General features: G+C 49.0%; 1 protein-coding gene across 1 annotated transcript; it reads left to right on the top strand.

Annotated features, from left to right (window-relative positions):
• Positions 1-23,974: 23,974 nt before the first annotated feature.
• On the top strand, positions 23,975-123,687 carry SVIL (supervillin; the record flags this gene model as incomplete). Its single annotated transcript, XM_080717151.1, has 38 exons — positions 23,975-24,035; positions 25,863-25,920; positions 31,434-31,525; positions 42,542-42,599; positions 42,696-42,847; positions 44,886-45,522; positions 51,351-51,431; positions 53,660-54,523; positions 54,896-55,066; positions 55,751-55,785; positions 56,351-56,412; positions 57,019-57,158; positions 58,606-58,701; positions 60,837-61,080; positions 61,477-62,053; positions 62,931-63,162; positions 72,375-72,504; positions 85,640-85,787; positions 89,473-89,562; positions 89,646-89,732; positions 91,421-91,598; positions 94,044-94,216; positions 97,044-97,199; positions 98,906-99,042; positions 99,633-99,780; positions 99,899-100,044; positions 101,920-102,095; positions 105,743-105,887; positions 106,248-106,524; positions 108,965-109,116; positions 112,177-112,282; positions 112,826-113,033; positions 114,210-114,343; positions 117,132-117,287; positions 118,850-118,993; positions 120,098-120,222; positions 123,354-123,509; positions 123,601-123,687. The coding sequence occupies 38 exons, from the start codon at positions 23,975-23,977 to the stop codon at positions 123,685-123,687; spliced, it is 6,819 nt and encodes a 2,272-aa protein (XP_080573277.1).
• Between the last annotated feature and the right edge of the window lie 19,395 nt (positions 123,688-143,082).

Genomic DNA, 143,082 nt, shown 5'->3' with positions numbered 1-143,082 from the left:
CGCCTCACTTCAGCTGTTCCTTCTGCTCGCTGGGACCTGCTTGACTGTATTCTTATCGTAATTCCATTTTGCTTTTTAGTACTAAAGATCGAACCCAGGAGCATTCTACCCCAGCCCTTTGCATTTTCTATTGGGAGACAGGGTCTCTCTAGGTTGCTGTGGGTCCGTTAATGTACGGCATGCTGTCCTTCAGTCTGTGATCCTCCTGTCTCAGCCTCCCAAGTACTGAGAGTACAGGCATGTGCCACCACACCTGGCATAATTCCATTTCTTCATTGTCATATGGGGTCCTTTTATCCCTCAACATTTTATGTTCTAGGACTGATTTAATGTCTGTTCTATAATAATAATTGGTTTTTTTTTTTTTTTTTTTTTGCGGGTCTGGAGATGGAACCCAGGGGCATTTGACCTTCAAGCTACATCCCCTGCCCTAATTTTTTTTTATTCTTTATTTTGAAACAGTGTTTCACTGAGTTGCAGAGGGCTCACTAAGTAGCTGAGGCTGTCTACGAACCATGATCCTCCAGGCTCAGCCTCCCGAATGCTGGGATTACAAGCGTGCTCCACCATGCCCGGCTTATAATAATTGTTTAAAACACATCACCATGCCGGGTGTGTGGCGCTCACCTGTAATCTCAGTACTTGGGAGGCTGAGACAGAAGGATCACAGGTTCCAACACAACCTCAGCAAGTAGTGAGACTCTCATCAAACTAGTGAGTCCCAGTTTCAGAACTAAATAAAAAACAGAGCTGGAGTATAGCTCAGAAGCCATAGACTCCTGGCTTCAATCTCAAGTATCAGAAGAAATGTGCATCACACGCTGTTATGGAGGGAGAACTGCTATGGGGCCTGTTGGGCTCCCACACTGACAGTGGGAGATGTAGCCGTGGGTTCTTGTTCTGAGCTATGTGTAGCAAACAATAGCCCGAACTCCTATAAGCTTAAGCAATTTTATTATTACAAAGATGGAAAGATAGAACATAGCTTAAGAGTAAAGCAGTCCGCCATAAAGGGTGACAGTGGGCTGACTTGAAAAGAAGTCACCGAAGTCTTTTGGATACAGAATCTTTTTATACCAAGTCTTCTGACCCTACTAGATCTGCCCCTTCTTAGGGTAGGTCTTTTGATGTGACAGGTACAGACCCCAAACCTTTTGTTACACCTCAAAATGTGTTAATTATTGGAGTCTGGGATCTCTTGGAGGTTCATGACATCCCCCCACATCCTTGGAGAAGTTTGCTTTTCTTAGAAATGTAAAAGACCCTGGGCTTCCTCTATTTTCTTGCTAATCACCCTTGGTGCCTGGAACTCTGCAGCCCATTCCCAACACCTGCACATTAATACACTTTTAAGCCCTTTCCCAATACTGGTAGACATGTGGCAACTAGACTGTGGACATGATGCTGGCGTTTCAACAGGGACACTGAGTTTGCAGTCCTGACCTTGGTGCCACGGCGCTTCCTCCATCAAATGTGAAGCCCACGGGACTTTGGGCTTGTCTGGCATGGGTCAGGCCTGGGTTCCATCCCCAGCACTGTGACACAGAGAAAGAGCAGTGTCATGATTGGGGGCTTATTCTGAGAGAAGCGCAGCTATTCTACCCAAGTCTGTATGAAGGTCAAGGTGAAGGTCAAGGTCAGCATGGGAGAGGAGCTTGGAGCTGGGTATCAGGCTGAGCACCCGCCCTCACTTGCTCAGACTAATTCCCACAGATGAAGAATTCTTGCAACAGAAAACTTTTTTTTTTCACTGCCAAATCAGCACAATCAAGTATTTCTAAAACTAAACAAAATGACATATTGGCTTGGGAGGATTACCCACACCCTCACATCAGTGTTTGCAAAAACAACCTCCGAGAGCCAGCAGGGAGAGTCTGCTTGTGTTCAGAAAGCTGCCCCGGGGCAGTGGAGATAGCATTGTTGTTATTGAAACTTTGGCTGGGCTGGTGGGTGCCTTAGCTCATGTTCCAGATCTGTCACCAGAAGAAGAGTGAGCATCTCATTCAAGTTCACCCTTCCTCAGCCAGAATCCAGCGTGTGCGGGCCCGGCGCGGCCAGGACTTCACGACAGTAGTCTCCGTAAAGCAGAAGAGACTCTGGACCAGAAACCCAGGCGCTCGCCGTGCCAGCCCCCAGCGCAGTCCAGTTCAGAGGGAAATCGACTGTACTCAGCGTCAGCTCTGAAGGAAGGGAGAGGAAACCTTCTTGCTTCAAATCTTTATCTTTAGGCAGGCGTGGCGGCGCACCCGCAATCCCAGTACTCAGGAAGCCGAGACAGGAGGACGGCAGGGTATCAGCCAGCCTCAACAGCTTAGTGAGACCATGCTTCAAAATAAAAAAAAAATTAAAAATTAAATGGAGTTGGTGTGTAGCTTGGCAATACAACACTCCTGGGTTCAACTCCCAGTAAAACACTTAACACACACACACACGCGCACACACACACACACAAACACACACACGGGGTTTAAAAGGTTTGCAGGCCCCAAAACACTTTGTTTTGATTTTGCTTTTTTGCTGCTGTCCTCTCTCCGTCAAGAGCCTGGCCAGCAAGGTGAATAGAATTCACCGCCTGCTCCTCAGCTGAAGCGTGGCTCCCCACCTGTGTGTGGCCAACCTCGAGATAATGGTGCTGCTTTGTGGGGCCGACTCCCAAGTGGCCTCCGGGACAGTGGCCAGTTGGCCATCACCTCCTCTTCCTCATCCTTCTTTGGTCCTGGGGATTGAACTCAGGGGTGTTCTGCCTCTGAGCTACACCCCCAGCCCTTTTTGGTTTTTATTTTGAAACAGTGTCTAACTAAGTTGCTGAGACTGGCCTCAAAACTGCCATCCTCCTGTATCTGCCTCCCAAGTACTGGATTACAGGCACATGCCCCACATCCAGCTCGGCTCTAATCCCCACTTCCGTGCTCCCAAGGCAGCAGTGGGGACGTCTGTCTTCATCTCTGTGAACACAGAGGGGGCTGAAGCCAAAGCCCATTGAGGGGGATCCATGTTCCACGAAAGAGCTCGGGCTTTGGATTTCCAGTCTAGTATTGGGGCAGCGAAAGCAAAGTCAAGAGGTGTAAAGCGTGGGGCATCGCCTCTCCTGCAGCCTGATACTTCTAGAAGGTTTCTCAGCGTGTGAAATGCGACATGGGCTGGGGAACCATACCACCAGGTGTTGTGGGGTCTGGATATCACGCAAAGGAGACCACCGACTCAGAAGATGTACAGTCACAGATTTTGTTCCATGGGGAGGAACTTGGGTGCACCGGAGCTACACTCAGGGTCTGGACCTTCCAAATGCAGCCCCGAGCTACCGGGAGTGCAGGTTTTACAGCCCCAAACAGCAGGCCATCTGGAACGTTTACAAAGGCCCCTTGGCGTCGGTGGGGCTTTGCACAAAACTTACAAAAAACAGTTCGCTTCAGCATGACAGGATGCAGACCCAGATAAAGTTGTCTTCCTCAAAACCCAAAGAGTCATTAACCCACGCCTTGTCTTTCTGGTCCAGGAACCAGATGCAGTTATCTTACGGTCTTCATCTGGGCTGCAAGGGGGAGGGGGATTTCTCTTTACATATACACTTGAGCCATCTCTGTGCCCTGTATCACAGGGTTTGTGTGAGTGTTTGCTTTTAAAAATACTTTTTAGAGCAGCTTTAGAATCACCGAAAAATTGAGTGAGAGGTACAAAGAATTTCAAATACCTCCTGCTTCCACATATTATCAGTATTCCCAGCAGAGGGGTATGTTTGTTATCTCGGCGAACCTGTACTGATACATCATCACCGCCCAGAGCCCGTTGTTTGCATTCAGGGTCCCTTGGTGTTGTACATCTGTGGGCTTGTAAGGATGTGAAATGTTACACATCTGTTGTTATAACAGTGCAGACAGTTGCACTGCCCTGCACGTCTACATGACGAACATCCCTGATCATCTGTCCCAACCCCTGACAACTGCTCATGTTTTTCCTGTCTCCTTAGTTTTGCCAAGATTTTCAGAATTTTCTATAAATTAATAATATAAGGAAGGGCTTTTATGAATGTTCAGGGATAGGGCTTAGCAGCTGGGTGTTGAGGAGGCCCATACCTGCAATCCCAGCTACTCAGGAGGCTGAAGCAGGAGGAGTTCAAGACCAGCTTGGGAAACTTAGACCATCTCTCAAAATATATGTTAAAAATGGCTGAGGATGTGGCCCAGTGATGGAGCGCTCCTTGGTTCACTACCAAGCTCTACAAAAAAAGGAAAACCGGGTCATTTCATTTAATGACATGATTGTCTTTGTGAAAATGATAGGATATTTTTATTGACTATTTCTTTGTATTCTTAGTAAGATTGGGCATATTGAAAAATTGGGGGAGTTTTGTAATGAATTATCCTCTTCCTGCAATGTTTGGAGCTGTAGGTAAATTGCCCAAACCCTTCAAAGTCCTCTGCGTGGCAAAGGAGACAGGCAGTTGAGTGTGGAGGGGCACTGAGCAGTTGGGTGTTAATAACCCCTGGTCAGGTTTTCGTAAAGACAGCCTGGTTTCTAAGGGCCAAGTCTGGTGGATAGACAACCAGGGCCCTCCTGCATGGCCTTCCCGGGGCCTACAGTCTTCCTTCTGGGCAGGTAGAGGATGAGAAATGCCCTTGGGTCTCCAGCTTAAGTATTTGGGGGACTGTAGAGACATCAATCTATATTCTCTGTGTGAGGGTTGCAGGGAGAATTACAAGTATTTAATAGGTGGCTCCTGCCATAGGCTACAAAGGACCAATGGACAGCTTGTATCTTATTATATTTTCAAAATACAAGATTTTTTGTAAGCTATATATATTTGGTAGTACTGGGGATGAAACCCTTCTACCTCCAGGCTACACTCCCAGATATATATATATATTTGGAAATAGGGTCTCTTAAGCCAGCGAGGCCGGCTTTGAACCTGAGCAATCCTCCTATCTCAGCCTCCCAAGCACAGAGATTACAAGCATGCACCACCACGTCTGTCTATAAGGAATATTTTAGCATACAATTTAGAACCTATATTTTTTTCATAAGTGTCCTCCAATTATACAAATAATCCATTGTGGTTGCTATCAAAACTTTGTTTTTATGATACTGGGGATGGAACCCAGGGACATTCTACATCCAAGCTATACCCCCAGCCCTATGGTTTATTTTTTATTCTGAAACAGAGTCTCAGTGAGTCGCAAAGGGCCTCGCTAAGTAGCTGAGGCTGTCTGTGACCCACAGTCCTCCCATCTCAGCCTCCCGAAGGCTGGGATTACAAGTGTGCGCCACCACACCTGGCTCCTATCAAAACATTTTGAGTTTAACATAGAGATTAGAACCTCCATAGACAGGGTAATGTTTAGACCTGAATCACCACATTCGATAACTTCCAGTGTGACCTTGAAAATGTAAAGTTCTACTTCTGTTTACAACTATACTTCAACAAATTGTTGAATTAGAAATCTGGACATTTAGCCGGGCGTGGTGGCGCACGCTTGTAATCCCCGCGCTTGGGAGGCAGAGACAGGAGGATCACACAGGTTCGAAGCCAGCCGCGCGCGCTGGCTTAGGAGACCCTGTTTCCAAATAAAAATGTAAAAATAGGTCTGGGAGTGTAGCCCGGAGGTAGAAGGGCTTCCAGGAACCCCAGTACCACCAAAAAAAAAAAAAAAAAAGGAAATCTGTCTGGACATTTTCCCGTTTAAATTTGGAAACTGAAACCACGCCTATTTTTACCGTCCCTTTTCCAGTCCTAAAGAAGGAGCTAAAGTATCAGTCACTAGAATGAACGTTAGATGTTGGCCATGAAGAAAATACTCAGATCAGTTCTTTGATATTTTGTTGAAACCTACAGAGTGTGCTTAAAAAAAAAAAAAAAAAAAAAACAGCTAGACTGTTTTATCCAAAGAGAATTTTTGTTTTGTTTTGTTTCTTTTTGTGGTACTGGGGATGGAACCCAGGGACCTTCTAACTCCGGGCTACACCCCAGACCTACTTCATATTTTATTTGGAAACAGGCTCTCACTAAGTTGCTGAGCGCCTCACTAAACTGCTGAGGCTGGCTTCGAACCTGTGTGATCCTCCTGTCTCTGCTTCCCAAGTACTGGGATTATAAGGTGCACCACCACGCCTGGCTTCCAAAGAGAATTTACCTAACAAAGCTTGTTTTGCATATCGGTTTTTTTTGTTTTTTGGTTTTTTTTTTTTTGTTGTTGTTGTTGTTTTTTTTGGTGGTACTAGGGTTCCTGGAAACCCTTCTACCTCCAGACTACACTCCCAGACCCATTTTTATACTTTTTTAAATTTGGAAACAGGGTCTCTTATGCCAGCGCAGCTGGCTTTGAACCTGCGCAATCTTCCTCCCAGGCGCAGGGATTACAAGCCTGCGCCACCACGCCCGGCTTGTTTTGCATATCTTAACATTGGTCCTTTATGCTTGCTACTGCTTCGGAGCACAGAGTAAGGTTTGGAACCTTACCCCCACTTCCTAGGTACCTGTAGGACGCTGTAAAGACTCTCTGCGGCAAGAACCTACACGTATTCAAGCTTTTGTGAAATGTTATGCTCCTAGGAGACTTCTCTTAGAAATATCCAAGTACTTAATTTTGTTTGGAGAGAGCTTATGTTAAAACATAGAATATGTTTGCACTATACTTAAACATTTAAAAACAGTAGCATCATTTCAACAAAATCTCTGTATTTGCCTGGAGCATCCAACCATAGAAGAGAGTACCAGTCCAGTCCCTCTCCCTCCAGAGCCTGCCATGGCTGTTAGCACTCCCACAGAGTTCTTCTCACATGGGGTCTAGCTCCCCCAAGACCAGTGGTCCAAGTTGTCCGAGGTCCTGTCTACTGCCTAGGTCGATCCCATTACGTCCCATACACCAAAATAGTGCACACCTGAAATCCCAGTACTCAGGAGGATTGCAGGTTCGCGACCAGCCTCAGCAACTTAGCAAGCCCGTGTTTCAAAATAAAAAAGTTAAGCCGGGCCTGGTGGCACGCACTTGTAATCCCAGCAATCGGGAGGCTGAGACCAAAGGATCGCAGTTCATGGACAGCCTCAGCTACTTAGTGAGGTGCTCCGCAACTCAGTGAGACCCTGTTTCAAAATAAAAAAATAGGGCAAGGATTGTAGCTCTGAGGCCAAATGCCCCTGGGTTCCATCCCCAGACCCACAAAATATAAACAAATAATCATAGGCAAATTAACAAAATTAAAAAATTATAATTAAAAGGGCTGGGGATGTAGCCCAGAGGTAGAATACCCTTGGGTTCAATCGAAAGAAAGAAAGAAAGAAAGAAAGAAAGAAAGAAAGAGGGAACCGCAAAGGAGAAAGAAAAAAAGGAAGGAACTCACTTTTTTAGGAAGAATATTAAGACTGATAGCCACTTTCTCTTAAACAAGGTTCTGCATGCAGAAGAGGAAGTCTGCTCTGCAGTTTGAGACTTAAGGGTTCTTGTTCTGTCAGATGTGAGATTCTGAAAAAAGAACGTTCACACACTAGTAATGTTTACACACAAAACTTTCCTCTGGTACATCATTACCTCCGTTTTTATGCAGACTTATTAGTTTTTTTTATGAGACATCCTCGCTTTTATGACTGTGACTGCGTTTATAATCTGGACAACTGGAGCTAGCAAAGGCCTGCTTCTTTTGCTGATGACGAAGCCTCTTAGTTTGGCTCCCGTGGTGCAGATTCCCGACCCACGGTTATTTTCGAGCAGATCCCTGCAGAGGGTTTGGGGTGGAAAGTTCTAGTCCTACCTAGAGAAGGGCAACTTAAAGTAGGGAAGGAGGGCAGAGAAGGAGTTGAAGAGAGAAAGCAAGGTTACGGGTTTGATATCCCCAGGACATTCTGCATTCATGGAAACAGAAGGCCGGCGGGCCGGGGGGTATGAGTCAACCTGGTCGCCCTTGTCTACTACTAGAACAATACCAGGTGGTCAGGGACTTGGTCTCACTGGATCCCAGCCCCAGGGCTTGCTTATAGGATGCTCAGTAAATCTTTGCTGAATAAGTAAGTGAAATAATCTGTTAACTTTTTGTTGCTTGCATGTCTTGGAGATATTCAGACTGTCTTCAACAAAATGCCCGAGCTCCAGGATTCCTGCTGAGAATAAATAGCTTTCCTAAAATCCACTTTGGGAAGTGCGGCCATTTCTCTCTGCCACTAGAGGGCGACAGAGCGCGGCCAAGGAATTGGGCCAAGGAATACTTTATATATTTTTATTGGTGCCATGTAATTATACATCATAGGCTCAAAGCGACACAGATAAACATGCATCTGGCACTGTGTCTTCCTCCCCACCCGTGCTCCTGAGGCTGGCAGTGACAGCTTCCTACCTGGACCGAGCCCGCCCGGCCCCCTCCGCCACCCCCACTAATCTGCTGCCCCTCTCCTCATTTATCTGAAGCGCCTTTTGTTTTCTGTTTTCTCCCCAGCTTTGTAAGGAATTCTTTTTTAAAAGAGTGGTTAGTACTTAAGCACATACTCTTAGCTACAGGTAACTGTGACTGAGTTAAAGCAATACTGCAGAAGGTTTAAAGCTATATTAGCATATTTTAAGCCTAACATAGAATAAACATGTGTCTGGGTTAAAAGATATGTCTATAAAATAGTCTGATAATGTGCTTAAAAATAAAAGTATTATATGCCAGGCATGGTGGCGCATGCTTGTAATCCCAGCATTTGGGGGGCTGAGACTGGAGGATCGCAGTTCGCGGACAGCCTCGGCTACTTAGTGAGGCCCTCCGCAACTCAGTGAGACCCTATTTCAAAATAAAGAATAAAAAAAAAATGGGCAGGGGGTGTAGCTCAGAGGACAAACGCCTCTGGGTTCCATCCCCAGACCCGCAAAAATAAATAAATAAATAAATAAATAGTATTATATAAATTGGTAGTGAATAAAGTGTGTGTGTGTGTGTGTGTGTGTGTGTGTGTGTGTTACTCAGACAGAGCCCAGGCCTCTCAAATGCTTGACAAGTATTCTACCCCTGAGCTACTCTAGTCTTTAATCATTTTAAAGTCACTTTCTGCTGCCTTGTCAAATAGCATCTATGATCTATAAGTCAAAAGGTATAATGCGCTCACACATGTAATCTCAGTACTTGGGAGGCTGAGACAGGAGGATCACAGGTTCAAGGCCAGCCTCAGCAACCTGCAGATACCCTCAGCAGCTTAGGAAGACCTGTTGCAAAATAAAATAGGGATGGAGGTTTGGATCAGAGCTAGAATGTCCTTGGGTTCCATCTCCCATTCAAAAAAAAAAAAAATGTGAACAAACACTCCTATTCAGAACAGGGGAAAAAAATCTAATAAAATCCTATTTTTCGGTCTGTAAACCACAGTTCTTAAGTTGGAGGGAAATGCTGCAGATCTTGTCCTGCTACAGAGCTTGAAGTGCATACCTTCACAACTGAATATCAGTTGCTGGCTTAGTACGGTTAAATGTATGAATGGCTGTTGTGTGCTGGAAACCTGTTGGGCAGCCTGGCTGACACAGACATGCCCGGGGGCGGGTATGTCCCGTAATATCTTCATTGTTAAGGAGGCAGAGTCTGCAGGGAGTGCGGAGAGGAACCTTCCTTGATTGTAGGATTGCTGAGCTAAATTGGCCGTTCCTGAGGACCTACGGCTTGACAGACCAAGGTGGGCGCACCTGCTGGTCAGTGGTGTTCGAGGCATGCATTCAACCTCCAAGCTACACCCCCAGCCCTGTTTTATTCTTCATTTTGAAACAGGCTGTCACTAAGTTGCGGAGGACCTCACAAGTTGCTAAGCTGGCAGAGAACCTGCAGTCCTCCTGGCTCAGCAGCCCAAGTACGGGGATTACAGGTGTGCGCCACCATGCCCTCACCCTGTTTTATTTTTTATTTTGAAAACAAGTCTTGCTAAGTTGCTGAGGCTGGACTTGAACCTGTGATCTTCCTGTCTCAGCCTCCCAAGTACCAGGATTACAGCAGTGTTACTTTTTAAAACACTTCCCAAAGCAGAGCTAAAGGACCTTTTGGTGTTGACAATCCCATCTCCCCTCATCTTCCCTTTTGCCAGGAAACCCTAGACAGGAGTCTCCAGTAACCTCAATTATGGCAGCTGCTAAGAACTATTTAAGTTAGGTAAACCCTGGATTAGTGGAAATGAAAAAATCACCTTGTATTTACATCCCTAACACATGAGCACTTAACAGGGAGACACTGGTCCTCGCTCTCATTTGGGGCACCCAAACTTCACCGCAGATCACTGAGAGTGATACGGGCGGGGTGGGGGCACGGAAGCCAGTGCCTTGATCAGGCCTTTCCTGACCCTCCTGATTTTGCTCTGGTTCAGTATTTCTAGTCCGCGTTGGAACGTGAAGTGCTGGTAGATTCTCAGTAGGAGATTCTCAGCCAGTCGATGGAATGCCTTCGGAGTGACAAGGGGCCCCAGCTGAAAGCAGGGGGGATCCCGGCAATGAGGGGGGATGAGCGTGGCCACCTATGGCCGCCGAGCAGTCAAGGGGCCCTCACCAGGAATGTCCGCGCCAGGACTCCAATAGCATTAGGAATAATGAATGTTTGTCTTCAAGCCTGTTTCACTGAAGACACAGAAGTTTATTCTCTCACTGGCTGTAGATTGTCCTGTGCACCCGACCTGAGCACTCCCTTCAAGTATCCAGGACACGCAAGCTATTTGCAGACACCACGTTGCTATTTTGAAGTCCAGGAGATTCTTGAGAGTCAGATACAGGCTAAATAAGTTCCTCCAAAGACTGACTTTCTGGGCGTCCTCTGATGAAGGTGGCAGAAGCCTGAGAAAAATCCCTTTAACAGCCTAACTTGCTCCAGGCCGGCGCTGGAGTGCATTTTTCTTTAACCCAGTAAACTGGACCCCAGGACAGGAGTCTGTCTGGCTGCGACAACTTTCTATTATTATGTAAATAGACCAACAGTGCAGCCCTTTAAGAGATTTTGGCAAAGGCTAACCCTTTGTCTGCCAAAAGGTAGGCTCCTGCTTTGCTTGAGAGGCCAGGAGTTTGCACAGTAAACAGTGGGTGACCCGTAAGCCAGCCAGTCAACGTGCAGAGGGCCTTATTAGGCAGGCCCAGGGCCGGTGGCTGGCGCCGGGCACAGGGCTGGTGTCCTGCAGGGAGCTACAGGTCTGGTACCCTGGAGACATGGCCTAGTAAGGTTCAATTAATTATAGCGCTCCATGTAGACAGGAATATACGGTCTCCTGGCCCTCTGTGGTGTGGTGGGAGGAGCAGTCTGCCGCGGAGGTGACTTCTCAGACAACAGAGTGAGTTTTCCTCTACTGTCAAGTCCTGGGCCACAACTTGCTCTACGGAATATAGATTTGATTAGAAATGTTTATTGCTGAGCCAGACATGGTGGCGCACGTTTGTCATCCCAGCATTTGGGAGGCTGAGACAGGAGGATCTGGGTTTACAGCCAGCCTCAGCTACTTAGTGAGGCCCTCTGCAACTTAGTGAGACCCTGTTTCAAAATAAGGAATTAAAAATCAGGCTGGGGGTGTAGCTGGGTGGTAGAATGCCCCTGGGTTCCATCCCTAGTACCACCAAAATAAATAAATAAATAAATAAATAAATAAATAATGTTTATTGTTCTAAGAAGAAACATTTAAGAAATGTTTATTGTTTTTAATTTAGGAGGTCTTGCGGACTCTTGGGGTCTTGTTTGTGGTTTATAGTGAAGTTTCTCCAATAGGGAGGTGGTGTAGATGGTGGGGAGAAGTATCCCCAGGCAGTGAGGACAGAGTCCTAGAAGCAGGGAACTGTGTTCTGAGTGACCCCAGTTGGTCACTTCCATTGGTTTCTATAGAAATGGGCCAGCTCTTAATTACTCCTCTACTGCTAGGCATGGTTGTGCACGCCTGCAATCCCAGTATTGGGGAGGCTGAGACATATTCAAGGCCAGCCTCAGCAACTTAGTGAAACCCTGTTTCAAAATAAAAACTAGAGAGACCTGGGAGTGTATGTAGCTCAGTGTAGAACACCCCCGAGTCCAATCCCCAGTACCAGGGGAAAAATAAATTACTTCCTCACTGTACATTGCTGTATTAAATTGCATGGGTCATCCCTTCCGCCCCCCTGGTCCTCTTTCATAAGCAGGGTAGTGAGTGTGGCCACAGCTGGGCGGCTCAGACAGCTCTCTACTGCAAACCCTTTGGGACTCCCTCGGCTCTGCGGAGTTCCCTCCCCCAGAGCCTGATGCAGCAAGTTAGTGAAGGTGGCACCTTTCTATACTGAAGTCTAGTTGGGACTTCTCAGGTTCCTGCAGTTCATCAGCGTGGCTCAGGGGGGCTGCCTTGTCTGTAGTGAGCAGAGGGAGGAGGGGCGGGTGTTGGATGGGGCAGGCCCGTGCACAGCAGCGGCTATGTGCAGGACTCTTCTGCAAGCAGCTGCTGGTCCACGGACCTTCACTTTGCTCCTCTGGGAGTCCCTGCTGCTCAGCGGACCAAGGACAAAGGAGAAGCTCCACTCACCCCGACCCCGGCTGGGCACGGAACCCAGGCCCACGCACACCAAGCAAGCACTCCGTGTGTACCAGTGGTATAAGATGGGGTTGGAGAAAATCAACACATCCGGACAAAAGTTTATACAGTGATAAGAATGATTCGGTGACATCAAGAATAAGAGATTTTATTCAGTGGCAATGGGTAGATTTTGGGAGATAATCACTTTTTTTTTCTGGGGATCATTAAATGGTTTGCCTTTTTTCGTTTCGTTTTTTATGCTGGACACTGAGCCCAGGGCCGCACACGTCACAATACTGCTGAGCCGTCTCCCAGCTCATATTCTGTCTTCTTAGGAAGGAAAAATCACTTAATCCCTATCCAAATAGATTATACTGCTCTAATCAGTTATGTTTAACAGCGGAAAAGGAATACACATTTCCCTCCAGAGGAGTCTGTTTATAAAAAAAATACTGTGATAATTTACATTTGTTTAGGACACTGGAACGTACATGCCCATTTTATATGCCTTGGAACAGTAAAAATACTTCATCTTGTGTTGACTAATGTTTTGAAGTTAAAAAGAAGGAAAAACTCCCAGTATTTCCAAGGTTCAGACAGGAGATCACAGGTTCAAGGCCAGCCTCAGCAACATAGTGAGACTCAGCAATCTAGTGAGACCCTGTTTCAAAATAAAAATAAAATAGTGCTGGGGGTATAGCTTGGAGGTAGAATGCCCTGGTTTTAATCCCCAGTAGAGAAAGAGCGAGACAGAAAGACAGAGGAGGGGGGTCCTCAGAGTAATTCTGCGGTGATGCTCTCCTCAACCTCTGCTTGGGCTCTTGGTGGCTCTGAAGTCCCACGGCCTGTCTCTCTTTGTGCCCGGGCAGAAGTTCTCACTCACAGGGGGCAAGTTTTTCTACTTAACTGAAGTACGGGGGGGGAGGGGGGAAGGAAACTTCGAAAGCTCGAAGTTAACAAGGTGGCGGAGGGCCTTGGAGCTAACATCGGACATGCGTCCTTATCTTACTATCTAGACTGAACCCGCCGAGGGGACTCACTCCCCATACTGACCCCCTAGCGCGGCTCCTGTACGAGAAGGGACGGGCTCCATGGACGAAGTAGCTTCAGTCACCTCTGGGACCCATGAGGGGCAGGTTCAGGAACCCTGTGGCCACCAGAAGCCCAGGATGCCCACGTATCGTGGTATGGTGGATGCAGTGCCCCCACACACACGCTCCCGTGGACTTTAAATATTCTCGAGGTGACGTATCATACCTAACATGATGTGCTGTAGGGAGTAACGACCAGGAAAAAGAAATGAATCTGTGCGCGTCCCATCCAGACGCTGCCATCCTCGTCTTACGACATAGCTGATCTGAGTGTGGAGGGCCGGCCATGACGCTGCCGGGGAAGGTGTTGGAGCTGGCGCTGGTCGGATGCTGGCTGAGGGTCGAACAGGAAGGTTGTACAGGCGACAAGAATGTCAGCCTGCAGTCTGCGTCTCGCACTCGCCGTGTTCAGCTCTCCCTGTGGCCTCAGATGGCTGCGGGTCGGGCCTGGTGATGACACCAAGGCCCCGGGGCAGACTGGGACCTGCAGAGGGACCGCAAATAGGAGTTTACGTGCAGATCAGCCTGAAGCATGCATACGTGACTATGTACACGTGTGTGTGTATGCACACGTGTGTGTCACAGATACATGTGTCACTGATTTGTGTATTTTACACACACAAATATATGGCTATATGGCTTTGAGAGTGTGTGTGTGTGTTATATAGGGGATTGCCCCTGAGCTGCGTCCCCAGACCTATGTATGTATGTATGTATGTATGTATGTATTTATTATTTTTGGAGAGAGGGTCTCACCAAGCTGCAAAGAGTCTCACTAAGTTACTGAGGCTGGCCCCATCCATGTGATCCTCCTGTCTCAGCCTCCCGAGTACTAGGATTACAGGCGTGCACCACCACATGCACCACCACGTGCACCACCACACCCAGCTCCCTGTGACTTGTATATGCTTAGCCTTTCGCTACGTAGAATCCCAGTTCACGGGTTGAAACGATGAGACCCGCCAGGCACACAGGAGGAAATGGCCGCGTTAACACACTCGTTCGTAGGAAGCCTGGCGTGGTGGCACACACTTGTAATCCTAGCAGTGGGGAGGCTGAAACCAGAGGATCGTGGTTCGCAGACAGCCTCAGTGGTTTCTAGGCCAGTGTTTTCTCCCTGTGCCTGAAGACGAGGCAGCACGGTGTGTTTGCATCTGAAACTGGTTTTCCAATTGGGCTTTGGGCAGGGCCCGGATGCCTCTTCCTGGACCTGCGGCTGCCCTGCCCACCTCCGGATGGCCCGGCTGGGCCCCGCGAGAGGGGTCTGTGAGCTCAGCCTCGCGACATTAAGGTGCCTGCAGCAGTGTCTGTGTCCCCTCCGGGAGTGCCAGCACCAGCCCCTCCCTCCTTGCGGTCTCTTCTCCCCACGTTTCACATTATCAAACTCATCCCATGTGTTAGTCTCTTTTCCACTTCTTATGGATTTAATAGCACTGAGTGGATTGCGTTCTGGTAGTTATTAATTAATTAATTTATTTATTTTACTGCGGATGGAACCCAGGGGCATTCTACCTCTGAGCTGCACCCTCAGCCCATTTTCTATTCCTTATCTTGAGACAGGTTCTCACTAAGTTGCGGAGAGCCTCACTCAGTAGCTGAGGCTGGCCGCAAACCAGCGATCCTCCTGTCTCAGCCTCCCAAGTACTGGGATTACAAGTGTGCACCACCACGCCCGGCTCTCATTCTGGTTTTTGAACTTTGGAGCTTTCTTGTTTAACAAGCACCCTCTGACACACAGAGACACTCTTGTTGGAGAGCGTTTGCCTTGGCTACTCAACGTACTTGTGGCCGGGCACAGGTCCGCAACCCCAGGACTCGGGGACCGTTCTGTGAATCTGACTGTGCTACCAGCTACCTGAGGTCAGTGGCGTAGACAGTGTTTGGCTGGCTCCTTTCACCCGGCCTAAGCTTTCAGGTTCGTGCTGTAGCGTGTATCCAAATGTCATTCCTTTCTGAGACTGAGTAATATTCCATTGTACACATATTTCAGGGTACATCATTTTTATTTTACTTACCTTGGTGCGTTGTAAGTATACATCATAAAGAGGTTCGGAAGATGGAGGCACGTGTGTACGCCACGCGGCGGTGTGCTTCCCCGGGCCCAGTCTGGGGCCGCCCTCTCCCGTGCGTGTGGTTGAGACCGGTGCAGACAACGTCTAAGTGCATAGCATTACTTGAATGTCTCCCCCCTCCAGCGCCACCTCCCTTCCTTCCTCCCCGTCCTCTGTTTTACTGGGATCGCTCCACACTTCTCTGAAGCTGCTTTCGCGTCTTCATTTCTCTCTAGCTTCCACATGAGAGGGAGCCTTCAACCCTTCAGTCCTTGAGACGGTCCAGTGTCAGTCGGTATCCTATTCTCTCGTTCCATCTATTCTCCTGCAGACGACGTACTCTTGTTCTTTATGATTGAGTAGAACTTCATCATGGGAATATTAGGAATAAATCTAGGCATGGAGATCAAAAAATAAGGATAATTATAATAAAAGACTAAAAAAAGGGTGAAGAAGATCGTAGAAGATGGAAAGGTCTCCCATACACTTGAATTGACATAATAAATATTATCAAAATGGCCATTCTAGCCAGGCGTGGTGGCGTAGGCTTGTAATCCCAGCGCTTGGGAGGCTGAGACAGGCGGATCGAGCAGGTTTGAGGCCACTCTCAGCTACTTAGTGAGGCTCTCAGCAACTTAATGAGACCGTGTTTCCAAATAAAATATAAAATGGGTCTAGGGGTGTAGCCTGGAGGTAGAAACCCCCTGAGTTTCCTCCCCAGTACCACACACACAAAAAAATAGCCATTCTACCAAAAGCAATCTACAGGTTCAGTACTATCACTATTAAAATACCAATGTTAAGCCGGGCGTGGAGGCGCACACTTGTAATCCCAGCATTTGAAGGCTGAGACTGGAGGATCACAGTTCGTGGACAGCCTCAGCTACTTAGCGAGGCCCTCTGCAACTCAGTGAGACCCTGTTTCAAAATAAAGAATAAAAAATAGGGCAGGGGGTGTAGCTCGGAGGTCAGATGCCCCTGGGTTTCATTTCCAGTGCCTCCAAAAAAAAAAAAAAAGAGTAATCATTCCTTACAGATTCAAAAATCAGCTGGAAATCAACATGATTAACTTTTCCCTACAAACGTTAACATTACTGATTTGGACATTTAGTTTAGGGACCTTAATAAGTCTTTTAGGGGATTGTCATAAGCCTTCACTTCAAAAAAGAACTCTCAAGCATGGAAAGGCTGGCTCTGTTTTGTTTTCACACGCCTGATAAAGAAATAGCCGTGAGTTGTAATGTATCTTACTGTTGAAAGTACTTTGGCCCTTTCATCTCGACCTGCGTGGCCTGTTTTACATTACCTTTTTCAATGATGTAACGTAAACTTTTACTTGCAGACTGGTCCAGAATGTTACCAGTAACCCAATTCCGCAGGCGGAGAGGTGGGCTGAAACATGGGACCTGGAATGTTTGAATGACCAGTGAGCGATGGAAGGGAAATGAGGGGGCTGAAGGGGCCCTCACAAGGGTCACCTCAGACAGCCAGCCCTGCTGCCCCGTAAGGGTCTACGCACAGAAATAAAACCCACTGAAGAAAATGAGAATACCATTTATGGCTGTTTCTGGCATGCCAAATACTTCTTTACTGGCCCATAAAAAGAGATCTTTAACTTTGGAATTTCAGTCCAGCTGCCATCTTTAGTAGCTTACAGGAGATTTCGTGAAAATCATTTCTGTGGCACTTTTTAATGCTGAAAACGTCTGGGTAGCTTGCGGCAGTGTGTACTGAGACGCCCAGCAGTCGACACACTGTGTGTTCTGCGTGGCCCGTTTCTATCACAGCTGCTGATGATCCTGCGAACCGGGACGCTCCGGAATTTCATTCTCAGAGCACTAGCCGAGGACATCCCGTGGGCCCTGGCAAAATCCAGCTCTGCGCACAAGTCTCTTTTTAATGTGAAGTCCCTGTAGGTGTAGTGATGTGGTCCAGGGTCGGTACAGTTCTACGTGCTCTCAGTTAACCCCACCTGCCTTCCTGCTACCCTTTCAGATTTTATTTTGCCTTCATGTTTTGTAAGAAAAAAAAATTATATATATATGTATATATATATATATATATATATCTATCTCCAGGCGTGGTGGCGCACGCTTGTAATCCCCACGCTTGGGAGGCTGAGACAGGGGGATCATGCAGGTTCGAAGCCAGCCTCAGCTACTTAGTGAGGCTCTCGGCAACTTAGTGAGAACCTGTTTCCAAAAAAATATAAAATGGGTCTGGGAGTATAGCCCGGAGGTAGAAAGCCTCTGGGTTCCACCCCCAGTACCCCCCCATATATATATATATATATATATATATATATATATATATATACATATATATATATACATATATATATATATATGTTAAAGCAATGAACCTTTATGACCTCAGCCAACAGTTGCTATGTGAGAATCCAGACACTTTCTAAAAAATGATACTTGTTTCAATTTTGTGTGTGTGTGTGTGGTACTGGGGATTGAGCTCTGGGGGATCTTACCTACAGGTTATACCTCCTCCTAGACCTATTTTATGTTATTTATTTGGAAGTGGTATCACTAAGTGACGAGGGCCTTCCTAAGTTGCTGAGGCTGGCTGCAAACCTGTGATCTTCCTGTCCTGGCCTCCCAAGTAGTCCTGGGGTCACAAGCATGCACCACTACACCCAGCTTGTTTAAATTTGTGTGTGTGCGCATGTGCGTATGTGTTACTGGGGATTGACCCGGGGGTGTTCTGCTTCTAAGCTACCCCCACTCAGCCCCATTTTGCTTTCTTTGGTGCATTGTAATTCCACCGCATCCTGAGGCCCAGCACCAGACGCTCACACGCACACAGCGCTGGGTGCTCCCCCCCCCCCCCCGGCCACCGGCTCCCTTCCCCTCCCCTCCCTTCCCCTCCCCGCACGTAATGCTGAAATCGATACTAATACCCCACACAGGAGTGCGGCTCTGTTTGCTCCCTCTCCTTCAGTGAGCCCCCGCCCCCACTCCACGACCACCCTCCTCACGCACTTGGAGTCATTTGCTTTTCACCTTCTCCCTAGCTTCCAGATGGGTGGAAACACATGGCCCTTGACTTTCAGAGACTTGGCATAATATTTCTTGACTTAGCATAATAGTCCCTAGTTCCATCCTATTTTGTGTGTGTGTGGTACTGGGGATGGAACCCAGGGGCATCGTACCTATTTTTTATTCTTTATTTTGAAACAGGATCTCACTGAGTTGCGGAGGGCCTAAGTAGCTGAGGCTGTCCGCGAACCGTGACCCTCCAGTCTCTGCCTCCCGAATGCTGGGATTACAAGCGTGCGCCACCACGCCGGCCTAGTTCCATCCCTTTTCCTGAAAATGCCGTGCTTTTGTTCTTCTTTGCGGGCTTGCGTGTTTCTCCTGGACTCCATCCTAGCCTGCTCGTCTCACGGGCAAATGGGGTGGTAATCGGATCTGGCTGGCAGGCTTGGGGAGAGCCTGAGTCCAGACCCCCCCCCAGCGCTAGCACTGGGGCAGGGCCGTCCTCACACCCGGCAGGGTGGTAAGTGGCACCCAGCGGGGGCGCTGGGCCTTTGCTTCTGCATTTCTCTCTGTGAGGGACGAGACAGCTGTCACTCCTGTTGCTGGGCTGTCGGGAGTGTCCTGGCAGGTCAGCTCACAGCACCCTGACTCCTCACGTGGCCTGGACCGACCGACAGCCCTGTGGGCTCCACGTCACTGTCCTTTGTCCAGGCTCACTCTCTCTCCTGTCCTTGGCTCTCTGGGAGGTGATGCCACCTTCCTGGACTCCTATGACATGGTCCAGAGCTGAACTCCAGGAGCCGCCTTTGCGGGTTTTACCACTGTGTGATGTCCCCAGCGAATCTCTAACGCTGTCTCCCTGTTGGTTCCCGCACGCAGATGTTTCCTGCGTCATCGGTCTGTGTTTTAGGAAAGTCTAACCGCATTGCAAAGACTAATGGCCCTTGTTCTTCCCCTCGTCACACAAACGGCACCCAGTTGGGCAGTAGACGCTGTACCCAGCGCAGTACTGGGTACCGGTGTGACAAGGTGAAGGACAGGGGCGGCCCCCGTGGGGAGTGCTGGGGGCATGGCTTTCTCTCCCATCCTGCCAGGAGATTCTATTATCACCCCCATTTGCTTATGAGAAAAGTGAGATAGGATGCAATTTGAAAGAAATACTTGAGCCCAGATGGATTATTTCAAAGGACTTGTGTTTCTAAGAACAAATTGAAGATTTTTTAGAAGTCTGAAGTTGAAGAAAGAGGTAATGTGTTGGCCTTTCATCAGTGGCCAAAATCCATGACGTGAACGGCTCAGAGGAGGAGAGATTGATTTGGGGTCACGGTTCCGCGGTTCAGTCCACAGGCAGCTGCTGCATTGCTCAAGGCCCGAGGTGAGGCAGAGCATCGTGGTGGAAGTGGCCGGCACAGGAAGGATGCTCGGCTCATGGCATACGGGAAGCAGAGAGAAAGGGAGGGAGTCAGGAATAAGATGTCCACAAGGGCATGCCCCATTCCTCTACTAGGCACGTCCAGCTACACTCTCCATTACCGCCAAATAGTCCATTCAGATCACAAATCCCTCTGGATCAATCCATGGGCGGGATCAGATACCTCACAATCCAACCACCTCCCTAAAGCCCACCTCTGCACACCACCTGGGAGCCAAGCCTCAGCCCCAGGCCTTAGAGGGCCGTTCCAGAGCCAAGCCGGCACAAGTAGTAACACAGTTCTTTTGTGCCACCTACATCAGAATGAGAGCTGGCAAGGAGGAGGAGAGATTTGAGAACAGAAGCGATGCCATCACTTGTCGGCTCCCTCGCCGGCTTGATTGGTTCATTCAATCAGTATTTATAGTTCATTTGTTCTAAGCCAGGCACTGGGCTAGAAATGCACCCAGAAGTGTGTCTTGGGTGTTGTCCTTCAAGTTTTGTTTTTTTTTTGTTTTTTTTTTTTTTTTTTTTGGTGGTACTGGGGTTCCTGGAAGCCCTTCTACCTCTGGGCTACACTCCCAGACCTATTTTTACATTTTTATTTGGAAACGGGGTCTCCTAAACCGGCGCGCGGCTGGCTTCGAACCTGCGCGATCCTCCTGTCTCTGCCTTCCAAGCGCGGGGATGACAAGCGTGCGCCACCACGCCCGGCGTCCTTCAAGTTTTTATAACCCTGTAGCTAGGAGAAAGTGAAAGGCTTTGGACAGCAGGTGTGATGACGCATGCCTTATAATTCCAGTATTTGGGAGGCTGAGACACAAGGATCGCAGGTTCCAGGACAGCCTCAGCAGCACAGCGAGACTCTCGGTAACCTGTGAGACCCTGTCCAAACAAAAAATAAAAGTGAAGCTTGGAGGTAGAATGCCCTTGGGTTCAATCCCCAGTAAAGAAGAAGAAGGAGAAGAAGAAGACAATGGAAGGAAGAAGGAGAAATCGAAGGAGAAGAAGAAAGGTTTTGAGCAGGAAAGGTTGGGTGACAAGCATAAGAGAGAAGAAATTACACAGAAGAGCATGAACAGGTCAATCGTGTGTTGGGAATCGCGAGCTCAGCCACCATGTCCTCTCCCGTGTGATCCTGGCCCGCTTGGTGCTGCTTTGAGAAGCCCTGTGCCGTGGTTAGCAAGGATTTGGACAGTAGCCTGGCTCAACTCCTAAGTTGGTAGCCAAGAAAATGTATAAGGGTAGAAGCAATGTATAAGCGTAGATCATGTAAGAAGCGATACCTGTTTCTTAGTCTCCTGAGGGCTGGCAGTTGCCCCCAGCTGTTGCCCTTTGTTCACACGCCAGGACACGGAGGATGAAAGGGAGCTCAGAGTACTCCCTTGCTCACCTTTTATGACCCCCACCCCACTCCAGGAACACTGACTCGTGTCTGCCTTAGGACTCTAGTTACGACTGGGGTCAGTTATGGATTCAAAACATCTATGAGACCACAGCTGGACCTAGCAATCACATCGGGTTATGAAAAGCCACCAGCAGCTGGTCTGGCCTCTCCTGCTGGGCCCAGGCCGGCCCCTTTGCCCGCTAAGTCTACGTGGGCCACGTGGCCTCAGTCTGGCAAGGGTATGGCTGTGGGCCCTACTCTTTTGTATTCAAGATGATCAGCAATGTAAGAATCATCCTGGGAAGAGACAAAGGGTGGGGGTCTCCAGCCCGGGATTGCCATTCTGTAAGTTAGAGGAGCTTGAGGGTGGTCCTCCAACCTTTTGCAAAATGAAGACCAGATGACCAGAAGAGCCCCCTTGATACCAGCTGCTCCCACGTCCAAGGTTCTGGATTTACCACGGCCTGACTCAGCTGCCCCGGTGGCATCCTTCTGGGGTGCTGTCACCTAAATGGCCCGTGAGTAGATCCTTCTTGGCACCCAGGTCCAGCCGCCGTTCCTGTGTCACAACGTGACGGGCTCGGTGACCACGCCCCTCCCGGGCACACGGGCACACGGTCCATCCCCACTAACACGCCGCCGCACGTGCATCTGCAGCAAGGCATAAGCATTCGCTTTTACATCATTTTTAATTTGAAGATTAAACATTTTAAAATATGCAGTGACATATTTTACTTTTAGAAGTAATTGTTCTTGAATAGCAAAGATGATAGAGCTTTGGAAATGGAGCCTTGTTCCTGAGCGGACCTCGTGGCAGGGAATTTTGCCATCCCTTTTATGGGCGCCGAGCTGCTGGGGAGGGACCACAGCACCCTCGCTGATAAAGGGCGGTGTCCTTCGAAACTGAAGAAAGTTGAAACCATAATAATTATTGGAGAGTGAGTGGAAACATTTTATGAGACTTTCTATTGGTGCCAAATGTAGATTCCTTCAGTCTGGCTTGATTTCCTGCGGCTGGGATACTTAAATAGCGGCTTAAGTTTATACCCATAATTTCATGCAGGCCATGATCCTCCCATCCCCACCCCGAGGGTGTCGCCTCTTCCCCCTCCACTACCTGGCACATGGCAGGTTTGCAGGAAACGTTTGCTGAGTGACCCCTTGAAATCATGGCACAACTCATTTCTGAAAGCTAGATGTCCCCTTCCAAAATGACTGTATGGGTTTTATATCCTGCATATGAACCAGGTCGAGTTCTCAAATACAAACACATTTGAGTCAAAAGTGAAGGATTATGCACCAAATCAATTAAGGTGTATAAACACAAGGTGCATCAGCTCATGATGGTGGCTTTAAATCATCATCCTCTCGGCCAGATCGTGCGCTGTGGTCCAGCCTTGACTTCACCATAGCAATATCATAAACGCCGCACCGTGAGGTTGAAAATCAGTAGGACAAGGCTAGGGGTGAACCCCCATATGACCCAGCTATGGCACTCCTTCGTGTCTTCCCCAAGAATTAGAATAGAGGACGACAGTGATACAGGCAGACCGGTGTTTATTGCAGTGCGATTCACAGTAGCCAAATTATGGAACCACCTACGGTCTGTCAACAGATAAAGGAAACGTGGTGTATGCACACAGTGCAGTTCTACTCAGCCAGAAAACCCAAATTACGTCATTTGCAGGAAAACAGACGGAACTAGAGAATGCTCTGCTAAGTGAGATCAGCCAGTCTCCAAAAGTCAAGGGCCGTGTGTGCTCTCACGGGAAAGCTAGAGAGAGAGGGGTTCCGTGAAGATGAGGCTTGAGGCCAATGGAAGGGGAAGGCCGAGGATGGAGGAAGGGAACAGACAAATAGTCTGTGCATATAAGAAGGGGTCCAGCCTGGACGGGGAGGGAGGAGAGGGGCGCGGGACGGGGCCAGGAGGGAGCCATCCCGAGAGCTGTTGTGTGCATCTCACCATGATGTAATTCTAGTGTGCCAATAAAAGCTCCAGAGAAAGTAGAAAATGTAAGGGACTTTAGAGAAGTGAGACCAGCACGGGAGTGGGAGGGGAGGAAGGTGGAGAGGAGAAAAAGGAGAATCGAGGAAGGAGACACAATGCCATGTGCATACACGAAGATATGGCTGCCAATCTCACCAAGAAGTACGAGGAGCGGGGAGGGGGGCCATGTGCACAGGTGTTTGTATCGCTCTGAACCCATGATGGATAAGTGCAGTGCACTAATAAAATTAGTATAAAATTCTAAAATAAATAAATAGATAAAAGAAGACAGCAACAAAAATTTAAAAATAAAATTAAAAATAATTAATTATAAAAATAATCAAATACCCCCCTCCCTGCTGTTGGACCCCAGGCCATTTCCGCGTCTCCAGGCCTACTTTCTGCTCTAATCTGATTAAGGGGTTTCATTTGTCCCTGCCTGCAGCCTTTGCTTGCGTCTCCCATGCGCTCAAGGACAGGAGAGCCGTCTCTCTGGTCCTGCGCTGTGAACAATCTCAACCCAGTTTTCACTTAGAGCAGCCCAAGGCCGTTCACGGGTTGAGACTCCGTGGTAGAGCAGGCTCCGTGGCCAAGCCTGTGTCAACCATGTTCAGGAGTCCAGGGATTCCCAGCTACTGGGGAGCTGTCAAGCGCTCTGAGAAACAAGGTAAGGAAAGAGAAATCACAGACGTGCTCACGGATTCCTTTGTAGCATACTTCTTGGAAGCCTACATTTTACCCTGTATCCTCCTGTGTCCTGTTTGTTATACGGGTTTCTCAAAGGATGCCTTAAGTATCTAATTGAGGTTATAAATGAGCTCATCTTGACACTGGTGAAAATGTTCATTTTTTTTTCTGTCAGTAAGTTAAAGATATTGCTAAGCCACTAAAACCTTTTATGTAGGGAAAATGCAAATCGAATTGGAATGTCTAAGCTTTGGGTCCAATTCTGGGTGTGCTGCACTTCAGCTAAAATATTTCTCCAAACCGAATGCTGAGTGTACTGAATTCTTTCCAGTAGGCAGTGGTAAGTGGGTGCCTTTTTAACAACTCTTTGTGTGAGGAAGTTTGGAACGAAATAATGTCATTTCAGAGGCTTCTTCTAGAGCACAGAGGGAGATATATGCTTTTAATTTGATTACTGAAGGGATTTCACATACTTAGTGTGCTTTTGAACAGAAATGAAATACTGAGGTGATTTTGAATGTCAGAGACTTCGCCATTATGTAGCAAAAGTATTTTATAACACAGATGTACTTTTAGAAAGTCACTAGAACAATCGGGCCTCAGATTCAAGAATCTTCTACTGTGAGCTTTGATGGCTTTTGGAACTGAATTCTCTTTCTTGAAATAGTTAACAAGGTGCTTGCATATGCAGAAGAAAAGCCTGGATATTTACATAGTACTGTGTATCTCTTATTTATTGCATTCCTCTAGTTGGCTAGAATTTCTAAAATCCAGTACGAAGGATGTGTTTCATTGCGGGATGAGGTGTGAGTGTCTAGTATATTTCTTTGGGCTTCTCTACTCCTAAATATTAAACAGTAAATGGTACTTCCTTAGGGGAAGAAGTTTCTGTTAGGGTCCACTTGTGGTTTTCTGGGTGAACAGACGTTTACTCTGCCAAGAGCTGTAAAACGGATCACTTGCCATTAGACCCGTTATGAATTTGTCTCTGCCGGGCTTTCATTAACCCGTTTACTGGGGATGTGTGTTTTTCCTGTATGGAATTGTTACCAGCTGTCTTTGCAAAAATATCTATCTTATCTTGAGACAGAGTGGCTGTTTTGATGTGTTGCTCTTGTTTAGACTGTAATGAAAGCAAGTAAAGATGCAGCCGAGGTGTCTCCTGCTCTTTGTCACCTCTGAACCCCGATTCCTTAAGACATCTTATGTCTCAGGCACCTTCCTTTTATCATTTCTGGTTTTCTTGACCAAAATTGCTTAAATTTTTTTTAATAAAGAGCTATGGTATTTGGTGGCACTGGGGTTCCTGGAAGCCCTTCTACCTCCGGGCTACATTCCCAGACCTATTTTTTTATATATATATTTTTATTTGGAAACAGGCTGGCTCCGAACCTGCGCGATCCTCCTGTCTCCGCCTCCCAAGCACGGGGATTACTAGCCTGCGCCCCCACGCCCGGCAGAGCTACGGTATTTGGTTTTTAGTTGCTTCAAATCTTTCCCCTGACCATAACAAATCTAATCAATAGTATTGAACTGTGTCACAATGTTTTTTTAGCCCATGAAGTGTGTCGGCTGCTTTCCAGTAGAGAAAACAAACACAAGCAGAACTTGCCGTTGTGAAAACCATCTTTCAAATACAATTCTTAGAAAGTGTCGTTTCTGTCTTCTTATTTCTTGCCTGGCTAACGGCTTCCTTTTCCCTTAAGTTAAATGGTCAGAGGGCAGTCCAAACGTGTTTTCCCATGGGAATTTTTAAACTTATATGTTGTGTAACTATTTCAATGTCACATTCTTTCTTTTTTCGTAGATTTCAACAAGAGAAACTTCAGCTTCATCGGATTCCCACATCAGAGAAAAGTCCCAAGGTAAAGTAGCCTTTGTTCAAGAAATCTTACATTTTGAAGATTTGTAGTTGCTTTGAAAATGGTTATCTGAAGCCGGGCGTGCTGGGCACCCTTGTCACCCCAGCACTCGGGAGGCTGAGACCGGAGGATCGCGGTTCGCGGACAGCCTCAGCTACTTGGTGAGGCCCTCCGCAACTCAGTGAGACCCTGTTTCAAAATAAAGAATAAAAAATAGGGCAGGGTATGTAGCTCAGAGGTCAAATGCCCCTGGGTTTCATCCCCAACCCCGCAATGAATAAATAAATAAATAAATAAATATAAATAAAATGATTATCTGAAATTCGTGTGTGTGTGAGATACACACACACACGCACACGCACACACACACGCACACACACACACACGCGCGCACACACGGGCTTACTGCTGGGGATCAAACCCGGAGCCTTGTATATTCCAGGCACACACTCTGCCACTGAGCTACACTCCCAGGCTCACATTCCCTTAAATCCCTGGTCCGTGGCGGTGTTTGGCAATGTTTTCTCTCTGTAGCCGTATAGAGGGAGGCCCGGGCTGTAGCTCCGGGCGGAGCGAGGCCCGGGGGGCGGATGGGTCCCCAGCAGGCACACTCCGACCGACTCGCACTCCATAGACATGCCAAGCAAGCCGACTCAACAGCATCCTCCGGCAGCAACGATTCTGTTCTGTAGTCAGTGCTATTGATGGGAACTGCTTGGGGAGTAGAATGTTTGTGTGGCCGGTGATTAATTGCAGATTTATAAGGGGCCGCCATCTTTTTTCTGTTCTTTAAACGCATACCTCTACGCGTGGGGTAGCGTTTGACCATCTGTCCATTGGGGAGGGAACCTTAGGTGTTTTTTTGTTTTTGTTTTTATTTTGTTTTTGTTTTTTTAGTGGTACTGGGGTTCCTGGAAACCCTTCTACCTCTGGGCTACACTCCCAGACACCTATTTTTTATATTTTTATTTGGAAACAGGGTCTCTTAAACCAGCACGACAGGCTTCGAACCCGCGCGATCCTCCTGTCTCCGCCTCCCAAGCGCGGGCATTTCCAGCATGCCACCACGCCCGGCTGAACCTTTGGGTTTTTTTATAAAGGTGTTTTTTATAAAGGTTCTTCCCAGCCCCTGGCTACCAAGCACCCCTTCCTTTCACCCATCCTCTCTTCTCTTCTCTCCCTCCTTGTTCTCTGCCCTCTCTCAGTCTGCCTGCTATTCTGGTGCCCTGGCTGCAGGAAGGGACGGTCCTCCTTTGGCTCAGCCCCCTGGCTGGGACCCACAGCACTTGGAAGCACGTGTCAAGGAGTCAGGCATCCCCCAGGGCCTCATGGTGGGCCCTTGCCACTCAGGCCAGCGGAGATGTTCAGTGGAGGCCCGAGTCCTGCTGACGCTCAGGCCTGGCCCTCCACCTCCTCCCCACCAGGCCAGAGGAGCCCAGCCCTGGCCGCCACCTAATGCTCTTGCTGCCAGCGATGCTGGCCTTGGGACTCACTCCAAAGGGCTGGCATGTCCTTAGCACTAGGTAGAGTCTTCTGACTCCGACTTCCACCAGGCAGAGCCTGACTTAGCAGTTAAAAACTGGGGAGTTGATCTTCCAGCACACTAGACAGGCCAGATTCTCGGTGAATTTCATGCACAGCTAAATCTCAGGTCAATTAGAGCAGTCCCGGCTCAGGGTCATTAGCGAGGCTGCCTTAATTGACTGATGATACAGCCATCACAGTGCTTGCCCTTTTAATAGAGCTGGGCTTTTATTTCCCAATATATCCCTTGCAGGCTGGTTTAATTCTGATGGTGCTAGTAGGTGACTGAGAAAAGGAGCCAGAAAGACATTGCTAACTCAAGGACAGGAAGAGCATAAAGTAGGAAAGTCAGACACCAGAGTGGACTTCAGTCAGAGGCACACAGCAGGCGCGGTGGTGCACGCTTGTAATCCCAATACTTGGGAGGCTGAGGAAGGAGGATCACAAGTTCAAGGGCAGCCTCGCCAACTTAGCGAGTTCCTGTTTCAAAATACAAAATAAAGCCGGGCGTGGTGGCGCACGCTTGTAATCCCTGCATCTGGGAGGTGGAGACAGGAGGATGGCACAGGTTCGAAGCCAGCCTCTCTGGCTTAAGAGACCCTGTTTCCAAATAAATATATTAAAAGAAAATAGGTCTGGGAGTGTAGCCCGAAGGTAGAAAGGGTTCCAGGAACCCCAGTACCACCAATAAATAAATAAATGAATACATAAATAAATACATCAAGGGGTTGTAGCTCAGAGGTAGAGCACCGTGCATTCAATCCCCAGGAATACAAGTGAATAAATCAACAATAAAAATACAACGTGGCTATTGTTTCATATGTAACTGTTAAAATCAAGGCCTGTTTGGCATGATCTAGGTGTAAAATATGCTGGAGGTAGAAGAGGCTGCCTCCTGAGAAGAAATCCACGCTCCCAAACCAGCTAACGGAGACCTGGGAGGAGGTGGAGGGCTGCCCCTCCTGACCTGGGATCTGCTTCAGCGGGACAGTGGCAGATGGTCGGGAGCCTGCCTGGAGCTGGATAACACGCTCTGCCCTGTGAAAGCGGGTGGTCACATCCTGCTCTCCCTCTGATAAGGCTCCCCCTGGACGCTACTGCTCAGCTTCTAAGTAGGTTAATAGGACACTGAAAAAACCGTGTCGTGGAAACTGTGGGCAAGGTCTCCTTAGACACTTGAAGCAGAGGTATGAAAAACGAGTCCGGGCCAATGAGTGCTGTTTCAGAGAAGATAAGGACAGATAAAAATGCAAAAGGAGTGTCTTAATATTAGAAATTTTCAAGATTGTGATGACACAAAGTAAGTCTGTAGCATTCCCTGTAGTCGTAACGGGGAGGTGGTTTCGTGGCGCCGAGAGGCAGGCTCGTCGCGCTTGGCTGGGCGGGGCAACATGCCGAGGCCGGCAGAAGGCATCCCTCGGGGCCCTGGGACCCGGGCCCTGGGTGAGAGCGATGGCATCCGGGGAAGCAGCTCAGGCCCACTTGAGTTTCACAGTCCCTTCGCCAACTCAACAGAAGAGGGGGCGATATAAGCCTTTATTTGGGGTCATTTGGGCACAGGATGATAGAGTTTGGCCTTGATGAATGGTCTAGAATTCCCTATTAGAATGTCTTGCCTGGATTGTCACTACCGCTTAGCACCATCGTACATAGAAAGTGCGGGGAAGAGACACAATTTGTTTTATTTTTTTTTCTTTTTGTTATAAATTTTCTAAGTGCAAGCAATTATGCATCATAGCGAGATTCAGAGATACACACATGCACACGTTGCCTGGTGTGTTAACTTACACACACACACACACACACACACACACACCCGTACATGTTGGTGAGATTGGTAGCCATACCTTGGGACCAGGCAGAGCATGATTGGAGCTGTTCCCTTCCTCCACCCTCCTCCCTCTCTCCCGCCCCTCCCCAGCCTCCTTTTCTCCTGCTCTCTCCTCTCATCTTACCAAATGAGCCTGGTGTTTTCTGTTTTCTCCCCAGCTTCCACACATGAGAAAAAACATATGAGCCTTGACTTCAGAGCCGGGCTGATCTCACTTAGAATACTCTCGATTGTCATCCTTTCCTGCAAAGGACATCTTTTGTTTTTCTTCATGGCTGAGTAAAATTCCACTGAAGCCAACACTTTTAAGAGCCCCGTTTCTCTGGTTGATTTGGGGGGCTCCTATCAGTGTCAGCTGGTGCTGCCCGTGAGCCAAAGCCCAGCGTCACAGGCAGAAGGAGGGAGTGGGAGAGATGGTGGAGACGTGTGAAGCTGCAGATTTTACGAAGAGATCACAGGCCGGGCGCGGTGGTGCACGCTTATAACCCCATCGCTTGGGAAGCTAAGACAGGAAGATGGCAGATTCAAGGCCAGCTTCAGCAACTTAGTAACTTACCAAGACCCTGCTTCAAAATTTAAAAAATGCCGGGCGTGGTGGCGCAGGCTTGTAATCCCCGCGCTTGGGAGGCAGAGACAGGAGGATCGCGCAGGTTCGAAGCCAGCCGCGCTGGCTTAAGAGACCCTGTTTCAAAAATATAAAATAGGTCTGGGAGTGTAGCCCGGACGGAGGTAGAAGGGCTTCCAGGAACCCCAGTACCACCCCCCAAAAAAATTTTAAAAAATAGAAATTAGGGCTAGGGGTGTAATTCAGAGATAGAATTTGCTCTCCAGTAAAACACACACACACACACACACACACACACACACACACACACATCTCTGTATAAATATATGCAAATTACTAGCATTCTATCCCTTTCCAATTACTAGTATTCTATACCTTTTTACAAGGTGAACAGAGGTAATAGAGATATTTTGTAACTCTTTGCTATTCTTAAGCTGAGAGAAGGAAAGAAAGGAAGGAGAAGAAGGGTAGAAAGTTGGTTAGGCTGATGGTATGAACACCTATCTGCCTTATTGTCCTCAATAATCAGGATGAGTTTTGCCCTGGTTATCAAGTCAGCAGTGTGTAAAGTATACACATAAAGTGTGTCAGGACAAACAGTAGTATACATATCTGGAGTATTTTATAGTGTTATTTCGTTCACTTAACATGTTTACTGATTTGCCTAGTCTGGGGCAGCTCAGTGGCGGAGCGTGCACGTGGCTCGTGTGAGGCCCCAGGTCTGACCTCCAGCACCACACACACGTGCACGCGCGCACACAGACTCTTCTCTCAAAATATTTAAATTAGCACATTAATGCTCACTTCAAATCTCATGTCATTTCTTAAGTAGGCTACATTTCTACAGTTAGATCATATTTTTAGGCTGATGCTAAATCGCTGAATCGTGTATCTGCATAAAACACTGAAAATCACCAACACTGACTAACAGCTAATCGGCTTCGCATTGCTATGACAAAATGCCTGGAGCGGGCCACTTATGAAGTAAATAGGTTTATTTGGCTCATCGCTCTGGAGGCGCCCAAGTCCAAGCTCAGCCAGCGCTGGCCTGGCACCTCTGAGGAAGGCCGCACGTTAGGGCAGGAGCGGGCAAGGGAGCAAGTGGTCAATCTCAAGCCAGGCAGAGACTGAGAGGAGGACACCGGGCTCAGGACCCTAGTGAGGGCACGCCCCAGCGACCCGAGGGTTTCCCACTTGGCCCACGGCAGGGGACGTCAGCTTCACCCTCGTGCATTTCGGGCCCGTGTCGGCCTCTCGGGCGGCAATCGGGTATTGGAGAACAGTGGTTTCTGGTGTTCCCAGGTTAACTTTCCTCTTGGAGGCCCGTTTTCACCCAAGAAACAGGGTCTCACTAAGTTGCTGAGGCTGGTCTCCAACTCGTGACTCTCCCGTCTCAGCCTCCCAAGTACATATGGCATGCGATATGACAGGCATGTGCCACCACACCAGGCTCCAGCCCAACTTGTACTTGTGATCTACATGCACATATTTAACCGCGTAGCCACAGTACAATTTTCACGGTCTGCATTTTCCCTTACTATCCTATATATTGGTTTAAATTGAATTTCTACCCGTTGCTAATGGAACGACTTTTAGCTTTCAGAAAGAGTTCTCACTTGACACTAAAGAACAGCTTGCCTACCACCGAAGAGAGTTCGATGTTCACCTTTTAGCTGCACTTCCTAAAGGTAAGGCCCTTCCTCCATGGCTACCCAGTGGCCGGCGGTAGGCGGTAAGGCCTGCGTTACCGCCAACCTCGGGCTCCAGTCTCCGCTGTCTCTTCCTGCCTCATCCAAGCGTCAATCTCAAGTAATGGGCCTCTCTCCTCACGTTTTAAACCCTCACCTTTCCACTTACCCTTTCCGTTTAGTTTTAGAAAACCCAAGTTTACTAGAGGCTGGGTTAAGAGAGAGGGAGAGAGAGGACTTTCTCTCTTCTCCTTCTGACCTGAAACCTTTCCCCAGCAGCTGGAGAAGGTCACACCATCCTCCCACGCCCTCTGGGGCTCCCCGCCCAGCACAGGCCGATGGCTGATGTCAGGGCTCCCCACCCCACCCGAGGCCGAGGAGCACCCAGCACCACACAGCAGGTGTCCTCTCTCTCTCTCCTTCGCTCAGTAGCTATCCTCACGTGTTGGTGAGCGCCTGTACCTGCTGCGGGCTGACTCCCCCCCACGGCTTCATCTTTTCCTACCAGCTGCGGCTCAGTCCACGGGCTGAGCGCAGAGTGAGCGGGAGCTTGGGATGTCTTCATCTCAAACGAGCCATGTAAACCTTCCTTTATAAGAAACAAGTTTGATTTGATGGAAGGCTTTCTCCCTCCTCCTCCTCCTCCTCCTCCTCCTCCTCCTTCTTCCTCTTCTTTTCTCTCTCTCTTTCCTTCTGAAAGGAAAAAAAAATCAAGCCCCAAATAAACTGGATCAGAAGAAACATTCTTTTAGTAGAAACAAAGCCCAGTTTAAAAGGCTGCCAGATGGGACACATCCCGAAGAGCTGAATGGGTGACGCACCCAGGCAGAGCGTGATGCGGAGGGACGTTTGGAAGACTCCAGAGATTCGGCCTGGTCAGGAAGCTTACCCAGGAACACGCTGCCATTGTCAGGTCCCTACGAAACTGTCCCCTGAAACAGAGGCCAAGAAATAAGAATGAGATTTCATATGAGAAAGGAAAACTCTAGTAATTTATGGCACTTGGCTGTGGGGAATTGTTTCCAAGCCCCCAGTAGATGCCTGAAACTGCAGATATTACTGAACCCGATATATAATATTATCCTTCCTATACAAACATACCTATGATAAAGCTTAATTTATAGATCAGACATGGTAAGAAGTCAACATAAATATTAATGAAATAGAAAAATTATGATGTGGCTTCTCTTTCTTGCAAGAGTCAAGGCAAATATTAATATTTTCAGACCACAGTTGACCACAGGTAACAGAAACCACAGAAAGTAAAACTTCAGAAAAATCCAGGGAACCACTGTATTCAGAAAGGCAGTGAACTTCAAGGCGACCTCCTGAGCTCTCCTCGCTAAGTCCTCAAGGAAAAACCACACAGCCAGCCAGGCGTGGTGGTGCACGCATGTAATCCTACTGCTTGGGAGGCCCAGATAGGAGAATCGCAGGTTTGAGGCCAGCCTCAGCAAGTTAGCAAGACCTTCAGCAGCTTAGCGAGATCCTGTTCCAAATTTTTTTTTAATTTAATTAAATTAAAATAGGGCTGGAGATGTCGCTCAGAGGTAGAATGCCTCTGCGTTCAACTTCCAGTACCCAAAACCAAAAACAAAAAAGGCCTCTGACTCCCTGCTCTCAGGGGAGGGCAGGTGCTGTGGACAGTTCCGCATGGAAAGGTGTGTGCGCCAGGTGCAAAATGAAGCAGTCCTTCCGGTGCTTAGGGGTTTTTTCGTGAAAGACAAAGGAACCCAATATAATCTGAGCCAAACACAAGTATTTAAAATTTATGAATATGATGAAACAAAGAATGAGAACGAGCCAGTCGATTTTATCAATAGCTGAGAAGAGTTGATGCGTCATGGTTCTGCGTGACAGAAGCTATTCCCAGTGACGAAGGGCTCTGTCTTGGCCCTCAGTCTACCCCGGGCTTTTTGTTGTTGTTTTGTCTTGTTTTGTCTGTTTGGTCTCAGTCCCCCCAGTTCCATTTCCCATAGTTTCGTGACTTTGGGCAGGTGCGTCTGGAAAACTCCAGGTATTGTCTTGAATCTCTGTCTCTCTCTCTTAAAAGATGTGCCGATGATTTCATCTGTCAGCTCTTAGCAATAGAATGTTAAGAAGGAATTGATTATAATTTTGCTCCAGTGACAGAGTCCCGTGGCTGCTCACAAGTCTGCAGATGTCCCTTTCTCTTTGTTTGCACCTATGACACTGAGTGTTAAAACGGCCATTCCTTTATCACTCGGGAACCTCCTTTAACTTCCTATCACAAAGAAATCATAGGATTTGCCTGGCTTAATTGCACATACCTGTAATCCCAGTACTTGGGCGACTGAGACAGGAGGATCGCAGGTTGGAGGCCTGTGGCTAGGAACTTAGTGAGACCCTGTTTAAAAAAAAAAAATAGGGCTGGAGGTGTAGCTCAGAGGTAGGATGACCCTGAGTTCAATCCCCAGTACTACCCCCTTCCCCCCAAAAAAGTCAAGGCATTAATAATCCTTACCTATGTAAATGTTTTAATGCTAAAATAAACTTTCCGTTTGGGAATTCTAAAATAGACCAATTGCACTGCTCTTTTTCACATCTTTATTAAGATATAATACACATGCATAGAATTCCTCCACGTAAAGTGTACAGCTCACTGGCTTTTTGAACAGTCACGGAGTTGTGTGTTCATCCCTGTGGTCAGCTCCGGAACATGTTCATTATTCCCAGAAGAAGCCCATTCCGTTCCTCCATCGCCTCCCCTTCCGCATCTTGTTCTGCAGTTACGTGTTTCTACGCTGCTTGTCTCTGTATTAGGCTGCCATCCAAGTGTTGAAATGCAAGCTCAGTTCCCGTGGGATGTCCGATCGGTGCTCGGAGCCTGGGCCCGGCCTGGGCTCTCGGGCCAGCAAGGGACAGACAGAGGAGGATTCTTGGCAGCCCCGCCATCTACATTTCTTTGGAACATTCTCCTTTTCCTAAGTTTCGAGGACTGAACTCAGCAATGTCTTTACCAGAAATTTTCAGTTTCTTGGAGCTAGTTGAAGAAACTATGTTTCCCAATAAAAGCACCCAGCAGACCAAATTATCCTGAATATTGAGGTTATATATTCTTATTACAAAGAATATATGGTATATTCCACAAAGAATATATGTGGAATATTATAGCCCTGCTGTCATATTTCTTTAAATGGTCTTATTTGAAAACTGACCAACTGGATTCTATCACAAATAACTAAAGAAAGAGACTACAGACTCCTTTTTGCCACCAGAGTACCATTACTCAAATAGGAGCAACAGATCGTGGGATCATGTAAAAGATAATTTAGTGTGCAAAAAAAAAAAAATTCTTAATGTAGCCAGGTACAGTGGTACACACCTGTAATCCCCGTCCTTGGGAAGCTGAAACAGGAGGACCTCAAGTTCAAGACCAGCCTCAGCAATTTAGTGAGAACACTTCGCATCTCAGTGAGATCCCATTTCAAATAAAAAGTAAAATAGGGCTGGCGGCGTAGCTCAGAGGTAGAATACTCTTGGGTTCAATCTCCAGAAGAGACAACAACAACAGAATAAAGTCAATATATTTGAAAGCAAAGTAAAAACTTTCTTTATAATGGAAATTGGGCCATCTCTGGTTGTTCCTATCTGCCTTTTACTGACTCTGAGCCATTTATGAATTGTAATTATGACATACTATACAGCCACTTGGACCTTAAATATCTTCTAAAAATCGTCCTGTTGGATATTTTTAACGAAATATACACTGAGGAACTTGCAGATAACGTACAGATAGGGAGGCATCATGCTGCAGCTTACTCTTAAATACTTAGAAACATGCAAATATGCGTGCATGTGTAGGCATGCATACATATGCCCACAAATATATTTAAAGAGAATAAACGATAAAAGTAAACCAGCTATAATCAAATATTAACACATTATGAAAGGTATCTTTTAAATTTTCTAAGTCTAAAATTATTTAAAATTTTAAAAGGAAAGAAGCCTCCGAGACTCAGAAGATGAGTTTGGCTCGTTTTAGATTGTCTCTGCACGTGAAACCGTAGCGTTACAACGTGGACTTTCATAGCAAGGCTGACCGCAATCCATGCTTTTTTTATTAGCTTTTTTGCAATACTCTGTAATAAACCTGCCCAGAATTCAGGGGGAGTGCCTAACGAGGACCACAGGAAGCATATAAAGTTCAGGACGGGAAAAAACAGCTGCACACACATCAGCTTTTCACATCAAACATCATCTTCTCTTTTACGACTCAAGTGTTTCCCATGAGATACACAGAGGCGACCGTCGTACATGTTTGTTTTACTTGTCTTTCTTTTAAATTGTAGACTTGCAGAAAGGAGCCCAGCTCAAATTGTCTGTCTGGCATGAAATGTGTATGTTCTGTCTATGGGAAGGAGGCAAATCTTAGTAACAGAAAGTTTTACAAATGTATTTTCTAGAAAGGACGGATTGAGAGGATCGAGAGTCTGTCAGCTGAAGAAATTTTTGTTTTGTTTTGTTCCCTAAAGTACTCAATGTAGATTTCCACAAGGAATTAATAAGCTCACTTAAAGAATATTTTAATTTGTGTCCTCATTTTATTCCTTTGTAAGATAATCAGATAGTCATTTCCAGAACCTATTATGTTGATTGATAGATGCTAGCTTCCAAGAACAATAGCGTTTGGGGTGTTTGTTTGTTTGATTGTTTGTTTTGTGGTACTGAAGATTGAACACAGGGGCTTTCTACCTCCAGGCTATCCTCCCAGACCTATTTTATATTTTATTTAGAAACAGGGTCTCACTCAGTTGCTGAGAGCCTCGCTAAGTAGCTTAGACTGGCCTTGAACCTGTGTGATCCTCCTGTCTCAGCCTCTCAAGCGCGGGGATTACAAGCGTGTGCCTGGCTGATATGGGAGTATTTTTGTGTCTCGGAACTGGGTGTGACTTAGCATGTAGCAGGAGAGCCAGGGATGTGCGCCGTGCTGCGGAGGAGGGCCCGCCAGCACCTCTGCTGTGATCCAATCATGATCCAGCCTCCCGAGTCCGCGGCCCTGACAGTGTCCGTCCACGGTGTGTCTGTTGGGTGCTGTCCTGGGACCGTCTGCCCAGACGTCCGCGGCTGCCAGGTGGGGTACTCACTCGGCTGGCCAGCTGTTCTGTCCAGGAAGAGGCAGCGAGGCGTGGGGGACGACGTGGCCTGCCCGCCCCTCGTGGCTGTCACTGCTCTGGACACGTCCTCTTCACCTGCTCTTCTCCCAGAGTATTGAAACCAGACAGTAACATCCCCAGACCCAAGTCCGCCGCTCACTGCTCAAACGTCAACATGTGAGAAGAGAACGGGTGGGAAGGCATCCAGGCTGAGGCCTAGCTCTGAGAAGACGAGGGCTCTTGACTTTAAAGTTCCATCTTGGGGAAGAGGTGTGCGCAACAGGGCCCGTGTGTGGAGGGAAAGCAGGTGCGCTGGGCCCGCGGCAGGAGGCGGGGACCGTGGCTCCTTTTTGCCTTCTCCCACCCCCTGTCGATACCTGGCACTTAACCTGGACTAACTAAGGCTAGTTATAAACATAGCACTTTCCTGGAGGGTAAACATCACAGTGTTTCATATGCTTTGTGCTAGCCCTGCACAGAATAAGGAGGGTGCGACACAGTCAAATGTTATCTGAAGGTCTCTAGGATTCTCTGGGATTCTGGTTCTGCAGTTATTTTTGTTTTTTTGTTTTTTTGTTTTTTGTTTTTTTTTTGCAGTACTGAGGATGGAACCCAGGAGCATTCTACCTCTGAGCAACAACCCCAGCCATATATATATATATATATATATATATATATATATATATATATATATATATATATATATATATATATATTTTTTTTTTCCCCCCACGGATGCAATCTGGGGCATTCTTTCTCCATGCTATATCCCCAGCCCTATTTTTTATTCTTTATTTTCAAACAGGGTCTCACTGAGTTACAAAGGACCTCATTAAGTACCTGAGGCTGACCGCAAACCAAGATCCTCCTGTCTCAGCCAGTGTGGTGGCGCACACCTGTAATCCCTGTACTTAGAAGGCTGAGATAGAGGATCGGAGGATCAAGGAGGTTCAAGGCCAGCCTTAGCAATTTAGCAAGGCCCTCAGCAACTTACTGAGACCGTGCTTCAAAATAAAAAAATGAAATAGGGTTGGGAGGTAGAGCTTGGAGGCAGAATGCTTCTGGATTCAATCCACAGTAACACAGAGAAAGACAGACCAACAGACAGAAAAAGAGAACGCAAAGCAGCTAACATCTTGCTCTGTCAGGCCAGGCTTTTCTTCAGAACTCAGGACGCCAGGCATAAGGAGCGGAACCAGAAATCACTCTGCCGAGGACAGAGAGGTGGAGGAGGGGTCTGCAGCCACACGGAGCCTGGGGGCTGGCGTGCCTCCCAGCGAGTGCCTTCTTCCTCCTAGAATGGGAGCGAGAGCACTGTGGCTCAGCCTTTTCACATACTGTTGGAATCTCTTTTTAAAAATTTTTTTCTTTGTGTAATTTCTGTAGAAAATTTGAAAATAAATTTTTGTGAAATGGTAGTCATTTTCAAAAGTCTCTAATTAGAGCAGAAACAAGTGTACCTTAACTTTTTCCAAAGGCAGCTACACAACCCTGTGTGTGTTTCTGTTTTTTGTACTAACCCAGTTGAAATAATTAGGAGATGGGAAAGACGAGCGTCTTTATACTATTTAGGATCCCATTAGTATCCGACTGGTACATTGCATGTCTCAGCCATGAGATGGAGACATGGGTTTAAGAATCCCTTTCCATACTTTTGGAATTTAGTTTCAATAGCCTGCCTGCCTCCTCCTCCTCCTCCTCCTCCTCCTCCTCCTCCTCCTCCTCCCCCTCCTTCCCCTCCTCCTCCCTCCTCCTCCTCCTCCTCCTCCTCCTCCTCCTCCTCCTTCTTCTTCTTCTTCTTCTTCTTCTTCTTCTTCTTCTTCTTCTTCTTCTTTCTCCCCCCCCCCCCCCTCTCTCTCTCTCTCTCTCTCTCTCTCTCTCTCTCTCTCTCGGATTGCACCCAGAGTATTCTATCTCAGAACTACACCCCAAGACCTATTTAATTTTTTTTATTTTGAAACAGTCTTACTAGGTTACCACATGCTGGCCTCAAACCGTGACCCTGCAGTTTGGGCCTCCCAAGTACCGGGGTTACAGGCTTGTGCCACCGCACCTGGCTTCGATAGCATCTTGAAAACTTCTGAAGAATACAGGTCTATTCTCTTCTCCCTCTTCAGGGTTTAAGTCATTAACTAAGAGTCTCTGGTGGATATCATCCTTGAAAATTATTTCCAAATACGTACTACCAGCCGTGAAAGCTTCATCATCGTAATCTCACTGGAGCTAATTTGTCAACCGGGAGGCTATTCTTAGGCAAGCCTGCTCCTGTCAGGCGGGATGGCGGGATGCGCGTCCCCTGGCATCTGTGTCTTCTGAATGGGAAGCTAATTAACACCGCAGAGCAAGCGCCCCCGCTCTTCCACCCCTCTCATTCCTAGAGAGGCCAACCTCCTCCCTCCTGGTCCTCCTCCTCCCTCCTGGTCCTCCTCCTCCCTCCTGGTCCTCCTCCTCCTTCCTGCTCCTCCTCCTCCCTCCTGCTCCTCCTCCTCCTTCCTGCTCCTCCTCCTCCCTCCTGCTCCTCCTCCTCCCCCTCCTGCTCCTCCTCCTCCCTCCTGCTCCTCCTCCCTCCTGCTCCTCCTCCCTCCTGCTCCTCCTCCCTCCTGCTCCTCCTCCTCCTTCCTGCTCCTCCTCCTCCTTCCTGCTCCTCCTCCTCCCTCCTGCTCCTCCTCCTCCCCCTCCTGCTCCTCCTCCCTCCTGCTCCTCCTCCCTCCTGCTCCTCCTCCCTCCTGCTCCTCCTCCTCCCTCCTTCTTCCCTCCTCCTCCTCCTCTGGATTAAATCCAGGAGCATTCTACACCCGGCTAGACCCCAGCCTTTTTATTTTTCATTTCGAAAGAGTCTCGCTAAGTTGCTGAGGCTGGCCTCCACCCCACAATCTCCAGTCTCAGCCTCCCAAGCACTGGGAATCTAGGCGTGCCCACCAGGCCCAACTGAGAGATTTTTTTGAAGCTAGCTACCTGAACAAAAGCTAGTTTATCCAAAGTCTTAAGGGGGCTGCCACTTAAAATTAAAGAGAGCCAGGCGTGGTGGAACACACTTGTAATACCAGCATTCAGGAGGCCGAGACCAGAGGATCGTGGTTTGCGGACAGCCTCAGCTCCTTAGCGAGGCCCTTTGCGACTCACTGATATTGCGGTGAAATGTGTTTGGTGTGTGCGGGGAGAAGTAATTCCCCCACCACGACCACACAGACAGAAAAACAGAAAACCCGTGGATTCTTGTCCTAAGCTAAGAATAAATATGCAGAGCTTGGACAGTTGCTGAAGATTTAAAGAAGTTTATTAAAAAGCTAGAAATACAGGAGATAGTTACAGCCCTGTGCCCGAGGGAGAGGCACAGGGGGGCAATTCGAATGGAAATACCTCAGAACCCCAGTATGCTGCGTTCTTATCCTGAACCAGTCCACAGCAGGTCCTTTGATCTAGAGATAGGCTGCCCTATCTCTAGCCCGGCTCTGTTTCTGCTGTCTCCAGCTGGATTGGGGGTGGCCCGTCCTCCTTCTGACACAGACCTTTCCACCTTTGTTTTATCCCCAAGATGTGTTAAATTGCTTTTCCGGGGTCTGTGATTTCTTTCTATCCCTTAGGCCATTTGTTTCTCTTTTAGAAATGTAAAGAAGCCCCTTCCCTGGCTCTGGCTTTCTCTTAGTATAAACGATATATTTTCAGAATTGGAAATCTTTCCCAATACTGATACATTAATACATTTTAAAACCTCTCCCCAATACTAGTACAACTGAGACCCTGTTTCAAAAAATAAAAAGACTAAAAAATTAGGGCTGGGGTACAGCTCAGAGGTACAGTGCCCCTGGCCTCCATCCCCAGGACCGCTAAATCATAGATAAATAAATAACATAACATAAAGAGAAACAAGGTTTAAATCTCTGAGCACAAGGAGCATTATAAAAATCACATGTGTGCACCTGTGACTTTGACTCATTACCAACACTGACCCCTTTAAGAAACAGAAATGGAAGACGCTGAGAAGTCAGTTCTGTGTATTCACACCCTCACCACCAGCACCCCCTGGAGCTTGTCCCATGACTCAGCCTCTCAAGCACCACTGGCCTTTCTCTCTTTCCTTTTCTCTCTCTCTCTCTCTCCCGCCTTCCTGTTGCTTCAATGGAAGCAGCTCAGAAGAATTGCTCATGGTTGCTACTGAAAGTAGAGGAAGAGAACAAAGACATTTATTTCCTACCAACCTTGGCCATTTCTCCACAAAAGCCATCGCCGGGCATCTCAGGGCCATAGCAGCCCTGTAGCCAGAGTCATGGGAACCTCGCAACCTCCCAGGAAATCATTTCTTCTGGTCATCTTGTGTGGCCAGAAGGACTGGCTGATGGTTTATCCGTCACCCACCTCCATTAGAGCTAGACACAAACGCCGCTGGTGTTTCCTGGCGGTGGGAGCCAGTGACCTGCAGTTTACTGAGACATGCGCATCCGTGACCTTGGAAGCAGTCTATAGGGGGGTGTACCGAGCATGTGGGATGGAGTAAGAGAGGCTGTGAGTTCTTCACTACTGCTGCTGGCGGCCTGCTGGTGATTCATAATACTAGTCTCCATGTTTTTGCGGGGCAGTCCCGAGGATTGAGCCGAGGGGCACTCTACCTCTGAGCTCTGTCCCTTCCCTTTTGTGTTTCGAAACAGGGTCTCTCTGGGCTGCTGACGGTCTCCCTTGCTTGCTGGAGCTGGCCTTGAACCCGTGATCCTACTGTCTTAGCTCCATGTATGGGATTGCAAACACGTGCCACCGTGCCTGACTTAGTCCCGACTTTTGTAAATACTTTTCAGAATAAAAGTTTAAAATACTTTATTTATTTATTTTTTGTGGGTCTGGGGATGGAACCCAGGGGCATTTGACCTCCGAGCTACACCCCCAGCCCTATTTTTTATTCTTTATTTTGAAACCGGGTCTCACTGAGTTGCTGAGGGCCTAAGTAGCTGAGGCTGTCCGCGAACCGCGATCCTCCTGTCTCAACCTCCAGAATGCTGGGATTACACGCGTGCGCCATCACGCCTGGCTTAAAATACTTTATTAAACCTAACAAAAATTAGAAATTTGGTATTTCTAATATATTATTGGTATTTCTGCTAAAAAAAAGTAAGCCTTACTAGAAATCTTGCAGTCAGGACCCTTTGACTCCCAGCTCCCTGTCCTGTGTTCCTTTACTTCTTAGCCTGGTGTGTGTGTGTGTGTGTGTGTGTGTGTGTGTGTGTGTGTGTGTGTGTGGTGTGTGTGTGTGTGGTGTGTGTGTGTGTGGTATGTGGTGTGTGTGTGCGTGTGTGTGGTGTGTGTGCATGTGTGTGTGCGTGTATGTGTGGTGTGTGTGCATGTGTGTGGTGTGTGTGTGCGTTTGTGTGTGTGAGGTGTGTTTGTGCGTGTGCATGTGTGTGTGCGTGCGTGTGCGTGCGTGTGTGTGTGCGTGTGTGTGTGCGTGTGTGTGTGGTGTGTGTGTGTGTGCGTGTGTGTGCGTGCATGTGTGTGTGTGTGTGTCCTCATGTGATTGTGTGTGCACACGTGTATTCATTATACATCTGCCTCCCCTACTAGAAAGCAGACTCCAAGCTGCAGTGCTGGCGCTCTCCTGTAATCCCAACTGAGAGGCTGAAGCAGGGAGGATCACGGGCGGAGGCCTCGGCAACCTCGGCAAACCTTGTTTCAAAATAAAAAGGGCTGCTGTCTGGCTGGAAGGTAGATGCCTCTGGGTTCAGTCACCAGTACAAAAAGAAAGAAAGAAGAGAGAGGGAGGGAGGGCGATCCAGGAAATCAGGGACTGGGGCAACATTACGTCCCCGTTGCGTGGGAGATGACGGAAATCCGTGGTCAGTAAGCACGTGCCCCATGCGTGGCTTCTAACTAACGACTTTCATTTTGCTCCTCTCTGCTTGTTTTGCTTTAGTTGCAGAATTAAGAAAAATCTTTGAACCAAAGACAAAAGAATTTTTAGAAATGAAAAGGTAAGATACGCTTAGTAACCAGGCAGCCCCGGAGTCCCCCGGCGCGGGTCGCACTCACTGTCTGTGGTTTATTTGTTTGCTGGGTGTATTGCACAGAAAAGAGAGAATTGCGCGGCGTTTGGAGGGGATCGAGAATGACACCCAGCCCATCCTGCTGCAGAGCTGCGCGGGGTTGGTGACCCACCGCCTGCTGGAGGAGGACACACCCAGATACATGCGCGCCTCCGACCCGGCCAGCCCCCACGCCGGTGAGCCGCCCGCCGGGGCCAGCCAGGCACCTTCTGAGGTGGCCCTGACCAGTAATCCGGGGGCATCCCGGTGCTTGGGGGGCTGAGGCAGGGGGATCGCAGGTGTGAGCACAGCTTCAGCAACTCAGTAAGACTCTCGGGAATCTAGCGAGATCCCGTTTCCAAATAAAAGAATAAAAAGGGCTGGGGGTGCAGCTTGGAGATAGAATGCCCCTGGGTTCAATTCTCTCCCTCTGTCTCTCTCTCCCCCCCCCCTCTCTCTCTCTCACACACACACACACACACACACACACACACACACACACACACACCCCTAGTAAACAAGTAGGAAAATGAGGATTGAACCTGAAGCATTGAAGCATTCCATCTCCACATTACACCCCAGCCATATTTTATTCTTTATTTGGAAGCAAGGTCTCGTTAAGCTGCCGAGGCCGGCCGCATACCTGTGATCCTTCCACCTCAGCCTCCCAGGTACAAGAATCACAGATGTGCACCACCATGTCCGGCTGATCAAAGCCGATTAAAGCAAACAAACAAACATTTAGTATTTAGAGGAAACATCTATTGCATACATAACCCTAAAGCCCTGCAGACCTTCTAGAATACAATTAACACTTAGCATGTGTCTTAGAATGAATGAGATACCCTTCCATAAAGCAAGTCTATTTATTTATTTGTCCTGGAGATTGTACCCAAAGGCATTCAACCTCTGTTGTATTTTACAACCCCAGCTGTATTTTAATTTTTGTTTTGAAACAGGGTCTTGCTAAGTTTTGTTGAAGCTGGCCTCAAAACTGCGATCCTCTTGTCTCAGCCTCCCAAGTACTGGGATCACACCTGGCAAAGCAGTTCTGTTCCTATGTCCTCTCTGCTGGGGTAGTTATCATAAAATCAGATTGATTAAGTTAGAAGTGTGTGCAGTATGGCAAAGGTTTAATTATTGATGGAATGCCTGTTGGACAGGATATTCTGAAGCTTAAAAATTGACATGCCCAAAGTAAGGTTTCCAAATATAAGAAGATACTTTGTATGAAACATTAATGACATTAAATATTTCACATAGAAGAAAAGAAGTGCAGGGTGTGGTGGCGCATGCCTGTCATCTAAGTACCTAGTAAACCGAGGCAGGAGGATCTCGGGTTCGAAGCCAGCATCGGCAACTTAACAAGACCCCATTTTAAAATAAAAAGTAAGAAGGACTGGGGTGTAGCCCAGAGGTAGAATGCCTCTGGGTTCAATCCCCAGTGACGAAGGCAGGCAGGAAGGAAGGACACAAGACTGGAAAGAAAATATAGAATTCTCAGGTTATTAGTATATAGTGTATAATGCTGATTTGAGGTTTTTACCTTTATTTTCTTTATGTTAGACATTTCTGGCATCACGTATGTATGCTACAATTACAAAAAACACTTCTGTAAAAAAAAAAACTCTAAGATGTCCATCTGTATGCTGTGATATGTAGTTTTTTTACACGAGTAGCTTTCACGTATTTATGAAAACACAAAGCAGGTAGATGGTAGACAGCCCATTGGTTCTATTTACTCTCAGAGCCTCGGAAACCACACCCGTTGCTTGTCAAATGAGAGCATTTCCACTATCTGCCATCTCTTCAGAAGACTCTGAACTTGTCCTGTGGCCTCACATGTGAGATACTAAACTCAAAAACAAGAAGGGGCGAGGCAGGCGTGGTGGCGCAGGTTTGTAATCCCAGTACTTGAGAGGCTGAGACAGGAGGATCGCAGGTTCGATGCCAGCCTTGGAAACTTAATGAAACCCTTTTTCAAAATAAGAAATAAAATTGGTGTGGGGGTATAACTTGGAGGTAGAATGCCTCTGAGTTCTATCCCCAGCACCAAAAAATAAAAATTAAAGGTAGCGGCCTTCGGGGCTCACAGGGCAGGAAGGCGTTTCAGCCCAGCTGATGTGGGCACATCTGGCAGCGCCCCCTGGGTTCCTAGAATGCCCTCATAGCGCTGGTCCTGCGGCCGGGCGCCAGCCTGGAGTCTCTAGGCACCACCTTGTGGTCTTCTTGCAGGTCGATCCAATGAGGAGGAGGACACGTCCGATTCTTCCGTGGAAAAGCAAACTCGATCCAAATACTGCCCAGAAACCTCAGGCGTCCACGGTGACCGGTCCTGCGGCTCAGGCGCCATGGACCCCCACAGCCTCGAGTCCATGGACCCCCACAGCCTCGAGTCCAAAGCCCAGAGAATGGCCAGGTACAAAGCCGAGAGGCGGCGGCAGCTGGCCGAGAAGTACGGGCTGACCCTGGACCCGGAGGCCGACTGCGAGTACTCGTCTCGGTACACCAGGCCCAGGAAGGACCTGGATGCTGCAGAGAAGCGGGGCGGGAAGAGCGAGGACCCCGAGGAGGTCGGCAGGGAGCCGCGCTCCGCCTTCCCCCGGCCCTGCGCCCCGGAACCCAGGGACTGCGTGGACACGGAGGTGCTCAGCGTGGAGACCCAGAGGCGTGCAGAGCCCAGGGCCGCCCGCCAGGCCCTCGACCTGCCCGCCGCGGCAGAGGCACCCACGCCCTTCGCCATCTCGGGGCGGGACTCCACCTCCGCTGAGGTGCCAAGGGCCCCAAAGCAGGCGCTCAGCTCCTCGCTCCAGCAGCCCGCCTCCCTGAGCCACTCCACGGGCGACCCGACGCCCGCCGAGGCGTGGTCCAGGTGAGCATGGAGGCTGCCGGCCTCCTGGCCTCCCGTGCTGGGGAAATGATAGATATGCGTGTGTGTGATAACAAGTACAGGTGTTATTATAGACATAAACATATATGTGTGTCATAGGTATACACATGTATGTATGTAGATATGTGTATAAGGCTATAAACACATTTTTTGAACTTGCCCAGTACTGGTACCAGCAAGGCGCCTTACATGCTTTTTGCTGGTGTTTCTTGTGTTGTTTTTGAAAATGATTCAGTAGGTGTAGGGGGATACTCGTGGGGGTTGCCTCTGGCGGGCGATTGCTTGGGCAGGGCTCCCCGTGCCCGCTCAGGGGCGTGGAAACCCTGTGCTCCCTAACCTACACATGCCCGGTTTCTCACGGCGGGGATGATGTCTCCCTCGGTGCCTCTGTTACTTCTCTGGGCTCCTGTGGCTCAGTGTTCTGCACGCTGGCCGACATTTGCCAAGTAAGCCTGAGTTAGTATTTTTATCTGTTGTATTGGTTGCATGAGTCACTGGTAAAAGGAAAATGGGGGCTGGTTCAGAAAGCCAGAGCGGGACCTTCTGGCGCCCTCCAGAAGGAAGCTTTGTAGAGAGCCCAACATGCAGCCAGAGCCACCGAGAAAGAAGGGCTCGTGGTCAGTGGGGCCCTTCCTGCTCCCCTTCTGTCCTCCCTCCCTCCCTCCATTTCTTTGGTGCCCTGGGGACTGAACCTGGGCTCATTCTACCTCCACGCTACACCCCTAGCCCTCTTTACTTTTTATTCTGAGCCTGGGTCTGGCTAGGTCTGGCTAGGTCTCACTAAGTTGCCGAGCTGGCCCCGCGCTTGCAATCCCCCAGTCTCCGCCTTAAGTCCTGGGAAACGATGCGTTTGCTCATCTGATGAGAGGCGTATTTCCAACCATCTCAGAGTCTCAGCCTCTCCTAGTTCTAGTGGTATTGTCTGTCCACACAGGGCTAGAGATGTCTGCAGGGCCACGTGACCCTGGGCTTTCTGCCTGCCCTCGGCTCCTGTCCACTCTGGCCAGCAGGATCTCTAACACATGGTCCCGGAGCCAGGGGAGGGCATCCTGGCAGATCTCAGGCCAGTCCGTCCAAAGCAAACTCCTGTGCACCTCACAGACTTGTCCCGCTGTTGGGACGCATGCACGCCCGCTGCTCTCCCAGCTTGGGGCTGTTAATACAAAGTCCAGTCCTCCTCCTCTCTCCTTCTTCTCCATCTTCTAACTGTTCTCACTGACAGGTGACGATGCGTGTTCATTGAATTAAATACGAATGTGTCCCCACAGCACCAGGCTGCAGTGCACAGGAGCTGAACCATCCTGTGTGTTAGACTTTCAACGCAGCGTTCCGTCCGAGAGCGCAGGCCCTTGCCCATCTTACTCCTAAGGAGATAGGCAGGATAGCTACTTTTCCGACAAGTGACTCTTAGCAGGTGAACTGTTTATTTTAATGAGATGCAGAAGTGAACAGCCTTCTTCAGGAGCTGAGTCGTGTGGTACAATTGGAAGCTTTTATGTCCTTGCAGCCGGACGCCCACATGGTGAGGCTGACTTTACTGGGCTAGAAGTCACTTTGCTGTGGGGGCAGGGAGCACCTTTTAGTTGACTCAGGAGTTAAAAGGAGCTAAAGGATGTTGCGATGTTCTTAGCGATGTAAACAACTAGCTCTTGTAGCTCTTGAGAGCAACTAGCTCTTGTAGGAGAGAGCTCAGGGGACTTCTTCCTGGGAAAAGAATTCCACCAGCCTCTCGGACATCAAACACCCTTCCTGACGTCTTTGAAGTCACCACCTCCTCCTACAGTAACCCTAGGACTCTCCAGCGGACGTGCCCTCCCCCTCTGGGGAGCTGGCTCACCCTAACCCTCACAGAATACGTTTTCTGTGTTAAAGAACTTTAGACTCTTAGAACCAAAAGTAATTCTGTAGATTACTTAATTAAAAATTCATATTATACTTGGAAAAAAGCCCAAGGATTTAAAACATCACTTGATTGAGACGACAGATGCATGCTAATAAAAATGGAGCCTATACCCCACGCGCGCACAGGCTCCGGCTCAGAAATTTCACGTCTGCGCCCCCTCGTGTGTGCATCAGTGCTGCTTCCCGTCAGAGAGGGGAAGAGTGCGGGGTTTGCCCTTGGAAGGGGAGAGGTCTTAGGAAAGAAGGTCTGCCCAGGGACATTGTAGAAACATTCTAGGATGATTTACATGCGGTATTTAAAGAGCCTTGTAAGTGAAGTCGAAACACAACCTGGGGTGACTCCGGCTCAGCCTTGGTTTGGGAGTTAATTTAGGCTCTGAGGTGGTTTAGCGAATTATTCAAGAATGTTCCACTGAAGCCCAGCGTGGTGACGCACACCTATAATCCCAGTACTTGGGCGGCGGAGACAGGAGGATCACCTCTGCAATTTATTGAGACCCTCTTTCAAAATTAAAATAAAATTAAAATAGGGCTAGGGGTATAGCTCAGAGGTATAATACCCCTGGGTTTAGCCCTCAGTGAAAAACACACACATGCATGCCACACACACACACACACACACACACACACACACACACACACAATTGTACGGAGCTTGCTGTGTGCCAGGCATTGGGATCCTAGCTGGACACCTCATTTTTAAAATGTGGGAAATGGCTGAGCCCCCGCAGGGTGGTCATGGTTCTGGAAGCCAGAGTTGGTCTTCTGGGTACCAAGCATGGGTGCTAATTCCTTCTCCTTGGGGATGTAGCTGGACCACGCTCCTAAGGACGTGGTGAGCGTGCTAGATGTGGAGGGGAGGCTCTGCGGGCAGGGCCGCTGTTGCCCACCCAATGCAGCCGTGGCAGGAGGGGCTGAGGTGCGGCTGGACAGCCAGGGAGGGACCAGTCTTGGAACTCCTTAGATGCCGGGACCGGGCCTTTGGCCAGTGCCTTGTGGACATTGGGACACACCTGAGGGTTTGGAAGCAAGCATGTAGAGGATGTATTTTAGAAGTAGCAGGTAGAGGGTAGAGGATTGGTGTGCAGGAGAATCACTTACGGTCAGGGAGGCCAAGCGGAGCAGACGTTGCATTCCCTGGGCCTGAGGGGACGAGGTCTCTGGTTCCAGGAGGGCTACGCCATTCACCTGATCCTCCTGTTCAAGTCCGGGGACATCTCAGATAGCGTGGCCTCCCTACAGATTTCTCTTCAGATTTCTGAGGAGAGATTTGAAAATATGCTTGATGGCCGAAAGAATGAGGGAGGGAAGAGAGATACATCGGGAACAGGGATGAGAGAGAGGGAGAGAAGGAAGAGAACAAGGACAGAGAGCACAGGCCGGCGCAGCAGTAGTGGGTGTGTGCATAGCTCCCCAAGGCTACGATGAAACGCCTGAGGCAACTAACCCACAGAGAGAAAAGGCTTCTTTCTTTTTTCTTCTTCTTCTTTTTTGGTGGTACTACAGTACCTGGAAGCCCTTCTACCTCCGGGCTATACTCCCAGATCTGTTTTATATTTTTATTTGGAAACAGGGTCTCTTAAGGCAGCGCGGCTGGCTCCGAACCTGTGCTATCCTCCTGACTCTGCCTCCCAAGCGCGGGGATGACAAGCGTGCCCACCACGCCCAGCGAGAAAAGGTTTCTTTAGGTCATGGTTCTGGAGGTTCTAGTCCAAAATCAGGCAGCCTGTCACTCTGGGCCTCTGGTCAGGACAACACACGTAACGGGCTGAGCAGACAGGCCACTTACACAGCCAGCCACACAGCAGAGAGGGACCAAGAGGCCGAGACCCCACAGACCCTCTCCTGGCTCCAGGCCTGCCACCGAGCCCCGCCTCTGGGGACCTAAGGAGGGGTGCGCATCCGGACTGTCGCAGGTGGAAACTAGCAAGATGGAATTTGATAAAGTCCTGGGCATTGAACTCAAGGTCTCACACGTGGGACGCACGCACACGCTACCACTGACCTGCACCCTCACTCTCCCCTCCATTAACCTAGTCGTTTTATGTAATTATTTATTTAATTTTAGTGCTGAAGTTCAAACCCAGAGCTTCATGCATGCCTGGCGAATGCTCCACCACTGAGCTATACCCCCTTCTTTCCTCCTACCCGTTAATTTTTTTTAACCAAGACTTATTTATCAAAACAAGTTAAGCATTATAGTAAGGACCGCCGCATAAAATAACAGCATCCATGCAAGTTAAATAAATAAATAAATAATAGGCATGATTCTAGTGTGATCTCTTTTTGATCATATATTTAAAACTCACCTGCTATTAAAGTACCCCTTGAAAACAGTATCCCTTGACTCCAGAAATAAGTTCCATAATTTTTAAAATACTTTTCTTGGTACATTGTAATTACACAACACAGTACGATTCAAAGTGATACAGGCACACATCACTTGCTGTATTTCTCTTAGCATAAATTTCATACTTTTACAAAATATATATTATGTATATATTAATTTACTTGAACTAGGGATTGAACCCAGGGGCATTCTACGTTTGAACTACACCCCAAGCTCTCTTTTATGTTTTATTTTGAAACAGGGTCTTACTAAGTTGCCGAGGGTCTTGCTATAAATTGCCGAGGCTGGCCTCGAATCTGCGATTCTATTTCAGCCTCCCAAGTACTAGGATTATGGGCATGGGCCACCATGTCCACCTGTGATTTTCATCTCAGAAATGCTGACCCACCCTATCCTTGAGAAAACTCCTGATAATTTTTCATGGCGACACTAAGTCTTATTCATGTCCTTGAAGGTCATTTTCAAAACACTGGATGGCAAAGTCACGGTTGACAAAGCACCCCATTATACCTGGCTGTGTTAGGACCTCAGAATAGCTCTGTGAGGTGGGCATGCAAGTTATGGACACGTGACACTGTCCCCAAAGCGTCCGTGTTTTGTTCTCTCTGGCCTCTACATACTTTCCAAGTTGTCTTTCATCCTTAGCTGCAGACGATACACGTTCCTTGATCCAAACAGGTGTTCAGAAATCCGGCCCTTTACCCTCCAAGTGGAACCGAAAATCACCTGCATCTTAATTCTTTTCTGCGGGAGACTGCTGCAGTTCTGGGGAGAGGGAAGCGGGAGGACAGGGGAGCGCAGGGTTGGGATTTTACTGGAGAAACAACTAAGTCCAAGTGTGCAACAGGACGGAGTTCGGCGGCTGCGGCAGGCCACCTGATGGTGGGAGCGAGCTCTGGCCTGGCAGCTTGAGCCCAACTCCGACTAAAAAGCAAGTTAATTTCATTCTAATTCCCGCTCAGCTCCTGTGGCAATCGCTGGGAGCTGCACCGTGCTTTCAGCTAGTGCTGCAGAGGTCTGCAGGTCAGCTCATGGGGACCTGAGTCTGCTTTCGTGCGTCTTGGCAGGATAACCCTGCCTCTGTCCTGTGAGTCGTTTTGCATCCTTAGCACAAGGCTCCCCTTGCCTGTGACCTTCCTCTAAAAATCGTCAGCCCAGCAGGCTTACTTTGTCACATTCTACTCTCTGTTTTATTTGCTTGAGCGTCAAAGAATGAATGCGTAAGTCAGCTGGGCGCCATCTTAACGTGATCCAGGCTTTCCCGTGGCCTCTGGGTCGTCCATACAGGCGGGCGTTAGCAAGCACTCAGCCAAGTGGGCCAAGTTAGCACTTGTGACTGTGGTGCTGACTGCATTACCCAGTGATGAAAGGAAAACACACTGGCAACTAAAAGTCCGATCTCTTTGAGTTTCTTTGTATTTATTTCCTTTATTTGGCGGGCATTGTTTTGCACGAACAATATCTTTATATTTGGCTCTTTACCGAGGGCTTCGACAAGATTTGTGGAAGTTAAGTTGTAAGAGGAATTATCTGAAGTTTTGTCTTTTGTACATGGTAGCCCAGGGAAAGTCCAACACGAGTGGTTTCTCCAGAAAGATTCTGAAGGGGACACACCTTCCCTTATCAACTGGCCGTCCAGGTACAGCTCGCGTTGACTGCCGCTCTGGCTCCGGGATGCTCTCCCGCCTCCCCTCTGACCTGCCTGCCCTCCCCACATTGGCTAAGGCTGACTCGACCTGCGCCCTTTTTAATGGCCATGTGCTTGAAAATCACCTGTTCAAAGAGAAGGTGCTTCCTAATCCTTTGCTTTCCTCTCCCAGGCCGCTAATCCTTGCTGACAGCCTTCCTCCTCCTCTCCCTCCCTCCCTCCCTCCCTCCCTCCCTCCCTCCTTCCCTCCCTCCTTCCCTCCCCCCACCTCTGACCACCCCTCCTGGTCCAGCTTCTCACCAGGTCACACGGAGCTGCCAGCAGGGGCAGCAGTGAGTGCTGGGCAGCCCTTGGCCACATCCTCCCAGTGCCCCTCCTGCCCCACCCCCTGCCCAGCGCTTCCGCCTCCTCGTCCCCAAACCAGTCAATTTTCAACAATTACATTTAGGGCATGTGGTCTGAAAAGCAGACAAAGCCTTCTATGATTTCGTTTTTGTGTTTGGGGGTGGGGAGAGGCGGAAGTCGGAATGACCGAGTCACTGGAAGGACAAAGCGCCATGCACTGCATTCCCAACAGTGACTGTTCTCCGCTGAGGACAGCATTCAGATCGTCTGTGATTACAAGCTCACATTCCACAGGAGGGCCTGACCACATTTCAGTCCTCTTGATTAACAGAGCTTGTAAATATGAAAACCTCCAACACTGGCCAGTCTCCGGGAAAAACGACTACTCAGAACACTGGGCCCCCATAAATTGTTCACAGTGACTACCTTTTAAGTATGCTTCTCATTTTTATTTGATAAATTTGTGGATATTGTATTTAAAACTCAGAGGAGTTTATATGTAATTTAGCAGGATATACCTGTCCTTCAAAGGACTATTCTGAAATAATGACTTTTGCTGATTGTCTCACATAAATCAAAGTTTATTTTCCCCCCAAGAAATTGCTTTTCCCATTCTAAGATGACTCTTTTTTTAAAAGGTTACAACCAATCACTGATCTGTTCTCAGTTTGAATGGTTTCCCCTTTTCTCCAGTCATGGTACTTTAAAAATAGTAAAAGAACTAGCTGACACACCTGTTTACCCTTTGCTAAACATTAAGCCACAAGTTTTGCAAATCCCACACTCCATACATGGTGTCACTGCCGTAGACTTTGTGTTTTCTTTGTGGTGCCCTGGGCCCTGCAGGTGCTAGGCAAGTCCTCTCCCGTGGGCTCCAGCCCCAGCCCTCTTTTATTCCCATTTAAAAAGCCAGACAACTGAAGCTTAAAACGGGCATCTTGGTTGCCCAAGACTCTTAAGGCTCCATGCCAAACTCTTGGCTAGTTCGCTTCTGCCTTGATGGGAAAAGCTCTGTGGCTTTTGAGATGGATTTCAGCTTTGCTCTCAGAAATGTAAATAACAACTCCAGAAACAACAAGAGCAGCCTCTTTTGGAGGAGGTTTTAACCAGGGGCGCATCAGGGCGGAGGGGACTGGCCCTTCTTTCACACTTTCAGGAACGACTCTCTTTCTCTAACGCACTGTTTCAGGAACGACTCTTTCTCTAACGCACTGTTGCTACTCCTGTAAGCAAGAGGTTCAGATTGGTCACGTGACTTGTGTGGATGACCGTAGTTTGCATGAACTATGGGAATCGAGTTTGCATGAAAAAGCTTGTGGATGTTTCACTGAATAACAGACAGGTGCCTATCCCATCTTGAGCTCAGTACAAAGCATAAATAATCACAATGTCCTTATATTTCCAGGAGACAATGAAATTTTGTTTGGCCACTAGATGCATATTTCCCTGAAAACATCTCCCTGCCCTACTGACCCTCCTCCTATCCACATACCGAGCCTGTACAGGCAGAAAGCCTACCAATTCAAGGCACCAGCCTCAGAGTTTCCTAATGTATACTGAAGGTGTAGATTATTGAGTTTTTCTGGGACTTCTATGTATTTTAGCTCAGAGGATCCCCAGGACACCCTGTGACCCCTCTCAGTGTTGTAGGGAATGGGGTTCATTCTGCACCACTCTGAAATAGGTGTGAAAATCTAGAAACTTAGACCCCTTTCACTGGCAGATCCTGGGTTTCTGTATTAAACCATGTGCCTTCTGCAAGCTGTTTTCTCTGAGTTAGTTTCTACTCCCCGGTGATCTGAGATCCAAGCGTGGGCCCTTCCTGTTGCGCAGTTACTGTACACAGCCACTGAAATCCTGTCTCTTTCTTCAAGAGTTAAAGTTAGAGAAAAGCTGGTGAGAGAGGAGAGTGCTCGCAGCAGCCCCGAGCTCGCCCCAGAGCCCTTCCCTGCGCGGAGACCACAGCCCGTGTCCGTCCACTACCTGTCCTTTCAGTCTGAAAATTCAGCCTTTGATAGGGTCGCCAGCAAAGCGGTGAGCTCCATGCGGCAGCCCAGTCGGGGCTACGTCCAGCCAGCAGATCCTGGGCACACTGCCAAGCTGATGACCGCGGACACCCCAGAAAGTGTGTCTGAGTGCAGCTGGGATGGATCAGCCATCCCCAGTGTCGTAAAGCCTCCCACCTTGAAGGTTCTAGAAGGTGAGAGAAGGGATGCCCCCGTCCTCCATATCTGTGAATCGAAAGCAGAAGGAGATGCGCTCTTCCCTGAAGCGCTGGGGAAAAGCCAGAAGATGCTCTTGGCCCTGGAGGAGAATGGGCATCCGAGAAGCCATGGGGACCCCCCTGGGAAGGAAGACTCGGGGAAACCAGTGAGCGCCGCCGTCACTGTAGAAACTGCTCGGGAACCTCAGGCCCAGCACCAGCCCGCCGAGAGAGTGGGCCGGAGCGAAATGGTTTTCTATGTTCAGAGCGAACCCGCCTCCCAAGATGCCGCCGTGACCAGCCACAAGAGAGGGGGATCGCCCCGGAAGCACAAGGTCCGCACGCGCTCGCTGTCAGATTACACGGGTCCCCCTCAGCTCCAGACCTTGGCATATAAGGACCCGGAGCTGGAGCCACGGCGGGCCAGTGCCGAGGGGCCCAGTGCAGACGCTGGCATGCTGGACACCAAGGTTTCTGTCGCTCAGCTCCGAAGTGTCTTTCTGGAGTCTGCCAGAGCCAGCAAGAAACCCGAGCTGTAGGTGATGTGTCCGGCGTCCTCTCGATGTGTGATCTGCACGTCCCTGGCAAAATGACTCACTTTCAGCGTGTGTGGTGTCCTGCGATCGTTGGTGTTAGCTTAGCTTACACACGTGTGCAGGGCAGACTGTAGGAGAAATGGCTCACGAACTACCTTTCTGCTTCTGTCTACTAACGGGGCGTTGGAGGATGGGTGGCTGGGAAGTCCCGCCTCCATCCGTCCGTCCGTCCGTCCGTGCATGGGAGAGGCATGCAGAGGGGTGTAGCCATCCGTGCCTGGGCTCACTGAGATGCCTAAACCTTTGCTTTATTCTCTTTCTCTGTCTCCCCATCTCCCTTCTGTCTGCTTTCTGCCCTCCGATCCTAAAAGCCAATCCCGGGTTGAAAGGTCGACAGAAGGAGTTGGCTTGCCCACCGGTACGGAAGGGGGCAGAGGGTCCCGGAAGCCCAGACGCTATTTTTCTCCTGGTGAAAGTAGAAAAACTTCAGAGAGGTTTAGAACTCAACCTATAACCTCAGCGGAACGAAAGGAATCGGATAGGTAGGCCCGTGTGTGGTTCCGCAGCCTCAGAAGCAAAATACATGACTGGAGACTTCACCAGTCTGATGGCCCTGATGCTGTTCATAGAGAGAACACTGGCCATTTCCTGGTTCATGCAATCTATCAGGGGGATTTATTTGGCCTATTTAAATATATTTTAAAGAATGCTGACCTTTCCAGCTGTATCACAGTTCTATTTTAAATTGCATTCTCTGGTAAGAAGTAAGAAACATTTCTTTATTCCGTGTTTATAATTTTTCCCTTGTTTAATTAGAATGCTAAGTGAGTAATTCACTGGATTTTCTATCTAGATAGCACAAGAAATTTATATTCATTTAAATGAGAGGCTCCCGTATTTAAGTTTCTATATTCTATTTTCATATGCTACTTATTGTATAGAAATGAAAAGGACCGTCAAAAGTCCACCATCGGTCCTGGTTAATAACTTGCTCTCGGTTCTGTTTTTTCTACAAAATGTGCACTTGGCTGGAATCGCGTATCACGCACACCACAGTGTCCGTTAAGAGCTGTAGGTGTAGGTCCGCAGCTAATGTCGCCGCGGGGTGAACTTATCGAGGAGAATTCAATCGCGTCTTTATTTTTACTTGAATGTGATGTTATTTTACCTGGCTCTTCAATTTCCGCCACTAATTTTTTGTTCTCATCTGCTAATGTCTCTCCTAGGTACACTTCAAGTTCAGAAATGCCAACTGTGGAGGGCAAGTATCTGTTTTCCTTTCTCTTCCTTTTCCTCTCATCTAGGTTAAATAAAGTGATTTTTGGCATTTTGAGAAAATAAAATTATAGAACCTATGGGTTTCTTACTTTTCCGCAAGTTTTTATTTCTGCGAATATAAAAAAAGCTAATTGCAAAGTTTCTAATGATCCTTCCCTTATTTTTTATGGGAGTTAAGAGAATACGGAAGATAACAGTGTAAAAAGCACTGACTTGAACCAAATAAGCAGGTTTTTCTTGTTACTACCACTCTACAACCCTAAGTGACTCACAAAAATCTATTCTTGACTCTACATTGGTTCAGTATTGTAGTAGAAATCACCATCTAGACATGATTTGATTTTGTTTGAACTGTAATGAGAATTAGTCCCTTTTCACTGAAAAGATAAAATGGGGTCTTCCCAAAAAGAGAAGAATCCCAGTTGTTACTTTGGGATTTTTACCTATTCTTGTATTCAAGAGATTTCCAGGTCAATCTTAGAGAATGTGACAAGACAATACTAACACTTTATAAAGATCTACAGTTCTCATTTCGTGGCCCTTTACAGATGAGGGAAAGGTGGACGAGCGAGCCAAGTTGAGTGTCGCTGCCAAGAGACTGCTTTTCAGGGTAAGGTGTGCGTGAGGGCTTGCTCAGAAACCCTCGCTCTGTGGAGGGAGAATCCCAGAGCCCCTCCTCCTCTGCTCAAGCTCTTCCTTGGTATGCTTGTCAGCTTCTCATTACTGCAACAAAGTGCCTGAGGTAATGAACTTAAAAAGAGGAAAGGTCCATTTTCACTTATAGTTTCGAGGGTGCCAGCCTGTGATCAGTTGGCCTGTTGCTTGGAGCCTTGTGGTGAAGCCGCTGCACACTGCAGGAGCATGTGGGGAAGAAGAGACCTGGGTCCCACAGTCCTCTGAGAGCTCATAGCAACAAAGACCTAAGCTCTTCCCACTAGGCCCCGCCTCTTAAAGGTCCCACCACCTCCCACTAGGGTCAAGCTGGGGACCCGGCCTTTCACACATGGGCCTCTGGGGAACAGTCCAGATCCAACCTATAGCACATGGCGTGGCCTTTCTCTCCACCCTGCTGTCCCAGCCTGAAGTGTCCACTATGGTGGTACAGGGGTCTCTTTGGTATCCTCTCCCCTGGGTCCTATAGGAGAACAGAGTAGAAGCCTTCTGCTATACTGGTTTCCTTGAGTTCAGGAAGAATCCACGGTGTTTCTCTTCTTAGGAGATGGAGAAATCCTTCGATGAACAAAACGTCCCAAAGAGACGCCCGAGAAATGCAGCCGTGGAGCAGAGGCTGCGCCGGCTGCAGGACAGGTCCCACACCCAGCCCGTGACCACGCAGGAGGTGGTCATCGCTGCCACGTGAGTCTCCTGGGGGAGTTCCTGGCCTTGGCAGTAATGTGTTCTTAAAAATATACATATTTAAATATAATATCATAAAGATATATACATATGTATATAATAAAAATATAATACATATTTAAAGAATTTTAAATAGAATGAAGTGCTATGAAGAAAATTTAACTAGATGCCACAGAGAAATTAGTATTTTGAGATTTTTTTTGTTTTACTGTCTCTTTAAGCTTTGAAATGACATGTGTTATCCATTTTGCTTAATTGTTTTCACCCATGAATTTTGGGGTTTTTCTCTCTTTTATGATTAAAAACATGAAGCAGGAAAGGAGGTCCAATAAAATGAACCCCCAGCTTCAATCAGCCGTGACCGTGAACCTGGCCGGTTCCACCTGTTTCTCCATCAGCCTCCTCTTCCTCCTTCATGATTTTCAGGCAAACTCCAGACATCATTTGGTCCATAAATATTTCAGTACCTCTCTCTAAAGGATAAGGGTTCAATTTATATTTAAGTAATCAATCCATACTGCTTAAGAATTGATCAGAAGTTTGATGACCTTATAAAGTACAGGACCTCAGTTTTGAACAGTACATTCCAGTATTTCAAAAGTAATTTCTCAAAATAAGTCACCCAGAGATAATGGCTTCAATCAAGTGAAAATGTTTCTTAGGTTTTTTTAAAATAGTTTTTGTGAGTATTGACAGTCAACAAGGCCTCATCAGTTTGTTTAAATACATTTTTTTTTTAGTTGTTGGTATAAAATAAACAAAAACCCCTGAAAGCAAGAGAGCATATACAGGGGAAAATGACCACTTTGTAAGTCTCAGTGAATCTACGATGTGTGCTTAGAGATGTTATGTGGACACTAATTCTTTTTAAAACTAAAAACTAGGTTGAGAACAACATTCTTTTTTTTTTTTTTTTCCAGCACTGGGGATGGAACCCAGGGGCATTTTACCTCTAAGCAACACCCCCAGCCCTATTTTTTTTTATTCTTTATTTTTTTTATTCTTTATTTTGAAATAGGGTCTCACTGAGTTGCAAAGGGCCTCACTAAGTAGTAGCTGAGGCTCCAACCGCGATCCTCCTGTCTCGGCCTCCCGAATGCTGGGATGACAAGCGTGCGCCACCACGCCGGGCTGAGACAACATTCAAGACCGCGGCTGTCATTCACTGACTTACTGATAGATAATATTAGCTTTTTTTTATTGCTTTTTAAAAGAAGTGCATTCTAAAGATGAATCTTCTCCGAGCCTATGTCCATTCCGCTTACTTCAGGCAGCCCCTGTCTCTTATTTCCTAAATCGGTCACTGCTTTGGGGGTTCTTTAATTTCTCGTAAAGCGATTAGCAAAAATAACGCTTAACGTTTCTGAATTTAAAACCATGCTTCCTTTAATGCGTCTCTTCTTCTCTCTCCTTATGAATGTTCCTTCTTGGGCAATTGCTTGTCAAGTGAACCTACCCCCGCCTCGTGCCCCGTGGCCACCCACCCTGTCCTGGCGAGACTTCCTAGTCCCACTGTAGCTAGGAGTACCGGGCCACCCGCCAGGTACCGACAGCAGTGACTGCATGCGGGACCCGGCGCGGAGGTGCTGGGCGGCGGGCGACTCAAAGCCTTGAATGCCTGTCACTTGTCTGACAAACGTGTCCTCGCAAGTGATGTGTCCCGGAGTGTGTGGCGTTTTGTTTTGTCCTAGCACGAGGTACTGGTGACTCCACGTAGGCCTGCATGAGAAAACACATCATCCACCCGTGTCTTTATGTCCCCGGCGGGCACCAGGATCACGCTAACTCACTTACCCATTTGTTTTGTTTTCTGTTTTTCATAATAACAGTCATTTCTCTTTTAAAAAATGTCACTTTTAATCTAAGCTGTTTAGCACTTACAGATGACTCAAAATGGAGTAACAAATGGAGTGCTAACACAGCCGTGGAGGTTCTGTTAAGACCCAGGTTTTCCCTAAAGTGTACATAGACACGAATACATGTTAAAAATAATCCTCCCTGTTTTTAACTTAGAGAGAGAGAGAGACAGTGCCCTTGTATTTTAGGATTGAGAAAATAATTGATGGTGTCTGATCACAGATGTTTTTACTGCTATGTTTTAAATTGCAGTGTTTTGAAATTATGCCCTTAAACCATGTAAATATCCCTTTTGTTTTACTGTTATAGGCCAAACCAGAAAGGCTAAAAATAAGATTAAAAGAAGTAAAATGATAGTGCAGGGGTAACCTGGCTTTACCCAGGAGCAGGGGCCCTCGGGAAGTGGCTCCTTCACCCAGTGTAGGGTGCGGGCCTTGAGGAAGCACCGAGGCCAGGCGGCCTCTCTCACACCCTACCACACACAGACACAAAGATGGCTCTTTGGTCCTGGGCAGCCAGGCTCCACCATTACCAGAGTAGAGGCCGACGGCTTCTCATTAGACTTGAGACTGAGATTTGCTAGTGGTAGAAAGAAAACACAGTCTTGGAAACTTTCAAGATTCACAGTGACCATGTAAGCTGGAAGCCTCCTTCCCTTCTAGCTGGAAATTTGGGGATTTGTATTATGTTATGTATGAGTATGGTGCTGGAAATTGAACCCAGGGTTTTGCACATGCTAGACAAGGGTTCTACCACTGAGCTGGCATGGTGACAAAAGCCTGTAATTCCACTACTTAGGAGGCTAAGGCACAAGGATCGTAGGTTTGTGGCCAGTTTGGGCAACTTCAAGACACCCCGTTTTAAAAAAAATGTTTTAAGTGCTGAGGGTGTAGCTTGAAGCAGAATGCCCCTGACTACAATCCCCAGTACCTCCCCCACCAGAAAAAAAAAAAAAAGGACTCTACCATTAAGCTATCCCCCAGGGTTAGTTGGGGAGATTTATGTCACCTGAAGTCTTCACTTGCATGTCACTGGGAATTCTGTTTAAATACTTTCAAAACACTGGTAGAAACATATGAAAGAATCTTTAAAAAGAAATCTCTTGGAGCCGGGCCTGGTGGTCATGCCTGTAATCCCAGGAATTGAGAGGCTGAGAGACAGGAGGATCACAGTTTCAAGGACAGTCTCAGCCACTTAGTGAGGCTCTCAACAACCTAGGAAGACTTGTTTTAAAAAAAAGAAAGAAAGAAAGAAAAGAAAAAGGCTAGAAATGTAGCTCAGAGGTAGAAAGACCCTAGATGTAATCTCTAGTACCAGAAGGAAAATAAAAGGTTTTTGGTTTGGCAAACTCAATAAAAAACCTGTCTTGCAGATTATGTTGTTGACAGATGACCATATTTCCTCCAATTCTTTAAAATGAACCACATCTTCCTAGGATGTCTAACTCCGCGCTAGAGAGCGCTTTCCGATACCCTTTAGCCTCACCGATAATAATATACATGATGCACCGTCTCTCTCTACATGAAGTATACTCAAGCTGACTTCAGTTCCTTAAATAGGAAACTTACCTCTTAGAAGTAACCCAGATTAAAAAGTGCTTGCTGTAGAATTGCTAACCCTAGCATCCCAGGTCTGCTCTGCTATTCCCTGTCTCGTCTCACAGCTAAGCAATTGCCTGCCCCCGTCCTAAACGTATGCAGAGAAAAATAAGCCCTTTGCAAAACCCAGCAACACTTGGAAGAAAGTTCACACAGAACAATGAGCGGTGGGCTTTGGCTCGCTTTTACCTGCACTGCTGACTGGCCACGCCTCTGCTTCCAGATTACAGGCATCTGCTCACCAAAAAGCTCTAGCCAGGGACCTGGCAAACGAGGGCAAAGATTCTGCCGAACCAGGAGAACCTGATTCCTCCACTCTGAGTCTAGCAGAGAAGTTGGCCTTGTTTAACAAATTGTCGCAGCCGGTCTCCAAAGCGATTTCTACCCGAAACAGAATAGACATAAGACAGAGAAGAATGGCTGCGCGCTATCAGACCCAGCCGGTCACGCTCGGAGAGGTGGAGCAGGTGGGTCCCCGTTGCGATGCGGGAGGTGCCTGTGTCCTCAGAAGGCAGCTGCGCGGTGTAGTCTTGGGCGGCAGGTAGAATTAAGGGCAAGCAGTGCTACCCACAGGGGGCTTGGTAATCATTTTCAAAGAAAGATAACGCTGCCAGGTAGGTTTCTCTCCTCGCTCTCATAATTTGCCTGCAAGTTCACCTGGAATGAGTCCATTTGGGAGAGAAAAAATAGCAGGCATGAACTCCTTCCCCCAGAAGGTGGTTGGAAATGCATGACGGGTTTCCCCTGGCGTACCTGGGACACTGGACCAAATGTCCTACTTCAGTCTGGGTCTGTCCAAAAGCCAAGCTTTACATAGATGGTATTTTTTTTTCCACCGGTTCCGACTTTCTGTGTCTTCCCAGGTGCAAAGCGGTAAGCTCATTCCTTTCTCACCTGCCGTGAACACGTCCATGTCCACCGTGGCCCCCACGGCCACTCCCATGTACGCCGGGGATCTGCGGACAAAGCCATCTGTTGAGGACGGTTCAGGAACCACCGACTCTAAGTTTCCATCTCCGGTAGAAAATCCAGACTCTCCAATTCGAAGCATCCTGAAACCCCACACCTGGCAGCCTTCGGCCGAGGCTGGCGGAAGCACAGGGCTGCCGAGAGAGGCCGGGGAGACAGAGAACAAGAGAGCTTTAGCCGTCGCGGACGGTGGTGGTAAGAAGTATGGGTCCTTTGAGAAAGCAGAGCCGCCCGGTCTCATCCTAAGCAGAACCAGAGAAGCAGAAGGCCACAAGGAACCTAAATACGCTCTTCCAAGAAGAGAGAGCCTGGAACTGGCTCATCCTCTGGGCACCCACCTTGGTGAGGACCCCAAGGAAATTTCTACTGCTAAACGCAGCATGCAGGGAGACCTGGATTGGAAGGCCACGCAGCCCTTGGAAGAGAAGCTGGACTTGGAGAATGTCACAACAAGGAGGTTTTCTCTCAGAGGTAAAGCACCAGCCCTAAAGGTTCTCCAGCAACAGGGCTTCCAGTCCCCGCTTGAGTTTTCTCCTGTGTTTGTGACCCTTGTAATGAAATCATAAGAGCAGTTTGTAACTAAGTCTGGATCAAAAGTCCAGTGTGAATGGCTTTCTCCCCTCGGCCCTAACGGCCCCTTGAACCCGACCTGTCCAGTGCACTCGGCCGGTTTTCAGCAGTGTAATGACTAGAACCCTTCTGCACACCTGGGTGAGCGTTCCTGGTGATTTTGGTGACATTAACTCAGATGACAGTCTTCTGACTCCTCAGTGACAGCAGGTCTGATACTGCTTGGAAACCTGCCAGGATTCACAGTCCGCACAGCCGGAAGCCGCCTCCTTTCCTAACTGGAACCTGGAGGGCTCTGGTGCTGAGCTCTGCTAACCCCTTAGTAAGCCGATGGCCCCAAAGCCCGGGGCTGAGGGAGTAGAGGGCAGCTTCTGACCGGAAGCTCTTTCCACACTCTCTCTTTGCAGACGCCTAAGCTCTGCGTGTGGGGCCCTAATCCTCTTTCAAGGTTTGTGTCCAGTGATGCCGGCTAAGTTACAATAAGGCTTGGGCTTTCAAGGATAGCATATTGGAAATGTAAAAAGTATTGTTTAGGGGAAACAAACATCCTGCAGGGTAACGTGGAAGCTGCATCCTATGCCTGGTGCTCAGGGAGAGATGGTCACAAGGAGGTTTGCTGCGTGGGGCAGCAAGCCGCTGGGAAGTTGGATTTCCCCACAGAGCACAGAGGGACCGCCACGTGCCTTCGAGTGGAACTCCAGGGCCAGGAGCAGCGGAGGGAGGGACGGGGGGACGCCCACTGGAGGAGGGGTGCTGATGTCGCTGCTTTTCTTCACAGCCACCGAGCTCTCGGAGCCCACTTCTACTTCCGAGCAGGCAGAAGCAGCTGCCGGGAAAACCATGGTTCAAACAGTAACGCCAGTGTCCCGGAAGCAGCAGGATTCTTCAGAGCAGCTCCAGGAGAAGTTCTATAAGAGCCCGTGCGCCATGTTTGCCTCTGGAGAGATCAGAGCGCCAGCAGGGGAGGGGGCACTGGATTCGCCCAGCAAAACCATGTCCATTAAGGAAAGGTAATGAGATCTACTGGTTGGGAAGCCATTGCATTGGGGAGGAGCTTGTGACTCGGTAGAGAAAAAGATCTGGGTAGCAGAGCAAGAGGTGAAATCCTAGCCAGGCACGGAGCAGACCAGCGCTTGAGAGGCTAAGATAGGAGGATGTCACGTTCAAGGTCAGCCTCAGCAACTTGGCAATACTGTGTTTCAAAATAAAAACTAAAAAGGGCTGAGGGTGTATCTTGAGGGAAGAATGCCCCAGGATTCATTACCAAAGAAAAGAGAGACAGAGAGAGATTGAGATTAAATCCTGAACCCGGAGCTGTATACGGATGCTGTGGTCCTGGAATCATTCCAGGACGTCTCAGTATTTGAGAGTGAACTGTGTTGGCCCCAGACAGAATGCCAGTCCCACGCTCAAGACAGAGACAGACCTTTCTTGCTTCGTTTGCTTGTGGCCCCATTTCTTTTTTTTTTATGTTAAGTTATTGGATTATCTCATGATGTGAGTTGAGGTCTGGGCTCTTTCGGAGACACATGGTTAGAACTGAACACACAGGCCCCTCGTGAGTGTCCGTGTAAACTCAACACAGGTGGAATGAGGAGAAAGTCATGTGTAGGATCTCAGCTTTGGGATTCGAGTGCAAGTTTTGTTTACTTTATAGGAAGTCAGATGGAAGGCTTTTCTAAACTGCATCTAGATTCCCCACCCCCAGTGGAGGAGATTGAACCCTGGACCACGTGCTACAAAGAAAATGCTCTACCTCTGAGCTGCACCCACAGTCCTAGAATTTTATATCAGTTAATAGCTGTGAAGAAATGACTTGACTGTCAAGTAGTCCACAGCCTCATCTCATTCAAAAGGAGGGTGTAGGATTGATGAGACATGTTTATTTATTTAGTTATTCACTGCAGTACCGGGGAGGCAACCCAGGGGCCTTCTACCTCCGAGCTACACCCCCAGCCCTATTTTTTAGTCTTTATTATGTTTGAAACAGGGTCTCACTGAGTTGCAAAGGGCCTCAGTAAGTAGCTGAGGCCGTCCGTGAACCGCGATCCTGTCTCCACATCCTGAATGTAGGATTACAAGCGTGCGCCACCACGCCCGGCCTGATGGGACATATTTACATGGGTCAGATACAGAGAGTAGGAGCTAAGTTATTTCCAGGATACATTTTCTTTGTTAGCTCTTAGCAACAGTTGCGCTAAGCCACAGAAAATGTGCTAGTGGTAGGAGAGTCGACCTCCAGTGCAGTTAGCGTCTCTGGTCCCTGCGGGTCCGGGTTCTGCCGGCCGGGGCCCGCCCCCGGCTCCTCTGGCTCTGCCAAGCACTGGCCACTCCAAACATCCTAAGACAATATTTCCAATCGCAGTGGAAATTCTATTTTTCAAGCTTAGGTTTTTGAACATTATTCATAAAATGGTAAACAGAGGGAGCCTTTTTCAACTGGCAAATTGTTAAGCGTGTTAATCCTCATTGCAGCTCACCTCTGTTCACTTGGAATGCACACTGGCCGAGGGAGGCCTCCGTTAGCTAGGAAGAGGGACTTCAGGATCCGGGAAGCAGAGGGACCCACCTAGGCCTGCCATCCTCCTTCACAAAGACCACACCCAAAGCCCGGTGGGCACGCTTGTCATCCCCGCGCTTGGGAGGCGGAGACAGGAGAACCGCGCAGATTCGGAGCCAGTCTCGCTGGCTTAAGAGACCCTGTTTCCAAATAAAAAAAATAAAATAGGTCTGGGAGTATAGCCCGGAGGTAGAAGGGTTCCATCCCCAGTACCACCAAAAAAAAAAAAAAAAAGCCCAAGCTCAGAGACCCAAGTACCCCGAGGTCCCCAGCGCCTGTGGCAGACTGTGTCACCTTCAGTAGATGGTTAGGCAGCTGCGTCTGCTCAGATAGGAGAGTAGCCAGGGGACAGAAGTTCTCGCTAGACCACAAGCGTTAGGAAGCGTCTACCCTCCTTCTGTATTAGTGTTCTCAGTTCACACATCATTTATGCAGCTTCTTTCAAATTCACTTTCAAATTTGCAATTGTAAGGAGCGCTCTGAATTCACAGGGGTTTGTGTGTGTGTGTGTGTGTGTGTGTGTGTGTTCCTGAGAGTTGAGCCCCGGGTAGTCTAGTAACCTGTGATCCTCCTGTCTCAGCCTCCCAAGTACTGGGATTACAAGTGTGAGCCACCACGCCCGGTGACACTGGCATCTCTTAAAAAGTACATCGGGCCTTTAGAAATCTGATTCCGCAGTCATGATTACCAGTGCCCCTGAGTCCCTGCACTCAGCCGAGAAGTCTGAAACAGCACCACCCTGGTACTTTGGGAGATGGGGGAACACAAAGACTTAGCGGGACCCCCAGAATGTCGAGGAGTCCACTCCACTCCTCCCACCAGCCTCAGAGGGACTGGCTGGGGTTTCCGTGTGCCTCCCACCTCTTTCCCCATCACTCTCCCACACCCTGACGCTACATCCAGGCCTCTCCAGCAAACTCCAGCTTCTAACCTGGAGGTTTCAGCTGCTAGTGGCTCCTGGGCTTCCGAGAGCATAGGATAGAGCTGTGGTTACCCCTTTGTCTCATCTTTAACGTGTCCCTGTTTGAGTCCGTTTTCTGTTGTTATAACAGACTGCCCGATACTGGGTAACTTATAAAGGAAAGAGGTTTACTGGGCTCGTGGTCTGGAAGTCTTAAGTTCAAGGTTGTGCGGTCCCGTCCGTCCTTTGAGGCCTCGAGTTACCTGGCTTCGGTCAGGAGGGGAAGCTGAGGCTGACCTGTGTAGACTAAAGGGGGGGACAGCCTTTATAGCAGCCCACTTTTACAGTAACTAATCTAGTTCCAAGAGGGCAGGCTTACACTCCTAGGAGAAAGGTATTGATCCCACTTAAGAGCTTTTAAAGCCCCCCCCCCCAGTACTGCCACAAAACAACCAAAATTCAACATGAGTTTTGGAGGGTCACCACTTTGGAACCACAGCAGTTTTTCATTCAGAATATTCTTAGGGGCAGGGTGTAGTTTAGTGGTAGATACTGTATTTAGCCTGCACAGAGCCCTGGATTCAAGCCCCAGCATTTAAGACATAAATAAGTAATAAATAGCCAGCCATGAATAGCCAGCCATGGTAGGACACACTTGTAACCTCAGTACTTGGGAGGCTGAGACATTGGGGTCTCAGGTTCAAGGACAACTTCAGCAACTTAGTGAAACCCCACTTTGAAATAAAGCTGGAAGGGTATGACTCAAAGGTAGAATGCCCCTGGGTTCAATTCCTAGTGCCAAAATAACAATAAAATTTAAAAAATAATAAAAGACATATTAGTCAATGCCTCCCACCTGCACATCAGCCAAGACCAGGGTCTAAGTAACATGTCATTACCATTGGTTTCTCTCACATCTGGAGGATGCTTACATTTCTCTGAAATGGGGGACAGCTTCTAAAGAGAAAAAACAAGCTCTTTAGTATTGGGGGCCCATGTTTGGCTGTCTCATATTTGACCCAACCCTGAATGTTTTGAGCCTAAAAAAAAAAAAAGCAAAAACAAAAAGCCCTTGTTCTAACCAAGTGGGGCTCTAAGGCCAGAATTCCCTACTGAAAAAGCATGGGCTGCGGCCAGAGGCACAGACTCTTCCCAGGCGGCCTGGCAAGGCACGCCGCGTTGGCCCGGGGCCAGGCCTGGGGGTTAAGAGGCTAATGCCTCACCACTCCTGGGCCCACAGCCTTACACTAAGCAGATGCCCAAGCGCTCAACATCACAGCCCCACAAATAGCACGCAGACTTGGCAGATGTTAAAAGCGCTGACAGCTGTTTGAACTGCGCAGGCAGGAATTTATGTGATGTCTCGGCCCAGACGTTCTGCCCCCTCGAGTGCGTGGTGGCCTGCGGCGAGTCGGAGGGCTGGGAGACAGCAAGAGCAGAGAACCCACTGGACACGTCCCCGCCCTCCTCAGCTCGCTGAACTCCCAGCAGGAAGTCTAAAGGGACAGCAGTAAGACATTTGAGTTTCCGTGCGTGACATTACACAACCGTCCGCCATCTGTACCCTGTAGATGAGGGCCGGATCCAAGCACCGTGTGTGCACAGTCGAAGCCCGGTTTCTTCCACGGTACTCAGGTTGCTCTGTAGACTTTGAAAGTCCCTCCTGAGGCCAGGCATGGTGGCACACGCTTGTAATCCCCGCGCTTGGGAGGTGGAGACAGGAGGATCGCGCAGGTTCGAAGCCAGCCGCGCTGGCGTAAGAGACCCTGTTTCAAAAATATAAAATAGGTCTGGGAGTGTAGCCCGGAGGAAGAAGGGCTTCCAGGAACCCCAGTACCACCAAAAAAAAAAAAAAAAAAGAAAGTCCCTCCTGAGGACCCTGCCAGACCATCTAGAAGCAAAATATCAGGGGTTTGGAATGAGGCCTTCTTTGACGGCCATCCTGGGAGGAATGGGGAGAACATCACAGGAAGCTGGTGAAAGAGGAAGGCACGGTATCTGGTGGTCTGGCGCGTTCGCGTGGCAAAGCCAGGCAGGTGTACAGCTCAGAAATCGCAGCCCCGCCATAGCCTTGCCGCGGGAGGACACCATTGACCTGTGTATCTGCCCAGGTGGGAGTAACAGTATCCAACTAGAGATTGCTGCGCACGTCAGCAAAACATAAGGTGGACTGTAAAGAGACTCCAGATGCCACAATTTGTTTCTTTCTGGATCGGTTTCAGATTCCTCAAATAACCACTGGGGAACCCACAGGGTTATTGAGGTCGAGGTGTGATTGCCCCAAATATTTGGGAGGTTCATTTAGAAAAGGTCCTTAAATGTCATAGCTCATTTTTATAAGCACTGTGGGTCAAGCCCAGGGGCGTTCTACCAGACTGTAGCTCATTATTTTTATTTTTATTTATTTATTTATTTTGGTGGTCCTTGGGGTGGAACCCAGAGGCTTTCTACCTCCGGGCTATACTCCCAGACCTTTTTTATATTTTATTTGGAAACAGGGTCTCACTAAGTTGCTGAGAGCCTCACTAAGTAGCTGAGGCTGGCTCCGAACCCGTGTGATCCTCCTGTCTCAGCCTCCCAAGCGCAGGGATTACAAGCGTGTGCCACCATGCCCGGCTGTAGCTCATTATTTTTAAGAACCCAGCTCCAGGGGTTGGATTTGATGCTCATAATTCTCTTAAATGAGCCATTTGGATGTCAAGATGAACCAGCTATAAGCCAGGCGTGATGGCGCACGCTTGTAATCCCAGCAGTTGGGAGGCTGAGACAGGAGGATCACAGTTCACGGACAGCCTCAGCTACTTACTGAGGCCCTTTGCAACTCAGTGAGACCCTATTTCAAAATAAAGAATAAAAAATAGGGCTGGGGGTGTAGCTCCGAGATAGAATTGGTTCCATCCCCAGTACTGAACCAGTAAGAGACGGGAGCTGGTCCTGAACACACTTGCAGACAGAGCCCCGTGAGATGGGCGTTCCCTCCACAGGAGGACTGGTCGGAGTTCTCCTACATTTAGATACTAAAGGGCCGATGTGTTTGTATGTTGAAAGTCTCGATTCTTGATTTTGTTGTTGTTCCTTATTTATTTATTTATTTATTTATTTATTTATTTATTTATTTTGCAGTCCTGGGGACTGAACCCAGGAGTATTCTACCTCTGAGCTGTACCTCCATACCTTTTTTTTTATTATTATGCTTTATTTTGAAATACCGTCTCACTAAGTTGTGGAGGGCCTAAGTAGCTGAGGCTGGCTGCGAACCTGCGATCCTCCTGCCTCAGCCTCCCAAGTACTGGGATTATAAGCGTGCACCACCACGCCCAGCATTTTCTTGATGTTTTGAGACCTTGGCTACGCTCCACTACAGAATGCAAAATACTAATTGTCTCTTTTACTGATTGGATTTTATGAGGCCCCTTCTCTTATTAGAATAAAACTGGCTCATTCAAAATAATTGGAAAAGAGACAAATATTAGTCATTAGCTAGACTGGAATGCAGAGCAGAACATTTAAAGGATAAGGATTCTGTGTTAAAATATGTGAATGAGCCCCAGCAGTGCGCGCGGAGCCCTCAGCAGTGTGGACTTGCAGGCCTGAAGACTCGTCAGGTGCAGGTGTGCCTGTAGCATCTTGTACTTCATTAAGATGCATAAATACAATGCACCAATAAAAAAAAATTTAAATAGAATTTAAGACTCAATCGGAACTTGAGTTCTGCCTCAGACGGATGAGGCCGCTTTAGACCATTTTTGCAGAACGCACGTCTGTGCCGGGGTCTGCTGTCACCCAGCAGAGGCGCAGAGAATAAACGGGGAGAAAAGACGAAGGAGGGAAAGGAGCCCGGAGTTTGAAGCTCTGGCTTCTTTTAGGAATTCTTGTTTTTCTTTCCATCATTTGACTGACTGAATAGAAAATATAAAGTGTGTTTAGAAACAGTGGGGTGAGATAGGGCACACCTGCGGTTGGGAGGCTGAGGCGGGAGGATCTCAGGCTTGAGGCTTCTCTTAGCAGTATGGTGAGGCCTTCAGAAACATAGCAAACCCCTGTTTCAAAATAAAAAAGAAAAAGGGCTGTATCTCAGAGGTGAGTGTAGCTCAGAGGTAGAATGCCTGTGGGTTAAATACCCAGTTTTTCTTTAAGTATGATTATGTACATTTTTTAGTGTAAATTGATATTTTGGGGACGCTGGAAATTGAACCCAAGGACTCACGCATGCGAAGCACACACTGGACCGCCGAGCTACACAAATTCTGGCTAAAGTAATATAAACTTTGTTTTATTTGTTCACAAAACTGGCATCACAGAGTATATTTCTGTTTCATCCTGTATCGATTTGGATCATTAACGGACTCAGGAAACTTAGTTGGAGGGGCTGGTAGAGACCCTCGGTCCCGCTCTCCATGAGATGGGGAGAGGGGAGCCAGTGTACGCCGTGGCGGTGACCGAGCTTGGCCAGAGCCGGCTGGGCACTGTGTGAGGGTGGACAGCCTGGTTCTCCAAGCTCAGCCTGGAGAGGGTCTCACTGTTTTTTCTTTTCTAATTTGTAAATTGTTTGAGCATTGGTTCCGATGACTCTAATGATCACCACTCTTTGCCTTTTATCTCCCCCATGTCTGTCCAACCTACGTGCCTAAGACTTCGTTTGTATGCTTTATTTTGAAACACACTGGCCTTGAACCTGCGATCCCCCACCCCAGCCTCTCGGGGACTGGAATCGCAGGTCTGTGCCATCACGTCGGCCTCTCTAAGCAGCCTTATAGCAGGCCCACCAAGGCTGAACTAAAGTGGGTTAGTAACAATCTCAGATCATTAGATTCCTTTTTGTTTATTTATTTCCCTGGTGGAAAGTTGAGACAATAATTTTTGAAAATAGGTTTGTGGAAAATATTTTTTATTATCAAGATACTGGAAAGACCAAGTTAATTTGGAAGAAAAAAAAGAGGGTTTAGTGTCACCGACTAATCTCAGTTGGGTCGTTATTGTCAGCTCCCGGTCAAATCCTCAGAAAGATGGGGCAAAAAGCAGGTGATGTCCTGCAGAAACTTATCTGCAGTGATTCCTTCCCCTCTATGAATTCCCTAAGTTTTTTAGGTACGACGCTTGGGAAAGAATCTGAGGTGGACAAAGGCTTCTTGAGCCAATGACACTTTATTACAAAAACCCCGAAAAATTTATACCCTTCACCAGTGAGATTAATAATAGGAGAAAAAAGAAAGGGAAGGGGGGCAATCACAGCAAAACAATAGTGAATTACATATAAACAAAGTAAATGATTAGTCCAGCATTTAAGAGATTAACTCCTTTTCTTCGCAGGGCAGGTCCAAGGGCAAATTCCAAAGGCAATACAGGCATGCCCAAGGCCCAGGGCTTGGAGAATACGCCTTCTCATGGAATCTTCTTTCGCTTTCTTTTTTGAGGTTTCCATCTATATCCATATGACAAGCATGGGGAGATATGGCGTCCAGGGAGATGCGATGGGCGTCTCTCAGATCTCATCCGCCTTGCCTTCTGAAGTCTGAAAGCTTACAAAAACTCACAACACAGTTTGGCAAATAAGACACCACAAACAACACCATGAAGTTCTTGGATTTAGTTGTCAGATGTATTTCCTTAACTGCTGAACACTCTTTTTTAGACAAAAAGCCTATTAAAGGCCTATTGGTCTCTAATAATCCATTTCCTTATCACAAACCCTCTGCAACCTGCTTCTAACTTTCTAATTCCTTTCTTTCCCAGTTGGGACATTCTTATGATAAGCTCTTCTTCATGCAAAAATGCTTTTCTTACTCTTACGGTATTTCCTTTCCTTCTTACATATATACTTAAAACGTCTGTCCTTTATTTTGTCACTTTCATTTCTAGCCATGCGGCATTCTCACTGTCTCGGGGACACTCCTACTGGGCGTAAAGGTCAACAATCTTTCTCCTTGGCTCTATTGTATTTTGGCAATTAAGCTGTCATTCAGTCAAATTGCTTTGAAGTCACACCCAAAGTTTCTAGGCAGGGTCTCAAGGGTAAACAGGGTTACCTTGAACTGAGCTAGTTAATGGCTTAATCCTGAGTTAGTGATAAAGTGAGGGTCTGAGCTGGAATGCTTATTACAGCGTCTGAGTTCTGGCCAGTTTTTTCCTTACTATTGAGCAAAGCCAAGGACGTTTAGACAAATTATTAGAGAGTTTATTTCCACGGACTCAATTTCATAGTCCTAATTTCACATCACCGGAGCAATTCGTGTAGAAAGTTAAAAGGAATCATTAATAGTCATGAAGGGTAAAAGTGGGAGATATTTTGACCAGAGACGATACCTCTTTCTCGGGGCTTTTTGCCGATTAACTATGTGGAGTGGGGGGTCTCAACACATAGATGCCGAGGCAGCAGGATGTCTTGGCAGTTTAGAATAAAAGAGAAACAATAAACACATATCTTTACTTGAAATGTACAACATGAAGATATTTCAGAGTTTAATGTCTTTATGGGTTTTTTTATGGTTTTAAACCCATTTCTGCAATATCTTGTGCAAAGAACTCCAGAGCTGCCCTGGTTTAATGCTATTTGACACGTGACCAGAAGGGGTCGCTAGAGGACATTTTTCTCTTGGGGATGGTTGCTTCTGTCTCTTCCTGGCTCTAGGCTGCTCCTTGGCTGGGATGATGAGGCTCCTGTATCCGGCAAATCAGATTCCAGCTCCACTTTTCAGTCAACCATAAACTTTTGTTTTAGGAGTTTGGTGCTGACTTCTCTTTGGCTGACTTCTTCCCCGTAGATTGGCACTGTTGAAGAAGAGTGGAGAGGAAGACTGGAAAAACAGACTGAGCAGAAAGCAGGAGTACAGCAAAGCCACCGCCAGCAGCAGCGTGCACACCCAGGAAGCGGAGCAGTCGCTCAAGAAGAAGGTAACGTGCCCCAGGGCAGGAGGAGGCCCGCGAGCCCACGCCACAGCTCGCAAGTGCGCCCCGGGACACGCATGCGCAGGCTCACTAACTCCTGCGGGGCATCAGTGCACCTGGCCCTTAGAGTCCACGCTGCTATCGCAGGGCGCCACCGTGCAGCCACAGGTCAGGTCTTGAGGTAGAATCCGTATCAGTGACCTCCAGGATGCCCCGGCAAGCAAGTGCCTGTGTTTTATTATTTAATTTTGTATTGGTACTAGGGATTGAATCCAGGGGCATTCTACCTTTGAGCTACACCCCAGCTCTTTTTATTTTTTATTTTAAAACAGTGTCTCACTATGTTGCTGAGTCTGGCTTCAAACCTGCCATCCTCCTGTCTCAGTCTCCCAAGTCCTGGGATTCAGGTGTGCCCCACCAGCCTGGCGATGCCTGAGTTTTAAAATGGACACGGTTTAAACCCTCTTATATGAAGTCTGGCTTTCCAGTGGGTTGAAGTCTTTCAATTGAAAACCTTTAAGTCACCACTCACAGCTTATAAGTTCATATAAAAACATGGGCTTGGATTTCCCAGACAGAGCTTTAAGACATGAGGACAAAAATATAAGAACCTGGCTGTGGTCTGCAAGCTCTGGCTTCCCCATTTCCAGCCTGCTTCCCAATGCAGAGGTTTGCCTCTTAAAGAGAACATACAGCAACACGTTTACAAGTGTAAATCGAGTCACACAGGCAGTCAGTGCTCGCAAGCCTTTCATATGCAAGGGCAGTGCTGAGTTATTACATTTGAAATGCCATGAGGCGTCACCTTTGACCAGGCTTTCAGAATGGCGGCGACCTCCTTCCTGGCTAGCCCCTCATCGCAATGAGCTTGCTGGCCGGAGGCAGAAGGAGGCACCCGAGCCACGGCCAGTGGCCAGTCTCCAGGACTGAAAGTCTTCAAATAGAAAAGAAGAAAAAGTTCCAAGCCGGGCTTGGTGGCTCATGCCTACAATCCCAATACTTGGGAGGCTGAGATCGAAAGATCAGAAGTTCGAGGCCAGCCTCAGCAACTTGGCAAGACCCTAAACAAATTAAAAAGAGCTCAGAGGTAGAATGTCCTGGGTTCAATCCTCAGTACCAGCAAAAAAGTAAAAAAAAAAAAATTATTATATATCTGTTTATATTATATAAATATATATCGTATATAATATATAACAATGTATAAATATAGTATATAAATATAATGTATTTATATTATCTAAATATTTACATACATAAATAAATATATTACATAAAACACAATACATATGTTTACATGTATATATACAATGGAGGCCCACACATACACATGCACAAAGGAAGGATAATGAGCGTGTGTGAAACATGACCTTTACACGTTAAGACACGTAAAATGAAAGGTGCACACTGAACAGAGGTTCAGGAGTTCTGACACCATTTTTACGTATTTTTGTGTTTCTGTCGGTGACATTGGAATGACAGCTTGAATTCTCTTGAGACTAATATGGCATTAAAGGTAACATCGGAGCCAGGTGTGGTGGCGCACGCCTCGCATCCCAGGACCAGAAAGACTAAGACAGAAAGAGTGTAAGTTTGAGGCCAGTCTCAGCAACACAGCAAGATGCTATTTCAAAGTAAAAATTAAAAAGGCTGGAGGTGTAGCTAGGAGGTAGAATGACCCTGGGTTCAATCCACAAAAAAAGTTAATGTCTAAAGATATTTAATTCTCAGCCAACTATGCAGTTCTCAAATATAACTGGATGCAAATTTTTTTTGAACTTTCTAGTTTGCAATATAAATGATATTAAAGATAATAACAAGACATTTAATTCTCAGCAATTTGTGAAGTTCTCAACTATGTACATTAAAAATATACTTGTAGCTGGGTAAGGTCACGCATACCTGTGATCCTAGTACTTGGGAGGCTGAAACAGAAGGATCTCAGGCTTGAGGCTAGCCTTATTAACAGCTTGATACTCTCAACAACCTAGTGAGACCCTGTTTCAAAAATAAAAACAATGCCGGGCATGGTGGCACACATTTGTAATCCCAGCATCTGAGAGGCTGAGACAGGAGGATCACAGTTCTCAGACAGCCTCAGCTACTTAGTGAGACCTTTGCAACTCAGTGAGACCCTGTTTCAAAATAAATAAAGAATAAAAAAGAGGGCTGGGGTTGTAGTAGCTCAGAGGCAGACCACCCCTGAGTTCCATCCTCAGTACCACAATAAAAAAGTAAATAAAGAAATAAATAATAATAAATATAAAAATAAAATTAAAAAAGGAATAGGAAGGAGTATAGCTGAGAGGTGGAATGCCCCTGGCGTTAATCTTCAATACAAAAAAAAATGTACATGTGAAACTTATATTTTAAGTAAAAGAAAATTGGGTCCCTGAAATAATTTACCCCAGGACCCACACGGTTTTTTCTAAGAATCTTGGGGCTTGGGGTGTAGCTCAGTGGTCGAGGGCTTGCCTAGTATCGCAAGGCTCTGGGTCCAATCTCCAGCACTCAAAAACAAAATAAATTGAAATCTTGGTTCAAAGAGAACTTTAAGTCTGGAGGGTGGCACACATCTATAATTCCAGCTCTGAGACCAAAGCTAGAAAATCATGAGTTCAAGGCCAGCCTGGGCACCTTGGTGAGGCTCTGTATGAAAATTTTAAAAAATGAATAAATAAAGGAAAGGGCTGGGGTGTAGCTCACTGATAGAGTGCTTGCCTAGCATGAGCAGGGTCTCAGGGTCGATCCTCAGTACCACAAAGAATAGATAAGTATGTACATAATACAAACCTTTAACACCTGCCCCGTCGGCAAAGCTGTCACCAACACACGAAGCCACCGGGCGAGGCCAGGAAACTTGTTGGTCATTTTGAAAGATGTTCCCTTCAGAGCTGACCATCCACTATAGACAGTTGAAAACTAAAGCCAAGGTGCACAGAGCAAGGTAGATCCCCCAGTGGCAAAGTAGGTAAGCCACCTGCTCGGGAGGTCCTGAGGTGTCATCTGAGGCAGAAAATTCCAGGAGGCTGTGGGGAGAGGATGAGTCACAACTGCCCGAGGTTTTTAAAAGGCACAAGAATAGCCGGGCAAGCTGGGCATAGTGGCACATGCCTGTAATCCCAGTGTTAGGGAGGGGTTACAGATTCAAGGACAGCCTCAGCAAGTAGTGAGACACCTATCAACCTAGCAAGACCTTGCTTCAAAATACAAATTTAAAAAATGGGGATGGGGGTATAGCTCAGAAGCAAAATGCCCCTGGGGTCAATCCCCAGTAACAACAACAACAACAACAACAACAACAACGACGATGATGATGGCTGGGCATAGTGGCTCATACCTGTATCCCCAGTAATATACGAGGCTGAAACAATAGGATCGCAGTTCCCAGGCCAGCCTCAGCAACTTAGCAAGATGCTGTTTGAAAATTTTAAAAATAAGCCGGCCATGGTGGCGCATGCTTGTCATCTCAGCTTTCGGGAGGCTGAGACAGGAGGATCGTGGTTCACAAACAGCCTTAGCTATTTAGTGAGGCCCTTTGCAACTCAGTGAGACCCTGTTTCAAAATAAAGAATTAAAAAATAGGGCTGGGGGTGTTGCTCGGAGGTAGAATGCTCCTGGGTTCCATCCCTAGTCCCTCAAAAAATAAATAAGTAAATAAAAATTTAAAAAATATATAAGCCTAGTTTGGTGATCCATGCATGTAATCCCAGTATTTGGGAGGCCGAGACAGGAGGATCACAGGTTCGAGGCAGGCCTTGGCGACTGAATGAGACCTCCAATTCTCCCCATGCACTTCTCCTGGGTAGAAAGCTGGCCACGAGGCTCGTGGCTCTGAGCAGGGCTCCAGGCCCTTGGCTGGCTCACAGCCATCCGGCCTCACGTTGGCCGAGCCGAGCTCGTGAAAGTGAAGATCAGCTGTCTATTTTAGGCCTTCTTTGCTCCCCGTGGGAACTCAGGGGTCTGGCAGGTCAAGTCCTTTTGAAGTGGCCTCTCGACAGGGGCCTGGCTCACGCTGTCCCGGGGCGGGCCGGCACCCTTCCCTGCGCTGGATGCCGAGAGCATCCAAGACAAACATGACGGGGCCACACAGGTCCCTCCAAGGTCCCGACAGCCACATAAAAGAAATGGAGAAGGCGGCCTTGAGCCTGTGTTGCTTTCTTCCCCTCCAAGGGTGTCCCAAGGGGGAGCAAATGGAAGGCCTTGAATCGCGCTCCTTTGAGGTCCTCAGCGGCAGCACGGCGCGGTTCTGGCCCATGGGTGGCTTTGGGGAGCAACAAGTTGTCCCTTTTTTAGTAAAGTTTCAGTCGTGTCTCTGAGAATAAGGATCCTAGAAGCGGTCTGTTGTCCCCTTACTCCCCCATAAACCGGGTTCGTGAGCTCGGTAAGTGCGGGCCGTCCACAGGCTGGGCTGCCCTCCTGTGGAGAACGCGTCCCCTCCTCTCTCCCTGCCAGTCTCTTCTCGCGCCTGGTTAAGCGTAGGTCAGCCCTAACACGATGTGCACGTTTTGGCTTCTTGTAGCCTTTGTATTTAGACAGTAGACACGTTTGCTGTGTAGACTGAGTCTGCGCTGCGTGGAGTGTGTGCGCCTGAGCATGAACTGCGTCTCACTCCTTCCGGGCAACTCATTCCATCAGAGAGAAACAATGAGACGGGACAAAGTCTTAAAGGAATGACTTGGCTGGGTGCGGTGGCACGCGCCTCCAGTGAGGCTGAGACAGGAGGTCGCAGGTTCGAGGCCGGCCTCAGCAGCTTAGTGAGAGCTTCAGTAACTTAGCGAGACCCTGTTTCAAAAGAGGCTCTGAGGCAGAAGGCCCCTTGGGTCCAATCTCTAATTCCAGAAACAAAGAAGGAGAAGGAGGAGAAGAAGAGATCTGCGAGGAGCCTCTGTTACAACCAAATCGCAGTTCTTGGTTTTATTTTCACCCAATGATTATTTTAAATCCCAGCCCCCATCTTGGACTATTCCACCTTACAGCACGCACAGTGATTCTCAGGTCCTCTTGTTAAGAAAACCGTCCCATGCCTGAGGCTCATTTTGGGAAATAAAAACCCTTATAGAATTGCACGCTGAAACCCACACCTGTTTCCGAGTACCAGGTGAGGCTTCCATAGCCCACCTGGCGAGGTCTCTGGTCTCTGATCTCCATAGCAAGGCCCTGAAATGCAAGGAATATACGTAAGGGAACTCTCACAGTTGAGAGTTGTCTTTTCCGAGAGCCAGATTGGGAGGCAGCGGGGGCCGAGGGATGACCTCCGCCTTCAGGGAACGAGTTTACCCGACGTTCCTGCAGCTGGATTGAGAGCACGTGCATGCTTCTAACTGACCCGGGCACACAGCACTTGACAGTACTCGTGATGCCCCACCTGGACCCCTCTTCCAGCCCTCTGCAATGTCTCCTGTTTGTTTTAACCTGTAGGAAGAAGGAGGACTTACAGACGATAACGCCATTTCTAATCTGCTTTGGGTAAGCCTGACTCTAACACAGGGGTCCTCCTGGAACCCAAGGCCATGGGCTGGCCCTGTGGTGAGTGCAGAGAGCAGACACACACAGCCCAGAGACAAAGCTCATTACTTGCAGCCGGGAAGGAGGGCACCGGAGGGGATTCACTTTCACACAGTGAAAGTGAGGGGTTGACTGGGGAAATGTAAACATATTCATATGGGAAAGACTGTCCTCCTGGTAGAAAAGGGCACATTCCTTTGCCTTTGAGATCTTATATCCCATGTTCAGAAAAATGTCAGACAAAATGACAGGAAATGGTGAACACCTGTAATCCCAGGCCTTGGGAGGCTGAGACAGGAGGATCGTAGGTTTGAGGCCAGCCTCAGCAACTTGGTGAGACTCTGTTTCAAAACAAAATAAAAAGGGCTGGGAGTGGAGCTCAGAGATAAGATACCCTGGGTTCAATCCGCAGTAAACAAAAAACAGGGCAGGGGGTTGAGTATTATAACAAGCAAAGTTTACTCCAGGTCAGCTAAAATAAGAGAGTGACTCAGTAGTCTTGGCTGATTTCTTCTGACTTTCTCCAGAGGACCTTCTCTGGGGACAAAAACAAGAAAAGAGTTGGAAGGCACAGTAACAGTCACTAGAGAAGCAGCACACCTGCTCTCCCTGTCCACACGTAGGTGGTGGGTCCGTACCTCACAGTGCCTGCTCGGCAGCCAACACCCCCTCCAGACGGCCACCGGGGTTGCACCTCGCCCGTCTCATTCTGACCACAGATGCTTCCCTGTGGGGTTTCCCTATTTCTAGGCAAGTTACTACCTTTACCGAGCAGGGAGAGATGCTCCTGTGTCCTGAAATTATCTTTTTAATCATGTAATGTAAATCTCAAAGAAGGTGGTTTTTTGTTGCACAAAACTTCACCAAAGTCGAGTTCCCACCTTATCCAAACGGCAGTGACCTCCCCTGAACCCCTTCTTCAGTCACCGCACAAAGCTGACTCGGGCCTGGCCCGCTGGGTGGGTTTACTTGAGCACTCGCTTTCAAGGAAGCCCCTTTGGAGGAAGAGCTGAAATTGCAGTGAGTCCAGGAACGCTCGGCTGGCGAACCCCCGGCTTGGTCTCCCCACCGGCCCGCCCGCTCTGCCCGCTCTCCTAGGCCTTCTCTTTCTCTTCTAATCGTCTGCTTTGCCCCGTAGGAGCCTGTGTGCGCTTCCTCTTATGCTCCCGCTACACCTGCTGCCCATAAACACCTGTCTTTTGTTTCTATGAATCGGGTGAGGACGCGCGTGCCCGGGCTGAGCCTCATGGCAGGTTCTGGGCTGTTAGGGAAGGACTTTAGGTGCCTCTGGGGAAGGAACTCGACTGCTGCACTTCAGCATGTGTGTGTCAGTGTGACTATGTGTGTGTGTGTGTGAGTGTGTGTGTGTCATCTATAGTGTGTGTGTGAGTGTCATCTATAGTGTGTGTGCGCGTGTGTGTCAGTGTGACTATGTATGTGTGTGTGAGTGTCATCTATAGTGTGTGTGCGTGTGTGTGTCAGTGTGACTATGTATGTGTGTGTGAGTGTCATCTATAGTGTGTGTGCGCGTGTGTGTCAGTGTGACTATGTATGTGTGTGTGAGTGTCATCTATAGTGTGTGTGTGTGCGTGTGTGTGTCATCTATAGTGTGTGTGTGTGCGTGTGTGTGAGTGTCATCTATAGTGTGTGTGTGTGTGTGTGTGTGTGTGAGAGAGAGAGAGAGAGAGAGAGATGGGGATTGATTATGTTTGTGTTTTTGTGTCTTCTCTACGATAGTGCTATGTTACAGTTGTAGTGTGCTGTGGGCTCCTGGCCTCCGTTCCAATAGATGTGCTGAATCGGGAAATTAAAACTAATAGACAACTCCGTTGCAGTTTCTAGAGAAGGAAGAGAAGAAAAGCAGCGTGCCTGGTAGCCACGCTGGAGAGCCCCCAAATGCAACTCTGCCTCTCCTCTCTGCTCCTGGCCCTTAAATACAGTTTTCTTACTGGTATGTTTCTATCAGCGTTACCAAGGCAACAAGCTAGGAACTTATTTCCTAGGCCTCCCTGTCTCTGGGCAGTGCACTTGCTGAGCGCAGGGTAATGATCTGTCTTCTTCTACCTCTGCTGAATCAGGTTGCCCGTCAACTATGGGCGCTTTGAAGAAGCACAGAGTTTACATTTCCCGTACCAAGGCCGGGTCCCAAAGAACAGGAGGGAAAGACGGGCGCAGACCAGAGCCGGTGCAGCTGTGTGTGATCCAAAAGCAAGACATAGGCCCTTGCTGTCACCAGGCAAAGTCACGGTGCTCTTGGGGTTTTTAAGTGTTTGTGGGGTGAAAGGCTTTAATTGCTTCTCCATACTTCCGTCGCCTTGACTTTCTTGCTACAGGTAAACACTAGGACAAAGGGCGGGGAGCTCTGGAGTGAAGCAGGCTGTGTTCTCCCTGCCCGGGCACCTGTGTGGCGGCTCCGACTGCTTCCTATATTTTTACTGGAAGTTAATACAAGAGCGATTTTCTAATACCGACACAGGAAAGGGCCCCCCTTGGGTGCCCAGGCGTAAAGTCCTAATTTAAGTCAGGAGCCAGGAAACGCAGCCGTGTTCAGTGCCTCGGCTCTGTAAAAGATGTCCCTCCCCAGCGTTGAAGGTTGTAGCGTGGACACGGTAGAGACCACTGGGGCGTGGAAAGGCTGGAGAAGATACAGCGGGGAAGAAGCTGCCCGACCTGAGTGGTTACAGTGGCCCTGCCAAGCTCAAAACCATAGACCCCAACCCTTCCCTCTGACTTTATCATCCCTTGTCTGGACCACACCCCCAGAGGAGACCTGGTCTGAGTTAAGTTAGGTGATGTATGATTTTCTTTTCTTTGCCCTGGGAATTGAATCCAGGGGCATTCTACCTCTGAGCTATACCCCAAGCCCTACTTTATATTTTATTTCGAAACAGGATCTCACTAAGTTGCTGAAGGACCTCACTAAGTTGCTGAGGCTGGCCTCAAACCCCTGGTCCTCCTATCTCCGTCTCCCAAATACTCAGATTAGAGGTATGCACCAATGTACCTGGCTCCTATGTGATCATGAGCTAAAAAGCGTAGCCACTGAGCTCTCCCTTGGAATGGTCGTGGCGTGGACGCATCTGTGAAACGTGGCCATGTGCGTGCTGTTCCTCAGCTCCTGGGCTCTCATCTCCCTCCTCGGGGGGGCTTCCCCGGCCCTGCCCTCCGGCCTCTGTCTCCTGCTCACAAGACGGGCTGTGTCACCTCGGCTTGCCTCTGACCAGCGGCATCTCACTGCTCTGCCCCACCACCGACCACCGCGGAGTGAGGCTGGCCAGAGAGAGGGGCCTGGGGGTCCTCCTTCCATCTCGCTGCGCCCCAGATGGAAACTCCCCACGTCTTCTCCTAGCAAAGCCTTGCCCGGCCCGGGTCTCAGGCAGCTCCACCCAGGAGCAAGGCTGGAACCTGGTGCACACCTGCTCCTTCTTCACGAACAGGGGAAACGCATTCTGTTAATAAGTCAGTATGAATATTCAAAGGCAAAGCTCTATGCTGCACGTCTTCGTGTGTGTGTGTGTGTGTGTGTGTGTGTGTGTGTGTGTGTGGTGTGAGTGTAGAAAGGGAGAGAGATTCATTTTAGTCCAGTTTTCGGCTCGCAGCTAACTTGAGCAGAAAGTACAAGTCCCGCTGTTCCCTGCACACGCGGCCTCCCAGTGTCAGCGCCTGGCCCCTGGCGCCTGTTACCCGGGAGGTCCTCCGAGACGACGCATCCAGCGTCCCAGCATCACGTGGAAGAGTTTCCCTTCCCTAAACGCCTGTGCTTTGTTCGCTGCCCGTCACTCTTGGCCCCTAATCTTTGCCGACCACTGGTCTTTCCACCATCCCCGGGGCCTTTTTCCCTTCCGGCTCGTGGTAGCGTTGGGTTCTTCCACGGGGCCCTTTCCGATGGCCTTCTTGCATTTGGCGACACACGTTTCCGCCCCCTCTGTCTTCTCGTGGCTTGGAACTTGGTTCTTCTTCATCCTGGATAACATCCAGTCGCCGGGGGCACCACCGTTTACCTGCTCTTGGTGCCTCAGGCTCGCACAGTGATGGGGAAAGCTGTTCCCGTGTCCACGCGGAGGTTTTGTTCAGACACCAGCTGTCGGCTCACTTGAGGGTTTAGGAAGATGGCCGCTGGACCATCTGGTACGAATCTGTTAGTGTTCTAAGAAATCTTAACACTGTCTTTGCCAGGATCCTGTTTTGTTTGTTTGGGGGGTGTTCACCTTTCTTACTTTCGGCAGGAGCGTCTCCTTGTTTTAATTGGCTAATCCCTGATGACCTGGGCGCGGAGCGTATTCTCATTGGCTTTTTTCCACCCACCGAGCTTCTGTTGAGCTGCTTTGCATGTTTCTTAGTCTAGTTGTTTCTGATCGTGGAGTTTGAAGCATCCCTGGATATCTTGAGTAACAGTCCTCTTTATCAGATAGGTTTTTTTGCAGATAGTTTTTCTTCCATTCTGCAGTCTGTCTTATTCTTTTGACAGTATCTTTTCTGGAGGTGAGAACTTTAATTCTGTGGAAGTATATCTTATCAGTTACTTCATGAATGACGCCTTGGGTATTCTTCTTAAAAAGTGGTCAGCGAACCCAAGGTCACCTAGATTTTCTCCTATGGTCATTTCTAGAAGTTTTATAACTTTACTTTTTATATTTAGCTCTGTCATTCTGAGTTAACTTTTGTGATGGGTGGAAGGTCCGCCACCAGGCTCCTTCTTTCCGTTTCTCCCTGTTACATTCATGGGCTCTGTGTGGAGGACAGACGGGGTAGGGTTCCTGTCCACTTCTCCCTCTTGCTTATCTTCCAGGAAACCCTAAATATCTATCAGGAACCCGCAACACTCATTTCCCTCTGCACATTATGTCCTTCTCTAAACGAGGAATCACGGCCAAGTGGAAGGAAGCTTGTCTAGCTGGGCACGGGCGCACACACCTCTAATCCCAGTACTTGCAGGTTTCAGGCTAGTACACACTAACATAGTGAGATCCTGTTTCAAAATTTAAAAAATGAAATAAAATAGGGTCAGGGGCATACCTCAGAGGTAGAATGTCCTGGGTTCAATCCCCAATACTACAAAGAGAGAAAGAGAGACAGACAGACAGAGAACACTCAAAGTGGAAAAACAGTCATACAATTTTAAGTTTTAAGCTAAAAAACTAAAATGCAAATGGGCAAATGTTTTCACGGTTTGAGTTCTCGAATTTAATAGCAACTTGTGATCATTGTTATTGGGTTCTTCAGTGAATGCACACACTGGCTATTCTTTTCTCTCTCGTGGAGCCATGTAAGGGCAGGTGGCAGGAAAGCAGAGGTCCTGAGACCAACTGCACTAACAAACATCACTTCTGGGGAGACACAGTGTCTCTGTTTGACCATCATTTTGGTGTGAGTAAGCAATGCCCGCCCAGCCTCTATCTGGCAAGTGAAGGGAAGCTGCCAGCCTTCCAATGTGTCGTCCCGGGGCTCAGATCCATTGAGATCTTGGAGAAATTCTGGGGGAACCTGGGAGCCTTGGGGGATGAAATTCTTGGCCCAAAGACACCATGTTTCTAAATCATTAACCACACCCCGGACTTTGGAGAGGTGCTAGTGCGTTGGTCACAGAATCAGTGATATCTGGGCCTTTGGAGGAGCCAACTTTCTTGGCATTTTTTATGTCTTTTGGAGATATTTTGCGCCAAGTGTGGTATTGGTTTGATTAAACTCCACTCCTGAAACTTTCTTTTCAAAGAGAACTTTTTCTTGAATTTTATGAGCTCTTCCTGGCAAGTGAACCTCATAGTTTACTTAATAAGGGTCATGATTCAGAAAGTGCCTGGAATTAGGGCCTTGTCAATCATGATTTGGGAAGTTAAAGCCAAGGCTTTTGTTTTTCGTTTTCGCAATACTTTTTTTTTTAAATGGGTGAGATTTAAAACTTCAAGCCCATAATAGGATGGGCACTCGCCTCCTTCCTGAACCAGCTCCGCCAGCTGTGGGCGTCCTCCCTGTTGTGGTTCTCTGCCTCTCACCAGCTCCCCCACCCCGTGTGTGTGTGTGTGTGTGTGTGTGTGTGTGTGTGTGTGTTACATGTATGTGCTTATGTGTGTGTGTTTGTGTGCATGTATCTGAGTGTGTATGCATGTATGTGTGTAAGCATGTTTGCGTGTAGTTTCTCCTCCCTCACCATGTATGAACACTTTGGAGACCTCCTCTTCAGTCTTCTTCAGGGGGTATTTTCCAAGTCACAGCTGTTTCCTCCCATAAGCACAATCAAGCGATGAAGAGTTTGACCTTGACATAATCTTGCATCCTCATCCAAGCTCCAGTCACGCCAATCCCTCGCCCACCAGTAATGCCCTTACGATCCCTGCCACTTAGGATCCAGGCATTTAACTGACACATTTCATTAGGTGCTTAAGTGACCGAGGCTCTCAGAATCACTTCCGGATGCGACGGTCCAGGGAAGGATTCTGTGAAGACGGAGCGGTTAGGTGTGGGGAAGCGCGTGCTCTTGACTGAAACCAAACGTGTCCGGTGCAGACCTGACTCGATGCTGCTGGAAAGGGAGGGACAGCCTCTTCCTGTAGCCCCATCATCTCAGGGCATTAGGAAGCTGAACTGGGCCACCTCTGCTGTGCTTGAAGTCATTTCCTGTGCAGGGCGCTAACTCGCTAAAGTTGGTGGAGGGTTATGGCAGAAGAGAAGCGCTCTCCCCCGAGGGCTCGCCCCTGCCAGCTGCGTCAGGAATAGACAGGCCTTACGGCACTTGCTCCGCAGTGATTTCTCCTCAGAGGAAACTCTCTGTGGAGAGGGAGAAGCTGGAGAAAGTGGGAGAGAGAAGTGAAGGATTGCTCGGCTCCTGTGTGAAAACATTAAATGCCCCAAGCCGGGCGCGGCGGCCCATGCCTGGAAACCCAGCACTTGAGAGGCTGAGACAGGAGGATTGCAGGTTAGAGGCCAGCAGCTTACCAAGGCCCTCTGCAACTTAGGGAGATCCTGTTTCCAACTAAAAAATAGGGCTGAGGGTATAGCTCAGAGTTAGGATGCCGCTGGGTACCCCAGTATCCCACCCCCCAAAAAAGAAAGACATAGAAGAGCTGGAGTATCTCCAGCGCCTCCAACAGAAGCCCTGGAAAGCACACTTTGAGGAGATACATTTTGTAGGCACGTTACGTCTGCACAGTTCATCCTCGGTGTTAGGTACGTTAAGTCACGAGGGCTGACCTGGCTGCTGCTGGCCCCTCGCTGGTGGAGGCAGAAGCCAAATGCCAAGAAACCTTGGGGACCTTCGTCCTGCTCACCGCACTCCCCGTGAGCGCGCATGGGTGAAGGGTTCTACAGCGCGCTGTTATGGCCACATGGGTAAAACTCTACCGTTCCACCTGAGTTTAACTAGATGGCTAAAATGGCAACTTTATTTATTCACAATAATAATCATTATTCTATTTAATAATGATTAAATATAATTATGCATAATAGTTATATTTAATCACAATTATTCTATTTAATCATTAAATATAATTATGCATAATAATTATATTTATGCATGCTAATTATTAAATGTAACTGTAATAATTTTTATGAGCTTTTCTCCCAGGACACACCGCAGGCTAACGCACACGCCTTGGTCTTCTCTCTCTGACTTTCTCTTTTCTGCGCATGTCCTAAGCAGCGGGTCACAGAAAGTCGAGAAAGCCAGATGACGATCGAGGAGAGGAAGCAGCTCATCACGGTCCGCGAGGAGGCCTGGAAGAGCAGGGGCCGCGGCGCCGCCAACGACTCCACGCAGTTCACCGTGGCAGGAAGGATGGTGAAGAAAGGTCAGAGCGAGCGGGAGTTCGAGGCCAGCCTCGGCCACTTACCGAGGCCCTCAATCCTATTTCAAAATAAAAAATAAAATAGGGCTGGGGATGTAGCTCAGAGGTAGAATGTCCCTGGGCTCAGCCCCCAGTGCCAGGAAGGAAAGAAGGAAGGAAGGAAGGTCGGTCTTCAGTTCCCAGGCAGGGATATTTCCCCACAGAAGGCCGTCTCTCTGCGTCACAGGCTCATGGTTAGTACAGTCGCCACAGTGCCTGAGGCGAATATTTGCGCTTTTTTTTCATACCCTTTGGGACATGGTTAAATTGGGGGGTTCTTTCAGCACCTGTATACATAGACCGTTATTTTCAAAGCTATTACTGAAAAGCACATTTCCTAGGTCCACGGTAGAGGTTTTCACATTTACTTAGTTTGGACATCAGTATGTTGTCGTCAACTTTATAGGCTTAGCTTTTTTTTTTTCCTCAAAACTATGAAGAGCTCCTCACCCTGATGAAAAGAACCAAATTCACTGTAGACACACTATAAATGTTTAAATTGTGACCAACTACAATGTAAACAACTTCATGAAGGCCTCCTCCCAGCAAAACCATCCCACTTAATCCTGGGGTCGTCTGGAGACAGCAGAAGATGGTTCAGTCTTGCAGAGTGAGGACGTTTGCGACTCTTTTCTCCATCAAAGCACAGACCTGCAGGGTGGTGTTTAAACCACTTTAGCCCCCCCCCCAACAAAAGCAGGTCCCTGGGTGTGGTGGTTTAAACACGGCTGGACCTGGGAACCTGAAAACAGCATCTTCCCCCCTCCGGCTCCAGCTCGTCCCCCAACCACTCTTTGCTTTAGTTCCTTTGCCCCCTCCCATCCTAAAAAATCACATTCTATGTGCGAGTGGTCTCTTCCTATCAAATGAACGTGTCCCTGGGTCTTTATTCACGTTTATATCAGAGGGAACAGATTTGCTCTTATGCAGGTTGTATAGAACAGTTTCTAGGCCTCTGTGGGTGAGTTTCCCGTTATCCCGAACAAATGGAGGGATCTTTAACAAGCGCTAAATGGCTTGCTTAGGAAATAATTTTCGTGTATTTTCAATCTAATGATAAAACCGCATCCTGTTTTTCCAATACGTGTTAGCACCCACCGGGTTCTGTGTTTCCCTTGACCTCTGGGCTCTTTTTCACTCGCAATAATCTGGCGCCCAGTTGACATTCACTATGGAAGGAAGCCCTCCCCTCCCTGCTGGACGGCTTCAGGGCTCCTTCAGCAACCGCCGGCAGGGGGCGCTCTGCAGGCGCCTGATACGCCTTCTCCACCGGAGGCTCTGCGCTCCCCTCGCCTCCTTAAGACCTGCTCCTTTTCAATATTCTAGGCTCTGTGTAACCGCTAGCCCTCCGCAGGGTTTCTCTAGTATTCTAGGGTCACCCTGGGAGAAAGGTACTCAAAGCATTTTGAAGAACAAATGCAAAAATGTTCCCAGAGAGTAAGTAGGTCATGTGCTTATCACATCTAGAATTCATTGAAAAGAGGAATGGGGAGAGTTTTTACTTAACCTTTTGTTATTTAACTCTAGAATCCTTCTGTCTGGCTGGGAAAGTGATAGCCTACCTCTGGGAGTTTTTGTGCAGGACCACCTGATTGGGCAGCAGGGGGCGCATGTTAGCAGAATTTGCTGGGTTGCCCGTGTAGCTTGCGGGCATGTTTTGCCAGTTGTTTTTAGAAATCAGCCTCCCTCCGAGTCCATCGCGTTTAAGAGTTCCTGAGTGAACAGAGTGTGCTAATGAACTCTTTGGGGCCCGTTACGCATCCTTTACCTAGGTAGTAATTGGCTGCCCCATTCCGTGACATCAAATTCTATTTACCTTTATTATTTTTTAAAAAGTTGACTTTCTTACTGATACAGACCCTTTGCAGGTCTGGTCATTGAAACTGATCTTAAGCACACCAAGCGATAACATGTACACACGTTTGTTTTACTTTAAATCCCACCGTGATGTATAATTACAATGCACCCAAAAAAAATATTTAAAAATAAAAGGAGGACAGCCTCCGCTACTTAGTGAGGCCCTTTGCAACTCAGTGAGACCCTGTTTCAAAATAAAGAATAAGCCGGTCGTGGTGACGCAGGCTTGTCATCCCCGCGCTTGGGAGGCGGAGACGGGAGGATCGCGCAGGTTCGAAGCCAGCCGCGCTGGCTTAAGAGACCCAGTTTCCAAAAATAAAAAAGTATAAAATAGGTCTGGGTGTGTAGCCCGGAGGTAGAAGGGTTTCCAGGAACCCCAGTACCACCAAAAACAAACAAACAAAAAAGAATAAAAAATTAGGGCCGGGGGTGTCACTCAGAGGTGGAATGCCCCTGGGTTCCACCCCCAGTACTGCAAAAAATATTTAAAAATAAAATATGTACGTGTGTGTGTTTGCAAATATACATATATATTGAGAATTATTTCCAGAATGTTACCCACAACATAAGTTTTAAGCCTCTTACGGGTATTTTTCTTAAATTCTTATGCCATAATACCTCTCCAGGTTCACAGGAAGGAGGGCAGAGTGACTCGCTTCTTGATTTTCCTTGTAAATGACTTGACTCACACTGGTTTTTGGAGGTTCTTCAGGGGATGGCATCTCAGAGTTTCATACTTTTTACAAGGGAACAGAAATATCTCCTTCCTTCTACATGCACTGATTACTTCTCCTCCCAACCCCTCTGCTTAGATTAGGAAAAGGTACTTATCTTTTTGATAAGGTTTTTTTTTTTTTTGGTGGTGGTACTGGGGGTTCCTGGTAGCCCTTCTACCTCCGGGCTACACTCCCAGACCTATCATATATATATTTGGAAACAGGGTCTCTTAAGCCAGGGAGGCTGGCTTCGAACCTCCGCGATCCTCCTGTCTCCGCCTCCCAAGCGCGGGGATGACAAGCGTGGCCACCACGCCCGGCTTTGTTAAGTTTTTTTAATTCCAGCTAGATACTTTCTCTGTGCTAGAATTTCCTTATTTTCCTTTCACGGGTCCCTTGCCCTTTTGAAGACTGTCTACCAGCTTCCAGGTAAATATATGAGAAAGCAGAGCGCGAGTGTCCCGCCCCGGCCCTGGGCGCGGCCCTCGGCAGGCACGGATCAGTGGAGACGCAGGCCTCCTGTGTTTTCCCCTGACAGGTCAGCACTGGGTGTGACGGAGTGCACGACGCCCACGGCATCAGGTTGGCCCACCTCCCTCAGCCTGGGGGAGAACTCTGTAGTGCCGGGCTACTCGCCGCTTAGTGGGGCTCGGTTTATTCTTACCGTCCTCTGTGGGAGATGGTACAAGTGTGGCTTCTTCGTGGTGGCCCCTGCCACCTGCGGAGGGCCTGCGGGGCCCACGGCGCCATGTATTCAGGCATATTCTGACCGCCTTGCACACTCTTTTATTCTGTTTCCACATCACCGGCGTGTCTTCCCATGTCTTTACTGTCCATTTTGGGATAGCAGCTTGCCAGCGTCTTGGTCCTTCAAAACAGTGCAATCCTATCTACCCTTGGGGCCGCCGCACACAGCAGTCATGGCACCTGCCAAATGTACGCGTGTGTATGTACACAGGTGCATAAATTCTTAGACGTTGTACAGTCTACTCTGGGACTCATGGAGATGCGTAAGGGCTCTGGAAATTCCCAGAAGCCATTTTAAGGTGCTAACTCACTCCGTGTCTGATCTGCAGGGTTGGCCTCCCCCACTGCCATGACTCCAGTAGCCTCTCCTGTTTGCAATAAGTCGAGGGGCACAACGCCAGTTTCCAAACCCCTCGAAGGTAAGTCACCGGGTGCCCGGCGCGCCCGGACTGCTGGTCCAGAGTCCTCAGTGGCCTCTCACTCATGGTTTCCACTTGCTTAGATATCGAAGCCAGGCCAGATATGCAGCTGGAATCGGACTTGAAGTTGGACAGGCTGGAAACCTTTCTAAGAAGACTGAATAACAAAGGTATGCGGCAGAAGCCAGCGGGGGAGGCTTTGGGCGTTCTTAGAGAAGTCCACGATTTGCATTTTCAGTGAGTAGCTAAGAAAACCCACAAACACCCACCAGCCCCTCTCTTAAAATCTCCAAATCTTAATTCTGATTACGTTTTCGCCTCAGCTAAATTATCATCCTTTGCCCCGTGTGGTAGCACACTCCTGTAATCCCAGTACTTGAATTCTGAGGCAGGAGGATCTCAGATTTGAGGCCAGCGCACAGTGTGACTTAGCAAGGCCCTAATTCAAAAGAGAAAATAGAAAATTGGGATAGAGTGTAGCTCAAAAGTGGCATGCTGCTGGATTCAATCTCTAGGACCAAAAACAAACAAATAAATAAATAAATAAATAAATAAATAAATAAATAGGGCTAGGGGTGTAGCTCAAAAGTAGAATGTCTCTGGGTTTAAACCCTCATATCAAAAATGAATAAATGAATGCTAGCTATCTGGAGGTATACCTCTGAGGTAGTGTAACTCTGAGTTCAATCCTTAGTACAAAATAAATAAATAAATAAATCTGTCTTATTTCCATTATAGCTTTACTAATTCATACTGTAACCATTATCTTTGCTGTTACCTTTGGGGAATAAAATGAGGTATGGGGTCAAGCTGATTAGATTATCAGTCTGATTCGCTCAGTAACGGTTCAAATCAAGGACTCCCAGTGAAACATTTGTCCCTGAATCTAAACCCTCGGAACGCCACCCAACCAGGATTGTGACCTCAAAGAGTTTGCTTTTGACCTTGAAAGCACATAATTATACATATGCAAAATCAGCATGCTCTCGGTTGAACCTCAAATTGTATGTGTCGATTCCTGACAAGATAAAAGCTAATATTATTTTTTGAACTCATGAAGGATTTCTAAAGGAACATTCTAATAAATAGATATTGAAATAAGTATTTCCATACGAAAGTCACTCAAGTCCACAATCAAATAATATGCAGAAATAGCCTTTGACCTCTTGAAAAACATGTCCAGTAATTGAAACCCCTGAGATACCAGACTGGAAGTCCTTATGATCAACAGTGATACCTAAAAGGTTGAAAATAATACAGCCCTACAAGCCAGAGATATTAAAGTGTAATACAATAACCAAAGCAACTAAGCAAGAAATGCTAGTGATGGGGATTTTATTAGACACACATAACGGCAATCTAGCCCAAGGGTCTGCAAACAATGACCATGGTCAATTCCAGCTGCACCTGTTGCTGAAAATAAATTTTCATTGGAACACGGCTGTGTTCATTTTTGAACCTACAATCAGTAGCCACGTTGTCACTGTCACAGCAGAATTGAGTAGTTGCAACGCAGGCCCTGTGGCTCCCCATGCTAAGCCTAAAATAGTTATTGCCAGTCCTTTGCCAAAAAAAAGTTCACAGGCCCCCAGTGTGCCACAAGGCTCAGGCTAGTTGTCCCTATGGTAGGTCAGATTCAGAAATGCCCAGTGGGCTTGCATGCAGCAGGGCAGGGCCAACCTCCGTCCTTTCCTGAGAAGCCAAGGAAGGGCCCTACAGGCAAGCACAGAGCCCCGTGTATCACTAGCATATTAATTCCTGAAACTTATGCATGGAAAAAAACCTTCTTAGAATATTGCAAGGCACAGTCAGAGTAACCACTTTATTAGAACTCGTAACACTGTTTATTTACTCCTAGTCGGTGGGATGCAAGAAACGGTCCTCACAGTCACCGGCAAATCGGTGAAGGAGGTGATGAAGTTGGATGATGACGAGACCTTTGCCAAATTTTACCGCAGCGTGGATTGCAATGTACCAAGAAGCCCCGTGGAGCTGGACGAGGACTTTGATGTTATTTTCGACCCTTATGCGCCCAAGTGAGTTAGTTTGGTCTCATCTCTCCTCCACTGAGAGGGGCTTCCTGAACCCCTGCCTCCGCACGGTCCTGCCCCGGGAGTTGGCATCCCGTGTCGTCTTCTCTGCAGTAGAGCTCACTACAGGCCTGTTGTGTCTTTAGAGCCAGATGCACATGGTTGCAGGGCGGTAAATCATGTGCGCTCTGGACCAGATGTGCAAAGAGCAGGCCACATGTGCCCCAGATATTTAATCTCTTCTATCAAAATAGTGCCTCTGGATGCTACATCCCTCCAGGATCGTTGTGCAGATGTTTAGATTATCCTGGTGCAGCTGAGGTTTCTCCACCTGTTTCGTTCGACATATCCAATTCTTATCTGTCACTGAAAAATGTGATGATAGGCATTCGGATCAGTACAGCTAAGGAATGGTACTTAGCGTGCAATAGTCTGTAACATCAGCACAGCCGAGGGTTTTCTCTGCAATATTCAAAGGCCTGTCTTCACGAGAGAACGTGGATAAACCCCAAGGAAAGTTATCGTGAAACTAGGATCCTATCAGTTGTGACTGCCAGAGAAAGGACAAAGCAGAAATGACCTTGGTAGAAGAAAGGTGTGGTGGGGTTGTGGGTTCACGTGCTGAAAAGCGCAGGTGTGACCTCATGGGTTCATGTGCTGAAAAGTGCAGGTGTGACCTCAAGTTCAAGAGGTTAACACCAGAATGTGGTCTCTTCGTGGTGATGAAGAGAGCCCGGAGCTGGCTTCATACCTGGCAGGCCGAGCTGTAGCCCTAGGGTGGAAGGTGGCCACCCCTAGCTCTATAGATGCAGGCCACCTCCTTGGCTATCAGCAGCTTCTGGCACTTTCAGCAGCAGCTCCAGGTTCAGTTTCCGTCACTCCAGCCTGAGCCCTAAGTCTGTCCCTAAAAGGGCTATATTGTGGCCAACGGGATAGAAGACGCTGGTTGGCTGGAATGAGTTCTAGATCCCCCCCCCCCCCCCCGGAGCCACGGCAGGGGTGAGGTGACTGCCCCAGAGAACTCCAGCTCTTACCAGAAGCAGGGGCACTGTGCGGGGCAGGCCACACCCACAGTGACCCAGCACGAGTCTTCTCTCCCGAAATCTGGGTAGTCGTCGTACTTTTTTCTGTAAGCTATTCCTAATACATGCTTCATACATTTCAGTTTCTTTCAGCTTGCATATTTCTATTTCCAGCCTTAAAGTCGTGAACAGTTTGCCATTTCCCACCTTCCAATACCATTCGGGTCATTTGCATACATCGTTATCTAGTTATTTCTCAATCTTCTCTCCATCCAGCTGCAGTTGCTTAAACCGGTATCTATAATAGCTGGGTGAGGTGACGCACAGCTGTGGTTCCAGTACTGGTGAGACTGAAACAGTCTCCGTTTCAAGACCAGGCTTAGCAACTTAGAAAGACCTGGTTCAAAATAAAGAATAAAAAGGGCTGGGGGTGGAAAACATCCCTAGGTTCAATTGCTAGTACCCAAAACAAAAATTATTATATAAGCCGGGCATGGTGGCACACGCTTATCATCCCAGCATTCGGGAGGCTGAGACAGGAGGATCCAGGTTCCCAGCCAGCCTCAGCTACTTAGTGAGGCCCTTTGCAACTCAGTGAGACTGTTTTTCAAGATAAAGAATAAAAACTAGGTCTGGGGGTGTCACTCAGAGTTAGAATGCCCGTGGGTTCCATCCCCAGTACCGCAAAAAAAATAAAAGAAAGTTTGTTAAATATACCAACTTGAATAGTTATATGTCAACTTACACACACACACACACACACACACACACACACACACACACACACACACATGGTCTTATACATAAAGAAGACTTTCCGGCACAGAGACCTGCACACTTGGAAGTTGGGCGCAGCAGCAGGTGTTTGGTGAAAGTTCCCAGAACGGGGCCACCTCCTCCCAGGGTCGTCAGTCCATAGTCTTCTGAAGGCATGAGGGTTTCTCTGATGGTTTTTCAGGCCTATTTTATTTCAGTACATTTCTCAGAATTGGGGTTGTTTTTCTCAGGGGGGAAGGGGGGGAGGACAAGCCATGAAGGGGTGGACAGGAGAAAGCGTGTGTGAAGAGGAAGCTCAGACTCGAGCACAGAAGAGTGGGTCCAGGGGCAGGTCTGATTATTCCAGAAAGAGAACCAGGAGGAGACCCGGGGGCTCCCTAACTTTAGAGCAGCCCCGTGAAGCACCACCTCCCTCCAGGCAGAGACCGAGGGTGGCTAGTGAGCCGGCTTCTCAAGGATGCTGAGCGTGGGCTTAAACCTCTCTCCCAACTCCAAGATTCCGTGACTCCACACCAGGGGGGATGGCGGGGGCAGAGCTGCATCTTAGAGTCAGGAAATGAAATCGTGGGGCCCTCGCCCTGGATCCAGGCACCACAAACCCAGCGGCGCGGCTGGTGCTACGGGCTGAGATGGACGCTGCTTCTCCCTGCAGGCTGACGTCTTCTGTGGCTGAGCACAAGCGCTCAATCAGGCCCAAGCGCCGGGTCCAGGCTTCCAAAAATCCCCTGAAGATGCTGGCCGCGAGGGAGGATCTCCTTCAGGAGTACACGGAGCAGAGGCTCAACGTTGCCTTCATGGAGTCGAAGCGTATGAAGGTAGAAAAGAGTAAGTATCCGAGCCACCACCGCTGCCGGGCTTGGGGCTCGGCTATTCTGGTTTTTATGGAGTGTGTGTGTGTGTGTTACTGGGGATGGGACCCAGGGGCATTCTACCTCTGAGCTACATGCCACAGCCCTATTTTTATTCTTTATTTTGAAACAGGGTCTCACTCAATTGCAGAGGGTCTCACAAGTTGCTGAGGCTGGCCTTGAACCTGTGATCCTCCTGTCTCAGCCTCCCTAGTACTGGGATTACAAGTGTGTGCCACCTCGCCCGGCTTATTCTGTTGTTTTAATAGTTTTTTTTTTTTAATTCTGCCATGCAAAGGCCAATAAAGTTACTCAAAAGATGTTCATTAAATAAAAATGAGCAGGTCTGTACACACACTTTGCACACCTGCATGGATTCGAAAGGTTTTCCATGGATATTTTTTACCCCATGGATCATCTATTCAGTTGGGTAATTGAGATCACCCTGTTTCACCCTGTTCAGTTGAGTTTTGCCTCACTCAGCATGTTGGAGAGGGGGAGCTTTTTGGATTGCATAATTCAACCCATTTTCAGCCCTGTAGGTCCAAACACAACCATTTGCTTTCAAGAGCAAACCACTTGATCTCTTAGGGGAAAACCTCCCAGATCATTGCTGCTTCTAATCCTAGAATTGTGTTTATTAAGTAACACATAAAGCAATGCTTGACAGCCTCTGTTAAGGAGAGGCCTCGGGCTGCTCTGTGCTGGGTGGATGGAGGACCTGGTTCGGCTCATGCTGTGCATGGCGGCCTGGACCGGCTTCTCCCACGTTAGGCCATCTGCCCATTAATGTGAGCCTCCATTTTCTGAATAGTATTTTTCTTGGTAGAGATACTGACATGTATAAACTTGAGATTTTGAATATTCTTATTATTGTTTTTATTTTCCTATAGCACCAATAAACCAATTTCCTAAAATATTGCTTAGAAATATAATATTTAAGCCAGGGATGGTGGCACCACCTATAATCCTAGTACTCGAGAGGCTGAATCAGGAGGATCACAGGTTTGAGACCAGCTTCCACAACTTTGTTAAGACCCTCATTAACTTGGTGAGACCATGTTGCTTTCTTTTTTTTTTTTTAGTCATTATATGTTTTTGTTTGTTTGTTTATTTGTTTGTTTGTTTGTTTTGGTGGTACCGGGGTTCCTGGAAACTTTTATAGCTCTGGGCTACACTCCCAGACCTATTTTTATATTTTTATTTGGAAACAGGGTCTCTTAAGTCTGTGAACTGTGATCCTCTGGTATCCACCTCTCAAATGCTGGGATTACAAGCATGGGCCACCACGCCCAGCCTGAGACCCTGTTTCAAAAATAAAAATAAATAGGGCTGTGTATATAGCTCATAAGTAGAATGCCTCTGAGTTCAATCCCTAGCACCAAAAAAAAAAAAAAAATTAGAGTATTTAGATGAGAGCTGGAGCTGTGGCTCAGTAGTATAGCACTTGCCTGGCGTGTACAAGTCTTGGGTTCAATTTTCAGTATGAAAGAAAGAAAAGAAGGAAGGAAGGAAGGAAGGGAGGGAGGAAGGAAGGAAGGAAGGAATTTTTAAAAACCCACCTAACTAAATCCAACTTCCAACTCGTTTATCCAGGCACGGTGGTACATTCCTATAATCCCAGTATGTACACACCTGCCCAGACTTTTGCCCATGGAGCTTTTGCATGGAGCTTTTGACTTAGGAGGCTAAGACTGAAAAATTACAGATTTGAGGACAGTATACAGTAACTTCGCAAGGCCCTGTTTCAGAATACAAAAGGGCTGTGGGCACTGCTCAGTGGTAAAAGGCCCTGAAACTGATCCCCGTACCACACACAGAAAAGATGTGTGTGTGTGTGTAAATATACACACACATATATACACACATATAAATACACACACATATATACATATACATATATATATATACACATATACATGTATACATACACACACATAAATACACACACATATATATACACATATATACACACACATACATACATATACATATATATACATATACGCATGTATACATACACACATATATACACACACACATATATATACATTTCACTAAAAAAGTGCTTTTCAAAATCCCTATGCCATTTTAAGTATCAAGTACTGTTATATTTTCTCAGAGATATAACTTTAATCCCAGTGATGTACTTTTCTGAATTCTGCTCCAGCATATATATTTTTAAAAAAATGCGTTGGAGATGTGAAGGTTTATTGGTCCAGTGTCCCGTTCTCCTCCACCACCTCCTCGTTCATGGGCTGGAGGTCGGCTTAGTGATGACGGGCTGATCCTAGATGTTCCTTGGTCCACACTGAAAACCAGCATCTTGGGTCTGAGAGCAAGGGACCTGAACGTACCATCCAGCCGGTCACCTGGCCTCCAGAGAAAGGCTAGACCAGATCCTCTCCCAGAGCCAGCCCTTCTGCGTGGAAAGCCTTTTGGTGAAAGACGTCTAGTCTTCCTTGGGAATATATCCAGAGTCTACACGTTGTTTGAAATTGCAGCAGCTCTCAGCACCTGCTGACGCATCCCAGAGTAGCCGGTCCACATCGCCACGCCCTCCTCCCACTGCAGTGAGACGTGACAGGTGTCGACAGCAGTGTGTGCCTTCGCTGCCGTATTTAATGCTCCATAATGGCTAAGCACTGGGTGGCACTGACTGTCAGACTTGAGCAGGCTTCCCCTTGGGTAACAACTTTAGAAGACGCGCGTGGTGGTCGCCCCAGTTGGGAATCGAGCTGACCGTAGGCTTCGTCTCCTCGGGACCTCTCGCTTCCCGCCTCCCTTTCCTTCCTCCCCCCCAGTGTCCTCCAACTCCAGCTTCTCGGAAGTGACCCTGGCGGGGCTGGCCAGCAAGGAGAACTTCAGCAGCGTGAGCCTGCGCAGCGTCAACCTGACGGAGCAGAACTCCAACAACAGCGCCGTGCCCCACAGGAAGCTCATGCTGCTGCAGATTAAAGGTATTTCCGAGAGGCGCACAAGAATCCCGCGACGCCAGTAGTTTCTCTATCCCAACTGTACCCTTTCCCACCCGGGAGGGAAGGCGTGCGCGCTCTGGGAGTCTCCGTTCTACCGGGTACTCCCTGAAACCGCAAACCCCCATCAGGCTGGAAGTAGGGAATGCTGCACCCTGGGCTTGGAGAGTTATCACCACGTTTAAGGGCACGGCCACCCGCTGAGTGGCCTTGAAGGGGGTTCTTGCCCTCCCAGAACCCCAGCGCTGCTCCTGTTTCCCTGGTCCTGCGGTCTGCGCCCCACTGCCGCGCAGTCACCGCTGTGCGCAGACGGGCCCAGTGGCCTCTGCTCGGCCTCGCCTCTTACCCAAGTGAGCAGGGTCTGCGCAGGCCGGGGCGGGAGGTGCTGGGGCAGGAGCCAGAGGAAGGCAGAAACCGGTGGGCTCCCACTCTCACGACCTTCCTAGCTACAGGTGGGGGACTCGGAAGCCGGGAAGCCTGGCCGTGAGGGAGCGAGCCCCGTAGGTGGATCTTCACAGGAGGATGGGTGAATCTCCTCCGCCCCTGCCAAGGGTTTCTGGTATAGTTCTGCAAACCACTGTCCTCTGTAGCATATTGTAAAGACAAGTAATCAGGATACCGGGGACTGCAGATAACGGAGGAGATTCTCGGTGAAGCCAGGGAGGAAGGGAAGAGGAGGGGGAAGACTGAGGGTCATTAATGGAAACACTACCATCGACTGTGTGTACGCATGTGAATACACCACTGTGAGTCTGGGCACTTGGTTTTGGGAGGGAGGGAAATGGGATGGCGGGGGGCACCGAGTCCTGTGGGCATGCAGGGCATTGTCAACACGGTTTACATTGTGATGCGAGGCTATAAGGCACCAATAAAGTCATATAGAAAAGACTCGTGGCTGGGCAAGCCCAGTGCACACTCCTGTAATCTCAGTACTTAGGGCGCTGAGACAGGAGGGTTACAGGTTCAAGGACAGCCTCGGCAATTTAGTGAAACCCTCAGCAGCCTAGCAGGACCCTGTTCAAAACAAAGAATAAAAAGGGCTGGGGGTGTAGATTGGAGGTAGAAAATGCTCCTGGGTTCAATATCAAACACACATATAAATAGAAATAAATAAACATTTATTTATTACATATTTATTTAAATATTTAAATAAAATAAATATTTATTTATTACATATATAAATAGAAATAAATAAATAAATATTGTAAAAGACCACTGGCCAACCCAAAGAGCCAATCTCTGTCCCTGTGCGCTAACCCAGAGGCTACACTGCACTCCAAACCCCGGGACCGTTTAGTAGAAGGTGCTGGAAGCGGCAGTAGACGGTGCTCCCTGCTGGCCAGTCCTGTCCAGATGCCCCTGGGTTTTAGGGGAAACCCCCCTCCAGGGCGAGGGCAAGGCCTGCAGCCCAGCCCAAGATGGGAGGCGTAGGAGGCAGACTTCAGGAGAGGGCCAGAGGTAGAGGTCCCCGGCGAGGGGACCCTCCTGTGTCCTGCTGTGCCAAGGCGCAGCAGCCGTCCCCGCGGGCATGGTGGCACTGGGCGAGCAGCATCCAGGGGAGACCCCGATGACGCTACCTGTGGCCCTTTAAGCCCCTCCCTGCCACACCGGGCTGGGGAATGAATTCAGCAGACAGGGGTCCTCACGGGGAAGCCCTCCCCGGGGAAACGTGACTCCGGCCTCCTGTGCAGGGAGAAGACACGTGCAGACCAGGCTGGTGGAGCCCCGCGCCTCGTCGCTCAACAGCGGGGACTGCTTCCTCCTGCTGTCTCCCCAGTACTGCTTCCTGTGGGTCGGGGAGTTCGCAAACGTCATCGAGAAGGCGAAGGTGGGTGTCTGAACGTGAGGCGCCTGGCTAGGGCCCCCTCCACCCAAGGGGATGTCCTGCCACTGTCGGGTCCACACGAGCTCCCCCGTGCTGGGACCCAAGGGGCAGGCAGCGTGTCCCTCCTCGGCGTCTTCTGTTCCCAGGGTAGCTGTCACGCAGTGCCGGGCGGTGTGTTTTAGAAGGACTGGGGCCCGTGCTTCCAGTTTGCAGGTCCAGGGCAGAGTCCTGTGTAAAATCGGAGCCCACTCCACTTCAAAAGCCCTGTATCCCAGGCACCAGTGGAGCTCTGAAACAGACCTTGCGAATGAGAATCTCTTGGGCTGAAGTCCAAGAAATGTAGCTTTGAAAAGCATCACATGATTGGTTAAATACTGACGACTGAGAACCGCTGCGCTGAGGAGCTAATCCTCCCTCGGTCCTGCAGTTACAGTCTCTTGCCTTTATTGAAAACACCCACCGAGACCACTGTCATTCTACCCCAAGCCCACAATGTCCCCTGCAGACGCACGCCATCTCTCTGCTTTTAGCTTATGCCCTCTGTCTAGCCGTGGGTATTTCTACCCAGGTAACTGTGCTTTCCCTTTTCTCAGGCCTCAGAACTGGCCACTTTAATTCAGACCAAGAGGGAACTTGGTTGTAGAGCTACTTACATCCAGACCATCGAAGAAGGAATTAACACGCACACGCACGCGGCCAAGGACTTCTGGAAGCTCCTGGGCGGCCAGACCAGCTACCAGAGTAAGGGCTGGCTGTGTGTCCGCGGCCAGGCCGCCTCATCTTCCTCCCCCAGCTCAGTCTCTCCAGCCTGCTACCACTGAAGTCAAGAGTGACCTCTCCTGTCCTTCTCGCCCCAAAGCTGCCGGAGACCCGAAAGAGGATGAGCTGTACGAGGCGGCCATCATCGAGACCAACTGCATCTACCGCCTGGTGGAAGACAAGCTCGTGCCCGAGGACGACTACTGGGGGAAGATCCCAAAGTGCTCCCTCCTGCAGGCCAAAGAGGTACCGCGCTTCGGCCGGCAGCACCCTCGGGTGCTGTGGCAGGTCTGCCCGATACCACGGCAGTGAGCGCCCAACGTGGGCTGGCCTGTGTCGTCCCAACTGGCCAGTGCTGAAGCCCTGTTTGTTTGTTTGTTTGTTTGTTTGTTTGTTTGTTTTACCAGCGCTGAAGATCAGGCCCAAGCTAGGCTGGCGCTCTGCCGCCGAACAAAACCCCAAACCCGGGGCCACTCTGTAAAAGAGTATTTCTTGGGGGTTTCAAACCATTGCTGCCATCCGAAATACTAGTGCAGAATTCAGGACATGGCTCGAAGGTGGCATGGGGTGATGGAGGCTCTTATATTTTAAGCGAAATGTGTTGCTTAGCTCTATCTCTTGAATTTGGCATAATAATTAAAATATTTTTAGTCCTTAATTTTGGGGAATGATAGATACATATATATTTATGTGTGTATACAAGTATATATATATATATATATATATATGTGTGTGTGTGTGTGTGTGTGTGTGTGTGTGTATGTATATATGTATGTATATATATGTATATATGTATGTATATATATATGTGTGTGCATATATATGTATATGTGTGTGTGTGTGTGTGTGTGTGTGTGTGTGTGTGTGTATACATGCTTGTGGATTTGCCAAGAATTGCACCAGGCTTTTTTCCACTCATACCAGTAAATGTCTGTTAATTACATATATTTCTAGTGCTGTTCAGTATTCTAGGTGTTGAAAGTAGAAGACACAGAGGGACCTTACATTTCACTGGGTAGAAGCCTATTAGAAAGATTACATTCCAAAAATAGATCCCAAGAAGTTAAAATGAAAATAAAGGTAGATTGTGAGTGTGTGATGTGAACAGACATTTAAATGGGGAAATAAGGCCACAGAAAGAGAGATGATGCCTGGTTGTAAAAAGTGAGTGAAGTTGAGCCTATTTAGAGTTAAGCAGAGTTTGAATTTCTGGAAATGAAGGGGAAAATCATTCTAAGAGTAGAGTAGAACAAACCACAGACGTGGAAATGAGGTAGAATTGCCTTCCTGCATGGGTTTGGCAAACACTGCAGTAGACCCGCACGTGCGTGTCAGTGAGTGTGGGTGAGTGTGACTGTGAGTGTGAGTGAGTGAGTGTGAGTGTGGGTGAGTGAGTGTGGGTGTGGGTGAGTGAGTGTGAGTGTGGGTGAGTGTGGGTGAGTGAGTGCGAGTGAGTGTGGGTGAGTGAGTGTGAGTGTGGGTGAGTGAGTGTGTGTGTGAGTGTGAGTGAGTGTGAGTGTGTGAGTGAGTGTGAGTGTGAGTGAGTGAGTGTGAGTGTGAGTGAGTGAGTGTGGGTGTGGGTGAGTGGGTGTGGGTGAGTGAGTGTGAGTGTGGGTGAGTGTGTGTTAGTGAGTGTGAGTGTGGGTGTGTGTGAGTGTGGGTGAGTGAGTGTGAGTGAGTGAGTGAGTGTGAGTGTGAGTGTGGGTGAGTGAGTGTGAGTGAGTGTGAGTGTGTGTGGGTGAGTGTGGGTGAGTGTGGGTGAGTGAGTGTGGGTGTGATCTGCCCTAGGATCTGGGAGCTGCCCACGGGAGAGATGGCGTCATTGGCCTGAAGTGTTCAGTACCACGCGCAGCCGGGAGCGGCGAGAGGCACAGAGGAGGGGGGAGGAGGGCGGCCATAGAAAGACCCCTGAGCCTCCTTTAGGAAACAGCAGCTTCAGAAGCCTTAAGTCGGGCATTTGGGACACCGGAGAAACCGCCCCAGGGGCGGCGCCACCGTCCTGCGGCCGCCTCGTGTCTGCGCCGGCGCCCCTGGGCTGGTGGCATCCTACCTGACTCAGAGCGGCAGAGACCCCCCCACGGCTCGCCCTGGAAGCCGACGCCCCTTCTGCCCTTTCCCCAGGTCCTGGTGTTCGACTTCGGAAGCGAAGTTTACGTGTGGCACGGGAAAGAAGTCACGTTAGCGCAGCGCAAGGTCGCCTTCCAGCTGGCCAAGCACTTGTGGAACGGAACCTTCGACTACGAGAACTGCGACATCAACCCCCTGGACCCCGGGGAGTGCAACGCGCTCATTCCCAGGTGCGGCCGGGCGGCCGGGCGGCCGGGGGCCGAGACCCCAGGGTCTTGCCAGGATCCTCCGCTGCCGCTCTGTTTTTATTTTATTTTTTGACACTGGGGATTGAATTCAGGGGTATTCTGCCTTCATGCTACGCCCACAGCCCTTTCTACTTTTTTAAACCAGCTTTCACTAAGTTGCTAAGGCTAGCTCCAACCTGCGATCCTCCCGTCCCAGCCTCCCAAGTGCTGGGATTACAGGCGTGTGCCAGTGTTTCTGTCCCACTGTCTCTTTACTGAAATGTTTCCAGTTTCATGGATGATCATGCGCCATGGCCTGTTACTATTCTCAAAACAAACATTTCTTTAGCCTTTACCCAACACAGAAGTACAGATGTGGCGGTCTTCCTCTTTGGGAAGATTTTCATGTGGTTTTCAGCTTTCTAAAGTAAACTAACAGCTCTTCCCTGCAGCGTGACAGGTGCTATTACAATCGAGTACTAATTGTTCCAGCAAATTCCCTGCTGGTCTGGAATTCTTCCACTGATCCAACGTGAGGGAAACATTTCCTTCTAATTCCTACCTTCCCAGCATAGCCACCGAGTCCCAAGACTTATTCGGCGTAGATACTTATGCCTCTGTGCCTTTGGGGGTGAGAGGTAGAGGAGGATGCAGTGTTGAAATAATTATTGTAATTTTAATATTCCCTGAGGTGCACTAAACATTTTAAAGTTGTTTGGGGAAATCAACAGGATATGCACAAACTCTAAGAAATATGATCGTGAAAAAAATGTACATGCAAAAAGTTGTTGTTTTCTTTTCAAATATCAGACCAAAAATAAGTTCTAGAATATTTGTGCTGTATAAAAAGTTAGAAATAGGTATACCAGCCGGGCATGGTGGTGCACGCTTGTAATCCCAGTACTTGGGAGGCTGAGACAGGAGGATTGCACAGGTTCGAGGCCAGCCTCAGCTACTTAGCGAGGCTCTCAGCAACTTAGTGAGACCCTGTTTCAAAATAAAGAATAAAAAATAGGGCTGGGGGGGGGGGATTTGGAGATAGAATGCCCCTGGGTTCCATTCCTAGAACCGCAAAAAAAAAAAAGAAGAAGAAGAAGAAAAAATGGGTATACCACCAAATAGCATAGAATAGTATATAAATTTCAACCTAGTTTCTTGCTTTAAGATTATCAATTACTTCCTATGATTAAAGAAACAATAAAAAATTATTCCAAAAACTTAAATCTTTTTTTTTTTTTTTTTGGTGGTACTGGGGATCCTGGAAGCCCTTCTACCTCCGGGCTACACTCCCAGACCTATTTTATATTTTTATTTGGAAACAGGGTCTCTTAAGCCAGCACCTCTGTATTCGAACATGAGCGATCCTCCTGTCTCCGTCTCCCAAGCATGGGGATTACAAGCGTGTGCCACCACGCTCGGCAAAAACTTAAATCTTTTAAGTTACATCTTATGCAAATGTCCATTCAGCATTGGGACTGTAACAACCACGGCATCAAGGACCAAAAGCAAGTCTAGCTTATTCCATTCGCTATAGTGAAGGGAAAAAATGATGCTGTGGCAGGATGGCTGAGTTATATAGAAGATACCAGGGATGGTGGTGCATGCCTAGAATCCCAGTACTTGGGAAGGCACAGACAGGAGGATCGTGAGTTCAAGGCCAGCCTCAGCAGCTTAGCGAGACCCTGTTTCAATATAAAAAGTAAAAAGGGCTAGGGGCATAGCTCAGAGGTAGAACTCCCCTAATTCAATCCTCAATCAGAAGGAAAGAAAGAAAGAAAGAAAGAAAGAAAGAAAGAAAGAAAGAAAGAAAGAAAGAAAAGAGTGGCCAGGTCCCAGGTCTGAAAGTAGGTGACTGAGCCTCCCATCCCTGGTTTCCAACATCTCTGCTGTAAAAATCTCCCTGAGGAGCTTGAAAAAATGCACCTGCCAGGCACAGCCGCAGAGGGGATGCTTTCAGCTGCTGGGTGGCGCTGTGTATCACTAGGTCTTAAAAGCGCCCAGAAGCTTTAAGTTGCAGTTAAGATTAGGAACCCAGATCATCGTAACAAAGGAGGAGGCTGAGACCACCCAGAAGTGCCGGGGCTCAGTCCTGGGGGCCACGTGGGGCGACCCAAGGCCCTTCTCCCAGAGTCCTGCCCTCTACCGGGCAGTCTCATCCCACCGCACGGCACATAAGGACAGATTTCCAAAGCGGAAACCTAGTGCGCTTTCTGTTACCAACTCAGCAAGTCTGCAGAGTCAAAGTCGTAGAAGAGGCAGTCGTCCGGATATCTGGATATTTCCTGACAAAGACCGCAGCCTCTAAGGTAGTCATGAATTCTCAGTGGTAGCTGCTCCTTGGCTCCTGAAGTCTCCCGAGAGCCCGGGTGGAAGTGTTTTTGTACTGTGCTTTACCCTTAGAAACAGTCAGCTCCCTGCAGGCACCTTGACCTCAGATGCTGAGGTTGGACTGACAGAAACCCAGGACACAGCGGGGCGTGGGAGGCACCGGCACCGAGGAGAGACTGACCTCCTGGTCTGCTCTGCAGGGAGGAGACATGGCTCCCTGATATTCTCAGGACTTTCCCCTCTCCAGTACATGTCTTCTCAGCTCTTTTTCTAAATGGCCTGCCTTCTCAGAGGGGTGGGGTGTCACATTCTCCTGAGACCACCACACCGTCAGGGTAGGCTGTGCTGGGTCCATCTCTGTGGCTCTGTCTGTCCTGCCTGCTGCCGTGTCCAGCTGCTGAGACAGATGTGCAAAACTTCTCTCGTGAGAGATGGAAGCACAGTGCATTCATTGCAGTAACAGGATAATCTCTGTCCCTTGGAGAACTCTGTTGTAACGGGACATAAAATCGCAGAGAGTTCAAGGTGAGGCTGTCCTTGCATCTGCTGGTTAATCAGAGGGAACCCTGGTCACCCCCACAGGTGCCCAGATAGCATCCCTGTGAGCCAGGTCACGTGTGGCTCCGTGACATCCCAGGAGCCTTGTCATGGGAATCTCTATGATGCGAACTTGCCAGAATGCAAGGAAAGTTCAATCCCGACACGTCACCTCGCTCTCAGGCACATGGACTCCACAAACAGCATTTCGAGGCGCCAGGCTGAAATAATACATCATCTATTTAGTAAAATAAGTGAAAATGAAGCATTTTCCCTGCATTCCACTGATGTTTTTTGTTTGTTTGTTTCGTTTGGTTAAATTTTGTTTTGTTTTTATTACTAGAGATTGGGCCCAGGTACATTCTATCTCTGAACTACACTCCCAAACCCTATTTTAGTTTTTATTTTAAAACAAGGTCTCACTAGGTTACTGTGCACTGCTGGCCTCGAGGGGACAATCCTCCTGTCCCAGCCTCCCAAGTACTGGGATTACAGGCTTGTGCCACCGGGCCCAGTTCCCAGTATTTTGTAAAATTTTGTATTGGTCCATTATAATTGTACATAACAGAGTCAGAACTATACATTGAGAGACGCACACGGCGTTATTCGGTCTGTCTCCTTCCCCAAACCTCCTTTTTCCTTTCCATCTTCCCTCCCCTAATCCCCTCTCGTTACTCTGCTGATCTTTCTCACGTGTTGTGATTTTTTCCATCTCTAGTTCTTTGAAAGGCCTTTGCTGTGTTTAACATGGTTGAATCTGTGTTCTTGTCTGCCCCTCTCTTCAGGAAAGGACAAGGACGTCCAGATTGGGCAATATTTGGGAGACTTACTGAACACAATGAGACCATCTTGTTCAAAGAGAAATTTCTGGATTGGACTGAATTGAAGAGACCTACTGAGAAAACCGCCGGGGAACCTGCCCAGCAGAAGGTAAGCCGGTGACCCAGCCTCAACCTCGGGGCTCAACCTGGTCCACAAAAGTGATTGTGACATTGACAGCCTTTGCAGGGTACACTCGGAGAAGGGCAAGATGGCTTCTGAGTGGTGATGGGTGTTCGGGCCTCACAGAATCCTGCTCCTAAATGCAGTCAGACGCCCAAAGTCAGTGTGGCAGCTGCACTTTTACACTGCCCCGTTAAGGCTGGGTGTGGCTCGGCAGCAGAGCTCTTGCCTGGCAGCTGTGAGGCCCATCTCTGGCACCGCAAAAAGAAAACCTGCTCAAACACCGTCAAGGTGGCAAGCAACCGCTCTAGGGTCGGAGTAACTGGACATTTTTCTGCCCCCTTGTAGGAGGACCCCAGAGCAGACATCAAGCCTTACGACGTCACGAGGATGGTGCCGGTGCCCCAGATGACCGCCGGCACCGTCCTGGATGGGGTGAACGTTGGCCGTGGCTATGGCCTGGTAGAAGGGGATGACAGGAGGCAGTTTGAGATTGCCAGCGTCTCTGTGGACGTGTGGCACATCCTGGAATTCGACTACAGCAGGCTCCCCAATCAGAGCATCGGGCAGTTCCACGAGGGGGACGCCTATGTGGTCAAGTGGAAGTACTTGGTGAGCGCCACAGGTTAGTGTGCACTTCCGCTCCCCTCCAGCAGGGGGAGCCAGGGTGCACTTCCACACCTCTCCAGCAGGGGGAGCCAGGGTGCACTTCCACTCCCCTCCAGCAGGGGGAGCCAGGGTGCACTTCCACTCCCCTCCAGCAGGGGGAGCCAGGGTGCACTTCCGCTCCCCTCCAGCAAGGGGAGGCGGGGAGCAGGGGCCTCCTGAGCGCTCAGTAAGCCCAGTGGACGAAAACTAGCAAGGCAGAATTCCTGACAACCGGCATCACAGATGTCCCCATTATCTTCCAGAAAGCAAACTTAATGCGCGCCACACTCTGGCTTCTCCGCTGCCCGCCCTCCTCCCACTCCATCCCCAGAGGTTTTCTAGGAAAGTGGTGATTTGTTTCTAAGTGATATTTACCACATGGCTGTACGCTGTTTAAATCAGGCATTAAATAGATCATATCTGGATGGTTTAAACTAGAACCAAATGGTGTGACGTTATAGCAAATACACACACACAAAAGATTTATACTTTTTAAAGTGTGAGGAGGGGGCGCTAGGGCTGTAGTTAAGTTAAAGTATTTGAGTAGCATGTGTGAGGCCCTAGAGTCTATCCCCAGCACTGCAAGATAGATAGATGGTAGGTAGATAGATAGATGATAGATAGATGGATGATAGATAGATGGAGTAGGTGTGGTGGTACACTCTGCAATCCTAGTATTTGGGAGGCTGAAACAGGAGCACCACAGGTTAGAGGCCAGCCTCAACACGATCCTCAGCAACTTGGTGAAACCTTGCTTCAAAATAAGAAGTAGAAAGGGCTGGAGGGGAGCCGGGGCATGGTGGGCACGCTCGTCATCCCCGCGCTTGGGAGGCAGAGACAGGAGGATCGCGCAGGTTTGGAGCCAGCCTTGCTAGCTTAAGACACCCTGTTTCCAAATTAAAATATAAAATAGGTATGGGAGTGTAGCCCGGAGGTAGAAGGGCTTCCAGGAACCCCAGTACCACCAGAAAGAAAGAAAGAAAGAAAGAAAGAAAGAAAGAAAGAAAGAAAGAAAGCAAGCAAGCAAGCTGGGGGTAAAGCTCAGAGGTAGAATGCTCCTGGGTTCAATTCCCAGCATCAAGAAAGAAGAAGAAGGAGAAGGAGAAAGAGAAAGAGAAGGATGAAGGAGGAGAAGGATGGAGAAGGAGAGGAAGAGAAGGAAAGGGAGGAGGAGGAGAAGGGGGAGGAAGAGGAGGAAGAGGAGGAGATGATGATTTCCTGTGCGTCTGGGAGCAGTATCAGTGCCCTGTGGTCTGAGATGTAAATACATCGTTACAACCCTTTACGGTGCCCGTTAGAGAAGCGCTCTATAGTGAAACACAATTAGACTCTCTACACAAGGGGCCATGGCGGAGAGGCCCCGTGAACTTGGAATCTGATTCCTTTTCCTTGCCAAGAAGTAGCCATCGTCCTCAGTTCTCCAACCCCTACCCAGTCAGGAGATCGCTGGTGTCCCACCGCCATAACTTCAAGACTCCCCTCCTCAGCGACTGGTCCCCTCACAGCCCCCGCGTCCAGATGAGGCCCCACAGGGACCAGGAAGCGCAGGCGGCTGTGCGCAGGTCGGCACCTGTGGACCCAGAACCCCGGGATTTCTTTCCTGGTTTAGCGCAGACTGATGGATGGCATTTACTGAGACCTACTCAGGGTGGGCACTTTTGCGAGGGGGTGTATCTGGCTCACCGCGGCAGCCACAGCATCCTCCAGTCCCTGGTCCCCAGTATAATTTAGAAGAGTTTTATCCCCCAGGTAGAGCGGAGGCCTGGAACACCAGCTAGTGTGGCTCTTAGACCCGTTACCTCTGGGCGCTCCTGAGAGCAGGTGGTGACATCTGCCCCCTGTGCCGTCCACGTCACCAAGTCCCATGCAGTGCCAGACAGGAGGACAGTCCCGGAGCACTGCACCCCGTCACGTCCGGTGACCGCCAAAGCCCCGGTCTGCTAGGCGACCCTCGGGTCAGCGCACGGCTCTCACTCCTGACTAATCTGACAAGCCCAAAGCCATCGTTGTCTTCTCTGTCCTGGTATTAGCAGTCTGGTGTCTCCTCTGTGCCCAAAGCTGGTCCAGCTGTGGTTCTAGGCGTCAATCACCTCCAGCTAATTCTTTGCCCAGAGATGGCGTCGTGTGGAAAACTCATGTGGGTCTGTGGAGCTCCGCAGTCTCCGTCCTTCCTGCCACACACAAAGGGGTCACGCCTCCCTCTAGGATTGCCACGGGTTTCTCTTTGGGTCTCAGGAGGGCCCTGGGGACTTTGTTTGCAGCGTGTGAAGGTCGGGTCCGTTGGCTGGAGAGAGATGGCACCCCTCTCCTGCGGTAGACTGAGGCCTCCCGACTGACTTCTCTGCACCCCAGGACCTGCCCTCCCGGCCTCCTCTGGCCTGCCAGCTCCTAACCTGCCTCCGCCCTTCCTCTTGCAGTGGGGAGCCGGCACAAGGGCGAGCCCTCGGCCAGGGCGACCGGCAGAGAGAAGTGTGTCTATTTCTTCTGGCAAGGCCGGCACTCGACGGTGAGCGAGAAGGGGACGTCGGCGCTGATGACCGTGGAGCTGGACGAGGAGAGGGGGGCCCAGGTAAGACCACGCCTGGCCCGGTCCCCGAGGACCCTCCCAGGAAGCAAAATCCCCCAAGTGCGTCAGGCCCTGGTCTCTCCCTGCTGGTTTCAGGCCGTGCTTGCATTTCACCCTCTCGCCCAGGTAATCAGAGCTGAAACAGAACACCTATCTGCAAGCGATAAGCCACAAAGCAAATGGCCAGTCGGTTTCTGAAAGGTTTCCACCTAACTAACTGAATTGCAAATAAAACGGTTGCGTTATCCACTTCTAAACTCCGTGGCGACTCTCAGAACAGGCCCAGAGCTGGGAAGGATGCGGTAGGGGAGGCGCCCTGGCCCGCTCTCTTGGGAGGAGTGACTGGGAACGCCCGTCCCAGAGAGCAGCACCATCGTCTTAAAATCCCAGCAGGCCTTTCGAGTCCACATGTCTATCCAAAGGAGACTTTAGAAGTGGCTGGGAAGTGTGGGGAGTCCCCGGGGGTGGAGTCGGGCCCAGTGAGTTTTAGGACAGGTCGGATCATGTCACGCCCTGGCTGTCTCTCCCACAGAAGACGATCTAAGTGAGCTGACACTGGCTTCCAGAACTTTCGTGAACAGCCCTACACACCCCTTCTACCTGCTGCTCCTCCGGCCCCACCCAGGCCGCTCCAGCCTGATGGGAACCCCAGAAACACCGCGAGCCCTTTGCACACATCCCCCTGTGGAAGGCTTCCTGCCTGCCAGTGCGCATAGCTCTCTACCTCTCACAAGACGGGCTTCTGTCCGGGGCTCCCCCACTTTTTCCGGGTCCCCCCACCCCTCACTCTCTGTCCTTTAAACTACTGTATGTGTATGCACAGGACGGCCACCATCTAAAACTATGCAGGCATGCTGCTTTTCTACCTCTTTATTATATTATCTAGCTTTCCCCACAAGCAAGAAAGAGACCATGTCTGTCCTGGTCTCGCAACCCCAGCGCCTGCGTAGCCCGACCAGGCCAGACCCAAGGTCTGAGGAACTTTCTCTTAATGTTCACGTGCCCCACGCCGCCCGTCTCCTCCTCGGTACCGGTAATTACGAGCTGACTCTGGGGTTTTGGAAACATGACTCCCTGTGTGAGTTTTGTTTTTGTTTTTGTTCTCTGTCTTGGATGAGTGGTTAACAAAAACATACAGAAAGAGAGCAGAGAAAGCTCTAGAAACAGGCCCGCACTCGCTCAGCCTTCTGCGGTCCCCAGAAATAGTCATCGTCGCTAGAAAACACAGTGCATATTTTCTACCGTGGGTCACATCTCAGAAAAGTTATTAGCAGTGGTTACATTCTAATGTGCTCCCAATTGTGGGTAATTTCAATTATCTTTTTTAATAAACGCCAAGATGTTTTCACCATGCCTTCAAAAGCATCCTTAGAGTTTTACATCTTAATCTCTCCAATTGGAGCCTTTGTTTTTTCATCAGTTCAACTATTGGAAAGCCATTTTAGACAGAAAACACCACCACCAGGTGTATTCATTTCGAGTCATCCCCCATGCCATCTTGGCATGGGGCGGTATTTCTATTTTCTGTATTTCTATCTTTCTGATAGACTTCTTTAAATCTTCAAAAAAAGAAAAACAACCACCACTGTAATCCCAGTACTGGAGACGCTGAGACAGGATGAGGCAGACTTAAGGCCAGCCTCGTCAGTCTAGCGAGCTCCTCAGCCAGGCCTTATTAAAAAGCAAAACACAAAAATGGCTGAGGTGCAGCTCGGAGGTAGGATGCCCTGGGTTCAATCCAGTACAAATAAAAAAAAACCTACTGTCACTAAATGGTCCTTGGTCACACCAAGCAGAGCCTGAGAGGCAACTCCGCTCACGGTGAGGAATGCCTCTCTCTTCAGGGTCCCCACGGCCAGGTCAACCACGCGTCTCCTCTTTAGGGAAACATCTTAGCAGTGAGCGCGTCAGCTGGCTCGGCCTCAACAGCACTGTGCACAGCTGCTGCCTGATAAGAGCGGATGCAGGCTGTGCGCCAAGTAGGCCACTAGGAGATACTGCTGGGATGGTCTGTCAGCTTTCCCTACTATAACAAATACCTGGGATAACTTAAAAAGAGAAAAGGTTCTGGGGATGGAGCTCAGAGGCAGAATGTAGCTGGGTTCAATCCCCAGTACCATAAAAGGGGAAGAGAGAGAGGCTTGACTTGGGCTCATGATGTCAGGGTTCCAGCTCATATCACGGGGGCCTCTGGGCTTCTGGGCGGCACAACATGGGGGAAGACGTGGCAAAGGAACCTCTGACCAGCTGAAGAGAGGAAGAGGAAGGGGCTGGAGGCCCCAGGCCCCTCAAGGCCCACCCCCAATACCTAAAGACCTCCTGCCAGGCCCCGCCTCTTACAGGCTCCACTACCTCCCTGGATACCAAGCCTTTCACACGTGGGCCTTTGGAAACTAGTTAAGGTCCAAACTAAAGCTGATGGTTGCAAAGGATCCCTTTTCCCCCAGAATCACTAAACCAGTGATTAGTCACTCTCATTTCCAAGAGGCGTGCTTTGTTAAAAATGTGTTTAGATCTGCCAGGCATGATGGTACTCACCTGTTATCCAAGTCCTTGGGAGGCTGAGACAGGAGGATCTCGGATCTAAGGCCAGCCTCAGCAACTTAGCAGACCCTCAGCAATTTGGCGAGACTCTGTTTCAGATTTAAAAAATAAAAAGGGCTAGGGGTGTTCAGAGGTAGAATGCTCCTGGGTTCCATCCCCAATAGCAAAAAAAAAAAAAAAAAAAAAAAGTGTTACATTTGTCTTGTTATACCCATACCATAAATACTGTTAAAATATCAAAGTCTGTGCTTCAAAAGAATATTCAATGACAGAAAAAATAGTGATAAAATGAAGTATAAACCAACAGGAAACAACAGTCCTCTTTTAGTTCAAGAAGAAATATATACCTGAAGGACACTTTGGAAGGAGGACGGCACACAGGGACTTAATAGCGCTAACTTCACGCGGTGGCGTTATCACGCTCTTGTGCGTGCGGCTTGATATTTTCCACATTTTCTCCACTAGGCATGAATTGTTTTTACAACCCTGACACCTGTTTCACTGTGTTTAAATCTGAAGGTCCAGGTTCTGCAGGGGAAGGAGCCGCCCTGCTTCCTGCAGTGTTTCCAGGGGGGGATGGTGGTCCACTCTGGGCGAAGGGAAGAGGAAGAAGAGAATTCGCAAAGTGAGTCCCCCCGTGCCCCCGCCTCCTCCCTCAGCCAGTGTGTGAGGAAGGGCCTAGTAGGCCTGTCTTCACACAGCTGCGGCTTTCCCGTTGCTTGCCTGCTAAGCCAGCGATAGGGGTCGCTCATAGCGCCTGCCCCTCCAAAGCCCCTCCAGACTATGCGGGAGGCCGAGAATGATTTCACCTTAACCCGAATTCTCACGGTGGCCCTGTCTACTACTCTTGAGAAGAATACAAAAATCAGTGGCTCTTCTATTGTACATTACAATCTTTTTCTTTGCCAACATTCTCCAAAAACAGAAATCCTAGCTCTTCGGGGCCTTACGACTTATAAATTTGGGGAAAATGGCTGTTCTGCATGGTGAACTTTGGGCAACCTGCCGACTCCGAAAGGATTTGCGCTCTGGAGCACCTGGCGCTGCCCGCCTGGGCCTCACCGGTGTCGCTAGGCCCCTGCACCTGCACCGGGCGGCCAGTTGGCCCAGGGTTTGCCTTGCGGGCTGTGGCTCAGGCCTAACTCTGTGCTGCCGGCGCCCCCTACAGGCGAGTGGCGGCTCTACTGTGTGCGAGGGGAAGTGCCCGTGGAAGGGAACTTGCTGGAGGTGGCCTGTCACTGCAGCAGCCTGCGGTCCAGGACGTCCATGGTGGTTCTCAACGTAAACAAGGCCCTCATCTACCTGTGGCACGGCTGCAAAGCCCAGGCTCACACGAAGGAGGTTGGAAGGACCGCAGCAAATAAGATCAAAGAACAGTGAGTGCTCCGGGTCTGTGCCCGCTCTCCACCGGGGGACGCCAGCAGGCCGAGGCAGGAAGGCGCCCATCGCCCCACAGAGGACGCCCGAGGCTCACAGTGACCTCAGCAGGGATGGTTGTCACTGTGACCCACTACTTGGTGGGTCGTACTTGCCTCAGTTAAAGGTAGCGGTGGGCCAGGTGCCCTGGAATCTCTCTGGAGTCTCAGAACATGGGAGGCTGAGGCAGGAGGATAGCTGGAGTCCAGGAGTTCGAGACCAGCCTGGACAACTTAGCAAGATCCTGTCTCAAAATAATAAAAGGCAAGACCGGGTGTGGTGGCGCACGCTTGTAATCCCTGCGCTTGGGAGGCAGAGAGAGGAGGATCGCACAGGTTCGAAGCCAGCCGCGCTGGCTTAAGAGACCCTGTTTCCAAATTTAAAAAAAAATAAAATAGGTCTGGGAGTGTAACCCAGAGGTAGAAGGGCTCCATCCCCAGTACTACCAAAAAAGTAAAGAAATAAAAAAGTAAATAAATAAAATAAAAGGCAGTCGAGAGCTACAAGGAAAAAACCCAACCAGCCTGTTGATTTCTTTCTGACACACACAACTCACCTTCTGAATGATATGCCTAGAATCCTTTAATATATATTTTTTTGTTTTGTGGTACTGGGAATAGAACCCAGAGACACTCTACCACTGAACTACACCTCCAGCCCTTTTTATGTTTCATTCTGAAACAGGATCTTGCTATGTTGCTGAGCATTTCACTAAATTTCTGAGGCTGGCCTCAAACCTGCAGTTCTCCTGTTTCAGCCTCCTAAGTCCTGGGATTACAGGCTTGAGCCACAACACCCAGCTTTCTTCAGTTTATTTTTTTTAAGTCTAAGGGTGTAACTTGGAAGTAGAATGCTCCTGAGTTCAATCCCCAATACCCCCACATATATATGTTGTGTTATATATAAAAATGTGTCTTATTTTCATTACATGCTTCATGTGGGTCTACACTCCTCCCTAGAACAAGCCAACCCCTCTTCTACCAACATGACTATAATACAGAGACTTTTCACTCATTATTAAGAATTGCGTGTAGTTAGAAAGTAAGAGAAGAAAGGCGGCTCGCGTGCAGGTCTGGCAGAGGGTCCCTGGCACGCCGGCACCTCCGGGCCTTAGGCTGTCGGGTCTGTCCTGGCAGGTGCCCCTTGGAAGCCGGACTGCACAGCAGCAGCAACGTGACCATCCAGGAGTGCGAGGAAGGCGCCGAGCCGCCGGGCTTCTGGGACGCTCTAGGAAGGAGAGACAGGAAAGCCTATGACTGCATGCTCCAAGGTAAGGCCACAGCCCCGGCTCCCGTCAGTTTTAAAGTTCACTCACTCGCTTACTCAATAAAGATTTATTGTGCATGCTCTGTGGACGCTCACAGCAAACAGACCTAGGTGCTCCCCACTGCGGAGGCCAAGTAAGTACTGCACGTGGCTGACGGTGCACGCATGCCGGGCAGGGGCTCTACCACCGAGCGACACCCCAGCCCATTACACAGTATTTGTGATGCGTATCCGTGACGGGGGACTCTGCTGCAGCACCGTGTCGGTGCTCCAGAGGTTTTGCATCTGGAGCAGGTCTGATGAGGGCTGGTCAGCCCGTACAGGGAGGCACCTCAGGGTCGGGAAGACATCTCAGTGCTGCGTGGTCCAGTGTGCTGCCAATTTGGGCACTCCTGCCAGCGCTCGGGGACTCGGTGTGTTTCTCTCCTAACAGCATCCTGAGAAAGTAGCAGCCCTGTGGGTATGGGATGGGACTCTGGGAAAAAACCAGACCCCTCTTGTCTCATCTCCAGAGCCCTTCAAAGACAGTGGCCCTGTTTGGAAAGATGGTGGCCACTGTCTGTGCAGTAGCCACCCCCATTCACCCAAGAGAAGCTGAGCGTATAGGTGTATACGCTCCTGTCTTTTCTTAAAATACAGATTATTAAAGAAGGGAACGCTCATTAAGCCGCTCCAGTGACACAGGCACGTTGAAGCACCCTATTTATATTAGCCCAATTCTCACACCACCCAACACTCCACCAGCTTTCCACCAAGGAGACTGAGGTGTGGGGAAGTTAATCGGCTGGCCACGATTGGCCAGCAGTGGCGAGTCCTCACACCACCCCAGTGTACTCCGCGCCTCTTGGTGTTCACAGACTCTTACATTGATGTGTGTTAATTGTACAGAACAGTGGGATTCGCGGCGGCGCGGTCATACGTGCGCAGCGTAATTTGATCCTTTGCCCTCCCCTTCTCCCTCAATGGCAGAAATTGTTTAGCAAATAAATCACTTTATTTTTATTTTTATTTTTATTTTTTTTGGTGGTACTGGGGGTGGAACCCAGGGGCTTTCTACCTCTGGGCTACACTCCCAGACCTATTTTATATTTTATTCGGAAACAGCGCCTCATTAAGTTGCTGAGAGCCTCACTAAGTAGCTGAGGCTGGCTTCGAACCTGTGCGATCCTCCTGTCTCAGCCTCCCAAGTGTTGGGATTACAAGCGTGCGCCACCACGCCTGGCCAAATAAATCACTTTAATCATGTCTATCAGAGGAAATCAGAATGCACACTCTTGCATGCTATCAACAATGCCTATTTTCAAAAATAAAAATTTGGACTCTCTGTTGTATAATATGCTTTCTTTCTTTATTATGACTCAATTCCCAGGTTGTTACTATCTAGACTTTTAGTGGTTGGGGGTATTCCATGGACATAGGCCACTCTCTACCTAAAGGTCTTCTATAATTAGGGAGCTCAGTTGTTTCCAGGCACTATCTATTATCTAATCCAGCTTGAATAGCTGTAAAAATAATCATGCATTTACATTCTTAATTAAGGTAAATTCCTAGGTATGAAATTTCTGCACCAAAATTACAAGTTTTTCAATCTTTACCAACAGTGTCCCCTGAACCCTGTGCCTGCTTTCATTAAGAGGAAGGGACAAAAATGTATGTTTCCAACAGAGTCAAAAACTAAGCTTATCTGTTTCTTCTTGCCAAATAAATTGGGGGAAATAACCAAGTACTGCTTTAAATTAAATTTTAATTTTTATAAAATACTATATATATATATAATGTCCATGTGTTATATGTAATGTGTATATAACATGTATAATGCATATAGCATGCATAATTATATATGATGTATATATTATGCATATAACTATTGTGTGTCATTATAAATGCATGTATATGTATATAATATATACTATATATGTAATGTATTATTTACATATATATAAGATCCATTAATGCATATGTATAATTTACATATAACATATATGCGTTATATGTATATATTATAATAAATTTACATATATTCGCATATAATATATATTATATATAATTATATATACATTTATTATACATATATAATTATATCTTTCATATATCCATTATATATATGCACATACACATTGTTAGCTGGTTTTCTTTCTACTTTGGTGAATGTTTCATTTGTTCTTTTTGCACATTTTATTGAGCTATTTATCTTTTATTTATGTACCTTCATATATTACGGATATTAACAAGTTACTGTATTATAAACATTTCCCATTTTACTTTTTCATTATCAGAATTTTTGCGTGCTGGGCGTGGTAATCCCTGCGCTCGGGAGGCGGAGACAGGAGGATCACGCAGGTTCGAAGCCAGCCACGCTGGCTTAAGAGACCCTGTTTTCAAGTAAAAAAATATAAAAATAGGTCTGGGAGTGTAGCCCCGAGGTAGAAGGGCTCCCAGGAACCCCAGTGCCACACAAAAAACTTTTTTTGGCTATCACTTTTCATCTTTATATAGTAATGTGTAAGTCCCTTCCCCTCGATTGCTTCTTTTGCAGTTGCAATTGGAAAGGCCTTCCCTGAGCCCCGGAGGAGCTCAGTGATCGAGCGGAGGGCTTGCCTAGCATATGATCCTGGCTTCCATCCACAGCAATGCAAAGAAAGACCAAACGCAGGCGGGCACCATCTCTCCATCTGAGACAAAGCTCGCCAGTGTCTCCTCCAGTTCTCGGGATCGGTCCGTGTTTGCCTTCGTTCCTCGCTGTCTGGGATTCGCTCTGACGTGTTGTTACTCTGTTGTCTTTCCTTTCAAAGATCCTGGGAGTTTCAACTTCGCACCCCGCCTGTTCATCCTCAGCAGCTCCTCAGGAGATTTCTCAGCCACAGAGTTTGTGTACCCGGCCCGGGCCCCGGCGGTGGTCAGCGCGATGCCCTTCCTGCAGGAAGACCTGTACAGCGCACCACAGCCAGGTGAGGCCTGCAGGGGTGCAGTCAGCAACCCTTTCCAGCCTTCAACGTCACTATTTGTTAAGTAGTTTCTATTTGTCAAGTACACCGCCAAGATACTTGCTGTGTTACCTCACTCGATTCTCACACTACCCCAAAGGGAGAGAATGAAATCAGAAGCATTATTCTATAAGAAACCGAGGCTCAGTCACCTCGTTCAGCAAAAGCACTGCCTGGTGTGCTGATTGCAGATGTCTGGTTGTCCCTGCCGTTCTCCCAGCCTGCCTCTCAGACCAGTCACTTCACGGTCCCCAGTCGACTGCCCTTGTGCCAACCATTGCATCAAAAAGAAAAGGAAGGGAGCAAGGCGGTGTCAGCAATGCCCCCCTTATCTGACAGAGCAGAACCTTTTCCAGAAGCCCCCAGCCGGCTTCCACTTACATCCCATTAGCCAGAAGTTGTGATTGGCCACCTAGCTGCAAGGGATCCTGGAAAAGAAACCAGCTAAGAAGAAGGGGTGGGGCATCTGCAAAACTAGCCAAAGGACAGTGTCTGCCCTGCAGGGCTTTCCTCGGCCTTCCCATCCCAAGGCCAGGCCTGCTTGGGACAGGCCATTCTAGTTGCGACAGTCGCTGGAGATGGGGCTTTATAGACCCCTCCACCCAGCTGCCAGCCAAGTCTGAGGCCCGCTGCCTCCGAGCTCATGGCTGGTCCCTTCTGTGACAGGGGCCAGGCACCCCCTCCACACAGGTAGCCCAGGTCCCCCCAGAGAGCTTGCCAGTCACGTGTCATGCTGCGGGAGACAGCAGGTGTCTGAAAGGGGCTGCTGCTCCCGGCCCTCTCCACCCTGGGCTCAGGACAGGTCATCCACCTCCGCTGGGCTGTTAAAGTGCAAATCCTGCGACAACACATGCCAGGGAAGGTTTCAGGTGAGCTATCTGGCAAGATGGAGAGCGCCTTTGCCACACATGCGGAGTAGCTGACAGAGAACAGGAGGAGGAAGAGGCTGAATGGTTCTGATTTTTTTTTTTTGCAGTACACCCAGAGCTCTATTTTTTATTCTTTATTTTGAAACAGGGTCTCACTGAGTTGCAAAGGGCCCCACTAAGTAGCTGAGGCTGGCGAGCCATGATCTCCTGCCTCAGCCTCCGGAATGATGGGATTCCAAGCATGTGCCACCACGCCCAGCTTTGGTTCTGATTTTTAAAGCCCCTTTCTCACTAAGAAAACCACAGGCATAAGCCGTTGCTCAGCAGTCAGGGCTGTGAACCAAGCCTCAGAGCAAGGGGGATGCGCTCCCGGCTTTTAGTGTGCCCCTCCCTCAATCCACGGGCCAGGGGAGGGGTGCAGGATGTGGAAGGAAGGAGGATTCGGAGGAGAATAGAAGAGGCCACTACGTTGCTGACTCCACCATCTGCCTGGGGCGCCGTGGCGTGCTCTGTCCCTGGACCCTGGGGCCGCTCTGTCCCTGGACGTCAGGGCGATGCCCCCTCTTCGGGGGGCCTGGAGGGAAGGCATCCCTGATGTCTGGGGCAGAGCAGCGCCATGCAGGAGCCCCTGACTGCACTCCGCCCTCACGCCCACAGCGCTCTTCCTGGTGGACAATCACCACGAGGTGTACCTCTGGCAAGGCTGGTGGCCCATCGGGAACAAGATCACCGGGTCCGCGCGCATCCGCTGGGCCTCCGACAGGAAGAGTGCCATGGAGACCGTGCTGCAGTACTGCAGAGGTGAGGGCCGCCGCGCGGGGCGCTGGGGAGCCGCGGGCCGCCCCACCAGGTGAGCTGTGGGAAGGCTAGTGTCACCTCCAGTCAGGCCTCAGCGGCTAGCATGAATGAAAACCCATTTTCTCTTGCACGCCATGGCACCATTTAATTTATTACCATTTTGTCATTCATTATTTTTGGTAATACATTGGAAAACAAGAGTAAGTTCATGGGTCTTTTTGTTTGGGGCTTTGTTTTGTTGTTTGGTTGGTACTGGAGACAGGGCCCGGGGACATTCTACCTCTGAACTACACCCTAGCCTTATTTTATTTTTCTTTTGAAATAGAGTCTTTCAAAATAAAAGATCCTTACTGCTGCAGGTCTTATTAAGTTACTGAGGCTAGTTTCAAACCTACAATTCTCCTGTCTCGGCCTCCCAAGTACTGGGATTACAGGTACGCGGTTGTTTCTCAGGAAAAGATCTTTCATGAGTAGTTTTTTTGTTTTTGTTTTTGTTTTTTAACTTTGCACCGTATGTTGAACTGCAAAGGACATAGAAAAGATGCCTGGCGTGGCAATACATCCAGGTACTTGGGAGACTTAGACACGAAGATTGCAGATTCGAGGCCAGCCTCAGGTGCTTAGTGAGGCCCTCTACAACTTAGTGAGACCCTGTTTCAAAATAAAGGATAAAAAAATAGGGATGGGGGTGTGGATCAGAGGTAGGATGCCCCTGGGTTCCATCCCCAGTACCACAAGAAGGAGGAGGAGAAGGAGAAGAAGAAAGAAAACACTGTGATTGGTTGGCTGTCTCATGCTCTTGAAGTCCATGCAGTGCTAGGAAGTCATGCAAAACCTCTCATGGTGAAGGAAGAGGAAGCGACCGTCCCCAGGAAGCAGCCAGGAGAGATCTCGGTGGGTCCGGGATCCACAGTTTGTTGGGTCTAGGAAGTAGACAGGCTGACTGCATGTCACAGAACAGCATTGGAGACCGTCCAGGTGTTGTTATGAACGCCTCTTAACCCGAACTTTAAGCATGGAGTCTGGAGTTCTGTACAGAGGAGAGTCAGAGGGAACTGAGAGAGACAGGCCCGGGTCTGCTGACGTCTGTGTTCTGTGTCCCCGCAGGAAAGAATGCCAAGAAGCCGCCGCCCAAGTCCTACCTGATCCACGCGGGCCTGGAGCCCCTGACCTTCACCAATATGTTTCCCAGCTGGGAGCACAGAGAAGACATCGCGGAGATCTCTGAGATGGTGAGCGCGCAGGGGACGCGGGGCCTCAGCAGTGCACGTGCAAAGGGGGTATGCTGACGTGTGCAGCCTGGATTTAGCTTAGGAGAGGAGAAGCCGAGTGAGGAATCAATTGAACTATGTTGGTAATCTGCTACACATAGTATTCAGGTTTTACATACTTAGGAGCAAAGGAGAAATTAATTACTTTGAAGAGAAGGTATAAATAAAAGCTTCATTCTGCTAGCTAAAAACCTATGGCTTGCCGGGCGTGGTGGCGCATGCTTGTAATCCCCGCGCTTGGGAGGCAGAGACAGGAGGAACACACAGGTTTGAAGCCAGCCTCCCTGGCTTAAGAGACCCTGTTTCTAAATTTAGAGAAAGTATAAAATAGGTCTGGGAGTGTGTAGCCCAGAGGTAGAAGGGTTTCCAGGAACCCCAGTACCACCATAAAAACCAATGGCTTCTCATCCCTGGACTCACTAGCCTGTCTCTCTGTGTCTTCCTTCTTTCCTTCCTTCCTTCCTTCCTTCCTTCCTTTCCTTTCTTTCCTTCCTTCTTTCTTTCTTTATTTTTTTCTTTTCTTTCTTCTTCAGTACTGGGGATGAAACCCAGGGGCATTCTACCTCTGAGCTGCACCCCCAGCCCAATTTTTTATTCCTTATTTTGGAACAGAGTCTCACTGAGTTGCAAAGGGCCTCAGTAAGTAGCTGAGGCTGCCTGCAAACAATGATCTTCCTGTCTCGGCCTCCCAGATGCTGGGATTACAAGCGTGTGTCACCACGCCCAGCTCAGCCCGTCTTTCTTTAGCCAAATGTATTTGATCTACACAAGATAGGAGCTGGCTGCAACACCATCTCTGACACAGAACAAGATGTTTCTGTTCACAGTAAATGTAGGACCACAGAGCCAACGCACAGCCGAGTGCTCACAATTCCGTTGTGTTAACCTTGTGTAAAAGAGACACAGACACACTGGCGATTAATGCACATGTTCAGATAACAGAGGACGCATGTGCGGTGTCTCTGGTGAGAAGCTGTCGCTCACCATCTCATTGACATCGCCCGTGACGTCACCACGGGGAAGCACACAAGCATCCATGCAACTGGTACCTACCAAAGGGCATTATTACCCAGAATGTTTGTTTGGGAAACAATGTTTAAAAAGCTTAGTAAAGCTATATGGAATCTCTTGATTTATGAGTTAATTTGGCTAGAAATGGCAATTCCAAGGGTTTCTTTGGTTGGGTGGGAGATAGATTTTTTTTTTCCAACTTGGATTTTGTCACATGTAGGAGAAAGCTGCTTTTCTGGGAGAAATGACCCAAGTGTAGTTTATAGGAAGTGGAGTAATTTCAAGCACAGAAGTTTGCCAATAAGTCACGATAGAAAGAGCCGGTGCCCTTCTGCAGGCGCTGCTTAGCCTGAACGGTCTCTGGTTTATTTATGTGTTTATTCAGGGGAGGCTGGAGATTTAACCCGGGTCTCACAGCTGCTAGGCACGCACTCTGCACTCAGCTACATCCCCAGACCCCTGGCCTGTCTTTCTTTAGCCAAGCTAAAGAAAGCTACCATCTACCCAGGGTAGGGGCTGGTTGCAACCTGACTCTGACACAGAATATGACGTTTCTGTTCACAATAAATATGTGATCACAAAACTCAAAAGTTTCTGGGTGTGGTGGTGCACACCTGTAATCCCAGTACTTGGGAGGCTGAGACAGGAGGATCGCAGGTTCGAGGCCAGCTTCAGCAACTTAGCGAGACCTCATCAACTTAGTGAGACTCTGTTTCAAAATAAAAAATAGAAGGGGGTAGGTAGCTCAGAGATAGAATGCCCCTGGGTTCTATCCCCAATACCAAAAAGAAAAAAGAAAAAAAAAATACACACACACACACACACACACACACACACACACACACCCTACAGATGAGGAGCCCAGTGACTGCTTCCTGCAGTCTCAGCTGGGGCACAAAGTCGCCGCCCCCTCTGTGTGCCCTGTGGATCACTGGGGCCGGCTGGAGTCTGGGGTCTGGGGGCTGTGGAGCAGGCGGGGCCCCCAGGGAAGGCCCAGGCTTCCTACTGCAGCAGGGGAAGGGAACGAAGGCTCACTGCGCACGCGCTCGCTCAGCACCCGGCCCCGTTCCAAGCACTTAGCATTTACATCTCCTTTACTCATGGGGCCGTCCACGAGGGGTCACCTTATCTCCAGCCGATGGTCCCAGGGTAGGAGAGGAGGCCTGGAGCCTCTCGCCCCGCTTCCCAGAGTCGGCCAGCGGGGGGCTGGTCAGTGCAGGCTCACCCAGAAACGCAGCTGGTGCCCGCGGGTCTACCCAGGTATTGCTGGACTTGACAGCGGCGCTCAGTCTTCAGAAGGGCAGCGCGGTGGAGGGGGTAATTTACCCAAAAGGACCTGTTCGGATTAGATGCACAAGGGGACTTCAAAGAAAGAAAGGCTTGACTCATCCCGGGGTGTTCTGGGTCCATCATCGGTTCTTCTTCCTTTGTGGGCTGGGGGCGGAACCCAGGGCCTCGAGCTGAGCGCTCTGCTGCCAAGCCGCACCCCATCCTGACCTCTTTTATTTTTTCTACTATGGATCAAAATATGGGGCTTGGGGGATGTGATTGCTGTTGCAGCTGAGTTTAAATGTTTTAAAACAATTTCCATTATCTGGAAACTCCCGGTGTTTAGACTTCAGCTCCAGCAATCGTATTCCACCACGTGGGCACTCCTGAGAGTAACTGAGCGGCCTGTGCGGTGCTAGAGATCAGGCCTACGGCTTCGCGCACATTAGATGAGCCGCCTACCGCCGAGAAGCTACACCCCATCCTCTGAGCTGGCCGTCCGTCCGTCCTTCCTTCCTTCCTTTCTGTATGGTGGTTTTTGTGTGTGTGTGAGTGTGTGTGTGTGTGTGTGTGTGTGTGTGTGTGTGTGTGTGTGTGTTTGAGGCTTCCCAAGTCAGGATTTATTTGAAACGTCACGGTAGGATGAAACATCGTCTAAAGTCAGGGCCTCAGGGCCTTGTGCTGTGATCAGCCTCTTCCCTCCTGGGGAGCCGAGAGCCTGCCCCTCCAGCGGGACAGGCCCGGGGGTCGCAGGCACTTGGGGGCCTGCGCTCACACGGGACACCCTCTCTGTGCCCCCCTCTCCCTTCCAGGACACAGAGGTTTCCAATCAGATCATCCTCGTGGAAGACGTCTTAGCCAAGCTCTGTAAGACCATCTACCCGCTGGCCGACCTCCTGGCCAGGCCGCTCCCGGAAGGGGTCGATCCTCTAAAGCTTGAGATCTATCTCACCGATGAGGACTTTGAGGTAAGGGTCCAGGTGGGACGGTGCTTGAGGGGCGCCTGTCGGGCGGGCGGCCTGTTGCTCAAGCCCCGGGTGCCTCTCCCTCTCCCTCTAGTTCGCACTGGACATGACAAGAGACGAGTACAGCGCCCTGCCCACCTGGAAGCAGGTGAACTTGAAGAAGACAAAGGGCCTGTTCTGAGTGGGAGAGACGCCGGAGACCCGCGGCGCTCGCTCTGATACCACCGGACCAGAAAAAAATGGATATTTGGGGGGGACTGGTATTTTAAAAAAAGAAAGAAAGAAAAAAGTATTTTAAAATCAGAAATTTTCAGAACCTGACCTTACTAACTATATTGCTTGTCCCAGAGTTGTGTATTTTGTAAATGTTTAAGCGAACTCTCTGGAAACTTTCCATCCGCGTTCTGGCAGGTCACGTCAATAAACGTCTGTGCCCGGGCGCTGGGACAGCGGCCCCTCAGCAGCAGCTGCACACTGCCCTCTTGGCCCAGCTAAGCGATGCCTTGATTTCTGAAGCAGTTCTCTTTATAAAGTGTTATTTTGATGAGTTTGTGGATTCTGAAATATATATATTTATATAGACACCGTATAAATCAAATATGTATTTAACAAAGCAATATGTATTCATTCACCTTTTTTTTCTTTTGGTGTCAAAATACCGTTACGCGGGAGGTGGTGGGGTGGCTTCTGTCGGGTCAGGCCCTCCACAGTCTGCGTCAGCAGCGCGCCCGCGGCTCCTCTGCGGCGTCAGGGCCCGCTCGTCCCGGTACTGCTTCCGGTGCTAAAACAAACGGAGAATCGTACTGAACGGCGTGGGCCCGTGGACCGACCTCTCCACCTTCCTATGTCTCCGAAATGTATAGTGCCTTGTTTTATGTACAGTTTATATACAGAAGACTTTGCGTTTTTGACGATGGTTTGGAACATCATTTACGGCTTTACTTCTCCGGTAGTAGAAATAAAAAGGAAAAAGCATCCCGGTTTCTAATATCTGTTGTACATCAACACATGCCATTTTGTGACAGAGGACTCCGAAATAAAGACTTCAGGGTAATCACCACAAGGCGTGGACTGGTTCACTGCGCTCCAGCCTCCATCCTTTGTGGGAGGGAAGGAGGCTCGGGCTTCGTAACTGTCAACCTGCTCCCAGTGTTTCCCCTGTGAATTATTAACTGCTCGGGCTGCCGTGGACAGAGCGGCTGGTCCCTCTGCGCTCTCCTGCCTCCTTTATTTATTCGTGTGTGTGTGTGTGTGTGTGTGTGTGTGTGTGTGTGTGTGTGTCCGCACAGTACTGAGGATGGAACCCAGGGGCATTCTACCTCCAAGCGAACCCTTTCTCTCTTTTGTAACAGGGTCTCACTGAGTTGCAGAGGGCCTCACTAAGTGGCAGAGGCTGTCTCTGCGATCCTCCTGTCTCAGCCTCCCGAATGCCAGATGACAATCGTGTACCACCACGCCCGGCTCCCTGCCTCCCGCCTTCCACACGTGCTCCCACAGGTGCTGGGCTCCTTCCCCTGTCCACGTAGAGACGCAGCAGGGGAGGCCTTGGCCAGCTACTGTGCTCCTTGGCTGCCCAGTCTTTAGAACCAGACGTTAAATAAAACTTTTCCTTTTTTTTTTTTTTTTTTTTTTTTTTGGTACCAGGGATTGGACCCACGGGCATTCTACTTCCGAGATACACCCCAACCCATTTTTATTTTTTATTTTGGAATAAGGTCTCGCTAAGCTGCTGAGACTGGCCTCAGCCCCGGGATCCTCCTGTCCCCTCCTCCCTGGGATCACAGGTGCGTACCACCATGCCCGGCTGAAACCTCTTTTCCGAATGCACTGCCCAGCGTATTCTGTTTAAGGGGACACAGCGTGTGCTCCCCTTTTTACACACCAAGCTCCCAGAAATCAGCCCTTGTTTCCCCACTGCGGGGAATGGCTGAGGCGTGGTTCGATCTGCCCCGGCTCTTCTGCAACCTGCTCCCACCACACAGAAGGCGGACTCGAATCCGCAACCGCTGACCTACGCTCAGCTCTTTCCGGTGTGAAGAGTATCCGATGTGTCCACCTGTTTCCTGCTTCCCACTGCCACGAGTGCTGGAGGCCAGACACCTGTAAGAGCAATTAGCACTGTGGCCAGAGGCTCTCTAGCCATGGGACAGGCGACCTCCCCAGCCGCTCAGTGGAGGCTTTCCGTTCTTTATTTTACTTCAGTACTGGGGGTGGAATCCAGGGGCATTCTAGCTCCGAGCTACATCCCCAGCCCTATTTTTTTTATTCTTTACTTTAAAACAGGGTCTCACTGAGTTGCAAGGAGCCTCACTAAGTAGCTGAGGCTGACTGAGAACCACAATCCTCCTGTCTCAGCCTCCCGAATGCGGGAATTACAAGCGTGCGCCACCACGCCCACCTTTCCCCATTTTTTATTAACACTATTTTTAATCCAGAAGTAATAGGGTTAGGGTAAGATGTTGGTCTCTAATAAAGCAATGTTCCTCTAACAGGTTTACGGTACTTTTTAAATAAACAGTCAGCTTGAGAGCCCAGGAGTCAGAGCTGGGACTGGATGGACTGTTCCTAAGAAGCAACATAAGAAAAAAAACAAACACCACCTTAAATTTGGCCGGGCATGGTGACGCACACCTGTAATTCCAGTACTGAGAAGGCCGAGACAGGAAGATCGTAAGTTGCCTGGGCAACTTAGCAAGACCCTGTCTCAAAAATATTCAAAAAGGGCTGGAGGTAGAACTCCTGGATTCATTCCCCGGTGAATGAAAGAGAAAAAGAATAAGGAAGAAACAAAGAGAGAGATTGATGGAAATAGAGGAGAAATAAATGAATGAAAGGGGAAAAGAAAGGGAAAGAGAAAGAAAAGAAAATAGAGGGAAGGAAAGGAGAGAAGAAAGGAGAGGACCAGCAGGTGGCGCTGTGTCCCATCAGCCGGCGCCTGGCTGGCTCAGGAGCAGTTTACTGGAATCACTATCTCCAAAATAAAAGCCCGCAATCAGGCCTTGCAGTCAGGAGCCCCTGCCAAGACTAGTCTCAGACCCCAGCGCCTCACCTTTCTCTCTTTCTTTCTTTTTTTCTTTCTCTTTCTTTCCTTCTTTCTCTTTCTTTCCTTCTTTCTTTCATCCCTCTCTCTTCTCTCTCTCTCTCTCTCTCTCTCTCTCTCTCTCTCTCTCTCTCTCTCGTACTGGGGATGGAACCCAGGGGCATTCTACCTCCCAGCTATACCCTCAGCCCTATTTTCTATTCTTTATCTTGAAACAGGGTTTCACAGAGAACTTAAATTCAGCCCTGGGCTGACTTTACCAGAACAATCCTGCTACCCCACCTTCAGCCTGGCATGCTAAGTCATGCGAGTAAAAGAAATTTAATTCCTGGGGATCTGTCCACCCAGTCGGCACTCCCTGTACTTTTTTTGCAGGGGCGGGGGTCTTTATTAAGCGTCTTCCCTTGGCCGGTTCTGCCGTCCACAGAATGAAGGTAATAGCTTGGTGAAGCTCAATTAGTTAATGTCAGCCATGCTCTCTATAGATGAAAAGCTAAACTCTATTTATCAAATATCTAATTAGCCACACTTGGGGCTGATTCACAAGCATCTGTTTGACTGCTGAATAACCCAATAACCCGGCAGTGAAAATAGCCTGGCCCGAGGCCTGGTTTTTTTGTTTGTTTTTATTTTGGGGTTTTTTTTGGGGGGGTGGTACTGGGGTTTCTAGAAGCCCTTCTACCTTTGGGCTACACTCCCAGACCTATTTTATTTTTGGAAACAGCGTCTCTTAAACCAGTGCGGCTGGCTTCGAACCTGCGCGATCCTCCTGTCTCCGCCTCCCAAGCGCGGGGATTACAAGCGTGCGCCACCACGCCCAGCTGGAGGCCTGGTTTTAAACACAGGTTTTCGCAAATGCAGAACCTGACTCTGAGAAAGCCTTTGGGTCCACATCCTAACCCCTCCCTCCAGGGCCACCGGGGCCACAGACGCAGCCCCCCTCCCTCCCCACGCGGTGGAGCCTCCCGGCTCGGCCTGCGCTCACGTCCAGCCTGGGCTCAGGGAGGACGGGGTGGGCACCCCACTCCCCGCCGCGAGCCCCCGGCCCTGGTGGCCTCTTCTCTTTCCTCCCTGGGAGGGGCTCAGGAGAAACGGGGTGCGTGGGGGGGGGTGGTATGGCCACCTTCAAAGGCGGGCCACGGCAGCTCCCAGCTGAGGCCGATCAGGGCGGGAGCTCGGCATCACAGCACCACGGCCTCCAGCGCAACGTGGGCCTGTCCTCTCCATTATCCCCCATTCACTCAGGAGGGTCTCCCGAGCGCCTCTGCTGGCGGGGTTCCTCTGTTAGATGTGCGCGCGTCGCTGATTGGAGCTCTTTGACTTTTCTGGCAGAGTTAATGTTCAAGATGTTAAAAGGCCGAACCAGGCCGTGAACGGTGGCGCACGCTTACAACCCAGCGTTTGGGAGGCTGAGATAGGATCACGGTTCGAAGACAGCCTCAGCTACTTAGTGAGGCCCTGAGGACAGCCTTCTGCAACTCAGTGAGGCCCTGTTTCAAAAAATAAAAAAGACAAAAAATAGGGCTGGAGGTGTAGCTTGGAGGTAGAATGCCCCTGGGTTCCTTCCCCAGTACCAAAAAAAAAAAAAAAGTAACGGACTGTTTTGGTGCGACCTTGTAATCCCAACCTTGGGAGGTTGAGACAGGAGGATCGCAGGTTCTTGGCCTGTGCAACTTAGTGAGACTCTGTTTCAAATTAATAATAATAATAATAATAATAATAATAATAATAATAATATAGGACTGGGAGTGTGGTTCAGAGGTAGAACGCCCCTAGGTTCCATCCCATGCCACTAATAAAAAAAAAAATGTATATGTGTCTATGTGGGGGGGGGGTGTGCACACAGCGCTGAACACCTACTATGCGCCGGTCTCTTTCTGCACTCCACAGATACGGAGGTGCTCAGGACAGGTGCTCTCTGCTCCCGGCTAAGCAGCCAGCGGGAAGAGGTGGCAAGAGGAGGGACCTGAACGGGGAGGAGCAGGAGCTGGAGCAGCGGGCAGGGCTTCTAGGCACGGACAGAGGCCCTGGAGCGTGGGGAGGAGGGCGGTGAGCAGGAGGTCACTACCTGCGGGTAGGAGACCGCCTGCGGGTTTGTTGATTTTTCCCTGGCGGGTTCCCTAGACTTCGCCACCTGCCACCAAGCAGAAAGCAGCTCCTGGGTCTCTTGCTTAGAGCCAGGAGTGGAGATCACGCAGGGCGGAGGGACCCAGTACTGGCACCCGAGCCGGCGGTGAGGTGCCCGGGACAGAAGTCTGACTGTAATTTTGAATTCCCATCACTTGCTAGCTGTGTGCGTTGGGCAGTGACTGTGTCTCAACTTTCTTACCTGCAACGCAAAGGCACAGACCAGCCCAGGCACGCTGAGGAGGTTAAGTGCGGTGTGCGTGCCCGATGCTCGGGTGTGCGTGCCCGGCGCGCGGTGTGGAGCCGGCACACGGGAAACTAAACCTATCGCCCACATCAAGGGGCTGAGACGCGGGCAGCCACACCGAGGAGCGCGACTGAAGGCTGCTACTTGGAGCACTTTATTTAATCTTTCACGATGAGAGCCGCAGAGGCTGAGGAGGAGCAGGCGCCTCTGGTGTGTGCAGAAACGGACTTCTTTCTCGGAAGGGCAATCGGGAGTATTTTTCCACGACCCCTCAAGACGCCCCCATCCTCTGCCCCAGTGATCCCCTTCTGGGGCATCTGTACTGTGGAAGTTCACAACAGTATTGAAAAAGCTTTGCTCCCCAGATGGTAATGGCAACATTATTGTCAAAAGCAGAAAAGTGGAGTTGATGGGCTAAGAAAATGCTTAAGAAAATTAGGTGTGACATACAACAAAATCTATGTAGTTCTGCGTAAAGGCGTACTTACAACATCGTAATGAGCAGCTTATAGTGCTGGATGAGAATGTACGGTGCAAAATGTTTCTTGTAGGTGAACACAATTATATAAAAAGTACATGCATAAGGAAGATTGTTAATAAACCAAAGTGTTGGTTCTGGATTCTCTCCAGGTGGGAGAGAGGAGACAGTTTTTATTTTTCTCCTTTTAATTCTTCCTCTGGCCCTTTTAATTATGTATAAAATAAGAAAGTACTGATTTCTTAATCAGAAAGAAAAGTCATGCTATTGTTTATTTCTGTGATACTGGGGACTGAACCCAGAGGCATCGTACTTCTGAGCTATATTCCAGGATTATTTTATTTTTTAAAATTTTGAAATAGTCTTGCTAAATTGCAGAGGGTCCACTAATTTGCTGAAGCTGGACGCGAAACTACAATCCTCGTCTCAGCCTGCCAAGTACTGGGATTACAAGCATGCAAATGCTCCCAACTTCAGCCACCACACCTGGCTTCGATTTTATTTCCTATTTGGAAACGGGGCCTCAGTAGATTGCCGAGAGCCTCACTAAATGGCCCAGGCTGACTTTGAACCTGTGATCCTCCTGTCTCAGCCTCCCAAATAATGGTATTGCAGGTGTGTGCCATGGTGCCCAGCTGAATCCTGATATTTTAAAAGACAGTCAATGAGGGTGGCGTGGTGGTGCACACTTGTGATCCCTGCGCTTCGGAGGCTGAGACAGGAGGATGGCGCAGGTTCGAAGCCAGTTGCGCTGGCTTAAGAGAAACTGTTTCAAAATAAAAAGTATAAAGTAGATCTGGGAGTGTAGCCCGGTGGTAGAAGGGTTTCCAGGAACCCCAGTACCACCAAAAAAAAAAAAAAGACAGTCGATGGTGGGTGAGTCGGCAGCACTGCAAAGCCCAGTGGGCATTTCTGAGATGGTTTGTGCCCCAGGAGCCTGCTGGTTGGCTCCCCAGGACCTCGGTGGCCTCACCTGTGAGACGGGGATTGACCCCGCTAGTTTGCACCTGTCTGAAGGCAGGTGTTCAAATCAGATGCAGCATAAAAGGCTTTTCCAGTCCTGCGCCTCTGTGCGCTACCCCTCCACGGCCCTGGCAGGGGATGACAGAGGACCAATCCATCCTGCGCAGCTGCCGGGGCCGCCAGGCCTCGCTGCCAGCTCTCAGCAGGGGCTTTGGAAAGAGAAGGGGCTGGGGCTCTATCCTTTCTTCTTCCGAGCAGTCACGCTGCCAGCTCTTGTCTGGCACAGGGCCATCCGACGCGACCCTCAAAGCCTCTTTGGCAGGGACACATCTGCAGTTCACTTCCTCAAAGGGCCCAGCAGCGGAATCCCGCATCCTTCCTGCCTCCCCTCCCCCTCGTATGAATCAGAGAAGGCCAGGAAGGACACGTCTTCTGCTCCAAAGGCCCCATCTGGGGACCCAGTAACTAACATGGAAATGCCATTCCACGGGGAGACAGGAGAGACAGGCTGCCGCGGGGCCGGCGGTTCAGGAGCTAACAGCTCCCAAGAAGAGGTGGCCTTCTACCTAGAATTAGCAGCACCACACATGAGCCAGCCTCTCCCCTCCTCTTCTCTTCTCTTCTCTTCTCTTCTCTTCTCTTCTCTTCTCTTCTCTTCTCTCTCCTCCTTTCTCTCTTTCTCTCTCTCTCCTCTTTATCTTCTTCTCCTTCATCTTTTCTTCTTCTTTGAGGGAGGGTACTGGGGATTGAACCCAGAGGAAATTCTACCTCCAAGCTACACTCCCAGCCCTTCTTATTTTTTATTTTGAAACAGGGTCTTGCTAAGTTGCTGAGGCTGCCCTAAACCTGCAACCTTTCCTGTCTCCGCCTCTCAAGTAGTGGGATTACAGGTGTGTTCCGCCACGCCTGGCTATAGGAATATCTTTCAATCATGCTAGTCTACATTGAGCTAATCCCCAGGATGTACTGACAAAGCTGCAGGTCCAAATAAAACAAAACAAAACAAAAAAACGGCATCAGCAAGAGCAGTGCGTGTCTTGCTGCCAAGACTCCAGGAGTCCTTGGACACCCCCGCTGCTTTCAAGGAGCCAAGCAGGTGTGTCTGGAGTCAGCCAGCTGGGGAACACCACACCCCACCTTTTCCGGGCTGTGCAACCCTGGGGAATCGCCCAGTCACTTGGGGTATCAGTCTCCCTATTTACCAAATGGGAATCATGGCAGCACTCAACACCTGTGGCTACTGTGTGGCTTAAATGAGATAGTGCGTACAAGTGCTTACCCCTGCGCCTGGCACTCAGGAGAGCGCATCGGGGAGCTAGGTTTCTAGCTAGGAAGCTCTTCTTGGGCTCAGCATCCCTGGGCAGTAAGAGGAATTCAAACGTCGAACCACACCCTGCCTTTGGTGAGGCAGGACTTTCTCCAGAAACAGTTAAACAGCTGAGCAGCAGGTGATTGAATGCAAAAGCAACCCGGAGCCTGGGAGACAGCCGCGGGGCTATTTATAATAGCAACGAGCTGGAAGCGGCCCAGATGCCCAGCAGTCCTGTCATGACTAAGCAGCGCCCGAGCCTTTAGCACACCAGAGCCCTTGGGAAGGCGCTTATGGCCATACATGGAAAGGCGCCTCCGAAATACATGTTTGTAAAAAGAGATCTCAAAATGGCACGTGTGCACTTTCCCAAGATGGGTAAATATACCGGGAGTCCCACGCAGAGGTTATAAAAAGAACTTGAAGACTTGTCATGCACATCTGGTGTGTGTGTGTGTGTGTGTGTGTGTGTGTGTGTGTGTGTGTGTGCACACGCGTGCACACCCATGGATTTCTCTTTTTCCTAGCAAGTGGCTTAAGCATCTAGTGTTTTAGAAAAGATAACGAGGAAGTCTTGCGAGGAGTTTGAACACAAAGGCGCTGGGCAGAGGGCTCAGAGAGGCTTTGCAGAGATGATGCTGTCAGACCCAAGGCGGAAACAAGTGTGAATTTGAATAGAGGGGACTGAGCTGTCCCAGGGGAACCCTTTGTGTTCCTTTCTCCAACCATCTCTTCAGCTGAAAGAACAGAGAGCTATTAATGGCAGTGCGGGTGGTGAGTACGGGCAGAACTGGGTGGCCAGGCTTCTCCTGGGGGCCGAGGGAGCAGAGGTGAGGTTTCTCATATATTGGGTATCAGGGCTGGACTGACTACCATTACTACTAGGGTCTCGCCTGGAGGCCTACCCAGATATGATGAAGGTTGGGGTCTTGATACAGGCCAAAGTCCTGATGGTCTATGCTTTTGAGAGCCAAGTGGCCGTGCCAGTCCCATAGACACCAGAGCGAGGACTCCAGGGCCAAGGAAATTCACCTCCACCTTGGCAGAACAATGACAACGGCCAATGCATCACAGGCCACACCCTGTGCACCAAAGCTCTTGGGCATTTTTGGACCACAGTGTCCCTTCTTTAGTGATGTTGTAAGTCAACCAGCGGCTGTTTAATTCTGGCCAAGGGAGCTGCTCTGGGGCCTGGCCTCTGTCCCCCTAACGTGAACCAGGAGGCATCAAGAAGGGACACAGGGGCTGAGCATGGTGGCACATGCCTGGAATCCCAGTACTTGGGAGGCTTGAAACAGGAGGATCGCAGGTCCAAGGCCACCTCAGAAATCTAGTGAGGCCCTCCACAACTTAGACCCTATTTCAAAGTAAAATGGGGTTTGGGGTGTAACTCAGAGGTAGACGGTTCCTGGGTTCCATCACCGTGCAGCACAGGCTAGAGGTGTAATTCAAGAGGTGGAGCGTTTGCCTAGCATGGACAAGGCTCAAAGACACGTCAGGCTAAATGGTCCAGCTGTAAATGCTCGGGGTCTCCTGGCCCTCACCGCCAGCCCCAGGGGACCCTTCCTGAGGCTGCATACCGGTGAACGACACCAATGTCCAGGTGAATGGCTCCAGTGTCCATGCATCTACCCAGGAGAGCTGAGGCTCACCCCATGCAAACTGACCTAGCCCCGGCACCAACCAGGTCACCTCCACGGTTCCCATCTTAGCCCCGGCTGTCTTCACCTGTCACCTGGACCAGCATGGCGGCCTTGTTGGATGCGACCAGATTCCCTTCCAATCTGACCCCAGATGGCTTCTCTAATGATCTTTCCAAAATGCATACTGGGTCCTAATCCCTCTGTTCAAAGCCCTCCAAGAGCTTCCCGTCTCTCTTAGAATAAATACTGATTCTCCAGGAAACCTACAAAGCCCCATTCACACACTCTGGTTCTCTGTGCTTCGCCACACTGGCCTCTTTCAGTCCCTCCCACACCCAGTGGCGCCCTCCAACAGGACTCTGCACATGCTGTTCCTTCTGTCTAGAAGGTCAGACGCCACCGCACCAGCCTCGCATCTGGCCAGCCCCACCTGCCCCGCGGGTCCCTGCTCCCAAATGGCTGCCACGAGAGGTTTCTCCGACTGACTGCGTGGTGCCTGGTCTAGGCAGTTCCTGCATACAGTCTTCCTTTAACCCCTTATTTTCCTTCCCAGTACTGGCATCCCAGTTTGCAAGTCACGAACTGCTAATGTGATTACTTAATTGGTTTCTCTACTCCTGAGGCTATTTGAGCATCCCGCCCAGCGTCTAGTTAGTGGTGTGTTCTTAACAGAGATTTAGCGAGTGCACAAATAAGTGAGCAAGTTAAAACACTGGGGCCTGAGCTGGGCGTGGTGGTGCACGCTTGAGACAGGAGGATCGTGCAGGTCAAAGCCAGCCTCGGCTACTTAGTGAGGCTCTCAGCAACTTAGTGAGACCCTCTTTCCAAACAAAATATAAAATAGGTCTAGGAGTGTAGCCTGAAGAAGGTAGAAAGCCCCTAGGTTCTATACCCAGTACTACCAAAAAAAAAAAAAAAAAAAAAAAAAAAATATATATATATATATATATATATATATATATATATATACCTTAACTCAACTTTTTCTATTCAAAGATTTACAACATCACCACACTGGTCCAGCCCACGAACTCCAAATGCTCACTGGGGCCAGTTGTTGGGGGGGGGAGGGGCGGAGAGTGAATAAAGCTAAGACAGACAGAACAGCCACCTGCAGATGTGTGGGCCTTTGAAGTCACTCTCTGGCACCGAGGGGGGCGGTCAAGGGTCCGAGAGGAGGTAGGTCTAAAGGCCTTGTGAACCCATCCAGCCCTGTCTGGACACTAAACCTCTTGTTTCAGCCTGGCCCCTGCAATGGCTTTGGAAGCGTGGTTATCATAGGATCTTGGGGTAAGAGTTTTGTAGGTATTCATTTACTTGTAAGACAATTAAATGTGCTTCAGTGTTGGACCAATCCCAGGTAGTAAATATGTTCCTGTTCTGATGCAGGAGAATTTGTGTGTGGAAGGCACAATGCAAACATCCCCCAACCACCACCGGGATGTTGAGGGACTGAGTGCTCAGCACCAAGGAACGAGAGAATCTCTGTTAAGTGTAATATCCAAACCTGGAATGACCCCCAAACCTCATGTGTTAGCAACACAGCAGCGTTCAGAGGCAAAGGCTCTGATCTCACCCTAGGAGAGGTTCATTGGAGGATTAATAATTTGGGTAAACTGGATATGGTGGTGCACACCTGTAATCCCAGTACTTGGGAGTCTGAGAAACAAGGTTCACAGGTTTGGGGCCAATCTCAACAACCTAGTAAGACCCTCAGCAACCTAGTAAGACCTTGATTCAAAATAAAAAATAAAATAGGGCTGTGTGTGAAGCTCAGACATAGAATGCCCCTGGGTGCAAACCCCAGTACCAAATAAAATGGTAATAATAATGTTCATTTTTTTTTTGTAGCACTGGAGATGGAACCCAGGAGCATTCTACCTCTGAGCTATACCCTCAGCCCAATTTTTTTATTCTTTATTTTCAAACAGGGTCTCACTGAGTTGCAGAGGGCCTCACTAAGTAGTAGCTGAGGCTGGTGTGATCCTCCTGTCTCAGCCTCTCAAATGCTGGGATAACAAGCATATGCCACCACACCTGGCTAATAATACTAATTTGAATGACTTTACTGGGTGGTAACTATAGGCAGGTGGACACACGGCTGGAGGAGGAAGGTCATATCTGTCCCCAGTCGTCACCATCCTCCTCATCCTCATCCTCATCCTCATCCTCATCCTTCTCCTGTTGTTGTTGTTGTTGTTGTTGTTGTTATTATTCTTCTTCTTCTTCTTCCTCCTCCTCCTCCTCTTCCTCCTCCTCCTTCTTCTCCTTCTTCTTCCTCTTCCTCCTTCTTCCTCCTCCTCTTCCTTTCCTCCTCCTCTTTCATTTTCCTCCTCCTCCACCTTCTTCTTCTTCCTCTTCCTCCTCCTTCTTCTTCCTCCTCCTCCTTCCTTTTCTTCTTCTTCCTCTTCCTCCTCCTCTTCCTTTTCCTCCTTCTCCACCTTCCTCCTCCTCCTCCTCCTCTTCCTCCTCTTCCTCCTCCTCCTCCTCCTCCTCCTCCTCCTCCTCCTCCTCCTTCTTCTTCTTCTTCTTCTTCTTCATCTCCTTCTTCTTCTTCTTCTTCTTCTTCCATTTGTGGCTGGCACATATGGGCACGGGCACACAGGTGGCTGGGACACGCACGCACATCTACACATAGGCAGATGGATGAGGACAGTCCCCGCCCTGCCTGCTGTGGCTTCCGTCTGAACAGACTTGAGGGTGTGGGGCTCTGAGTCCGGCCCTCTTTGTTTGCTCTGATTTGAATCAGAATCTCTTCGAAGCTATATTCAAGGCTTGGTCCCCAGCCCATGATGCTGTTAGGGGGTGTTGGAAAGTTTAGGAGGTGTGGCTTGGTGGGAGGTCTTCTGGTTGTGGAGGGTGAGCCCTGAAGGCGATTATGGGACTCTGGTCCTCCTCTTTCTTTATATTTCATACCCCAGCATGCGTGGCATGGACACACCTCCTCTGCCACACCCTCCCGCCATGGTGGATTGTATCTCGGCATGCCCAGAGCAACTGGCCCAGTTGGTTGTGGATTGAAGCCTGCAAAACTGTAATCCAAGGTAAACCTCTCTCCGTAAGATGATTATCCCAGGTGGTTTATTACAGTAATGGAAAGCTGACTAACACATGAAGCTACCACCCAGGATAGGTGGATTCTCATTTCTAGTCCCTCATGCTGGCTTCTCTCTTATTGTTTTTTTGTAACAGAAACCCACTCTGCATAGTGGGGTGATAATTACTATTATTGTTACTGCTTAATCATGCATGGATAGATAACTAATGCTACTGGAATTTAAAACTATTTCATGGGCCAAATTAACCATTTTCTTTCAAATTTATGGTGAATTACAAACCAGTACACTTTTCTCTGTGTGTGTGTGTGTGTGTGTGTGTGTGTGTGTGTGTGTGTGACGTGTGGTATGTGGTACTAGGGATTGAACCCAGGAGACTTCAACCTGACTTACACTCTGGCCCTTTTTAAAAAAAAAATAATTTGTTTAGTTTAGTTTTAGTTTTTTTGTTTGTTTTGTTTTGTTTTTTGGTGGTACTGAGGTTCCTGGAAGCCCTTCTACCTCCGGTCTACACACCCAGACCTATTTTTACATTTTTACTTGGAAACAGGGTCTCCTAAGCCAGCGCGCGTGGCTGGCTTGGAACCTGCGCGATCCTCCTGTCTCTGCCTCCCAAGTGGGGGGATTACAAGCGTGCGCCACCACGCCCGGCTCAGTTTTGTTTTAGTTTTGATGCAGGGTCTTGCTAAGTTGCTGAGAGCCTCACTAAATAAGTTATTGAGACTAGCCCCAAACCTGCGATCCTCCTGTCTCAGCCTACCAAGTACTAGCAGCATAGGAGTGTACCGCCATGCCCAGCTTCTTTTTAAAGGGAGATACTTATGTAAATGTTCCTTGGAAAATACCTTGTGCTAGGATGACCCTGGTGTTCCTTCTTTTGCTTCTCCAAGATCACCCAATCATAAATGGAAATGGCAAAGGGCTGGGGATGTAGCTCAGTGGTAGAGCCCTTGCTCAGAATGTGTGAGGCCCAGGTTCAATTCCCAGCCCCACCAAAGAGAAAAAAAAGAACCACCAGAAAGTCCCCCTACTCATCCCCTCTTGACTTCTTGACTATAGAAGTTTGTACTCTTTATAAGAATTCTGCTAACTTCTCTGGCTAACATTATTCAACAATCACATAATTTCTTTTTTATCTGCAAACAAACATAATACTATCATGTTTATTATAAAATACTCAGAGCAGCACAAAGATGAGAAATTAAAAATCACTCTCTCACCAGAGATAGTCTATATTCTTCACCCCCATGCATATATAGGATTTTTTCTTATATAAAATCAAGATCATGACACATTTTGTTTTTTAAGTAGCTTTTTGCATTGAGCAATAGATTCATAACATGTCCCAAGCTTGCTTTTATAGTTGTGCATCTTTACATTTCATGGATGTCATAATCTTACTTAACAAATCCCCTGTGCCTGACATTCATTTTCATACAATATTTGATGATGCAGATGGTATAGTCAGCAACTCCCCACTAACTTTTCTCTGTAGGATGAAACCCTGGCAGTGAAATGGCCGTGTCCAAGGCTGTGCTATTTGATACCAGCTGTAGAATTGTCTTTCCCAAGCATGATAGATAGATACACACACACACACACACACACACACACACACACACACACACACATTTATCAGACAGGGATAATGTCACAATGTCCCAGCACTTTTTTATTTTTTGGTGCTGAGGATGGAACCCAGGTGTGTACTACCTCTGAAATGTGCCCAGCCCGTTTTATTGTTTGCTTTTGAGACAGGATCCCCTTAGGTTGCTAAGGTCTCGCTGACTTGCTGAAGCTAATCTTGAACCTGCGATCCTGTCTCAGCCTCCCAAGTACTAGACGACAGTAAGTGCCACAGGGCCCATCTCCCCACACTCAATATGCAGTTTCTTGTAGCACAGGGTTCCTCCCAGAGAGGGTCATGTTTGCAAATATTCCTTTCAATTTTTTTTTTCGGGACTAGGGATTGAACCCAACTAAATAGCTGAGGCTGGCTGCGATCCTCCTGTCTCCGCCTCCCAAGTCCTGGGATTATAAGCATGTCCTGCCATGCCCAGCTTCTTTCAACTTTACTTTCCCATGGTTTTGATCTCGTGTCTCTTTTCTTTTCATCTGAGGCTCTACGCCTTCAGCCTTCCTCGGCTTTCCTGAGCTGAGGCTGGGGCTGCCCATCACCACCTTAGGGGAGAGGATGCTGACGCCATCCTCCGTCCAGGCCGAGGACCCACCTGCCATCTGGCTGCCCTTCCAGGACCAGCTCCGGGTGGGGGAAGAGCCAGGGGAATTGGATGCAGGAAAATGCCAATGGCGCCACCCTCCCACAGAGGGCCAAGCGGCACTCTCTGCAGCTGAAGATGTCTCATCTGAAAGGCCCCAAAGAGCCCGATGTCTCCAACAGTTCCTGCCATCTGCAAAGTCGCATGAGGACTTGGCACCTTTGGTCATGTGTTTTTGGTGAGCTCTGGCATTTCATGGTCATATAGAACCACCAATTTAAAAATTGGGTCAGGAGCACTTCATTGGAATAGGAATTGCTTCAAGTTTGCGGCCAGAAAAATGTGTGATGGCCCAGATTTTATGGCTTGTTCTGGATAATGGTGACACATTTCTGAGAAACGCGTCTGCTTCCTAACTCCATCAATTGGACGTTGTTTATAATAATGCAGCCAGAGCAGTGACACTTAATCATGAGAGTTGCTGTCCCCGCTCAAAGCCGTCATCCAGTGTAGACTTGATAAACTGGTCATTGCTCACACGCAGAAGAGAAATTGACGTGGCCCGTTTTATTTAAGGGGATGGGTAATATGTTATCTTCCCATTGGACGGATGTTTTCTGACCGGGCTTTTGCTGCCTGAAGGATTGTATTGTCTGGGGCACACCACTGGGGAAATCACACCATTGCTATTAGTCTTACAGAATTCAGTGCCCGGGCATAAGAATTGCTCTTCCCAGCTTGAGTGATGTTTAGAGGAGATCCTTGAGAAGCGATCTCTCTTCAGATGCTACTTAATCTCTTACTTCCCAAATGATGAACATTCAAGAGGAATTTTGGTCCCCAAAGCCGGTGAGGGAGGATGGGCCGTGATTCCCTCTGCCCTGGGAGGACTGAAAGATACTGGTGAAGAACACAGCTTGGAGATGGAGTGAGGCTGAGCCTGGGCCTTCCAGCCTCGGATGTGCCTGACAAGGAACCGGCAGCCTCCCCCGAGATCAAGGCCTGTTTCTGCCGAGTACCTGGCTGGATGCAGGACACAGAGGGGCGTCTTAGACGTCCTACTCTTGCCCCACCTGTGCCGGTATTGGGAAATAACTTCAAATGTATTTGAAAATAGCTCTGGTAGTAGAAAGACAGAGCTTGGGTGCGGGCAGGCACTCAGAGGAGACCCTTCTGAGTTCCAGGCACTAAGGGTGATTAGCAAGAAAATAGAGGAAGCCAAGAGTCTTACATTTCTAAGAGAAACTAAGATTTCCCAAGGATGTGGGGGAATGCCATAAGCCTTCAAGAGATCCCAGACACCAATAATCAACACATTTTAGGGTGTAATAAAAGGTTTGGGGTCTGTATCAGAGACAGGGAAGGTCTGCAGGAAGGAATGCCCACATCAAAAGACCTGCCCCAGCATGGGATTGTAGCACACGCTTGTAATCCCAACGCTTGGGAGGCAGAAACAGGAGAATCGCACAGGTTTGAAGCTGTTTCCACAGGTTTGAAGAGACCCTGTTTCCAAATTAAAATGTGTGTGTGTGGGGGGGGGGTATGGGAGTCTTGTCACTTGACATAAAATTGTTCTTTATCCAAAAACCTTCAGAGACTTATTCTCCAGTCACCCCTCTACCCCTCTGGTACAGGGCTTTAATCTGTCCCTTCTTTCTGCCTTTGTAATGGTGCCATAACAATTTGGCGCCCATGTGGGATAATCTTTGCAGCCATGGAGGATCCAGCCGATGGTGTTTCTAGTACCACAGGACCCAAAAGGTGTGTTCCTTCCTGGAGCGATAAGGAGTTCCCTCAGAACGACCCTGATCGTCTGGCATCTGAGAGGCAGTTCTGGTTTTGGGGGACCCCATGGCCAATAAGTAGCCCGTGGTTGTGACCCCTTTAAATAGTGTAGGTGGACAAGAAGAAACTTTGAACATTTCTCATCTTAGCTGACTTTGGACCTGAGACACAACTAAGTGGTTATGGGACCTAAAGAGGTTTATTTCAAGCTGTAAACTGCAGAAAATAGACCATGAAAAACTCATGTGGAGGAAATATACATATATCTCTAATATGGTGAATGTTACTTATATTTGAATGTGAGTCAAAGTTCATACACTAGTTCATACAATTGATAAAACAATTTTACTGTAACAGGAGATTCCTATGAGCAAAACTGTCATGCAATTTAATACGATTTTGTGAAACACAGGGTCTTGCCAAGTTGCTGAGGCTAGCTTCCAACTTGCAATCCTTCTGCCTCAGTTTCCCAAGTAGCTTGGCTTACAGATGTGCCCCAATTCAGCAGGCACTTGATTATACACTTTGAGAATATGAGGGAATGGATTGCTCAGGGTGCTGCTGGCTGCAGTGAGGAGGGTCCCCAGGTGATCCCCCTCCCCCTCCTGCCTCCCCTTCATCTCCCTCCTCCCCTTCTCCCCTACTTGCCCTCCCCCTCCTCCTCCTCTTGCTTCTCCCCACCCATCCCCCTCCCCCTCCTCCTCCCCAACACCCTCCCCCTCCTCCTCTCCTTCCTCCTCCCCTCCTTTCCCTCCTCCTGTTCCCCCTCCCACACCTTGTCCCCCACCTCCTGTTCCCAGTTCTCGACCCCGCCCCCTCCTGCCCCTCCTTCTCCCCTCCCCGTTCTCCCCCTCTTCCTCCCCCCTCCCCCTCCTCCCTTTCCTGCTCCTCTTCCTCCCCCTCCCTCTTCCCACCATCAAGCCCCCTGTGTGCATGACCTGGGGCCCACATTCAGGTGACTAGGACGCGGCCATGGACACCACTCCTCAGTGTCACGTGGGGGGTTTTCCACCTCCACCTGGGTCCAGTGTCAGCGCACAGCTCTCCCACCCAGCGCCCTGCCAGGTCCCAGCAGCTCACCTGCAGTTGTTCCCCACCCACCCGCCCAGCGCCCCACCTTTTGTGCTCTTTCCTGCCATGGACCCCAGTCTGGGCCCCACTCTGTTGGCCAGCGCCCACCCCGCCCCGTCCTTCAAGGCCTGCACAAGGCTGAACCCATGGACACCACCCCAGTCCATGGTGGTCACTCGACAGTCCCCAGGTGTGGGCAGCGACAAGCAGAGCCCACACAGCAGCGATCCCCGAAAGCACCAGCGGGTCGCAGCCACATCTCCCCCATACCACCCACCCGGGCCATCAAGGCCCTGGCATCCAGACCCCCACCCTCCAGGAGCCAGAGCACAAAAGGAGGGGCTGGGGCAGGGAGGCTCCCTGTTATAGCCAGTTAGGGTGACTGTGACCAGGAGCCATGTTAGGGGACAGGTTAGAGGGTTAGAAGGTGGGGTGGGCCCACGGGTCCCTTCCCACCCAGCACATCAGACCCCAGGTTGGATGTCTGCCTTCACCACCCATTAAGAAGGTTCAGAGGCAGAGACTGATCCCGTGAGCCCACCCTGCCCACGGGCCCTCTTTTTGTGCTCTTTTCCTCCAGGGACTCCAGTCTTTTCTCCACTCTGTAAGGCCCAGGCGTCCAGACCTGCAGGCTCAGGGGCACCAGAGCACAAAAAGAGGGGCGATGGAGGCTCCTTGTTACAGTCCCTCAGAAGTGACTGTGAACCAGGAGCCATGGGGGACAAGGGGAAGGATTGGAGGTGGGATGGGGTGGGGATCAACAACTGCTGGGGACCTGGCCAGGCGCTGGCTGGGTGGGGGAGCTGTGCGCTGACACTGGGCCCCGGTGAGGGTGGAAAAAAACCCGGGTGACACTGAGGAGTGGTGTCCATGGCCACGTCCTTGTCACCTGAATGTGGGCGCCAGGTTATGTGCACAGTGGGGTTGATGGTGGGGGAGGGGAGCGGGAAGAAGAGGGGGGAGGAGGGAGGGAAGGAGGGAACAAGGAGGAGGAAGGGGAGGAGGGGGAGAAGGAAGAAGAGGAGGAGAGGGGAGATGGGGTAGAGAAGGGGGAAGGGGAGAGGGGGAGGGGTTGTGAGGAGGAAGGGGAGGAGGGAGTGGAGGGGGGAGGAGGAGGAGGCTGGGGGGGTGAAGGGGAAGGAGGGATGACAAGGAGGGGGCAGAGAGGGAGGAGCAGGAGGAGGGGGAGAAAGAGGGCTGGGGAAGTGGAGAAGAGGGATTGATGGAGGGGTCATGAAGGGTCTGAACATTAGGAACTCCCTTCGGGTCAGGTTAGCCTTGCAGGGGTAGAGCCAGCCCTTTCTGCAAACCCTGAAGTCAGAACAGCTGCATCCTCTTGACCCTGCACGTTCAGCCCCAGGTTGGATGTCTGCCTCTCTAATGAAGGCAGCTTCAGAGGCAGGGACGGGTCCCCTCGGCCCCACAGCACTGGCAGCACGGGGCCCGCCATGGACACGGGCTGTCTTCACTTGCAGGCCCTGCGTCTGGGGCCTGTCCATGGAGAACAGCTTCCTGCAGGACGAGGTGAGGGGGGCTCTCCCTACATCTTCTTCCTTCTTCCCAGGAACCTGGAGAGCTGGACAGGTGGTCTTCCTTCAGCCCTTCCTGGTGCTCCTGTTCTCCCCCAGGCCTCCCCAG

The sequence above is a fragment of the Muscardinus avellanarius genome, assembly GCF_963383645.1.
Source record: "Muscardinus avellanarius genome assembly, chromosome: 20".
In the NCBI taxonomy this organism is placed as follows: domain Eukaryota; kingdom Metazoa; phylum Chordata; class Mammalia; order Rodentia; family Gliridae; genus Muscardinus; species Muscardinus avellanarius.
This window is presented reverse-complemented; position numbering and strand designations above follow the sequence as displayed.